The sequence below is a fragment of the Oryzias latipes genome, chromosome 22 (genome assembly GCF_002234675.1).
Source record: "Oryzias latipes chromosome 22, ASM223467v1".
Classification (NCBI taxonomy): domain Eukaryota; kingdom Metazoa; phylum Chordata; class Actinopteri; order Beloniformes; family Adrianichthyidae; genus Oryzias; species Oryzias latipes.
The window spans coordinates 21,290,929-21,392,300 of NC_019880.2; the positions used below are offsets into that span (position 1 = coordinate 21,290,929).

The window sequence follows — 101,372 nt, forward strand, 5'->3', positions numbered from 1 at the left end:
ATAGGTGAGGTTAGAAACAGGCTGTGATTGGTTACAACATCTGGATCAAAGGGGAGATTTTTCAGTAAAGTTTTATTACAGCAACCCTGAAATGCAAAGTGTTTTAATGAGGACTGAGGAATCAAACCGCCGACCTGTCTAACCTCTGCTTTACCTCTGATCCACAGCAACCCAATGATCACATTGGGTCACAAGAGGATCCAAGAGACCAGATGAAGAGTGTGTGGACGTCAGAGGGATGAAGAGGACAAAAGTGACCTTAAGGCTACAAACATTTATGCATTTGCCACGTATGAAATGTTGATCTTTGTTACACATATGATACACGTCATTTGTCAATGTGCGCAGATGCGCGTTAAGGGTTTCTGCCGACAGGTCTTTACATGAATTACTATGTATTTTTTACATAGTTTATAGTCAATTATTACAGTAATCTTATGCAATTGTGTGTGCTTTTTGTGAGATGCATACGTAAATGTGTGTCTTTCCACGACCGTTCCACATATGTCGAATAGACTTTTCACGCATGAACCACTGATGTATAACTTTTCTATCACGTTTACGGCGCACATATCACGTTCAGATGACGTAATTGACGCACGAATCTGTAATTGCGTATAAACAACACAATAATCACACGGTTTATGTTCTACGTTGGTTTCCGTGTTCTTTGCGTGTTTATTTGTACTTCTTATTCGTGGTTCATTCCTGATATATGACAATTTCACGTAAAGATCACGACTTTTCTCCCTTTTTGACCGATGTTCATCCGTGTTATATGATGGTAGTGTCTGTGTGAAGAAGCTGTTTACTGAGGAACCAGCAGCTTCAGGATTTGAGACGTTGCTCTGAGGGATCCTCTGGCCGACAGACCTGGGACCGCCAGTCTGGCTGTTGTCCTGGAAGGAAAATTCTTTTTTCCTTCCAAATGAAATGTCCTGAGCTGTGATGTCATGTGACAGACACTTCTGCTTCAGGACGAGACACGAAGGCAACACCATTCATACAATAACGACCGGGAAGTCAGCCGGACCGTGTGTCCCTGTGATCTTCCAGTAAACTCTAACAGGAGGAGCGTCAGCGTCAAAGACGACCACGGTCTGATGAGCGACTGCAGCGTGAAGCTGCTCCTGATTTCAGCTCAGAAAAACAAAGACCGGTGACTTTATTTGACAGTTTCACATCCGATCCCCTGTGGATCATCGTCTTCTGAACGTCAGAGCATCAGAATCCTCTGAATCACATCACCTTCATTGATCATTGGTCATTGATCCAAACATCAGTGAGCTGAAAGCAGCAGAACCAAGCCGGACGGGTCGGTTCTGAAGGCTCTGCTCTGCTCCTCTGTATGGGGCCGGGGACAATTTGGTTTGTTGCCACAGCAACAATGGAGTCCTTTCCTCCCCCACAGTAGCTGCCCCTCGGTTTGGCTGCAGATATATTTGGATGTCGGCTCCTGCGCATTACATCTGCATGAGGAGACATGCAGATGTGGAAAACATGGAGAGGCAGCATGAGACAGCGCCAAATCCCACTGGAACGGATATAGATATGTTCAAGTCCAACAACACACGTAAATATTCCCTCTGCATCTCACTCTTCTATAGAAGAGAGGCTTCAGGGCGGAGGTTTGAGTCCTGTGCGGTTCATTGGGTTGTTTTTTTCCAGAGAAATGTTTCAGAAAAACTTTAAAAAAGGCTGGATGTTGCTGTTCTAGATGAACTGGACAGTTGGTGGATAAACAATTCCCTCCATGTCTGTCCTGATGAGTCTGTAGAGGAAGATGACGACTCTCTATGGAGGTGAAGCAGCGGCATTCAGTGCAAATAAAGAAAACATGAAATATAATAAAACAAGCCAACAAGCGAATCCTTCAGGAAATGAAAGACGGATGGAAGGGAAGTACTGAAACTGTCTGCAGAGCTCAGGTCCAAACATGCTGATCAGTGGGAGGTTCAGGAGAGTTTGGATGATTTCACTTTCTCTTTCTATCACCATGCAGGCTTCAAAAGTTTGAACGGCTAATTTGAACTCTTCAGAAGTGTCTTTATAATCATTGTAATCTTGATTTTATCCCCAGCAGAAGAGGAATTTTCTGTAGAGTTCCTCGATGACGAGAGTTCTGATGGAAAAGAAAGTCTGTTAACCCTTGTGCTATCTTAGCTGACCCCACCCATGCATTCACGTGTTATTCCTACCATGACAAAGGTGGATAAGGGTGGAAAGATTTCATGTAATCCATGGACACCAGTGAAGATCACAAATCATTGAAGAAAAAAGGTTCAGAGCACTGTCCAGTGGGTCTAGATGACCCAACTCTTAATGGTAAAGTGCCTAGGATAGCACAAGGGTTAATTTGGGGATGAGAATGCAGTCTGGAAAAACCTCTGGAGTGTGCAGGCATTCCCACCAGGTGGAGACAAACCTTCTCCTCTGCAGGAGCTCTGAGTTCATCCAGCCTGCCTGATGTGCGCCGAATGGACCGGCGGTCCATGCGTTCTGCTCTGTGAGATGCAGCACTGATGGAAGCAGAACACTGCAGAACCAGAACCAGAAGCAGCGCAGGCTGACGTGTGAAAAACTCCCCGTCTGACTGCAGCCCTGCAGGAAGCTGCACATTCTGCCTGGTCCAGAACCTGCAGGAGCAGTGCTGAGCATCCTCTGGTACTGAGATGCTGCTGTTCACCAGAACCCAACAGGTGCACAGTGTTCAACCACACCTTCACGTGCTCCGACCTTTGATCCTCTGTGTGGGAGTCGTCTGCTTCAGAAGAACTGGTCTCTGAGTTGGAGTGTGGAGGATTTTCCTCACAGCGTCACTGGATTCACTGATGAGCATCTGGAATGTTCTGGATAACATGAATGATAACATTTGGGTTTTCCTTTTGTGTGTTGCTTTGACACAACCTCAGTTGTTAACGGTTACACTTTTGTTGGTAGAGACCGTAGTCTGATGAGCACTGTGGGGCTCCAGGAAGACTTATTATGAGCGAGGTTGTGTAGGATTAGATGTTATCATCTCTCAGTAAACACTAAGGCACAGATGAGACACTGTGGCAGGCAGATGAATGGTGACATCTTTTGGGTTTTCAAGGGGGCGCCCTTCTTCTTCAATGTTTTGCTGATGTGTCTATGACATCTCCAGAGGGTTCAGCAGTGAATCCAAGCGTCCCAGATTCACCCCCATCAGCCACCAGACATTTGGAGGCCCAGGTCAGGTCCTTCCTCTTGATCCACAGCCACTGACTCCCCTTCTCAGCTGCACGAGAGAGGTCCCATCTCCCCGAGTAGCCTGGGTGTTGAGGTAGCCGCAAACCCCCTGCAGCTTACTTCCACTGGGCGCACCTTCACACTCCAGCCTTTCTCTTTGGCGTCTGCTGTGAGTTCAGCGTACCTCAGCATCTTCCATTCATGGGCCTCCTCTACTGCACCCTCCCAGGGTACCCTGAGCTCTATGATGTATGCAAGCTTGAGCGTGGATGACCACAGTACAAGGTCTGATTCTAGGTTGGTGGATGCAATCTATGGTGGAAAGCAGAGTTTTCTGTCCGGGTCCGCCAGCATTTTCCAGTCCAGTGCTCTACCCTGCTGTACTGGTGGTGTTGAAGGTGGCTTGGCCCTCACGGACAAAAGGTGTCAGCTGTCGATGATGAATGATAAAGGGCATTCATGTTTGCTCTCTGTCTTTCCAGCACTGTTGCAAGACACCGTAGCACCAGGTTGTGTCGCCAGGTGTAATGGCCCTGACTGGGGCCAGTCTTGCATCCCACCAACATGTGCATCAATGCTGGGTTGGCCTTTCTCCAGGTGGGTATGCTAGTAGAGACATGGGAGTAGTCCATACTGCATGCACCAGAGCTTCAGTTTACCTCTGTTGATGTTCTGTAGGCAGCTGGCTATGTCCTTTCTGAGCTGCTCTGAGGGAAGCATCATACCAGCAGCCAAGGCTCAAGGGATTGCATTAACCCTTGTGCTATCCTAGGCACTTTACCATTGGGAGTTGGGTCATCTAGACCCACTAGACGGTGCTCTGAACCTTTTTTCTTCAATGATTTGTGATCTTCACTGGTGTCCATGGATTACATGAAATCTTTCCACCTTTATCCACCTTTGTCATGGTAGGGAGAACACGTCAATGTAAGGGTGGGGTCATCTAAGATAGCACAAGGGTTAAAAACACTTTTATAAGTAGAGATTTCTGTCTTTTGGGTTTTGGTCCAGAAGCTTAACTGCCTTTAGAAAGGTTTGCAGTGTTTGCAGAACAGCCAGCATAATAGACCAGAACCGAGCCAACATGAAGGTCATCAAGTCCTTGTCTAAGATTATTTAACGCTTGACCCCTTCAGTGACGAAGCGTTTAAGAACAGGACATCATCTGCATAGAGGATAGTTTTTTCATAACTTTTTGAGTCTTCTTTGTCTGATTATATTTGTTTTGGTAAAACAAACAGACCAGCACAGTAAAGAATGTGAGATGTTTACATTTCTTTTAGGTTACCAGCTTTGTAATGTGCACAAATGTTAAATTCATGTTCTTGTATGAAAAAACTGTAAAAGGATATGTAAAAATTATGTTATGTAAAAACTGTTTTTTTAACCCGTTTAGCAGAAAGATTCGGTTGTAAGGGGACAAACTGGAAGGCCCGGTTCCATCCCGCGTGCAGTTTCCGCTCCATAAAAGGTGTGAAAAGAAGCGACAGAAGCCAGGGCGTCCAGACGACAGCACCGACCATCTTTGAGTCTCAGGCAGCAAAGCAGACTTCAGAACCCAACCTTATCCATCAGCCCAGGTTTTCCCTCCACTGGATGAGCAAAGAACCATGATCCATCCCTTTGGTGGGCTCAGACGCCACACTGTCATCTCTGCAGAGGGGCTTTGAGATAAACCCATGTCTGCTCCTACATGCACTCTGCCTGCAGGACAGGCATCAGTGCACACTCTGCTCCGATTAGATAACGGGCGCAGAAGTGCTTTTCCTGCAGCCCTATTGAGAACAGGCCGAGGAACAATCCAAGGACGGAGTTGAGCGAGTCTAGAACCTGCTTCCATGAGCAGCCCAGCAGCGTGGCGGTACAGGGCACTGACGCCTTTTATTCTGCAGAGCTGGGATCGTGTGGAAGGAGCTGCAGGCATCGGCTCTGTGTTTTGAGGCTCCACACTGACGTTGTTTGTATTGTAAATGTTTTGGAATGCTGTGCATGAGATGAACATCTGACTCATGTTATGCCTCTGAATGACCAGTTTGTTTGGTGGCGACGACGCACGTTGAGCAACACTTGGGACCAAATCCCCTTTATGTAATTAGAGGAGAGAGACGCTGCTCACAGGAGGGAAAGTTCTGTGCGTGTTTGGAAGGTTTAAGGGTTTAAACCGGGTTTGTCGTCCTCATGGCAGTGAGAGGGACTCAGCCTGGGGTTACTAAACTCTGTTAGAGAGCTGTCTTGTAAATAAAGGTTTGTCTTGAAGGGAACAGTTCTCTGTAAACAAAACATCCGATCCTCTGCTCCACAAACCCTCTCAGTGGAGCGATTCTCCTCCAGGAGGCCCGTCAGGGCCACTGCAAGTTTCATCAGAGCGGGGCGGAGAACCTGTGACCTCACACAGGCTGAAGAGACCCTTCAGGCTCCTCCCACATCTCAGGGCACAGCAGCTTTTCTGCATTTCTTCATGTCTAGAGGCCAATGGGATGTTAATGCGGAGAATCTCGCAGCATGGAAACCTTTCCCAGACTCATTCCGACTCAGTGAGCCGGCTGGTGGACCACGGCCAGCCACCTCCTCCACCAATCAAGACGGGCAGACAAGTCCAACCATCTGCCGAAGGGGAGCACTGATTATCCCCCACTGCTCCCCTCACGTCACTTTGCCTCGGCTGGCCCGTGTCCAGACTGTGCCGCAGGAATGCCGGTGCGGGTTAGCACACCAGTGGAGCTGAGTTTTAATGAGCTGGTTTCCCAGGAGACCAAACGGGTCGGAGCGCCGCCAAAAAAACGTGCAAGTGGCCTTTCATCACAACCAGGCCGCTTTCTCTGCTCCTCTCCAAGTGTTAGCTGCTGCTCAGAAGCATTTCCTGCATCAGGACACAGGGAGTGTCCTGTCAGTTCTGCCCTGGGGGGTCAGACAGGTCACACAGGAAAACAAAGGCAGCCAGAGGAGAAGCATCTGCAAGAGCATGAGTCGGACTCCAGCAGATGCATGCAGACACTTTCCTGCCTCCTTCATCACCTCTGCAGGAGCAGCTCTGCTGAAAAAACAAAACAAAATAAAGAGTGGAGAAAATACCGGTCATGCTGGAAAATGAAACCAGTTTTATGTAGTGATTTAACGTATTTCTCCAAAAGCAGCATCGGATGAACCTGCAGACAGGAAACCATCAGGATGAATTTCAGAGGGAGAAAAACTCCAACTAAACACTAAAACTAAAAACGACGGGTGTTGTTTCTTAGTCACCAGAGTTAGAAGAGGACGTGGGATGAAGGGAGACGGGTAACGTCCTCTTGACACTTTATTTGTTCTGAACGGCTTTGAAACCCACATTCACAGGACAACTGCAATGAAGAGATGTCGGCTCATCGTCCCCCCTCAGTGTGAACTTGGAGGTCTGTTGGTTTCTGGTATATTTTCAGCTGAATCCATGAGACCGGCTGTCCGCTGATGCCTGGAGCCACCTTCTAATGTAAAGTCAGATTCACATGCGGATTTTCTTGACATTAAAAGGATTTTATTCATATCTGGAAACAGGCATGAGGTCTCCATAGCTCAGCGGCTCTTCTGTGTGTTTGCTGGACTCAGCAAAGAGACAGCAGAAGGTGGACTGCACCACGGGCTGATGCATTCTGGGGGAACGGAGCGCTCTTTGCTGTTCTGCAACACTTTCAGAGGAACTGCGTTAAAGACTGTGGTCAGACCAGATCAGGTTTCTGGGATCCTGGACCCGGGAGGAGAACGAGCTGTCTTCATCAGCAGCATCATGACGGTGGCCATCACAGACTTTCGTGGAGATTTACCACCCTGCCCTGCATAGCTGCCTCTCTCAGCTGTGTGACAGAAGCTGGTTTTCATCAACACGTATGTGTTTGCAGGTTCTGTAACCAGGAGTCCTTTGGATTTAGAAACACATGAATGTTCGTCCAGAGCTGTGCCAGCATCCCATTCATGAACCGATTACCTGTAATGTAAGAAATGACAGCAGCAATGTTCCAGTCAATGTTTCATGCAGTGTGGAGGATGGAAACTTTCCTCCCTGCAGGCCGTCACGGCCACAAACTGGGTCAGCGCAGCACGATTAGGACTTTTCCTCTGAAGGGCCCCCACTGCCGCAGCTATGAAGCTCTGTTCCCATGACGAGATCTAGGAATGGTTCATCTCCGTTCTGCTCCGACCAGCAGCTGGAAGGAGAACATGTGTGACCGCGATGTCTTCAAACACCAGGACGAGTTTCAAAATAACAAACACACATAGATGCCATCCAGGGATGGACCGCTGTGTCTGCATGCTTTCCTGATGTCCAAGCACCACTCATGACTGATTACCTGCTTCAGGTGTGTCCAGCCAATTAGAACATGTCAGAGCAGGGCATGATGGGAAACATGCCTCAAGTCGAGGATTGACCCGCTCTGTCACTAGTTACTCTGTAAAAAATCCTGTAGTACTTATTTATAAATCCTTAACCAGGGATCAAAATATATATATATTTTTTTTACAACAAATGCACCTAAAGTAAACCAGATCTTTGATTTGGCAGCTTGATTTTCCTACATTACAATCTGCCTTTTCTTTACATTTTCTGTTACTTTTTTAAACCTGTCAGTCGTTTCTCTGTCACACTGACTGTATTCACTTGTCTGGAGTTTTTGCAGCTTCCTTTTATGAACATTCAGGTGGTCCGGCACTGACGGAGCAGCTGATGCTCCTCCAAACACACAGTTTTAAAAGGACTTGCACCTTTTAGTGAATTAAAAAAAGAGAGGCTGATTGGAATTAGAGGAGCAGCAGAAAAGGTCCTGAAGCCTTTACAGCAGAGACTCTCTATGAAACGCTTTATTCTAAGCCGTAAGTCTGTTGAGCTCCTCCCCATCTCATGTAAATAAAGCTTAAAAGGGGATAAATTTAGCCTCAGGTCTGCAGAAGGTTTTGCTGAGAGCTTCAAGCGGCCTCTGCTGCAGTGTTGAGTTTCACCTCACTGACATGAGAGCAGAAAGCCGTGCCCTTTCATCAGCAGTTATTGATCTTCATGAATCCATCCGAGCTGCCGCTCCGACGTCCGCTGGCACTCGTGTAAGAGCTTCCCTCCAACCGCCAAACGGCAGCGTGGCTTTGCTCCTCTCAGCCTCTAATCTGATCAGGACCAATTTTCTCATCCACCTCTGGCTCTGCTTTGGACGTCCCGCAGGATGAAGGATCTCTCAGAGGCTTCCAGAGGGCACGGAGGGTCAAACCAGGAAAAGAACACACAAGTGACAACAGTGCAGAGCCAGAGAGCTCAGAGACGAGCTCCAAATTCACTTTCATTTGAGGGTTCTCCTGTCTGGAAAACCTCTTTTTTATATCAAACTCTCAAATTAACAATCCTTAAAAACCCATAAAAAGAATCAGATCTTTGAGCTTCTTTAGCAAAACTGCAGATATGTGTCTTTAAAACGGAGCTAACTGCCATCTTGGTGCCCCTCTGCCTCAGCGGGCCGCACTGCTGTCACGTGAGCGCTCCTCTCAGGCCGCCATGCCTGCAGGACATCAGCGCTCAGATCAGGAGTTCAGAGGACAAGCGGATTAAGCGGCAGGATTTCCAGCAGCTCAGAGCTGCTATTCCCGTCCAGAATGACGCTGCTGCTCTTAAGGCTGCCCGAGAGGCTGAGGGATCCAGCGTTTGCCCCTTCCACTCTCACAGGTTCATCTCATCACACCCTCAGTTTGCACCTGAAAACAACACCTGGGGAACACGGACATTTGAGAGTTCAAGGTTCTTCTGCCTGAACCTTTGACCTCGGCCACCAAACCCGATCACCACTCACGTCTAAATTAATAAATATAACGTTAAAAAAAAACACCTGAAAGTAGAAGTGAAATCCTGATGAAAAAAGGCTGTGAATCTGCCAAACCATCACACCTCCACCTCTGTGCTTGAAGCTGAGGTGTTTCTGCTGGTTTTTTGATCAAACATGGACACTAAAACCAGAAACGTGCAGCGGTCTTTCTCCAGACTTTCTGTGGTTAATTTGGATCACTGAACCTCAGCCACACGTCATCTTCAGGGAAGGTGTTTTCCTGAGATTTTCTGTTTTGTGATGACCATAAATATTCACAAGAATCAAATCAGTTTCTTGGAGCATTGCGGGTTATTTACTGAGATTCTGTTCGGAGCGGTTCTCCTCATGAAGATGTTCTGTTGGCACAAACAGGTAAACGTATTTGACCTCTTGTTGCTGTTTTCTGTCATCAGTCCGGAACTGTCCAGAGCAGAAACCAGACAGGTCCTCGGCTTCCATGGAGAGACGATCCGTTCTTCACGTTGACGAACCTGCAGGAAGCAGCAGTGCGGCGGCGCCGCGTGTTCTCGTTGCCATGGTAAAACGATGCTCTGAAAGGCCAAAGGGACTGAAAGGTTTAATCAAACTGCGGTTTCCTGACGGGTCCGACGTCGCGCTCCAACTTAAGACAAACAATATGTCTTTTTCTTGGGGCGGGGTAGTGGTTTTTTAAACACCTTCATGTTTTTTGACGTTTATTGAGACGGTTTGTTCCATCATCCTCACGTTCAAGACTCTCCTGCCCAACAAGAGGACGCTTTGATTTGAACTACATTTTGTGTTTGAGCGGCTTGTTTGCGACCGCCCTGCAGAAATCAGACTTCAGGCGGTTCTGTGGAAGCTTTTTGGTCTCCAGTTGAACGTCCACACAGGCGGCTTCAGCCCGACGGGATGAATCAGAGCCCGCCGCCCACCTCCCTGACAGCCACTCTTACTCATTTTCCTCCTCTCCTCCTCCTCCGTCTGCCAATGGAGCAGCCAGAAACTCCTCAGAGCATTTCTGTGATTCAGCCAGATCCTCCGCTCCCTTCACTGCTGGGGGGCCGGCGGCGGCACGCAGCACAAGCAGAAACACCGCGTCCTGTTCTGCTGCCAGCTTTTTATAATCCAGCGCCTGGATTACGTGATAACCTGCTTCTCACATGCAGCAGAAAGCACAGGCTTGGTAAGGGACATCTGTTCATAGACATCTTTCCCATAATGCTCTGCTAATTCGGACTAATGAGAAGACTCAGATTAAACTTCCCATCCTCAAATCTGCCCGTCAAAGAGGGAAGTGAGGCCCAGCAGAGCCACGTGACTGAGCCATCGGTTATGCAACACGTCTGAGAGGAAGCAGCTCTGCAGCAGCAGCCTGTGTTCCTCTCTGCTCCGTTATAATAAGAAGATCCTGAAAAGTGAACAAAAATGCAGAAAACACTGTGAAAGGCGTCATCCACACATAAATCCGTTTCTGGCAAGGAGCACCTGATGTTTGCAGTGTCATCATGTCAGCCGCCTGCAGGAGGACTTCAGTCCGCCGGCTGAGCCCGCCCGGACCGGGTTTTTGTCCCGTGCTCCGGCTTGCTCCTCAAGCACACTGTGAGTTGGGAATAGTTCTTGTGTTAGTCTGTTATACCTGCAGGAACATGGACCCACGCTTTGCCTCTGCACACCAGAACATGGAGGGTTGGTCTCCTAAAAGACGCTGCATCAGTTCAAGAAACTCAAAGGATGTTTTGCTGAAGAAAATTTATTGTCTGGTCTGAAAAAAAAAACACACCTCCCTTTGGGATTTTGTTCTTTGGCATCTTAAAATGTTAAGAAACATTGGAGAAAGGAATGTGGGGTGGGAACAGATTCTCCCATCATACTGCACTCAGAAACAGAAAGTCTAACCTCCTCCTGCCTAAGAAAAACTGCTGCCTGGATTTAAATCAAAGAAATCTAAATATTCCAGGGATTAATCCTAATCGAATCTGCCCACATGAACCTCTGTCCAGACGTAAGGCGCTCCTGCTGGATTTGTTACCGAAAAGTTCTGCTGCAGAGCGTCACGTTCTGGGTTTCGTGGCGAAGGTGAGGTATCCCGTGTGACCGGGTAGTTCTCTTGGCGGCGTGGTTGTCTTTATGTTGATGGAGGTCTGGCTGGGAGCAGGAGGAGGAGCCTCCATGGCGTCCGGCTCAGGATGGGCAGAGCAGTCTGGACCGAAGTCAGGCAGCGGCAGGGAAACGGTCCTGACGTCGTGGACCCTCAGTAGAACCTCCAGGGTGTTGATCTCCTCAAAGCCGTGGTCTGTGAGCGCCTCGGCCGTCTTCTGAACCTGCTCGATGCAGGGGGAGAAGGAGCACAGCCGGCCTCCTGTAGGAGACCACACAGAGACCGATAAGGACCCACCAGCCCCCAGAATGACCCCCATGTGCGGGTTCTTCAGCAAACAGCTAAATCTACAGATGCTTTCAGAGGTCCAGACGTACACAGAAAACAAGGAAATATCATGAAACGATCATTTCAAACTAACCATTCAAATACAGCAGCGACAAAAACAGGAATTAGGCCTAAAAAGGAGGGGAGACTAAGGAAAATCATACAACGGAGCAAAGAAAGTTCAGATTTCTAGAAAGCTGAACCTTTAAAGTGTTTGGCTGTGTGTCTACAGACTACAGACAGACTGCAGACAGAGCTGCAGACGGACTGCAGACAGACTGCAGAACAGACTGCAGACAGAGCTGCAAACAGAGCTGCAAACACAGCTGCAGACAGAGCTGCAGAAGGACTGCAGACAGACTGCAGACAGAGCTGCAGAAGGACTGCAGACAAACTGAAGACAGAGCTGCAGAAAGATTACAGACAGACTGCAGACAGAGCTGCAGAAGGACTGCAGACAGACTGAAGACAGAGCTGCAGAAGGACTGCTGACAGAGCTGAAGACAGACTGCAAACACAGTGGCAAAAGGACTGCAGACACACTGCAGACAGAGCTGCAGAAGGACTGCAGACAGACTGAAGACAGAGCTGCAGAAAAATTGCAGACAGACTGCAGATAAAGCAGCAGACAGAGCTGCAGAAGGACTGCAGACAGACTGATGACAGAGCTGCAGACAGACTGAAGACAGACCGCAAACAGAGCTGCAGACAGAGCTGCAGACGGACTACAGAAAGAGCTGCAGAAGGACTGCAGACAGACTGCAGACACAGCTGCAGTCCATGCTGCAGAAGGACTACAGACAGAGCTGCAGAAGGACTACAGACAGAGCTGCAGAGAGACTGCAGACATATTGCAGACAGAGCTGCAGTCTGAGCTGCAGACAGACTGCAGACAGAGCTGCAGTCTGAGCTGCAGACAGCCTGCAGACGGAGCTGAAAACAGACTGCAGACGGAGCTGAATACAGAGCTGCAGAAGGATTGCAGAAGACCGCAGACAGACTGTAGACAGAGCTGAAGACAGACTGCAGACAGACTGCAGAGAGAGCTGCAGACAGACTGAAGACAGAACTGTAGAAGGACTGCAGACAGAGCTGCAGACAGACTGCAGACAAAGCTGCAGAAGGACTGCAGACAGACTGCAGGCAGAGCTGCAGAAGGACTGCAGACAACCTGAAGACAGAGCTGCAGAAAAATTGCAGACAGACTGAAGACAGAGCTGCAGAAAGATTGCAGACAGACTGCAGATAGAGCAGCAGACAGAGCTGCAGAAGGACTGCAGACAGACTGAAGACAGAGCTGCAGAAGGACTGCAGACAGACTGCAGACAGAGCTGCAGAAGGACTGCAGACAGACTGCAGGCAGAGCTGCAGAAGGACTGCAGACAGACTACAGACCGAGCTGGAGACAGACTGAAGACAGAGCTGCAGAAGGACTGCAGACAGACTGCAGACAGAGCTGTAGAAAGATTGCAGACAGACTGCAGATAGAGCAGCAGACAGAGATGCAGAAGGACTGCAAACAGCGCTAAAGACAGACTGCAAACACAGCTGCAAAAGGACTGTTGACAGAGCTGAAGAAAGACTGCAAACACAGCTGCAAAAGGACTGTTGACAGAGCTGAAGAAAGACTGCAAACACAGCTGCAAAAGGACTGCAGACACACTGCAGACAGAGCTGCAGAAGGACTGCAGACAGACTGAAGACAGAGCTGCAGAAAAATTGCAGACAGACTGCAGATAAAGCTGCAGACAGAGCTGCAGAAGGACTGCAGACAGACTGAAGACGGAGCTGCATAAGGACTGCATTCAGACTGCAGACAGACGGCAGGCAGAGCTGCAGAAGGACTGCAGACAGACTGAAGACAGAGCTGCAGAAAGATTGCAGACAGACTGCAGATAGAGCAGCAGACAAAGCTGCAGAAGGACTGCAGACAGACTGAAGACAGAGCTGCAGAAGGACTGCGGACAGAGCTGAAGACAGACTGCAAACACAGCTGCAAAAGGACTGCAGACACACTGCAGACAGAGCTGCGGAAGGACTGCAGACAGACTGAAGACAGAGCTGCAGAAAAATTGCAGACAGACTGCAGATAAAGCAGCAGACAGAGCTGCAGAAGGACTGCAGACAGACTGATGACAGAGCTGCAGAAGGACTGCATTCAGACTGCAGACAGACCGCAGACAGAGCTGCAGACAGACTGAAGACAGACCGCAAACAGAGCTGCAGACGGACTACAGAAAGAGCTGCAGAAGGACTGCAGACACAGCTGCAGTCCATGCTGCAGAAGGACTGCAGACAGAACTGAAGACAGTGTGCAGACAGAGCTGCAGAAGGACTACAGACAGAGCTGCAGACAGACTGCAGACAGAGCTGCAGACATATTGCAGACAGAGCTGCAGTCTGAGCTGCAGACAGACTGTAGACAGAGCTGCAGTCTGAGCTGCAGACAGACTGCAGACGGAGCTGAAAACAGACTGCAGACGGAGCTGAATACAGAGCTGCAGAAGGATTGCAGACAGACCGCAGACAGACTGTAGACAGAGCTGAAGACAGACTGCAGACAGACTGCAGAGAGAGCTGCAGACAGACTGAAGACAGAACTGCAGAAGGACTGCAGACAGAGCTGCAGACAGACTGCAGACAGAGCTGCAGAAGGACTGCAGACAGACTACAGACAGAGCTGGAGACAGACTGAAGACAGAGCTGCAGAAGGACTGCAGACAGACCGCAGACAGACTGCTGACAGAGCTGCAGATGGAGCTGAAGACGGAGCTGCAGACAGACTGCAGATGGAGCTGAAGATATAGCTGCAGACAGACTGCAGAAAGAGCTGGAGGACAGCAGCTTTAACACAAACACACAAACATGGACTGCAGACATTTTATCAGTCATGGCAGTATTTTAACAGTCTGCAGACAAAGACGGCCTGATAATCACATTGTTTACAGCCATGGAGAGACTACTCGGTTTAATGCTGCTCATCTGTAAACATTTATGGCGTCTGCACCTTTACAGGGTTTCCTGGGACTGTACCACGTTTGACTTCACGATGGCCATTGCTTCAACACTAAGCCACATTACTGACCTTCCACCACTGTGCTCGACATTGGAGGGAGGTCAGACTTCAGTCTCTTTTTTTAAATATCCGCCCACGTCTCAAACGTCTCAGCTTCACTGGAGGGTGACGGCAGAAGTTCAACAGCAGCTGGCGTGTTTGTGCATGGTCTTCCTTATTGCTGTGCAAACAGCCGTGCGGCGTCCCACTGGACTTTGTCCACATTGTTGGTTCTGATGGACTACAACCAGGTGAGTGAACCCACCTTCTCCTAATCACTGAGGAGTGTAGCCTTTAGATGAGCCAACACTACTTTTAAAGCTTTGGATAGTCACTTTAATCAGTTTTATGATGGAAAATGCATCCAAAGGTTGAAGGTTTATGAAGAAAACATGATAGGAAATGACACTCGTGCATGTTGAACCCAGAAGAACTCTGCAGTGAAACACAACTCAGGTCTACAGGGGGGCGGAGCCTCCATTGTTTCTGGTAAACATCACTTTGGTCTCCAGCCCGTTTCAGATAGCAGCCGTTCCTCTGCAAAACAGCACAATCACTCACACCACAGCAGACTTTATGGTCTCTGAGCAACCAGGACAAACTCACAGGCAGGGGTCAAGATCGTCATCACGCAGGGAGACTCCTCCCCCTATCCATACCATAAAAAACACCAGGCAAAGCTCTTCAACTGAGAGTTCACAGTCCACCGAGTGCTGCTTACATAACACCACTTGTGTGTGGGGGGGGTGGGGGCTGTTAAGATTTGGGTCCTCCTAAAAGAGCAGATGAACAGAGATCCAGGCTGCAGGCCAGAACCTTTGGAAAACTGCTGCTCCACATAACTCTGTTGTCTCTGCATCATCTGCTGCAGAGAAACTGCTGAAGAAACTTTAGTTAGAAAATCCTGGGGCCAGTTTCCTAAAACTGCTCACATGATGCTTTGAAGCAACCGATTACATAACTGAAAAGACAAAGATCCTAAAAAACATTTCAGATTAGAGGTTAAACATAATCTGATTAACAGGAAGTCTAATATTCTTGAGTCAGTGCAGCTCCACAGTTCTGAACTGCCGGCTTCTCTGCCAGTTAAGACTCATTGATTTATGCTCCGGTGCAGACCATGGCTCCGCCTCCTCCGTGGGGCGGTTCCTTCAGCCCTTGAAGCTTGAGCAAAGCATTCTGGGTTCCTCCAAACATCCAGTGTGAGCGTTGGGAGGGACGTTGAGTCTTTGGGTATGGACTCTGCTCGCAGCAATACCCAGTATGGTCATGGGACCGCTTCCATGGCGGGGATCTGGCAGAACTTTATTTATCTGTGTGTGTTTGCATGTCGGCGCAAACAGCTCGGGAAAAAACTGCAGCAGTGGCACCATAAAAGGGGAGACGAGGGAGACATCCTCCCCCCTTCTAGACCCTTCTTCACATGAAAAACTCAAAATTCTGAAACGAATCCTTTCTGTAGAACAAAGGCAGAGCAGTTCATCTACCACCAAAAAAGACAGTCAAAGTCCTGACCATTCCTCAACTCATCATGGACACTCTACACTTTAAATATTTATATTTCACTATTTAGGATTATATAATTTTAGACTGTGGTGTATTCAAATCAAACGTCTATAACGACGGAGATCCTGTGGAGAAACTGTAGAGCGACTCTGGTTGAGGGAGGCGTTTTTTTGGTTGGGTTTGCCGTCACTTCCAAGAGAAGGGACTAAAACGGACCGACCCGCCTGGAAAAACGTCACTGCTGTATTTTCTGACACCAGATGATCGCCGGCGTCACCTCCTTCTGCTCCTCCTCTCCACTTTGATTCTGTCTTTTCTGTAATGAGCCTCACCAGAGTTCAAAACCAACTGACCTAGACCGTAGTTCACTACCAACTGACCTACACCAAAATTCAACACCAACTGACCTAGACCAGAGTTTACCACCAACTGACCTAGACTACAGTTCAACACCAACTGACCTAGACCAGAGTTCAACACCAACTGACCTAGACCGTAGTTCACTACCAACTGACCTACACCAAAATTCAACACCAACTGACCTAGCCCACAGTTTACCACCAACTGACCTAGACTACAGTTCAACACCAACTGACCTAGACCAGAGTTCAACACCAACTGACCTAGACCAGAGTTAAACACAAACTGACCTAGACCAGAGTTAAACACCAACTGACCTAGACCAAAGTTCAAAACCAACTGACCTAGACCAAAGTTCAAAACCAACTGACCTAGACCAGAGTTCAAAACCAACTGACCTAGACCGTAGTTCACTACCAACTGACCTACACCAAAATTCAACACCAACTGACCTAGACCACAGTTTACCACCAACTGACCTAGACTACAGTTCAACACCAACTGACCTAGACCAAAGTTCAAAACCAACTGACCTAGACCAGAGTTCAACACCAACTGACCTAGACCAGAGTTTAACATCAACTGACCTCGACCAGGTTTCAACACCAACTGACCTAGACCGAAATTCACTACCAACTGACCTAGACCAGAGTTCAACACCAATTGACCTCGACCAGAGTTTAACAGCAACTGACCTAGACCAGAGTTTAACAGCAACTGACCTAGACCAGAATTTAACAGCAACTGACCTAGATCAGAGTTTAACACCAACTGACCTAGACAAAAGTTCAACACCAACTGACCTAGACCAGAGTTCAACAACAACTGACCGAGACTGGGGTTCAACACCAGCTGAACCCAGACCGGAGTTCACTAACATCTGAACCCAGACCAGACTTCACTACCAACTGAACCCAGACCAGGGTTCACTACCAACTGAACCCAGACCAGACTTCACTACCAACTGAACCCAGACCAGAGTTCACTACCAACTGAACCCAGACCAGAGTTCACTACCAACTGAACTTAGACCAGGGTTCACTACCAACTGAACCTAGACCAGAGTTCCCAGACAGACCAGAGTTCACTAGTTTGGTCGGCCGACTGCAGGAGTTAAATACTGGTGTGGTTTAAATCCTACAGTCTAAAATCCTTCCAGATGTTGTTCTCAGATGTGGTTGTGACTTCCAAACATCACTTCAATGTCAGTTTTCCAATTTTCTTAAGACCAGTCATTTCTCAAGTGTCAGAATGACTCTCTTACAGGTGAGGATCATGAAAACAGGTCTGGCGTGTAGAGCAGGTTCACTGCTTCAGAGCCTTTCTTTGTGTGTGTGGTGAGTTCTGCATCCTGAGGCTTCATGGTCCACCAACACCTCCATGGTAATTAGAGGTTAACTCAGGGCGCTGACCTCTAATGAATTATTAATCAGGTAAACCTTCGCACTGACCAGGAAGATGCCTGGACATGCTGGTTGTCATGGAGACATGCTGTTTTGTTGCCTATACCGGAGGACTGACAGGATCTGGGTGGAGTGGCCTTGTGGGAGGTGAAGGAGGTGAAGGTCAGGCTTCTCTTTAATGTCTTGATCCTGCTGTGTTGGTCAAGACGGACGAGCAGCGGGAGGTACAGGCGAGCCTCAGAATGAGGAGAAGGAGGACACTCATAGCAGCTTGTTGATTAGAAACACAAGAGCCTGAAGATGGAGACCAGCAGAGAAGATGGAGGATGACAGACAGACATCTGCTTGTTCAGAGTCCTCTACGCTGGAAAAACCAACGTTACATGAACCACAAAATGTCAGATCCTTTCAGCTCATCTATAAAATGACAACAGATCCCCTCATTTCCAGTGGAATCCTCCATCAGAGCACAGGGAAACCATTTGCACTTGCAAACATTAATGTTTGTGCTTCCAGAGAGCGCTGGTTCAGCACTCACTTTGATGCAAAGACAAATCAATGTCTAGCACTCTGAGAGAGACGAACGGCTATCACTAATGTTCCAGAAGGTTCCAGCACCCACAGGATCCAGAGCCCGTTAGTGTCCACGTGGATTCGCTCATGACGACACTAAATACCCAATGGAACCTGTAGTTTGCTCTTCCTCACATCTTCTGTCCTACTGTAAGACAGAGATCTTCTAACTTACTGTCCTGGTTATGCAGGCGGACTGCAGGAAGGCTGTAGGCAGGGGGCAGGCTTGCCAATATGTCTCCCTATTATGCATTTGGCGTAACAAACAATTATGTCAGACACTCCTTGAAATTCAAAATGGCATTATTAGTTAAGAGGAAAAGAACTTTAGGTTACAAAATGAAACGTGAAATAAAAATATAGAGCCCTAGCAGATCTCGACACTATGTAGCTATGTAGTTGTCCAGGCAGTGTTACAGTAGTGTGACGTAATTAGTCACAGGACCATGAACAGTAATTGTAGGCTGAATACATTTGGTACCTAAACCAGCTCCAGAGAAGGAAAATGTTGAATGTTTCTGGCATTTGCACAGCAGGCTAGTCATGGAGGAAAAGAAGTCAGTGTTCTGCAGGAAAATCAAGTGACACACATGGTGTGTGCGGCGCAGGTCATCTTCCAGTCACCAGACTAGACCCTGACTGATTCTACATCCCAAAAAAAGCACAGCAGCTCAGTGAAAATATTTTAGGCAGCAGTGAAGATGCATTTCTGTAAGCTTTACTGAAAAACCTCAAGCTGGTATTTACTGTTGTTGAAGCTCTAGTGGGCTTGAGTACTGTGGGTATTACACCTTCTGTGTGCACATGTCCCTTACCATGCTTCTTCAGGGCAGCCTTGGCGTGTCCCACCGCCTCCCACGGGCTGGGGATGTCCAGGAAGATGGCGTCCGCCACTCCCATCACTCCAAAGCCGTCCTTGCACACGTCTTGGTTCCTGACGGTGACCAGATGACTAACGCGGTGCTCCCTGAACTCCTCGGCTGCCTTCTCTGCCCGCTGCTGGTGAAACTCCACCGTGTGCAGGTGACCTGTGGGGGCTATGGTGCGCAGGATGGCGTGGGACAGAGAGCCACTGCCGGTACCTAAAGGTCCATGGAGAAGACGGGACCGGGCGAAAGAAAAACACAGGGAACCAAGTATGAAGTCTAAGTATTGACTCCACTGTACTCCCCAGTACTCCTCTGTAATCCCTGTACTCCTCTGTACCACCCTGGACTCCCCGTACTCTCTGTAATCTCTGTACTCCCTGAACTCCCTGCACTCCCTGTACTCCCCCTCATGCAGGACAATCACTCTCGTTAAGGAAATGCACAAACATCAAAACACCAAATAGACGTAAATGACTTGAAAAGTCCCCTACACTTAAGTCCGTCTCACATGAAGTTGAAACAGAACTTCTGAAGGACAGATTCATCGAGTCCTCTGGAGCTGGAAGCAGATTTTACTCTGCAGCCTGAGTTTGTCACAGAAAACCAGGACATCTGGGCGCTTGTGCGGGAGGAATAACTGTAAATGCTCTCCTCTGTGCTGACTGAGTGTCTGCAGCTCACAGCTGTTCACACTCCCACGCCTCGGCTCTCCATCACGCTACATGTGCAGGAGGAAAGCCGTTTTCCTGCCGCGGCCGCGAACAAGCCGTGCTGCTGACGCTTTGAGAACGAAGGAAGGCAGAGGAAGAAGGAGCAGCATCGCTCATGTGACTTGCATCAAAAAAAAAGGTTCAGGACGAGCAGCAGACCCCATGCTCCACTCAGCCTCTTGTTCTTCTGACGTTATGTCACCGCCGCCTTTGTTGGCGAGCCCACAAAGAGGCCAGTGTTGTGCAGCTGCAGAGAACTTCACAACTGGAGCGGATGGAGAAGAACGGCTTATAAGACAGCAGCAAATGGAAAAGTCAGGATGGTTTGTGACGGTTGCTGCAGGGTTGGGAATAAACGGATGTCAGCAAAGAAAGAAAAGGTTAAGGATGTTGCATAAGCAGATCTCTGAGAGCAGAGTCAGGTAAACCGCTAATTACAAGCTGCTCTGACTGTTCAGTGAAAAAGTCTTTATAGAGTGAATGATTTATTTTATCAGTGCCGTGTCCATACTTCAGTGTTTACTGTACAGGAGGATTTTAACGCAGTGATGAAGAGGAATTCTCTGATGAAGACGGCAAACAGCTGAACTACCAAACGGAAAGACCAACAAAGTCAACAGGATTATTCAGTCTAACTCTGAGCGGCAACAATGTGGTTGTTTGTGAGATGAAGGCTTCTGTTAACGTGTTCAGGTCAGGCGGTTGAGTTTGTAGACTGCGTGGCCTCGCTACAGCCAAGCGTCTATGCTGTCATCAGTGAAGGTCTGTGCAGATGTAATCAGCAGGCTTCATGAGTGAAATACTGTCATCACTTCCCACTCAAACTGCTGTCTGTCATTCAGCTGAGAGGAACAGCCATCCTGATGAAAATGCAGTTTTGGGTGTTTTTAATGACGCTTAAGACGGCATTTCTTTATTCAAATCACTGTGAACCAAGCACACACGGCCACTTTATCAGGTCCACCTGTCTAACTGCTCATTAACGCAAATGACTAATCAGCCAATCAGATGGCAGCAACTCAATGCATTTATGTAGACATGATCCAGACGTTTTGCTGCAGTTCAAACCAGCTTCAGAATGAGGAAGGAAGGCGATTGAAGTGACTTTGAACGTGGTTGTCGGTGACAGACGGGCTGGTCTGAGGATTTTAGAAGCTGTTGATCTACTGGGATTTTCACCCACAACCATCTCTAGGGTTTACAGAGAATGGTCAGAAAAAGAGAAAACATCCAGTGAGCTGCAGTTCTGTGGGCAGAATCATCTCAGACCGGTTTCTAAAACATGACGATGAGTTCTCTGGACTCAAACGGCCTCCACAGTCACCAGAACCCAACAGAGAACCTTTGGGATGTGGTGGAACGGGAGATCAGCGTCATGGATGTACAGATGATAAATCTGCAGCAACTGATGCCGTCATGTCAACATGACGAACCACCACAGCAACACGGGGATGACTGGATCAACAGGACCAACCAAAGCAGTCAGGTCTGTAATCCACGGTTAGAACAAGAGAAACCAACAATCAAGTTCATCACATCAACAGGCAGCTCTAAACTCAGCATCCAGCGAGTCACTGTTGACAGCAACCGTCTCCATAAAGCAAAGCAACTTTCCGTAATAAATGACTTTACTCCATTTGCACGTCAGCTGACATTCAGAATAGCACCAGCTGGTCTGCCGTGTAGCTAGACCTTCTGAGTCTGGCTGCAACCCACCTGCATTACTATCATAGGCTTCTCTTTCATCTGACCAGCAAGTGATGAAGGTTCAACTCCACTGTAGTAACAGAATCAAAGCTTCGGATGAGTTTTTGTCAAGTTTGAAAATGGTTATTCAATATTCAGCCCATAAAGCAAAAGAAGGATGCAGTTTTTTGGTTTTAAATAGTGTTGGCATGAAAAAGCAGCACAATCACCGGGAATACCTGCGTGAGTCTGTAGCTGACTGAACATTGGGAGTCACAGGAGAACTCCTGCTTTGCATTAATATCACAAAGGCTAAATCCAATCAATAGCTCAACAGAAACATGCAGTTTACAGGAAAATGTTTGGTTTGAAAATCGTTCTGACATAAAAGTGAATCGTGTGATCCCACCGCGGTCAAAGCAGCCCTACTGTCCATCAACCGCTGATGTCACCCGAAGCCACAGCGTCAAGCAGTCGGACCCGACAAAAGTAGAATGAAGCACCACAACCGCCACAGAACTCACCGCGGCTTCACTAACGGAGCTGAAGACGAATGGAAAGCCAAAGAAATCTGCCTCGTCACATAATGTTTGAATGAAAGCCACACGGCTGTCTTTGAGAGCAGACAACGTCCAAAACCCCACAACACAGGCCTGAGGATGCTGTTCTACCAACACTGGATCTAAACCTCACCAGGAACACCAGCAGAGACGGTCCTCCAAAACATAGCTCCAGTTTTAGTGAGCATGTGTTCCAATTCCTATAAAAACATCTAAAGTGATGCTTTCGTGAGGGTGTGAGCTCAAATCTGAACAGTCGAGCATGACTGCGCCCTTCAAGGACGTTTGATCGGGCTTTTTCCGCCCACCTCAGCTGTTGTTGGTGAAGCTTCTGATTTTTCCCGGTGATGTCCTGAAGTTAAGTCATGGAATCTGGCCTTAAAATCTTCGAAAAGCCTTCAGCACTCATACAGATGCACCGCATACGCAAGCCGATCTGATGCCTCCATCAAGCAGGGGATCGGCTTCCCCATGTCGACGTGCATAAAAGGACTGAGCGGTCGCTTCCATTTCTTTCATGGAGCAGTTGTGTGAGTCGTAAAGCATCGAACGGTCCCTCGCTATAACCAGGTCTCGCTGTTTTTTAGAGAAAGTTGACACTTCTTTGGTGCGTTTTCTACGTCCTGATTGGCTGTACACCCCTGTCAATCAACCTCCCCTCTGCCGTGTCTTTTGCACTGAATGTATTCAGCAGATCTTACTTTTCTTTCTGTAATCCTGGACTTATTTGTCTTTACAAGGTTTGAACTTTGAGGGTTGAACCAAAGCAGAAAATGGTGAACATGTTCATTTCTGTCGGAGGAAAGTGGATAAAGTGTGTAGTGAGGAGTTTTACAGCCGTACATAAACTCACTTTGTACAAAGTAAAGCTGATTACTTTGCAGATATGTGGGTCACTTTTAGAAAAGAACTCCACAGTATTTGTTCACAGAAAGCTGAGATTTCTTACATGTTCACCATTTAAATCTCAACGTGATCAGCCTGCTAAGAACCCAGACAGAACCACACACAGATGAGGAATGGCGTTCCAGACCTACCCGACTCGCAAACGACGGAACCGGGCTTCAGATCCAGCATCATGGTGATGGTGGCGATGTCGGTGGTGTAGAGAATCTGGGTCCGGTGTGGAAGGGAGACGGTCCACAGCTCTGGTGTGGGGTGAAGAACATAGACCCAGCCACCCTTACTGCAGGTGACCTTTGACCCATAACGCTGGCCAATCAGGTCAGAGGAGTGGCGGATGACTCCATAGCGCGTTTGGGTTTGGGCGCCATGCTGCACTTTGACGGGCATCACGGAATTGTGGCCCAGGTAAATGATGGCAACATCCGAGTCTTGAATAACTTCAGAATATTCCACAAAACTCATGGCGAGCGCGACCGCTCTGAAAAGACAAAAACCGCTAATGAACAAACGCGGGTGGACTTTCAAAAAACATCCTGACATCAGACGATCGGGAACAACGGCGCAGACGAGGATCGACTCGGCTTCACACCACACAGATCTTTTGGCTAGTTCAAATGATTTGACACCATTTTTACTCATGTATTAAAGAACTTTATCCCTCCACTTCTCCTTTCTATTGCTTAAAAGTAGGCCTGAACAACAAATCGCAAATGTATCGTTATCGCGATATCACGCTGTGCGATCTCGCAAAAGACGGCGACAACTGCGATAAATGGTCACTTTAAATGTGCCCAGACAATCTTATGGCGGCTGCAAGTATTCAATGAATCAAATCAATCCCTTTATGCATTTGACCAATCAAAAGGAGCCTTCATGTTGTTGACCAATCAGATGGAGCCCTGTTATGATGGATGTTTGCCTGCTATGTAGATGAGGGTTAACCGTTATTTACATCAAATGGTTGCAGTGACATGGAAATGAGGTTTTTGGTCGTTTTGCTATTTATTTATGCATCGCAAGTTATATCGTCATCGCAATATTGATCACTAATATTGCGAATCAAAAAGTTTTTCCTTAAAGTTTGCAGTACTTCCGATAATTAAGCATTCACATAATGTAGGAGTGCATATGGATGGTGGGAGGCGGGAGCTGGTTTAGCTCGTGCTGGTTTGCGGTGCCTTCCGTCCGTGAAACCAGGGTTCAACTCCGGGCTGCTCCCTGTTCCCTTCTCTACCCCTGTGCGGGTTCCAAGCCCGGTTTGAGAAGGTTGCGTCAGGAAGGGCATCCGGCGTAAAACATTGCCAAGTTTACCATGCGACTTGTTCGCTGTGGCGACCCCTGATGGGAGAAGCCGAAAGAGGAAGAAGATATGGATGGTGGGAGGCAAAGCATTCTGGTGGTCAGTCACAAATGACCTCTCTGGTTGCCGGTGGTAACCAATCTTCAGAGGCATAAAGTAACTACAGAGCAGACTTATACAATTAATTAAAAAAAGAACAATTAAAACATTCATTTAACTTAGAAAAAGTGTTACAGTGTTGATAATAATGTCCATATTCTAAAAATGTATGATTTTTTTTTGGCTGCGCAGTGGTGTAGTGGTATCCCCTCACAGTAAGAGAGAGAGAGACCCTTGGTTCAAACCCCCAGCTGGGACTTTAGTGTGTGGAGTTAACATGTTCTCCTGGTACATGTGGGCCACTTCTGGCTTCCTAAAACAGGCTTCATAGGCTGATACCATCCTTGGTGGACTCTGCGTCTGCCCAACAGTGGCTAAGATAGGCCCCAGCAACCCAGAAAGGGATTCAGCAGGTTTGGGAAATGGATGCATGGATGGATTTTCTTTTTAAAAGCAATTTTTTGCTTCTTTTTCTTTGTCAAAAAGAGCCGTCCTGGTTTGTTCAAATTTGATTTTAGTGATTCATTTGTTGTTTATTTGAGGGAAATTAGGATTTTATTTTTCAAGCACTTTGCTTTCCTGGGCTTCAGCTGTTCAGGGTCAGCCCACGCAGAAGTAAAAAAGGCAACAAGCAAAGAGGAGCTTGTTCCCCAAACAGGAACTGTTTCTGTAGTTCTATTAAATTTAGAGTTTAATAGAGCAGCAAGCAACAAACCACAGTTTCAAGGCTGCTGCCACCTAAAGTGGGAGTTGGACGACTTTGTTCCAACCCCTGAAACACCGACTCTGTGGAGTGGGAGAAGCGTTTCTCTTTACGAGACGCTCAGGCTAGCAGCAGCTCACAAATCCCCTCACACTGTTTTTACTAACATGTATCCATATGTGCTCCATTTTCAAAGATGTGTAAATAAAACAGTGTTTGTTCAATAGATTGTCATTTTTGTTACAGTAAAAAGAGGGCAAAAAAAACTATTTTGCAGTCAGCTCTTGGAGATCCAGGAGAAACTGGTACATCCAGTGCAGATTCCATCAGGCGCTGCTAAAAATGACAGAAACTGTTCCAAATGGTTTGGCTCATTTGCCAAAGTACTAGTTGTTTGGACTGGACGGTTTTTGACCTCTTTGGATTGCCGTACTGGGTTCTGATGAAGACCAACGGTTGCCGTTTATGTCAGAAACCGTTGCAGTGAGCGAAACCGAGGACGTGTTGGAAAGAGCATCGACAACTATGTCAGACAAGGTGGAGAATATGTGAGTAAATCCAAGAATTCATCACGTATGACGATCTGTTGATGACAGCACAGATGTCTCATCCTCCGTTTGTTAACGGCTTTCCCATGTTTTGTTGTTGTAGCAGGGGTAAATCCTGCTCATTGTTCTGGCAGCAGCGGGTTTCTCCCTGTTTTGGGGGGTTAGTAAGGGTCTACACAACGCGGTGGGGAAAGCCGGCTCCTGCGGCTACGCGCGCGGTCTCCGTTAGCCGCGTGCTAATGCTAGCCGGCTCGCTCGCCTGCCGTTAAGCCGACCGTTTCCTCCGGGAGAGAGGGGGAGTCGTTGGAGACCGGCCGCTCACCTGTTGCGGGGTCCGAGGTTCCAACGGCCGGCGTCCTTCCACGACAAAACACGGCAGCACACGCGGGCTCGCGGACTGTGGCACACGCGGGCTTGTTTTCACCGGAAGGGGAGGAGCTCGGGACCGGAAAATGAAGAAGAGGATGGCCTCCTGCGGGTTCAGTCAAAAGCGTTGTCGTGACAGTTTCAGATTTTCAATTTTCAATTTTGAAGAATGAAACATTTTCGGTTGAATTTATCAGATAGATTGATCAAAGATCCGTCCTTTATTGAGAGGGACGTTTGTCCCCGCAGGGGGGAAATGTGGGGAGTGGCGGGTCTCATTAATCTTTTTTATTATTATTCAAAACATACAGTTAATAACAAAGAACAATAAACTGTACATCAATTGTTCAAAGTTAATGCCAGCGGGGATACATACACAAGAATAAAATTATATTAAATTATAAAACTGGGCAAAATTAGGAGTTTAAACTGTTTCTTCGTTCACACAACGGAATTATTATCAACGTTAGTATGACTGTGCGCGTCTGACGCGTCATCTGCGCTGCGTGTTCGTAAACTAGAAGAGCATTTGGCGTGAAACAGCGGCCGCAGCCGCTCATCCAATAGAATGAATGGAGTCCCGTCCGCGTCCAATGGGAGCGCACGCGCTCCGCTATAAAGCCGCTCCTCCGGCTCGCTGAGCGGCTGGAGCTGCCTGGACGTCGCTGCGGAATCTGGGCTGCGCTGTTGGAAACATAGGGATTTTTGTATCATCCCCGGATAACGCTAGTAATAGAACTCAGCAGGTGAGAGGTTCGGTTGGAGCCAATCAACACGGTACTGATTGATTATCGGAATGATTAGTGACAAACGAGGATGTTAGTATTTTCTCGATATTCGTATTTAAATTGTGTATTTTTTTTAAATTTTACTCTCTAAAAATATCGCCTTTAGAATCGACGTGAATTGTCTTTGGACGTTAAATTTGTCCGCTCCTCTTCACCTCCTCCCCTCCCCTCCCCCCGCCCGTTCAGGGAGCAACGATGCCTTTCGGTAACACGCACAACCAGATGAAAATGAATTACTCCGCGGAGCAGGAGTATCCGGACCTCAGTAAACACAACAACCACATGGCCAAGGTGCTGACTCCCGCCATATACGACCGCCTGAGGAGCAAGCAGACCCCCAGCGGCTTCACCCTGGATGACGTCATCCAGACCGGGGTGGACAACCCAGGTAAACAAAGGGGCATCCGCCTCCACCTCAGCGGGGATAATCCGACGCACGCGCGGGGAGATTAGCGCGCGCGCGGCCTTCGCCGTGTTACAGTAAACGGTTTTTGCTGCAGAAGCGGCCGAGAAACCCTCTGCTGCCTCCACGATCACGTGTTCCGCTGTCACGGCGCGTGCAGGTGTAGCCCGCCGTCTGACCGTGTAGGTGTACTTGTGTCTAGCTGCCATGCCATGGCCCAGCTCACTCTGAGGGAGTGGTCGGCTGAGGATGAGTTCCCAGACCTCAGCCAGCACAACAACCTCATGGCCAAGCACTTAACCACGGACATGTACAGCCGGCTGCGGAAGAGGGTGACCCCTACAGGTTTCACCCTAGACCGGGTCATTCAGCCAGGGGTTGATAATCCTGGTACAGTACAGAGCAGATGGCAGCGCTGGCTGACCGGGGAACTCTCCTGACCTCAGCCTTTGTGTCCAGGCCATCCCTTCATCATGACGGTGGGCTGCGTCGCCGGAGACGAGGAGACGTACGAGGTCTTCAAGGAGCTCCTGGACCCCGTGATCGAGGACAGACACGGAGGATACAAACCCTCAGACAAGCACAAGACGGACCTGAACCCGGACAACCTGAAGGTACGGCGCCTCTGCCCCCTAGTGGGCGGATTTCACAGCTGACCCCCAGTTTCACCTGGATGTCCTTTCTAAGGGCGGCGACGACCTCGACCCCAATTATGTGCTGAGCTCCAGAGTCCGCACGGGCCGCAGCATCCGGGGCTTCTGCCTGCCCCCCCACTGCAGCCGAGGAGAGAGGCGCATGGTGGAGAAGCTCTCCAACGAAGGTAAACGGGCAGAAACATGGCTGTCCCAGATGACCACCGTGTGCCGGGGCGCCAAGTGTCCCAGTCTGAACAAATGTTACTTTAGCAGCTGCGGGGGCAGTCGGTAGATCAGAGAATGAGGTCATGGCGGTGTCTGGAGAAACTGTTTGAGTCAGTTTCCCCTGAATTTCATTAGTCTGTACTGTGTGGGGTGGGGGACTAAGGCTTTGTACTGTCTGCATTCTGACGTCTCCTCCTGGACCTCGGCCCCCCAGCTCTGGACTCCCTGACTGGAGACTTGAAGGGGAAGTATTACGCCCTGAAGAACATGACGGACGCCGAACAGCAGCAGCTCATCGACGACCACTTCCTCTTCGACAAGCCGGTGTCCCCCCTGCTGCTGGCGTCCGGAATGGCGCGGGACTGGCCTGACGCCAGGGGCATTTGGTACGTTTTCGTCAGGCGCCGCAGTTTCCTGCTGACGTTGTGCTGAATCAAACCTTTTCTTTTCTGCAGGCACAACGACAACAAGACCTTCCTGGTGTGGGTGAACGAGGAGGACCACCTGCGCGTCATCTCCATGCAGAAAGGAGGCAACATGAAAGAAGTGTTCAACCGCTTCTGCACGGGACTCACTAAGGTCTGGAAGAAACCAGGTGAGGCTCTTTGGAAAGGACGGGCGTTTGCAATGATCCCTTCAAACTGTTCACAGATCGAGAGCCTGTTCAAGGAGAAGGGCCACGAGTTCATGTGGAACGAGCACCTGGGTTACGTCCTCACCTGCCCGTCCAACCTGGGCACCGGCCTTCGCGCCGGCGTGCACATGAAGCTTCCCAACATGAGCAAGCACGCCAAGTTTGAGGAGGTCCTCAAGCGGCTGAGGCTCCAGAAGCGTGGAACAGGTGGGGAGGCGTTTCCTCAGATCTGCATTCGTGCTCACCTTCAGTGTCAGTCGGCCTAACCTCTGCTCTCCTGTGCTGGCAGGCGGCGTGGACACCGCCGCCGTTGGTGGCGTGTTCGACATCTCCAACGCCGACCGGCTGGGTTTCTCAGAGGTGGAGCTGGTGCAGATGGTGGTTGATGGGGTCAAGCTGCTGACGGAGATGGAGAAGAGGCTGGAGAAGGGCCAGTCTATAGATGACCTGATCCCCGCCCAGAAGTGAAGCGCTCCTCACCCCCTCACCCCTTCTTCCCCCTGTGGAACGACTCTCCTGGAATGCACTTTCACTTTGGAGCTGTATTTAAGACAAAACCCTTTCTGTAATGTTAAGATCTGAAATGAAATAAATGTTCTGGTTGAAGTTGCAGTTTCTGTGTTCTGCCATGTTCAACCTCCTCCTTGGAGCTGCATCTCTGACCTTTGACCTCTGACAGGTGTGGTGATCTATAGAAGCTTCCTCTCTGCAAGTTCCACTTAACCGTCAGAAGCAGGACTCTCTGAGAGTTCGGTCTTTATGCGGCTGCCGGCTTTAAAAGCAGTAGTTCTAACTTCCTCATGGGACTAGAGTCTAATTATGGGACTTCTGTGCAATTTGTGCTGCATTCAAGGACCCAACATGAGGCAGGAAATGTCTGCGCACTGAGTTTCTGCATATGTGAAATGCCTGTCTGCTCCAGATTAAAGCTGAGAACATGAGTCACGCATCACAAGCTCAGAATGTTCGTTCAGCCCCAAACCATCTAAAAGTGACTTAAACTGCTGCAGTGGTTAGCACTCACCTCATCCCTTGGTTCAAATCCCAGCTGGGTCCTTTCAGAGTTTGCACTTTCTCATGAATGTGGAGTTTTCCCCATCAGGTTGATTCTCAACAGTCTGAGATGTGTGCATGCTTGTCTTTGTAGGGCAGCGGTAGGGCGGTCAACCTGATCAGAAGATTGCAGGTTTGATTCCTGATGCCTGCCCATGTGTTAAAGCAGCGGGCCGGTACCGGTCATTTGGGACCAGGCCGCATAGAAAAAATAAAATGCATTACTTCCGTTTTGTTTCGGAATCTGAAAGATCTTGTTTTGAAAGTTCCAGATTCTGTTACATCAGTCTGTCACTCTTGACGCAGGCCAAGGCGCTCTTCTCGGTCACGTGATAGGATACCGCTAAAATAAAACCCTAGAGCTAAAAAAATGAATGAAAAACAAACGTCTTTGGAAAGTTTCTTTGCCAAGTGGAAAAGGCCCAGCAAGAAGACAGAAGAGCCTTCCACTTCCAAAAAAAAAAAAAGCTATATTTAATACAGTATCAGGAGTCCTACTTAAAATACGGATTTATCCAAATGGGAGATTCCCACGCACCATATTCAGCATTGTGGTTAGTCGGATTTTCCATGCACTTATTCTGAAGGCATGTTTAAACGTTATCATAGCGACCAGAGAGGACGTTGCTCATGTCATAATTCGTGTTTGTTTAGAAAATACTACGTTTTTCATGCAAGTCATTATTTTGTTGTACTGTAGTGTCACGTGCACGTTTGGTCTGCTGTCGCAGTTCCTCAGGCTGCAGCCAGGGGTTACTCTCTGAGCTGGCAGCACAAGGAATTATAGGAAATAATCTTGCTTTGGTCAAGATAGGGTTGAGCATGGATGTTTTCTTTTTGCCTATGGGTCCTTTCATCTGGCAGTTCTGTTGTTTCACCCTTAGTTATTTCTTCCTGTTGTGTTTACTTTTTAGCACCATGAGTGTGGGAAGGGGAGAGGATGTTGACACCTGTGTGATGTACAATGTTAGTGTGTTAAAGCAAAAGTGCAGAGTACATCTTATCACCTGTCTCTGCCTTTATTGCAGCGTTGCTGCAGCGTGTGTCCACCACATATAACATGCCGGTCCGTGAGAATTTTGAGAGACATCAAACTGGTCCGTAGCGCAATAAAAGTTGGGGACCGCTGTGTTAAAGTATCTTTGGGCAAGACACTGAACCCCACTTTGCCTCTGGAAGGTCAGCGCCAGTGTTCTGCAGCGGAGCTGCCACCAGCGTGTGAATGGGTCTGTAAAGCGCTTTGGGCCTTTGAGGAAGGTAGAAAAGAGCTGTACAGGTAAACGCCATTTATCATGTGTGTCCACAATGGACTGAACCCATCCAGGGTGAACCCCACCTTCACCCGACCGTGGCTGGGTGGGCACCAGTGACCCCGTGACCCTGAACAGGACTGACCAGCATTTCAGTGCTAACAGCTGTAGACTGGTTCCTGTTCCCACTGCAGACATCTGCAGACAGCTGAACATCTGAATCCACCTGCAGACATGGACCGGGCGGTTCCGACCCGGTCCTGGGACGAACGAGCAGACGACGGCTGCAACTTGAAAGACACTTTAATTGAGACAAGAGTGACCCCTAAATGTGGGCGTTTACATGGACTCCATCTCTACTTTTTGACAAAATACAAAAGAAAAAAATAAACGCTGTGATTTCTTGAAACATTATGTACAGAAAAAAAACAACAACGCTACATCAACTTCCTCTTTTTGTCCAGAAGCCAGAAAATAAATAAGCAGAAATGTGTTTGTCCATATTCACAGCAAATCCTCTTCAGCTTGTTAATGTTGACCCGGCGTGGTCAAAACAGACGCATTAGTAGGCAAGTCAGTAATTATTGCCAGAAGCCTTTATCTATACATTATAATATTCAGTATGTGGTATTCTCTTTAAAAAAGGAGACATTTGGAAACTGCTACTTGGATGATTGTACAGCTTAAATACCTCTTGATATATATATATATATATATATATATTTATATATGTAACCTTTCATGCCGCTCACTCATAGCTTTAACTCGTTGGCAACTTTGGAAGCAATGTTTTTGAAGGCGATGGACGACCCCGATATCCTCTTGAAGCGGACTCCGTTGAGGGACAGGCGAGGCAGCTTGCACACCTCCATCTCCCACTGCACCATGTTCTCCGCCCTCCCGTCTCCATGGAAACACAGAAGCAGGAAGCTCTCTTGCTGTTTGTAGTTGCAGTCGTTGGCGTCGAGCACCTTGAAGATTTCCTCCATGATGTCGCAGGGTTCCATGGAGGTGGTGGTCCTCATACTCCAGGTGAACCTGAGGGAGCGGGGCTTCCCGTCTTTACCTTCCCCTTTTTGATCCCCAGGTACATGGCGACTGTCAAGGAAAAGCAAAGAGTTCCTGTTAGCGGAGTCCGCCAACGTTCTGGCGCTGTGGCGGCGTCAAAGTCTTCACGCTTTAGGAAAACGTTCTGATCCACATGCATGTTTGTCTGCTTCTGAGAGCAAACCATGGAAGGAGAACCTCCCTGAGGCTGAACGTCTGTCTCTGCAGGGGTTAGTCAGAAGCCTTCGGAGCAGAACCGCTCCGGATGCAGAGCCTCTTCTTGGCTTTGGAAGGGTTCTGTGGGCCGGAGCCCCACGGAACGGGCTTCGGGCCATGCCAACACCACGCCATGCAAACACAGAAGCCGGCAGGAGCAGCATGCAGGCAAACACCGCCTCTGTCCACGGGGGGAGGGAGGGGTGGGGGTTATAGAAGACAGGTAGTCTCACCTTGAGCCCTCAAGTCTCCCGTTTCTCTCAAACTCTGTGGAGACTCTGGGGCGCACGAGAAGATCGGACACGGTGGCGAGGGAGGGAGGTCGTGAAGGGGAGAAAAAAAACAAGGTTGTGGATTGTGCTCGATCAGAACCAGACAAGGTCGATTCTACAGAACGCAAAAAGAACTGAGAGAACCACTAAACCACCCCCCCCCCCCCCCAAATAAAAAGAAGAAGAAACGCGTGGAAGTGGAGAGCAGTGAGGAAGATGAGAAGGTGAGGCAGCACAGACGGCGGCAGACGCAGAACCTGCTGCTTCGTCACGGTTGAAGCAGATTTCAAACGCCGGAGCGGCACCGTGAACACGGGTCACACGGCCAAGCAGACAACGGAGGGACGGCTGGGAGGGAAGTCCGCTTCTACCCTCAACGCTGAAGGGTCCGCCCACAAACGTGACGGACAGCTGTCAGGGTGACGCTCCGATCTGGACCTGAACCTCGTGATGTCACATCACAGAGGTGTTTGTCAGGACGGAAGCTGCTGCTGCTGGAATGGAAACGTTTTTGGAAAAGACTAAAACCAAACCAACAGAACCAGAACAGAACCACTGTGACATCCGTGGGAGGAAGGGGAGCCGGTGCAGACGGACACAGAAACAGAACTTTATCTTGTTATTAAATCACAGCCAAGTCCGCTTTGGATTTGAGTTACCGGCCAAAACTCAGCAGAGCAGCTTCTGTGACACTTTAGCACGAGGGAAACCTCCCAGCAAAACTAGGAATATAAGAAAACGCCGGCGGGTCACTAGGACGACGCCCACGGAGCCCAAACCTGCAGCTAAGCTCAGAACATGAGTCATGGAAAGTCCGGGACCACAAACGCAGCCGGCTCTTCAGAGCGGCGGCAGACAGGAAGCCTGCGTTCCGACGTCTGTGTGGCGTGAAGCCAAAGCAGCGTCACCTTTCTGCTGCAGCGCAGCACGCCGCAGGGACACGCCTACCCTTTCTCTGGAGTCTAAACGTTCCTGGTTTAAGTGGACGGGGGAGAGCGGGCTCCCATCATGCCCTGCAGGACAGAAAACAGGACGGGTGGAGGAGGAGGAGGACACTCCTGACTCAACAACAAGAGGAAGAGTGGGCAGACAGCGGCAGCAGCAGGGCCTGAGTCAGCCGGAGAGAGAGAAAAACAAAGATCACAAGACCAAGAGAGGCAGGCAGGGACCCCCCAGGCCAGACAGCAGGGACTGAACCAGCTTTACTCTACATCTTCATCTTCCTACAACTGTCTTCTGCTCGCCAATCTGAAAGACAGAACATCGCGAGTCTGAAGACAATGCAGAAAAATCCATGCAGGGCAGAAAGAGAGAAAGAAAGGAAAGGATACTCTGATGGATGGAATGAGGACAGGCCAAAGGAGGAGGAGCTTGGAGGGATGGCAGAAAGTAAAAGAGAAGGGAGAGGAACCGAAAGGCAGAAGACTTACTAAGGGTCTTTCCTCCCTGGGTAGAGGGGTTGACAGAGCCCGTTTTGGCCGTCTGCCGTTTGGCCGGGTCAATACTGACCCTAGGCAGAGAGGAAGAGCAGCGAGAGGCACAGGTTAAGGACAACGGAGGGCGAGGAAGACAAAAGTAGACGAGCTGTGAGGAGAGGACAGGGGATGGGAGGTGAATGAGCCCATGAGGAGGAGGAGGTGGTGAACAAAACCTGTGGAATCGGGATGTGAGGGGGTGGAGCAGAGATGTGCAGAAGACCTGAGCCGACCAAACATTCGTGGGACCGTCTGTAAGAAAAACGGCCGTTTGCAGGGATGAGGAAGGACTGCGCTCCTGTCACCCATCAGCCACCAGAGGGCGCCGGGGGCTTCAGCCAACCCTTAAACCAATGGCTGGTTCAGTCTGACCAACTACCCAACAGTGGAGCAACCCCACCTCCTCAACAAGAAGCCCCAGAATGACCCGCCAACACCTCCTCTTCATGCTCCACTCGGTTTGGGCCAACGTGAAGTGTGACATCTTTTCTAGCAGAATCGGGAAAAGCGCTGAAACCCGGGGCAGATGACCTCTGCACAAATGCAGACTGCTCCAACAAATGAGGTGGGAACATCTGATGTAATCACACTACAGTGAGGGTGTCGGGGCCCCCCACCAGCAATAATACACCAGTGATTCTGAGGACTTCATCACTTTCTGAAACCATGACTGCAGACCTGTGGGGCCTGAAACCTGCTCCCCTCCCCATGATCCAGCGAATGACACGTCCTTAGATGACCTCTCCTGTTGCTGCGGGAGGGAAAACGTCACGGCTTGAAAGACAGAACTAGAACCAACGTCAGAAAGATCAGAGTCTTTCTTCCATCTGCGGCACGAGAAACCGGAGCGACGTTTAGGCCAAAGGTCATTCTTCTGTATGAGAACAAATGCAGCAGAAAAGAGCGGGAAACACGCGGCTACAACATTAACTCGTCAGGAGAAAGTCGCCGCGAGAAAACCAGGAGGAGGTGCCAATGGGAGCGGTGTCTGCACTGCACACACGCTGCTTGACTCGTTTGTCGCCGCTTTTGGTGCTGGAGTCTGTCTCTCACAATCAGCGTCGACCCGCACACACACACGGTCTCATGTGGTTAATGCTCGGACAGCATCAGTTAACGTGTTGGCGTGTTCAACGTTCCCGTGTTGTTCAGAGGAACATGAAGCTGCCCCCCAGCAGCAATAATACACCAGTGATGGGGAGGGGAGCAGGTTCCCCTCCCCATGATCCAGGGACGTGGAGTCCCGGGAGGCAGGTGAGGCACAGTCTCACCTGCAAAATATAGCTTCAAAAATACCTACATAAAACGAACAGTTGTTTTAAATTAAAACATAAAAATCAAATATTCCTTTTTTAGACATGTCTACTCTATGATGACGTTTTTCTACGTTTCTTTGGTAAAAACGTTTACAATAGAAAGCAGTAGGTGAGGCACCAGCCGCCCGTGCGGTCAGACTGCGCCGCACTGCGCTTTACTGTTTGCTCTTTCCATCATCATGAAAGAAGCTTCATTTTTAATCACTCCATTTTCTTATTTCTGGCAGACTGATTCCATTGGTGCCAGTTTGTGACTTCTTAGCCACTAAATATGTGCATTAGAAATACAGTTGTTGGGGCCTGCAGTACGCCTGCCTGAAGACTGATCCCAGAGACCGCGGCTAAAGAATGATGGAACTAGTGATAGAAAGCAGTCAGGTTCTTCTTTATCATTGTTTAGCATCTTATGGAGGATTTTGTGTCTAAAGTCAGGAATTTGTGGAGACGCGTCTGGCAGTGGTTTCCATGGAAACAGAGAGATTGAAGAAAGAAAAGGAAGACTTCTACTAACAGGTGTTTCTTCTTTTACCTGCTGCCAATCAAACGGTAGAGACGTCTCTCTGTGGGGTTCATTTGTTTATAATTCGGCGCCTCAGCTGCCGTGAAGATAGATGGCAGCTTCCTGCTGAGTGCGTGTTGGTTCAACCAGCAAATGTTTAGCATGGCGAAATCTGCTATAGCTGTTGATGGGACTCCAGCGGTCATTGAACAGCAAAATCTTCTAAATGTGCTTTATTACTGTTATGATTATGCCGCTAACACAAAGCTCCACTGCTCCTAGCATGTGTCTGTGTCTGTTAGCAGCCCGACACACGGAGAAAGCACTGACGTCATCGCCCCGCCTCCCCTCTGGAAATGCTTATTCGAATTGAATAATGTGACACTTTTCCCAGGGTGGATGTTAAAATCAAAATGCAATCCCCTCTTTGCATTTTGAAGGATTGATTTTTCATTTTAATTTTGAGTCATTTGATGCAGTTACATTTTGAAAATGAAAAAAGCATTACTGGTTTTGACTTTTATTCTTAATTATGCTACAGAATCGCTTCCATAGGAAGCAGCAGCTTCATTCCCAGAACATTTGACTGACTTATCGGCAACTAAACGTCACAGAAAAACGGGTCATGAATGAGTGATGCCAGCGATGACCTGCGGTCAGCACGCAGATACTCGCAAGGACTCTGCTATGACAACAGCTGCAGCATTTATGTTAAGCAGCTCAGAGGCAGCAGGTTGAACTTGTGTGTGTGTGTGTGTGTTTGTGTGTGTGTGTGCTCATGCACCCAGAGCCGGTTTCCTGCTAAGCAGCGTGTTAGTCGGGTGCCAGCAGCCCACACGTCAGACTGTCAGTGAGTGTTAGCGGTCAGTTCTGGAACAGAAGGAGGCAGTCAGGACTCCTACCTTTTGGTAAACCTGAATGACATGTTTCTACAACAGAATCAGACAAAGAAACAGTGAAAAATGGAGAAGGGGGGGGGGGGTGTTATGAGGGAGGAATTCATGAATCAACATAAAACGAGGTGATTGGACCGTCAGGTATGAAAGCTATGATTGATTTTTTTTGTTATTTTTATGGATTGTTGAAGGATTTCGGCCCACATTTCAGGTCAGGGGTTGTGTGGACGTCGCTGGCCTGGCTGCCGCTGCCCACCCCCCACCCACCTAAAAAGGCGTCCTGCTTGACAAACTTCAGACAGGACAACTACAATTTGGCATTTTCAGAAATATGCATGACTATTTGTGGTAAAATCTGCACTCAGTGTCTTCAGCTGCAAACGATGCAGCTGTTCTTCATTTTTACATTTCCCACAACAAACTAAAATCAAAGTTTGGGCCTTGTGTTCCCAGCATGAGGCTGAGAAGTCCCGCTTCTCCTTCAGGCTGGCCTGACCTCCCCCGACCCGCCTCCTCCGTGAAGGTGGAAGCCGCTCCGGCTCGTTAGGCTTCCGGTCGACGCCAGTGCCGCTCCTCAGGAGCAGCAACCAGGCAGCGACAGGATCCACAGCAGGACAGTGCAGAGAGCCCCCCACCATGTGAACCCGGCCCAAAGAAGGCTCTCCCGCCCAAACCACCAGATCAAAAGAAAAAAAAAGCACGGATCCCTCTGGATCCAAAATCAAGCCACACCCACATTTCCCCTGTCAGAGGCGGGGCCTCACTTACCTGCGTGTGAGTTTAGACGTGAGTTTGGAGAAGAGGTTGCTGGTTCCACGGCTGCGGGTTTGGGACAGGGGCGTGGCGTCGTGTGACAGCGTGGGCGAGGCCGGGGGCCCGTTGTACGTGGCGGTGCGGCGGTCTCTCAGCTGGCCGCCGTGGAAGGTGCTGCGGCTGGCCGTGCCTCGGGGGAAGCGGAGGCGGTCGGGTGTGGTGCTGTTGGCGATGCTGTGGGTGGACGCCACAGGGTTCCTCTGCCCGCCAGGAGACACGGCGACACTGAGGACGTGAGCGCAGAGGAAGGACATCTCAGTCCAACGTTTGACAACAGAACCCACTCTGACACAAACGCAGAAACACACAACAGCAGAGGGAAACGGCTGGCATGGCGTCTCACCAAAAGCGTGATGATGTCAGGAGAACATCTACGGTAAGGAAAGGTAGAAACCACACAACGGGAATGCTGGCAGATGAAGCCAGAGGATCAACACTCCCTGGGAGAACGTCAGGAACCACTAAACCAGCAGTTTGAAACAAAAGCGTGGAGGATCTCAAACCTTTTCCTGAGATTCAGGATCGTTTGGGGAAAAATCTGAGGGCTGGAAGTAAAGAGGTCTTTATGGTCTAACAGAAATATTGCTCGGATTTTACTCCCTAATCATCCAGCTTGAGATTAAAGTTCTGTGTCTGCGCAGACGCTAAACAGACGGCGGACAGCAGGGCGGACCGGTGAGCAGCGGCTCGCCGGCGGGTTCCTGATGGAGAAGATCAGGAAGGATGGAGGGGAGAGCAGGAGCCGAACCCGGAGGTCCTGCTGGTTTGTGACGGGCAGAAGAAAGACAGAAAAACTGCTGGGTTCAGCGTGCGGATCCACGTTTTTCTGTTCTGATTCTTCTGCTGCGCCTGAAATCAGAGCTCAGCTTGACCCTTATGCAGGCAGACACAGATGCTACACCCAGATACTTCAGCCCTTCACTGCAGCTTTGTCCTCTAATCACCCAACAGATGTCTTGGTTAAAATCGGCGCTGAGACAGTCTCCTATTTGGGCCTCAGCCAGGATATGGAGTCTGTTTCCAGGATGCAGACAGGATGGTTACTATTCTTCTTCTCTGCCGTTATCAGTCAATACTTCTAAACCTCTCCAGAGGACTCGGATTCGGTTTTTTACGGTTCCCCCTTGGGTCCTCAGTGACTGACGGGTGAAGGATCAACAAATCCCTGTTCATGTGGACCCAAACCCTCAGAGGCTCTAGACCAGTTGTCATGGTGCCTGTCCGACTCCTCCCCCTCCAGCTCTGCCTACTCTGCTTCCTGATTGCCACCAGCTGACGCCAGTCACCTCATCGGCCATACTGCTTAAAAGGAGACCTTACTCATCAGTTCAACGCCAGTTCGTTACCCCTAATGGTGACTATTTCTGGTCTTAAGTTTATGCTCTGCAAACTCTTGTCTTGTTCCAAGCCTCAAACTAATTATTGCCTTTTGTCTCATGATTACCAGCACCTCACGAGTGACGTCAGCGCTCTCTTCCTTCCTGCTGCTCAGAGACATCCTGAGGATCCCACGGCTCTCCTTAACCGCACTAAGCCCTCCAGCCACGCCACCAGCCGTTGTCAAGTCCGGACCTCACCCAGCTACTACTCCTACCATCTTCCTAGCAGGAATAATAAACCTTTTCTCGCCAAATCCCTCACCTGTCTTCCTTCTGGGTTACAGCATCTGGGTCCTCACGCTAGAGCGCCATGACACCAGTGTTTTTCAACTTTTTCTGAGCCAAGGTACACTTTCTCCTTATCAGAAATCCCACACCAGCATCCAAAAATCAAAAGAGGAGAAACTCAGTCTGTATTGATGGACAGTCCCTCCATGATCTCACATGCATTTTTATGATAATTGTGACAGAAAAAGCTGGAAGTTGCAGCTGCTTTTTCTAAAAGTTGTAATAAAAGTTAAGTTAGTTTTACATAACGGAGGAGGCAGCGAACACGGCAGCCGCAAAGGCGGAGGAGGGGCTAGTGACAGGCCATGTGGGTCATGCCACAGCAGAGGAGAGAGAACAGAACACCACACCAGAAGAAGAAAAGAGAAAAGAGGAGCGACAGAGCCTCAAACTCTGACCTGTTCTCCTTCCCGTTGGGAATGACGGAGAGGCGGTCCGCGTTGTTCCTGTCGCTGCACACATACGTGTTCCTGCGGGTCATGCCTGCTGACGCCGAGTTAGTCTGTGGAGAGACGAAACGTTTGACGGTCTTCTTGAAGCTGAAAAATATCTTTATGCAAAGCATCGCCAGTACATCCCAACAAAACACCACTACACATGCACGTCTCTGAGAGTGTGTTCCCACAGATTTAAGTGATGCATTTGCTGCAAACAGAAGATTTTATTTCCTTAAGTCTGTTCAGAGCACTGAGGAAAGACTGCATGGACGTCTCCATGACTCAGACATGGAGCTGTTGTTCCTGCTAACTCGGACCTCTTCCTGTTTCTGGCAGGGCGGAAAATATTTTCACATTTGTCCTATGGATTCTTTTTCTTGAAGGGCCTATCCCATGCCTAACTATTTAAGTGTATCATAATGTCCATTCCCCACTATAAACAAAGTGGTATTTTGATCCATTCATTCATCTCTGAGTATTCCTCTAAAAACCTGCTCTCTGAGCACCAGCCCCTCCCAATCTACCAGTGGGTTCTCACATTGTGACATCACAAAGTGAGGAACCGCCCCTTCCAGGGAAAGTCTGTGCTGCCAGCTCCGCCCCCAGGCTATCAGACACGCCCACTTACTCCGTGGAGCTAGCGGTGATCGGCTAAACGCTTTCACTGATATGAAAGTTCAGATTTTTTCTTTTGTGGGAGAAACTCAGCTGCTGAGGTCGGCTCTAGGATGATGTCATGAAATGGGCGGAGCCCACAAGGAGAGAAAGGCGGAGCCTCAGAGATCGAGTCTACTTACTTCTGGGTAAGAAAATGAGCTGCAAAAATAACTCATATTTCATAAAAAATGGTTGAGTGTGCCAAAGGTCTTATATGATCTGAAAGGCTAAAAAACAGCTGAATATAGGCCCTTTAAAGAGATAATAAATTACCCACAATGCACCTCAGCCCACTAAGACGGAGCAGTGTGAAGTCATGACCTGCATGCAGCCACAGTGTGGAGGTATTTGACAGGCTCCGCCCTCAGACTGATGACATCCCAGGATGAACCCGAGAAGGGGGGGGCGGTCTCAGACAGCCTGAGCTCGGAGTACTCACAGCGGGGCCGGTGGTGCCCCCTTTCCTGCGGTCAGGGATGTCTGCCTTGTTGGGGTTGTTGGCGTTGCCCAGCAAAGGGCTGGAGGGGGGAGCGCCGCGTCCGCCTGGGGTGCTGGGTTTCTGGACGCCGGCCTCCTCCTTGGCGTTGCTTTCCCCTGTGGTGGTCTGACTCCTCTTTGGATGGGTCATCCCCGGAGGGACGTTCTGCCCGACTGCAGGCCGGAAGGAGCAGACAGAATCAGAGACAGATCTTTCCCCACATCCCTCTGATCGATGGATGAACAACACAGTCCTCTCCTTTAGATGATGGCGGCGGGCCGGCTCACCTTGCTCGCTGTATCGTCTCTGTTTGTGGTTGGAGGAAACACTTCTCTGGACTTTGAGGTGGGATGGCGACTGGCCGTTGAGCTCGCTGCTAGGTCTGGGTTTGGCCAAAGACGCATTACTGCTGGAGGCTGACTCGCTGGGCTCCAGCTGGAGGGCCAAACGCAAACCCGGCAGAAAAACCAGATCAGACCTGCAGCACTCTACATACAGTCTGAAATGTCTTTAGAATGGCAGCGGCAGGAAATGCACAACATTAAAATTACGGTGGCGTCTGGCCTGTAAAATGCATTTCTGAGCTGATTCCACCACCGGCTGCCTGGTGCTCCTACCTCAGAGGCCTTCCTGCCCAGCAGCAGGTAGGTGGCTGTGAACTGGTCGTACTTCATCTTGGTCAGAGATTCCTGGATGTCCTCCAGCTTGTAGCCCATCCCCACCATCACATCTGCAACGACACCCGAGCAGGAAAGTTTCAGAATAAGAGCCCCCTTCAAGCACAGCAAACACAAACCGGGACTTTTCCAACAAACAGGAATGAATCAAACATTTGAAACTCAACATGTATGGATCCTTGATGCAGCTTGACTCCCGATTCCCTATGGTTGTCGGTGAAAGCTGAAGGGACCATTTGAGATTTTCCCGCCACAGACGGTTTGACTTTTCTGTGAAACGGGACTCATGAAAGATCGCTTTCAGGAAACAGATCACCGAGCGCCGGCAAGGGGACAGAGTCTGTTTACCGTCAACACAGACGTCTCAGACCTAAAACCCAGGAGATCTTAGCTTTCAGGATCTTCTTCTGGACTCCTCCATCAAAATAGGATCATGAGAAACCAAACAAGCAGTTCTCATTTCCTTGGCTGTAAAAAGCTTTCCTGGTGTTTAGATAAAACAAAACGAGAACATCCTTTTCCTTCTTCCGTTCATCCGTTTCTGCGTCTCTGGAGGAGAAAGACTTTTTTACACCAACGCCTAAAATGTTTCAGAGGAGGCATGTGGAGGCGTGTGGTGGCGTGTGGAGGCGTGTAGAGGCGTGTGGAGGCGTGTGGAGGCGTGTAGAGGCGTGTAGAGGCGTGTGGTGGCGTGTGGTGGCGTGTGGTGGCGTGTGGTGGCGTGTGGTGGCGTGTGGAGGCGTGTGGAGGCGTGTGGAGGCGTGTGGAGGCGTGTGGAGGCGTGTGGAGGCGTGTGGAGGCGTGTGGAGGCGTGTGGTAGCGTGTGGAGGCGTGTGGAGGCGTGTGGAGGCGTGTGGAGGCGTGTAGAGGCGTGTAGAGGCGTGTGGTGGCGTGTGGAGGCGTGTGGAGGCGTGTGGAGGCGTGTGGAGGCGTGTGGAGGCGTGTGGAGGCGTGTGGTAGCGTGTGGAGGCGTGTGGAGGCGTGTGGAGGCGTGTGGAGGCGTATTTTCTTGACCAAAAAAACACGTTTTCTGCGTGTTTACTGAATTAAAGGTTGAGAAGAACTAAACGATACTTTGCTCTGTAGCCGCTATGCTGTTCTAATTTTTGTCTAAGACCGTCCATCAAACTGATCTGACTTGCGATTGGTTAGTTCTGCAGAAACACACGCTGGATGAAGCGCAGCAGCGAATGCAGTCTGACATTTCTGAATGTTTATGCCTGACAAATGCACAATGCCACCTAGAGCTTCATGTGTGGAACTACACTTCAGTGGAGAGTTTCTCCCTGTGGGAACAAAAAAAGCACGTTTAATCCAGACTCCAAGACTTCCAAACAGCAGGAACGCCAGCAACATAACACACACACTGCTGTGGTGGACCAGTGTGCGTGACAGGGACCTGTCCGCCTTAGCCCAACAGAGTGCGGGACGGGCTCCGGCGACCCCATGACCCCAAAAGGGATAGAAGATGGATGGATGACATTGTTTGCATCACACGCTCTCCCCCTCTCCTCCCTAAAAAATTTCCTCTCCTGGTTGACCTGGCGCTCGCTCTGACACGTGTGCGTGTTCAGAAAAACCACAGCTGCGGTTACGCAACGCCCCCTCCCTGACGGGAAGGCCTCCTCTGTTGTTCTGCTGCTGTGCTCGTGTTCATTTATTCATCCTCGTGGTTCAGCTCTGCTTCTGGAGCTCCTCAGTCTGACATAAAGACGTTCTAAAACAGTCACAGCTGTTCGTCCCTCAGGGCAAAAGCTGCAGAGTTGCACATCGTGGACGGCAGAAGGCCTGTTCGTTTCAGCCGTGCAGCTTTCTGAATCTTTCCCACCTATTCTCTTCTGGTCTGTGATGTCCAGCTCCGGCTCCGTGTACGGCTTCAGCTCGTCCTCCTCAAACCCGGCGTTGATCCATCGATCCTTCATGATTTGCTGCAAGCCAAAGGAAACCATCAGCACCTCAGACCCAGAATTCATGACCCCCCCCTCCTCAGATTACAGATCACTGCAGTTTTTCAGGTCAATGACTCTACTTTCACTCCATTTCCATGCATGTGGATTCAAACACGAAGAGGGAACTTTCCTGTTTTTGACAGTCAGCTGCTTCACTGACCGGTCAGCTGTGGCGCTTCAATAATGGCCGACCTGACCCGCCTCCCCATTATTGACCCACCGGGCCGTCAGTGAAGCAGCAGCTGCAGGTCAGCCAGGGGTCTAAACCAGAACCGAACCCCCTACAAACTTTAAAAGTTTTGGTAACCTCGGCTTTGATCGGCCCTGAAATGATTTCCTGATCTGAGGTCAGGGTCGGCCATCGCCGCCCACAGCCCCTCCCTCATGAAGCTGCGGCCATCGAGTACTTTAAAATGAAAACGCATCGCACTCATCACTTCACTTTGGCTTTCTTCTTCTACAGGTTTTTTTTTACGTCTTTGAATGAAAGAATAAAAATAATGAATTGTGTTGTGTTAAAAGTGAAGACTGTGCATGAGCAGGGGAGGATGAGAGGATGAGGAGGATGAAGGGCCCTCTTGTATGACGTAGATGAGATGGCGAGGGGGTTGGGGGGTTAAGAATTAAAGAAGAATATTTACGTTCTCGGCGTCCTCCCTCACCTCGAGAGTACCCCGCTTGGCCGGGTTGAGGACCAGGAAGCGTTTGAGGAGGTTCTCGCAGTCGGTGGACATGTAGAAGGGAATGCGGTACTTCCCTCTGAGGACGCGCTCCCGCAGCTCCTGCAGGGCAGCAGAGCGGCAGGGTGAGGGTGGAAGCACGCTCGCCATCTCAAACCAAAGGTTTACGTGAAATGTATGCAGGTTGTAACCCTTGTGCTCTCCTAGGCACTTTAACATTGGGAGTTGGGTCATCTAGACTCACTAGACAGTGCTCTGAACCTTTTTTCTTCAATATTTGTGATCTTCACTGGTGTCCATGGATTACATGAAATCTTTCCACCTTTATCCACCTTTGTCATGGTAGGGAGAACACGTCAATGTAAGGGTGGGGTCATCTAAGATAGCACAAGGGTTAATCAAATGTGACAGCAACTACACAACAGCTGAGTGTGAGACTTGTGAAGGGTCCAAACGGGGGGGGCTCCAGTCCAAGAGAGGGCCAGCAGCTCCCCCGCTTTTACCCCTCCAGCTAGGCTTCCAGATAACAGTTCAGACAAATATCCTGTTAGGAAAATAAAACTTCCAATAAAGAATATTCGGCCTGCACAGGACGCCTCGCGGGCGCCGTCCTACCTTCAGGTTCTGTCCATCGAAGGGCAGCGAGCCGCTGACCAGCGTGTACAGGATGACCCCCAGACTCCACACGTCCACCTCCGGCCCGTCGTATTTCTTGCCCTGGAACAGCTCCGGCGCCGCGTACGGCGGCGAGCCGCAGAACGTGTCCAGCTTGTTGCCCAGGGTGAACTCGTTGCTGAAGCCAAAATCTGCGATCTTTATGTTCATGTCTGCGTCGAGGAGGAGGTTCTCGGCCTGCAGAGGGACACGGGATACTTCAGGAGCTGGAAATCTTTCCGGGAAGAAACAAACACCAGCTCTGAAGAAAGTGACTTCTGTCCCCTTTCTGCTCGTCACGCTAAAAACACGACCCTGCTCAGAGCAGCTCGGTGACTCCGTCAGCATCTGCTGAAGCAGACGTGACCAAAGCATCCCAGCGCTTCCTCCTGCACAGAGACCCCTCAGCTCAAAGACCCCCTCAGCAAAAGCTCAGAGCCAATTTTAAAGGCTGATTTATAAACAACAGACACCGTTAGGAGCCGCCGGGAGCAGACAGATCCGACCTGCAAATCTAACTTTTCTGGCCTGTTTCTCCGATTCTTCAGCTGCTCGTCGACTCGCTGCTGCTTTAGCTGGAAAATAAACCCGTGAGGTCTGTAGAGTTGAAAGTCTCCAGAGCAGAAGAGGGTGGAGCTGCAGGAGGACTGTTTGGTTTATCCACCTGACGGGCAGACACACCCCATGGTTACCGTCTCTCCGTGAGAGCAGCGCCCCCATCAAACGTGGACGAAGCTCCTCAGATGCTGAGGCTGCCGTCAGCAGAGAGAGGAACCCAGAAACGGAGCAAAGGTGGATCGTTTGTTCTGGGAATCATGAAGGGACCCGGTTGAGGGTTAAGGAGACCGAGGAGGAGCGCTACAGATGCTCTGGGATGGGGGCGGGGCTTCCGTCACTTGTGACGTCAGTTGGCCCTGACCTTTCCTTCTGACTGACGCATCCGTTCCCCTCACAGACGGAGGCGTTTTTGAAGGTGGCGTGCGGCTTCTCTGAACTCACCTTGAGGTCACGGTGAACGATGTGCTTCTGGTGGCAGTACTGCACCGCTGACACGATCTGGAAAGAAGCAGACTGTAGCTCAGTTTCTCAGGGTTAGAAGATGTGAGAGGATGTGGTAAAGGATCAGATGTGGTCGACTCGGGCAGGAAGACGCAGCGGAGGTGGAGCCAGACACACCGATGGGGGGTGTGAAGACGAAGGCTGCTCTGTGCAGCAGCAGGTTCCTGTTTCCTTTAGGAGGACATTGTCAGAAAATGTCCCAGAGGCTTGAGCCTCAGCAAAGGCAGCGTGTTTCTGCAAGCCTCACAGGTTACTGAAGGCCGAGCAGTAACCGAATGGAACAGTAATCTGCAGAGGTCTGCTGATGGGATGGCGGCTTGACGGACAGACGTTTGTCTCTCCAGAAAACCTGTTGTTGCCACAGATGTGTTAATCTGAGAGCCTGAGGCTCTCGAAAGGCTCTCGTCCTCCAAAATGCTGCAGCAGGACTTTGCAGTCAACCGTTTTTGCTCACGACGCCGCCGCCAACCAAGGGCGGTTGGGGACATGGGGGCCTGTTTGGACATTTGTCATCACGTTTTGACGGCAGAGATGCTGCTGTCCAGTCAGACGTGCCAGAGACAGCGGCCCGCCGGAGAAAGGAGCAGAGGTGTGAAACCGGAACACTGCAGGAGGGGGGGGGGGGGGTTGGTACCTGTCTAAATTTAGCTCTGGCCTCTTTTTCCTTCATTCTTCCATGTGCAACCAGGTAGTCGAACACCTCTCCTGCAAAAAACACAAACAGAGGAGAAGAGTTTGAGAAAGTGGAGGATAGCGAGCAGGAACCTCGTAAAAATAACTTCTGGTGCAGCTGGCGTTCACAGCCTCCATCTGCACGCTTCCAGGGCAACGCTCCTCCATATTGAAGGCATGCTTGGCGTTGCTTCCTCCATACTGAGCCCCTCCTGAAGGCACAAAGCTGCTGCAACACCCTTTCCTCTGCAGGAACGTCAGCGCTACAAACGTGACTGCAGCCACACGTGTGCTAAAGGAGCTCTGGAGGCCGGCGTGCGGGCGTCCGTGCGCGCCAAGGCCACTAACAGCACAGAACACGCAGCAAACACGGCGCCGAGTCCTCCAAACGTGGAGCAGCAGCTGCACTTCATCGCTGCAGTCAAGCAGCAGTGCATCGGCCTGCTGAGGATCAGGCTGAGATGTGGCTCTGTCAGTGAAATCCGAATGGAAACGGTCTGTCACGTAGAGGAAGGCCACAAACATTCGCCTTCCGCCTTGAACACAGCCCACGGCCTTCACATGCTGCTTCATCCCAAACATTCAGAGCATCCTGATGAAGCCTTGGACCCACATCATCATCATTGGTTCCTCTTCAGAGGAGCTGCTGCAGCAGAGAATGCTTTCAGAAAGGACCGGCTCTGAAGAAACCCGTCTGGACTGCAGCAGTGCTGTTCCAGAGGAAGGGAAGCAGCAGGGGAGCAGAGCTACAGGCCGGCTGGAGCCATTCCTGCCTGAAGGTCATCAAGGTCATGCCCAAATCCAGGCCTGGAGGGCCGGTGTCCTACAGGTTTTCCAACCATCCTGCCATTGAAGCTCCTTACTGGCTAAACACACCTGATCCAGGTAATCAACAGCAGATAAGGCAGGGTGCCTGGAAAACCAGCAGGACACCGGCCCTCCAGGCCTGGATTTGGGACGCCTGGTCTACATGGAAACAAGGAGCTCCTCAGGAAACATCAGCTTCAGCTATTGCTACAAACCATAATGCATCTGAATTCACTGATAAGACGTGGATTCAGAGTCGAACCTGAGATCAAGGATGAGGAGGAGGAAGACCGGATTAAAAACATCTAACAAAAAGGTGGATTTCCCTAAACCTGCAGACTTCCGTCCTCCAGCAACATGTCGTGACACAGAGAAGGTACGGGGTCATTCGGCCACGGGGCCATCCCAGCAGAATCGGGTTCCCCTCCTGTACCCATCAGAACCCGACTCCCTCCGACACGTTCAGAGAACAGACACCGAGCATTGGTTTGTGTTTCTGCTTTAAGGAGTTTGTGGCTGAAGTGAAGCTGGAACTCAATCCTTCAGCATTTCTGTGACGCGTGACGAGCCGAGGCTGCAGAACGCACGCATGAATCACATGACCCTCTTTGTTTTCAAACACCGTCTGTACTCAGCAGCACTTCTTCATCAACTCACTTTTACTATACATCGTCCCAACAGACCCACTCCAATGAAAACAGAGTTTGGTTTCTGAAGATGGCGGACGAGTCTATAGAAAAATAAGACTAAAATAGGATTTCTGAGTATTTCCTTATTCAAATCGTTGTGAATCAGCAGCAGATGAAAAAATGCAGTTTCAAAAGATCTGATTTGTGACGCAGCTGCTACAATTAGCAGGTAACAGTCTCTTAGCTCCGCCCCTTTCTGATGCAGACAAACAGATCCATGGCCGTACTCGTTTTCCTGGTCTGAGCTGGAATCTGGATCTAAACTGGACGGTTGCATGGCTACGATATTGCTGCCATTTCTCACATTAATGTTAGCTTGATGGCGTGAGGAGCTGTAAGCTAGCGGAAGACAGACGGATGATGGGAGGGGGGTGGGCCTTCTCAGTGCCAAAGGTCTCGCCCACAACTCAGAGGTGAGTTTCTAATGAACTCCTGCCGCTCTGCAGAAACTATGTCCTAGAAAACGACAAAGGTTTTTTGGGTCTAGTCTAAAAAACGCCATCTTGAAAAGAGCACTATGAACAGCTTGAACACGGATCAGGAGACGATCAGAGTCGGTCTTTAATGTAAAGCAAACACGCGCAGCCTAAAGACAAAAGTTTCTCCTTCAGGAAAAAGGTCTCAGCTTGTTGGTTTCAAAGCTCAGGATGATGGTTCAATGTGAGCAGAGATGCTTTGTTCAGAAAAACCACAGTTTGGGTTCAGGTGCGTGAATCTTTTCAGGAGACCGTGAGACCATAACGAAGAAGACACAGACGCCGCCTCACCTCCGCTGGCGTACTCCATGACCAGGTAGAGCGTCCGGTCCGTTTCGATCACCTCAAACAGTTTGACTGGAGGAGAGAAGGAACAGAAGAACCAGATCAGAGGCAGTCATTCACGAAGACGGAACATCAGCTGGTTTCTGTGTGCGGGGGCCGGACGTGGGGGAGTCCAGAACACCTTCAGCAGCAGCAGCAGATGCCAGAGACTGAGGAGCGGCTTGGAGCTGCTCTGCTAAATATAGAAGAGGTGGGATGATGGAGGACAAAGACGTGCGGTTCACAGAATCAGCCGCTGCAGCCGGATGTCTGCGGGAAACCAAAGCCTTTTGGAGTCCAGTAAAGACGCTTCTGCTTTACAGAAGCTGTTGTGGATGAATTCAGCCCCTCCTGCACAGCTCTCTTATTCTGTTGGAGTTTCAGCACAGAGGCTGATGCCGTTTTCCGCAGGCCGGCTGGAGCTGCAGAAGCTGCCGGTTAGCCTTTGCTTTGGCTGAAGCCAATACCTCACAAACACACCCGAGGAGTTTTTCCACAGAGAAACCTGCTTAAGAAACACATAAGACCTCTAGAAGCTCTGGATCATAACCAACATGTGCAATATCTGGTCTGGAAAGGGCATCCGACGTCTGTATTCTGACTTTACACATATTTATAGAAAGATCATGCATTTTTATCTTCAATCCTGACTTCTACGCATCCTTTTAAACGTCTGGAGAGAATCCTAAGTTTCCTTGATTTTGGTGTTTACGGCTTCAGACGTTGTGCTCGTGTACCACGATAACAAAACTATTTTCCCATTTAACAATGATTTAAACCTGCAGTCTGCTTCTGTGGAAGACATTTCCTACAGACGACTGCATGGGGAAGAGTTGGAAAACAACAAAACAGAAGTAGCAGAAAAAGCCGCTTTCATTTAAGAACAACCTCGGAGACAGACGTCAGATCAAATGTTGTCCAGAAAACTCTGTAAGAGCTTCTGCTGCAAAGAACCAACCCAGAAAGGCGGTTTTACTTCAGCTCAGGTTTTAATGCAAAGGCCTGCGATGTGCTGACACCAGGCTGCTTCTCTTTCAGTTCTCCATTCAGGACTTTTCATGTCTGGAACATGACGTGAAAAGAGCAGCTGACCATCCAGCATCAGTAAAGTCCTGCATTCTTCAAAAGAACAAAGCTCTTCTTTTTGGGAGGGAAACTCAAAATGCAGCATTCTGTATATTTTACATTCACTACTCCTCTCATCCAGATTGCACAGCATCGTATTAGCAACTCCTTGATGAGCAGATCTGGTGGATTATTACAATGTTTATGTCTTGGAGGTTACTGCTGATGCTCTCCACACCTTCACAAACGTTCAGTAGACCATCTGGTGGGACGTGTCTTTCACGTCAAAAGCTCATTTTCTATCAGATTTATGCCTGTGGAACAGCCTGAGGACGCGAGGCCTTCATCCACTCTGGAGGCTTTAAGACCAAAACCTTAAACGCATCTTTTCAGTAAAGCTTTTACAAAGTTTTTACTTGTCCACATGTTTTCATTTGATTATATTAATCTTATAAATCAAATCATTGGATTTATTTTGATGTACTGGAAGGACGTTTATGTGTTGGGTTTTTATTATTATTATTTTTACTAGTATTAACTAGTATTTTTTATTTTACTAATATCTATTTTATCATGGGAAGCACTTTGAGATGCTCTGTAGCAGGAAAAGCGCTCTAGAAATAAAGTTGAGTGTCAGACGACCTTTTCGATTGACTCTGTGTTCTGAGTGGCTTTCAGGGATTATTGATCACTATTTCTGTCATAATGAGACCTAAAAATCAAATCAACTACTTACCAATATTAGGATGATTCAAGATCTTCATTATTCGGACTTCTCTGAAGAGCTGAAAGAGAGAGAAACCACTCTGAACGTCAAACTAGCAGGACAGTTTGTCCTCCGTCAGGATATTAGAACAATGACAGAAAAACACCAGAGACCTCAGGAGCAAGGTCACTGCAGGTCAAGCTCTCAGCAAACGCTTTCTACATTTTACACAGTGACTGTTAAAAATGTACCTAAGCAGAGGAGGAGGCAGGCTTCTGAGCTCCCGCTTTTCTCAACCCATTAATGAAAAGTTTTTTTTAAAAATGGTGGAAGAAGTAATTACAGCTGCATCAGTTTAGTGTCAGAGCAGCAGAAAGGATTTTAAACCAACATCACACGGCCAATGTCAGAGACAAATGTCAATGGTGCTGAGGTAGAGCGGTCGACCTCTGGTCAGAAGACTCCAGGATTAGTTCCACAATCACCCGCCCGTGTGTCTTTGAGCAAGACACTGAACCCCCCCCAATGCTCCTGGTGGTTATAGGTTGGTGCCAGTGTTTGCTAGCGGAGTCGCCATCAGATTGTGAATGTGACTAAAGTCCTTCGGTCCTTAAAGGGTCAAGAACACACACAATCGTCGTTTTGAGCTGTTAGGTGTCTTTTAATGTTCATTTCTCACTAAAAACAACCCGAAAGTGGTATTTTGATCCATTCATCTCTGAGTATTCCTCCAAAAACTGTCTCTCTGAGCACCAGCCCCTCTCAATCCACAGAAACAAGTGGGTTCTCACATTGTGACATCACAAAGTGAGGAACAGCCCCTTCCAAGAAGAGTCTATGCTGTAAGTCCCGCCCCCAGGCTAACAGACACACCCACCTACTCAGTGAAGCTAGTGGTGATCGGCTAAACGCTTTTATTTATATGAATGTCCAATCTTTGCAAAAGTTTCATTGTTTTGTTTTCAACGTCGTGTTCAAACTCAGACACGATGCTGAGGCCCACTCTAGGATGATGTCATGAAATGGGCGGCACCCACAAGGAGAGAAAGGCGGAGCCTCAGAGATCGAGTCCTCTTAGTTCCAGGTAGGAGCTGAAAACAACTCGTTATTTTAAAAAATGTTCTTTAGTGTGCCAAAACGTCATATATGATCATATGTGTGGATGTAGTTTACTAGAAAAGGCTTCAGAACAGCAGGATTTAGACCCTTTAAAACAAGGTGGAACTATATAGATATACGTTCATGCTCTAAGATGGCTGGATGAAGCTCGTCTGCTGGACTTTTATATATGTAGTTGTAGATTTAGATAAGTTAATTCTTCTCTAAGATTTCTGGTAAATCGCCTGTCCGTCCTGGGGGAGGATCCCTCCTTCATGTGGGCACCCCTGAGGTTTCTTCGTTTTTTCCGGAATCCGTTTTTTTTGGGAGTTTTTCCTTACCGCGAAGGGGGGTCTAAGGGCAGGGATGCCAGTATAGCTTAGTCAGTTTGTTAGTTCATTTTAGTATTTTTCTATTGAACTCTTTGTATTCGTGATCCTTTTGAGTTCATGTTTTACTTCGAAGCCCATCGAGACGACTGTTGTTGTGATTTTGGGCTATACAAATAAAATTGAATTGAATTGAATTAAGATAAGTAAAACATGTGACAAATTCCAGATGTTTTAAGGAAGAACATTTTCATACTTTTCTCTGTTTAAACTCTCAAAGTTCAAACCTTCATAGAAAAATAGTCCAGTTTTATAGAATGAAAAAGATCTACAAGTGATCAAATATGTAAGCAGATTTGGCAAACTGAACGGATTCTGTACAGGAGACACGGCGCGGAACAGACAAGGTCTACAGCCAATCAGGATCCAGAACACAGTGCCAGGTTTCAAAGCATGCAAAACAGCACTGAAAAAAAATGCAGTTTTTGGTTACCATATATGCAGACGTTTAGACTCCTTAATTTGATCCAAAAACATGTTCATGTTGAGCACTTTTGGTGATGATGTCACAGCTCAACCCTTCGGGAAACTCCCTCCACCCTGACCCGTGGAAACGGCCTTCAGAGACCTCTTCAACCACGACATGCAGCTACTTAGAGACAGCAGAGAAAGCCAAAACCTCTCCACCGCACTTGATTAGGTTCAAGTGTTCATCAACCACAGAGTGAAGTTCTTTTCCCAGTCCGGTTCCAGGAGCAGCGGGTTTACAGGCAACACTGGAATCTCTCCTCAGCTGGAACATCCTGAGCCAATAAATCATTGTCCGTGTCTAGCTCCCACATTTACCAGCACAATCAGCGTAATGTGATTGCAGAGCTCCAAAGTGCATTTGACCGTTTTGTCTGAAAACGGTTCACAGGTACAGAATTTCCTTTTTTTTTTTTTTTACTCATCCTAATAATTCCGGTAGTTTCTTCCGACTTCGAGAGCAAACCTTTCGTTTTCTTCACACCTAAAGCAGCGGGTCTCTTCATTGGTCAGACTGCTGCTTGTGCGTCCGAATTCTGTCTCTGAGCAGGGACCGATCCCAGAGACGCCATCACAAACGCCATCGCCCCCTCAAACCCCCAGGACCCCCCCTTCTGCCCCACAGTCTGCTCAGCTGGAGTCACCCCGAGGGGCAAACAGATGGCAACAAACAGCGGGCGCTGCTTTCAGACCAACACTCTGCACGCCGGGCTGACACGACACACTTTGTTACACAAGTCGATAGAGATATGGCTGATGGGTCACATGTGAAGTTCCCCACTGAGCTTCATGGGTGGTCAAAGCTGATCTGAGGGGAACCAGCAGAAACGCAGTCTGAACGTCAGCTCTGGTGTCACAGGAACACTTTTTCAGTCTTCTGAGCCGCATTCAGAAACAGTTTGCATGTTTAGATCCATGATGGCTGGCATGTTCTAGCTCAGCGTTCATCCGGGTTCTTGTAAAAATGGTTCCTCAGGCGCAGAGCCTTTCAGGGATCCGGACGTCTGTTTGGAAAGGTGAACACTAGGGCTGCACGATATGAGGAAAACTCGTGATATGCGATATTGGTGATTAATATTGCGATAACGATATAATTTGCAGTATATAAACAAATAGCGAAACAACCAAAGACATTTCACTGCAACAGTTTAAAAATTATACTCCAAATGACCCTTGTCGACGTAGGAGGCAAACATCAAACATAAAAGGGCTCATCTGATTGATCAACAACGTAAACAGGTCCTTCCGATTGGTTAAATGCACAAAGGGATTTATTTCAATTGTTCAATATTTCAAGCTGCCGTGAGTTTGTTTTAGCACACTTAAGGTAACCATTTATTGCGATTTTTGACATCTTTTGCGGTATGCATATTGCACAGCTTGATGTTGCGATAACGATAAATTTGCGGTATATTGTGCAGGTCTAGTGAACACATTTCTACAGCTTGAAGATCTTCTGTTTCTGGTCAGTGAAACAGAGGAGACAAACGTCTTCTCTGACACGGGGACAAAGACGACGTTTTGTTGAATCCGTTTTCTGAATCATGACTTTAACAGTTGAACTGCATCGTCAGCAAGAGCTTCAGGAGAAAAGATGAAAAACAAAAGTGGTAAACAGGAGCAGGATGTCTGCAGACAGTGAGGGGGGGGGGGGGGGGTGCGTCAGTCTGTGACTTCCATGTGTCAATCATTTCTACTCACAATACTCTAAGAAAGTGTTGAGGTGTAAAAGGCTTCAGGCTGCTCCGCTTTTCACACAACAGGAAGCGGCTCTGATCAACTCGGTTTTATTCAGACAGAAACACTCATGTGAACACATCTACGCTGCAAAATGGATACTTGATCAATAACTAGAAGTAAAATCTAAAATACTGGAACACAGAGACGAATGCAGGACCAAGATGCACTGGGGTCTGTTCAGCTTCTTCACCTCCGGTGGGAAACCCTCCACTCAAAGTCCGATGAAGCCACTTGGGTGAGAGGTGAAATGTTTTGCAACCAGCGTGGTTTATTCTGAACATCCCATAATAGTCATTTAGTAGTTCATGCCTTACCAATGAAATAAAACCGTGATGTGTTTTCATTAAATTGATAAACCTATTTCCATCTGTAGTAACGTCGGTGTATTCTTTCAGGCAGAGGTTTCCGGGGTAACGAGGATGCTGACCTTTAACCTCCAACCTGAAGCGGACTGGATCAGGTCTGACCGGACCTGAACGGCAGCGCCGCATTCCTCCGCCGACAGCTGAAGGACGTCTGCTCCATTTTCTGCTTTTGCAAACTCCAAATCACTAATGTTGGTCAGGATTTTCGGAAACGACTGCTCATGCCAGTTTACCCAAACATCACCTGGATGGAACAGATGCACCGCACCGCCCCCCCCCAAATCATAAGGTTTGACATCAAAAAACGCCCTTAAAATATGATCCTCCATTAATATTCATTACAGGCCTGTTAAAAAATGAAGATGAAGAGTCCTCAACTAAAATAGAATGGAGGGAGTGTATTTCTGGAAAGGTGAGACCAGCAGAAACGTTTCCGTGTTTCTGAATCCAGAGAACGTCACAGCTTCAAAGCTCCAACTCCTTAAAATAAACATGACAGGAAATCTGAAGCAAAAGCGTTTGGTCTGACAAACCCTAACCTAAAGACAGCGAGCTTCAACAACAAAAGGCCCGGCGCTTTTCCCTCTCTGACATGACTCGTGTTTTTCCTGTCAACGCCGGGTCACAGCCAGTGCCAGAGGGCCAAACCCCCCCCCCCCCCCCCCCCCCCCAACGTGGGCCACAAATCAATGGAGCTGTGGAAAAACTGATGGAAAACCACGGGCTGGCTGCTGAGAGGAGGCGAGCAGCCGGACCCGGCTCTACCTGTCCGTCCGTCCCACCCACCCACCCACCCACCAAAGAGCCTCCAAAGCTGCAGAGACCAGGACCAAGCGGCCCAGACTAACCCAAGGACAGCCGGGCCAAACCCCCGCCAGCCCACTCCCCCATAGGGGGGCTGAAGCCGAGACTTGCATTTGAAAAGGCAGAGTCACTTCCTGAACAAAAGAAATGAAAGTCACAGTAGCTGCGTTTCCATCACACATATACGCAATTATTAGTGAACTTCAAGAAATGTACAAAAAAACCCCACAATGACAGAGTTTTAATTAAATCCTAATTATGTCAATAAACACAAACTGACTCCCCCCATAAGTCATTCAGAAACACGGATGTGACCAATACTTTGATTGACAGCAGATCCATTCACATTTCTACCACGGCACTAGCGCTCATCATCATCTATCAAAGGAGACGTCGGCGTCTTCTTCAGGTCGTGGAGCGGCGAGCTCCTTACATGTGGGAGGGGCTACGGATGAAGCCATTTTGGGAAATGGTGGTTGGTGATTTTCCAGAAGAGCCGTGGATCCAACAATTCCACATGACACGCTCCACTTCTGATGAGCTGTGACACAATAAGGGCATCACCATCCGGTTGTTGGTCACATGACTCATTTCATTTGAAAAGTGTTTCCATTGTAGTTTAGTGAAATGTGTTTATTTGAATACACCTCAAAAACCACCAGGCGCTAAAACGTTATTTTTTCTGATAACTGCGAGTTTTTTTCTAAATAGTCATGTTTCCAAAAGGCAAATTTATTATCGCAAATACAATTCGCGCAATTTCACGGCCAATAGAAACGGAGCTAATGCCAGTTTGAAAACTGATGACAGAGTCAAAAAGTGGAAGGAGGAAAACTGATTTTCTATTCCATCACCGGTTTGGAAAAATGTCAACAAAAGCATCATTTCAGAGGGAAAACATCTGAACCTGATTAAGCATTGACAGTGCAAAAAGACCCACAATGCAACAGTTTACAGGAAGTATACATGCGTCGTCTGCAGAGGAAGACACATTCGGTTTCCTGTAGTTCCAGTCATTATGACTTCATCTGCTGCACGTCTTTTACTTTACTCTTTACTTCTTCGAGTCAATTACTTCTGCCACAGAGTAACCGTTCAGCAGGAGAAAAGAAGAATGATAATTACCTTCTGTAGGCTGTTGGGGTTCAGCTGAGTCTTGTCTATGATCTTAATTGCCACCTGGGGAAGAAAAACATGGTATGACAAATGCAGAGGAAGCCCAACGCTCACCACAGAAATCCAGAGGCGAGCCAAGAGGCTGAAGATCTAACCATGGAGACGTAAGGGACACGGGTCAAAGGGCCACAGCCTGCTTTACAGCCTGTTCACCCCCCCATTTTACCGGGCAGAACCAGCAGGACGTGAAGCTCTACATGTGGTCGTGGTGGTGGTGGGGGGCAGTGGTTTGAAATCCTCCAGAAGACAGAAGCCCCTCTCCTTCTGTGACCCCACACTTCAACAGAACCAACAGGCTCGTGAACGAACGAGGGTCATAACCGCCACACCATCACCCCCCCCCCCCCCCCCCCCAAACCTCAGCCTATTAGCTCTGAGAACGGCCTGTACGCATGCTTGCAGCAAGACCTGCAGAGGCACTTGTGCAATGAGACTTGAACACATTCACCTGTGCAGGTGTGTTCAGCGCAGCTGTGTGGCCTGTACGTGCTTAGGGGAGAGTGGACGGACTGCTGTGCTGCACATACTTAAAGCATGACCCTGAATCTAAACACCGCGTCATGTCAACTTTCTGCAGAAGCTCCCGGTCTGGGAAACTCACCTCCCTGCCTGTGAGGATGTGCCGGGCCAGTTTGACTTTGGCGAAGTTGCCCTTGCCGATGGTTTTGAGCAGGCGGTAGTTTCCGACGTGGGGTGGCTGCGACTCGTCGGAGCTGCGGGTTCGAACGCCGGTCCGGCTGGAGCGCGTGCCGAGGTCCGAGCGGCCGTTGCTGTGCGAGGTGTGCTGCAGAGAGGACATCCTGTTAGAGCGTCTCCGTGCGTCAGCTGTGACCCATTCCCCTCCATTAAAACCACCACAAACATTCATTCTGCTCTTCTTCCAGCATCCACAGATGTCTGACCGACTCATTTCCCAGCATCCATTACATTTCTTGGCTTTAAAAAAAGAAAGTTATTAGAAATTTTTAATTAACACTGTTAAAAACAGGAAAGCTGCCAATCAATCCACAGCTCTTTAGATGACATCAATGACGTTTTCACCTCTGAGCACGTCATTAAAAAAACACGCATCTGTTCCATCAGACGTAGTTTTCCAACGTTTCCATGTTCTCCAGGAGCTTCCAACACTACAGGAACTGAGTCACATGACCTCCAAACTACAGTCAACACAGACGTGAACTCTGAAAGGAGCTCCATTGTTCTGTCACTGTTGCTAATAAAGATTCAGGCCGTCTTCTGCATCACAGCATCATTCCCTCTCATCCTAACTTCAGGCTGCAAATAAACTGAGGATGAAATGGAGAGGAGGTCGAGGAATGCAGCGGGGGAATCAAACCAGTGACCTCCGACCTGCACCTTTATCTAAAACCCAGAGAAGAAGCTCTCGGCTGTGATGATGTGCTGACAGAACAGCCAAACAAAGATTGATTTTTTGACAAAAAGGGACGGATACTCGGCGTGGCCCGAGTATCGACGGCCCGGCTGCCGCCTCGTTCACAGCGGTGGTGCTCTCGACTCCACCCCCGAGCCTAACTGCCCCATTCACCCTTCACACAAACACAAATGCAGAGAAAGGGAGAGACAATGGACAGCTCGCTGAAGTTATTCCAACAGATCTGTTAACTCTGAATGTTCGGAGACTCTGGATGTCTGTTTGCCATAATCTAACATTCCTGAAGACACCATTAACCACAATAGGGTCACTTCAACTCCACTAAGCAGCACAAACATGCTTTAAGTCACTACAGGAGTATTTTGGGAGCGCTACAGTCAAAGCAGTGGAGATAAAAATATCAACTAGGATAAGGTCACTGTTGAGCACTGCTGGCAGGAAAAGCCCGTCCGTGGCGGGATTGGGATGCAGTGCTGACCCGCTCGGCACTTCAGACCAACAAGGAGGAAAACATTCCCAACTCTAAAGCATTCAACCAACGGTTTCATCCAACAACTTCCTGCAAGACGTCCTCTACAAACACAGAGAAACCCCTTCCTATGTTTTACTCACAAGGCTGCGATGTCTCCGGGTGGCCTGAGAGCCCGTCATGTTTTCCACAGGACGGCACTTTGCCCTCTGAGGATGCCCACAGCCCCGCACAGACCAGAGCCCCACAAGCACAGAGAGGAAGAGGAGCACTGATGAAGCTCAGCCTGCTGCAGGCAAGCAGGGAACAGCCGTCCTTTCAAAATAAAGCCTGGGATTCTGATCTGAACATCCCCGTTTCATAGAAAAAAATACACATTAAAAGGTAAACGCCTGTCTGTTACCAGAAGTTGTAGATATTCTTCAAACTGCTTATACTCCTGATTAAAGACCCACTCCGATGAATATGGAGTTTTTAACACGTTCGTGTGGCTTTTTTCTAATGATGGAGCACATTTATTAAGAAAATTTAGATTAAAGAAATAATGTTGTTTGAAAAAGGTTGTAGTCTTAACGTACAAACTACGGTGGGCGGGGCCAAATTCTCCCTGCTCCGCCCCTTTCTGATCATCCACTGTCAGACAAATAGATCGGTGAATGTCTTTGTTTTTCTGGTCTGAGCTGGAATCTGCACATAAACAAACAGGACTCTGCACCAACGGTCCCGCCCACAAATCAGAGGTGAATTTCTGAGGAACTCCTGCTGCTCTGAAAAAAAATGATGTCCTAGAAAACAAGTTTTATGATTTTTCAGAAAACTGGATCATCCTAATTGAGAGAGCACTGGGATCGGCTTTAGAACGGATCAAAAGGTGATCGGAGTGGGGACTTTACTAGTCATCCTTTACATTAGAACACTGAGCAACAAAGGATCAATAGTTTCACCTCATCTTATCGCCCTCTGAGCTGTTTGTGCTCCACTCCAGCAGACGCTGCAGCTGACACGAGTCATGAGACGGACCGTATCACATGCAGACATCAGGCATCTGCAGTGGCTTAGACAACATGATACGGGGAAGGACAGAATGTATGGATGTATGATACTCGAAATCTGCCTGCTTCACAAAATGCCTCCTTTCCCCCTCAAAACAATCACTTAGAAATATGCAGATGTCGATTCTATATCTTTATTTTCAGAAGAGCCACTATTAATTAACACTAAAATCAACTGTTAGATAATTATCCTGTCCAATACTTTAGCAGACAGGCCATTCCTCTGTCCCTGGACATGATCCTATGTAAGGAAAGGGTTTTTCTGCTGCTGAGGGACTTCCTGAAGCTGAGTAACAACTTTACACGACTTAAAAAAACTCTCACAAAATTCCTACAAAAGCAATTACTGCTACAATACAAATCATCCAACAAGGAAAACGAATAACAGCTGAGTAAAGTAGAAGCGGTGTTCAGACACTGAGATAACTAAGCAGTCTCTAAAATTGAATTTTAAATCAGCTTCAATAGGACTCTCACTAAAACACTAGATTGGCTGTTAGCTACTCTAAAATCCTCCTCTCCCAGTTATTTACTCAGGCTGTTTAAACAGAGGTGTTGTGTTTAAAGACGTCAGTCAATCAGGTGTTGAAGTAACTCTTCAAGGCGTCAGGAGGTCTACTTACAAAAATCATACATTGTAAAAGAGCAAACACCACAAGAAGCCACGGTCAACAAAATGTGCACCGCAAATTTTTAACATTAATGTGCAATATTACAAATCCTCTGGGAATTCTTTGATTGTAATAATAAGACCCGTTTTTAATTACAACAAAATTATGAACTAGTTTCATTAAATATTCTTTTATTTTGATAGCACAAACCGGAAGCCCACAGAGTCATGTTGCCAGCAGTTCGACGACCTCCTTTCAAGCAGGAGAGCACTGTTTGTCACAGGGGGCGGAGCTACGAGGGTTCGCTTTGAAATCTGAGTGGATAAAATGTCGTGATTGACAGCTGCAAAGGCCAACTGGCGTCCGGGACGGAAACTACTGTTGCCTGCCAGAACCAGTCCAGCAGGCAAAGTACTGTAGTTCAGCTCGTGTTTGGGCCTTAGCTGCTTGCTTAAACACCAAATAAAAAGTCACAACAAGGCAGATGTTTTACAGTTCATGCAAGAACCAAGTGTTGTGTTATTTTTATCTCACACGCCGGTATAAATTAAAGGCAGGGCGTGTTTGACGGAGAGGCAGCTTGTTTACCATGTAACACAAAGTAGTACATCGGGTGTAAAACAAGCCATCGGTCAGAAAATAAAGAAATGAAGTGATTGGGCTGCCGCGTATCTTTGACTGACAGCCATTTTTCAGGCAGTTGACCGATTGAACGTGACCAGAAGAGCCCGTCTACTCACACTTTCCGTCACCTTTTCGTTGACCGTGGGTAAGGGAGTTTTGGTTGACATCTTCTCGGCCGTCTTCCTTCAAAACTCTTGTTTTCCGATGTCCAAACGCCAGCCCGACCTCCCAAAACCAACAGACCCTAATTCGCTCTGCAGCTCTCTCCGGAAAACGGTCTCGGCATGGATCGTGACGACTCTCGCAGACCGGACGTGTTTGTGCCGAGCACCTGAGCTCTCAGGAAGAGCAAAGAAAAAAAAAAAAGAAGAAACTACGGAGCGGTACGGTCTGCTTTTCAGTGGTTACATGTCACTGCAGGCCGGTGAGGTCCGATCCACACATCCCGACAGGAAAAGCGGTGTCCATGAGAGTCAGTGAGGCTAACTAAACTAACGCGAAGGCGCTGTGTGACTGTGTCGGTCGGTACAAAAATAGCCGAACCTTCCCTTTTCCCGCAAACCGAGTTCGGATTAAACAGAACCGATATAGGGTCACTGGTAGGAGTTTGGCAGAGAGAAGGTAAATCCCCGGAAGGCTGAAACACCCGCAGTCTGTTCTGTTTCTCCCATCTCCTGCGGACTAAAGTGAAGCAGTTCGGACTGTTTTAGGTGGGACCAAAATGGCTACTGAGCGGCTGGGCTGGATTAGGATGCGTTCACGGACCCATTGCACCGTCAGACATAACTAAACCGTGAATCTCCGAAGGGTTAAAAAACACCAATTCAGCACGATTTCCCACTACAAGTGGCATTTTTCTGTGAAAATACGGAATACATATAATCAGCACACAAAGTAAAATATATGCATTTTAACTGTTGTCAGTGGTGTATTTGTTTTTTCGCCCTTCAAAATAATCATTAATTTAATTAGAAAAACGTTGCAGTTGAACTAATTTGATGAGAAAAATGGTTTACAAAAATGTGAAAACGTTTTTTAACTTGAATGCAATCTCTGCGCTCCTGACGGTACTTGAAGGCACCACGTCCATGTTTTACTGAGCGGGCAGAGAAAACTTACTGACCTCGGTCCCACTGGACCGGTGAGCCCGACCAGAACCTCGGCGGGCCGAGAGGAAACTGCCTCGTGACTCACTTCAAAAGGGGTGTGGATGACGCACACGAAGGTAAAGCCCGCGTGAAAACACCAGCTTCCTGTCCCTAGCATCTGACAATCCCAAGGCGTTTCTCTATGCGAACCCAGAGTCTAGGTTGATCCAAAACTGAGCGTTTCAGAACCGATGTTCTGTTTTCCCTGCATTAACTAATACATACAGCACCGTTTACATCAAGTCATCCTTTAGAAAAGACAACAGTGTGGTGGATAGCAAAACATTTTTATTGACTGGAAAAATACAACAAGCACCTCCCTTTCCCCAAAACAAAGGAGAAAACAAAGATGCAAATCAAAATGATCCCCATAACACTTGTGATTAACCCCCGAGCAATTTCATTTAGTCAACTGAGTACATGTCAGGATTACAGTTACTGTGCAGCAGGAAAAGCGCTACAGAAATCATGCCACAAAGCAGAAGGGAGTCTGGGAAATGTAGTAAAGGAGCAAAAGGCAAACTATTCCATACGTCATACAGAGCGTTATGAGTCACAGCATCAGCATACACATCCGTCTTAGATTGCATCGATGTCAATGTCATCCTCCTCCTTCTCGGGTGTTTCTGGTTTGACCGTCTCCACCTTCAGCTCACGAGCGGAGGACGAATACACCACCTGAAGACGCAAAACAGCAGATTTAAGGAACGTCACCTTTACTACGATGGACGCCCACCGACGTCTCCACCTGAGGAGACCAAGTGTTAACCCTCCAACAGGTAAACAAGTACCTTTAGGTTCACAAGACCGAAATGCTGAACTAAATCGCAAGAAGTTACCCCGGTCTGGACCCCAGACCCCAGACTGCCATCACACTAAGTTCAGCCTTGAGCTCTAAAGAGATGTTGCATTTCCGATCTTGAAGACCCTCTCTGATGAAAATAGTGATTTGGGTGTTTTTAATGCAGTCTTTTTCTCACGATAGAGGACATAATAAAGAAAAAGAACATTCTACTAACTGCATTTCTGAGTATTTCATGATCCAAATAGATGTGAATATGGAGCCAGCGCTCTAAAGTGCAACTGGATTTTTCAATGGTCCGTCTTAAAAATCCATGGTCGTACCGGTGCGCCCAAAAAAAAATAAAAATAAATAAATAATAATCTCTGCAACTCTGACAGTCTTATTCCTGTTTGTGTGCAGCAGTAACCCACCTCAAATATGACTGTTTTTGTTTATGGGAACATTCGAGTACATCCGAGTCGGTCAGTTTGGGTCCGTGTGCAGCACCCAATAGATGTGAGTGGGTCTTTAAACAGCTACTTTCCATGTAATTTATTATTCTTGTAGAGTTTGGTTTAAATAAAGGATTTCAGGAGAAGCCTGAAGGCTGATAGTGACAGCGAGGAAAAAGGACAGTGATCCTGTCTTTGTTTTCCTGGTCTGAGCTGGAATCTGGATCAGAACTGGACGGCTGGATACATCTGATGTTAATGCTCAACTCTTTGATATTGAAACGACCGACTCCTGAGCTAAAACTCAGCTTTCTTAAAACTGCATTCATTTCATGCACGTTTTCAACTCCACCCATTGGCATCGTCTGCTTTTAAACTGTACCTCCACATTTTCGTCATCTTCCTCCTCCTCTTCTTCGCTCCCCTCGCTCTCCTCTTCTGCCTCCTTCAACCATTTCACAAAAGGAGCGGCCTTGGCGTGAATTTCTTTGGCAAGTTCCTTGGAGACATATTTCTTGGAAACCTGGTGCAAGAGATTAGTAAAATTAACTAAAATCTGCAAACATTGTTCCCTTCATTAAAGTCTTTGAACCAAACATGAAGTTATAGTAAGACACCCACCCAAGATGGGAAGAAATGAAAGAAAAAGCCAATTTAATCTAGAAAAATTTTTGGTTTGGGTAAAAGACTATCATAGTTAATTATTTACAGTTTTATTTACAATAATAAAAGCATTCATTCATTCATTCTGTGGATGAAGAGCTCCGACCTTCTCTGCCCAGGACAGGATGACGTCCTCTTCCAGCAGGTCAGCGTCGTACAGGTCTTTCAGGATGACGGCAACACGTGGGAGCAGCTGGACCTGATGCAGCTTCACCACACACTCAAAGCCCCCCATCAGGTACTTCTGGGCTTTTTTGTTGTTATGGCAGAACTGGGGAAAGATTGATCAAACCGTGAGAGAGGAGAGGGGCAAAGAGTCTGTACCAACATCTTAAAGCTAGCATGATCAGCCTGAAGTAGTCAGATTCCACCATCCGTACTGGACGTCTGTAGAGGGCTGCTCAGAGACTCACTCTTAGGAAGTGGCGTTTGTACTTCTTGATCTGGTCGCGGATGTTTTCGTCAAACAACAGCTCACTGAGGATGAGGGGGCCCATGGCCTTCACATCCAGACGCTCCGCTTCAGCCAAGATCTCCTTGTCGGCCGCGTCGATGGTTCCACTCTCCTTCTTTTGCTAAAGGAAGATATCACAGTTTTCTACATTACTGCTCTATTTGAAGTTTTCTATCAAACATTTTCAGCTCCTTCAACCTGTCAGAGAGCTGCAGATCAGACTGGAATGTCTGCACTGAGATACCCTCCCCTCCAGTACCGGGTTATCACGATTACACATGTGAAGGAGGATTTAGATCCTATTGATTTAAAATAGGATTTTACTCCAACTAACAGTCCGAACAGACTCACTTTCACAAAGCTGTAGAACAGGTTGACCCTCTCCTCCAAGGGTTTCTCCAGGTCGTCGCTCAGTGTCAGGTTCTTGGCGTGGTCGCTGATCTCCTCCATACGACGCCTCTGTGCCTCCTCTGTAGTCTCCTCTGCCCAGTCTTCGTCGTCGTCATCCCGATCCTCAACGACCGAAGGACAAATCAGAACAGGAAATGGGATTTGAGGGGCGGAAAAAGCTCTCAGGAAAACTGTAACCTTTACATTTCAAAACCAAGAGTCCGACGCAACATGACAAGCAGTGACTGCGAGCATCACGAAGGATGCATGAGACGGGGAGGTTGACAACCGTTAAACAACCGGAGGGTCAGGGAGGAGAAAACCTTCCTGACTCCTTAATGAGGTTCTAGCTGGACTGAAGGACGTTCGCTCCACAGAGACAAAGAACGTGTGAAACGCTGAGGAACACTCCTCACTTTACGAGAAATGTTCACAGATGGATCAGGAATCACCTCAAAACCACAGAAGTAGGAATAAACCATGCAAAGAACACAGAAATGATACAGAACACGAACCGTGTGATTACTGTGCTGTTTATCTGCAATTCAATAGGGATTTGTGCGTCAATTACATAACTAGAACGTTATACGTGCACCATATCCGTGATATAAAACTTATATGTCGGACCATGAAAAGTCTGTTAGACATATGTGGAATGGTCGTGGAAAGACACTCAATCACACACACAATTGTTTAAAATGTGTGTCATAATTGTGTATAAACTATGTTAAATATGCGGAAACTGTAATTCTCAACCGATCAAAGGTTTAAAAAAAACTCAAAACCAAATTCATGTGAAGAACCGTCGACCCAAACCCTCGACGGACATCTGTGCACACCGACAAACGCAAGAAACTCTTATGAATAACGTACATCGCACATGTATCGTGAAACACAGACATTACATACATTTTAAATGTATGTAATGTCTGTGTGACACGGTGTTCTGGGTTCTTGGGAGTTTGCATAACTGTTCCAGCCCGGTTGGAAGGAGGTCAGACTTGTTCCCAGTGGGTTCTGAATAGAGTCGATGTCTAAAATCCCAGGCCTGAATCTACAGCCCGTATGAAGTCAAGTGATCCAACCTTCTTTCCCAACAAGAAACCCAGTCATTTTCTAGCAGCATCATCTGGAATGGTTTTCTTTTAGGATTGAGATGCTGTAGTAAAGGCGGCGTTTCCCTGCTGGCTTCATGTAAAATATCCCAGCTTCAGTCTGAAGCAGCATACACACCACAGCTTCAGGAGCATTAAAGCTGTCCTGGGTTCCCGCCTCGCCACTGCCGGAGCCGTTCTCCTTGTCCTTTTTGCGGTTCTTCTTCTCCTTCTCTTTCTTAGCAGATGCAGATCCACTGTCGGTGCTCTCTGTCATTTGAAAAAGAGTCATTACAGACAATCTGGATTTTTGTTTTTGTGTTAAGGACATTTCCTCTGAATGCTTTAGTCAGTCACGGACTTCCCCTTTGGGGAAAAGTCTCACCTGGTGGATTTTTGAGGATGAAGGTGCAGAGTTTGTGTCGAGTGTCTAGCATGCCGCGGTACCCACAGGCCTTACAGGAAGTGCCGATGGTTTGCTTCTTGGGATTGACATGCTGTTAAAATAAAAAGACAAACTCAAAATTAATCCTGAAAAGACGAACCTTCACAGCTGATACTAGTTAACTAAATATTTCAGGACTATTTTCTGAGAGTTTCACACTAAGCTGTTAGTTTGATTTCTGAAAAACTAATGGATACTTTGCTATAGAAGGTTAAAAAAGAACCATCAGACATATTTTCTGGTGAACAGTGCATCAACTGAACTCCTTTTCGCCTCAGTTCTTCTGAAACTTGCAGAAGCAGTAAAGCCTTACCAGGTCGGTTTCAGGGTTGTCACACTCGGCACACAGCACAAATTTTTTGATGAACCCATCAAGCATATCCTGCAGCTTGTTCGCCTCGTGGGATCCATTGACGATGTAACGATCATTTTTGGTATCAAACTGGGTTTGAGCACCAAGTTCACAACCAAAAAACTTGGTTGGGTCTGCGGAGAACAGCAGAATTGACAAAAGGAAACAGGAAATCTGGCAGGAGTGCAGAAAAGGTGTGACTTACATGTTGGAGGCCTGTTGAGAGCCTTTGCAACATCAACCATGTTGACAATGACCGTCTTGATTCCATTTCCTTTGCCTTCAACCTGAAAAATGAATGAAATTTTGTCCTTTATTACTCATAAATTTCAACATTGAAACAATCCTGTCTTAATTCTACTAGCTAAAGTCTGGTCATATCTCAGAGTTGAGAATTAGAAAAAACCTGACAGAATCTTGAACAACGGCCGGGATCGGGTTACCTTGGCAATCAGACGGGGCATCTTGTACCGATAGAACTGGTCTGACACGCTGCGGTTGACGTTGACAGACATTTTGGCTGAATGTTAGTACTATCAGTAAGGTAAAAGGATCTTGGTTGGGGATTTTTTGGGATCTTCTGTCTGGAAAAAAGGGGATGACATAAACAACTGCAAGAGCGCTCGGTCTCTGACATGAAAAATGTTGTGCCGCTGTGGCTGCAAGCTCCTTGCTTGAAGGCTAGACTTCCTCCACACAGGTTCCAACTGCTGCGCAACAGCTCTGAAAGGAGAGAGGGACAAACATCCGTTTTTAATAAAGCCCGCAGCACAAAGCAGCTTCCACCAACCTGCATGGACTATGAATTTAGAATCAGAACAAGAACTGGAGTTTTTCAGAGGGCCTTCTCAAAAACATGCCATGAACTCATGTAGAAAGAAACGTTCACAGGTTTTTGAGGCAACCAATGGGAGAACTTTAGGTTAGACCGAGTTAAACCCGTGATAGCTTCGGCCTAACTGGATAACCCGCCACAGAATGGAATGATTTAGCCCCCCTTTGTGTCCGCATGCACACAAAAGTTGTTTTGTTGCAGTCTTTTGTCCTTTTCCTGGGGCCTCTGGCTTTGCTCATGTAAGGCCTGCTCTTTGAGAGGAGGTCAAAGCCATGAGGCCTCGCTGTTCCCCTCCTGATGGTGACTGCCGCAGCTCCGCCGACAGCCATATTTCCAACTAAACCCACAAACAACGCAGTGCCTCCCAAACAGAGCCGCTCGGACCTGTAGGCGAACACTTTCTGGCAGGCTGACACTGTTTACCAGACATGCTAACTAGCTTAGCAGCCAGCTTTGCGCAGAGTGCGTCATCCAGCGGACCACTGCACACGAGTGACGAGGCTGGGAGACGCCATTTTGATCCAGCGGCACAGAAAATGTAGCCTAGTGCTTAATAATTAAAAACACAAGAACGGTAGATTTTTAAGATGGAGCTCACAGTCGGTCCGATAAGAAGCAAGGGGGGAAAAATGAGGTCGTGACTTACCGTTTTCGCAAAACAAAGACATAAACACAACGCTGCTCGTCCTATTGCCGCAGTGAACGGTGGTCGATAGCTTGTGGTGTATTGACTGAAGCAGGCTCCGTTGATGGTATTATGCCTGTAAAGATGCCCCCGTTGACCACTGGAAGCGTCAGGACACAGCGGGTCTCGGAGACACAGACAGGCGGCTTTTTCTGGAACGCCCTAGCGGAGCGAGAACCTGCGGGAGGAAGCATCAGCAGGTGTGACAGGCGTCATGGTTGCCAGGTCAGCCGTCACGTATACAGGTGACACACAGATAGATCCTTCGAAATCAAGTCCAGAACGACATCTACGGTAAATAAAGACCATTTCAGGCGCTGCTACCGTTTCAACGGCCAACCTGAACCCACGCGTGTTCGGTTAACCAACACCGTGGAAGTATTTTTGTAGATGTTCAAAACTTAAGGCTGAGAACTACCAAAAAATACTTTTAATATCAAGTAAAATAACAGCTACTACAAAGACTTGACGGAATAATCAAGGTAATGCACTAAAGTGACGTCACTTTAACTAGCACCGTTAGCTAGCTTAAAAAAACACTCGACGGTGTTAACGAAAATCGTCCGATTGATCGTTCAAATCGGTTTTCAAACGACATCTTCGCCTGTAGAAATACGTTTACACAAGAGAAATCCACTCTAACACAAGCCCGTGAAAATGTTGAGAAGTCATTTAAGACATACCTCTCGAATGTTCTGAGAAATGAAGCTACGCGCGACGCATTTACTGACCGCTGTGGAGTTAGCAGGCACAGCGACATCTGCAACTTCCGGCTGTAGTTTTCCCTATGAAATAAAAGCCCGAAGTCACTCTATTAATCATAAAATCAGGCCACATATTTGATTACCAATGGTAATGGTATTATTATTGTTGTTGCTGTCGTTGTTAGTTTTGTAGTCTGTGAATAGAAAAATTAAGTAGGGTAACAATTTACATTTACTTCAGCAATTATTTTTTAAGGAATTTTAAATCAAGTTTCACTGTAACAGGGTTTATACTTGAAAAAGGAAATAAACCCAGCATTCTCAGTCAAGCAAACTAGGCATTTCCCCTTTTTTTCTGTTTACAATTATGATGAAATAAGCATGAAGAAGCCTGTAATAAATGTCAGCATGTTGGACTGTGGACACTTTAACACAGGCAAAGCTGCAGTTTGTGAGGCAGAATTGATCTGCATTAGCATAAAACTGTTCCAAATGTTTCAACCGAAAAAAAATGGGAATTTTGGTTTTGAGTTTTATTCAAAAAAAGCAAAGCTTTAAGTACTTGATATTGGTCAGCGTGTATTGAATGTTAATCTTACACATTCTAACATTTTCGGATGCTTAACCCACGTTTTTTTTTTTTCAAATCTAACGCCTGTGCTGGAGTTGCCATCTGTATGTTTTATTTTGAAAGGGTTACGGAACTTAAAAGTGCCACTTGATAGGATCTTGCGCCCATAATCTGACGTCACGACGCTGTACGTGCCAAGCTGCTTCCTCCACCAGGCAGCAAACAGCAACAGAGAAAATGGTGAGTATGAAATGGCGAAAGGGCCTCCATTTGCCGCATTTCCAGCAAAATTATGGATTTTAATGTATATATATTGATCCCGCGTGATTCAAAAACTATGAGGCACGCGCCGTGTTTTCAAGGTGTCCACAGTCGAGCTTTTAGGGTGTGTGAGACTCTTTCAAGATGGATCAACGATCACATGACAGCCGGGCAGTTTAGTCTCCAAAATGACAATTCTTCAAGCTGCAGCCACTGACTTCCTTTTTAGAACCAGCCTTTCATTCCCCCCCGCCTCTTTGATATTTTGGTTTGACCCACATCGTTTGTTTGTTTGTTTGTTTCTGAAACAAATTAGCCTGATAAGCTAGCAGCCAAAAGTTGTTCTGGACTCTCGTTTGTGAATAAATTAAAGCATTCAGGTTAATACGGTGACAGCAGGAACTCTGTAAGTCATTCATTCGTCTGTGTTCTTGACACTAATCGATGTTTATTTGTCAAAAAGCAAACTGAGCTCGTCCTTCATGCTTTTAGCACATGATGATTTTTGCCTTTTCATCCAAGTTCTTGCTTGTAATTTCACTAACTTTCCACCATTAACTGATTTTGCCACGTTTTTTTTTGTTTGTTTGTTTTGCTGTATGTTTTTGAATGATTAATTTCTGTCCGTTTACCTTTAATTCTAATTTCAGTTTTTGCCTTCTTGTCCCAACCTTTCCCCTCCACCCACCCCTCTTTTTGTGTTATTTACCCCCACATTTATGATCTCACACGGTGTCCTTATCCACATGCACATTCTACTTTCTGCCCTTTCTCACCCATTCTCCACGCCTTCCACACCTTTCCCTCCACCAACCAGGCCAGTCACCGGGTAAGTGGGCAGTTTTTGCCGCTCCTCCGCCCGCCGCTCCACCTGCCTGTCTGACAGGGTGGCGCTGCAACTGCAGGTCTTCTTTTGCCGTGCTAAACCTCTCGCTTCATGCCGATCATAAAACACTAACACCAGCAAAGGAAAGGTTTGATGGGAAATAGTTGGACCAGTTTTATTTCAACCCTGCAGGCTCTGATATTTCTGCCATTCTGACATTTATAAATAAGGCTACCAAAGATGAGGTGTATTGAAAACCCTTCAGAACCATCACTATTGCTATAAAGTTACAAAACGATGTCAGACGGTTCTACTTTTCACTGCTGACACTAAATGCTTATGTGTTGTTGGTCATCGTGCTCGGTATCTGGGGGAGGTGGTCCTGGGAGGCCTTTGGCCTTTTCTTTGGACCGAGTTTTCCCTTTTTATTGACACTTCTTACTAAAACCCAGAAGAAGCTCTGAAATCCAACTGTCTGCATCCCGTTTAGTGGTGTCACCTTCACAGGCCAGTTGGATTCCAGACGCGCGGAGGCCGGTGTTTTTACACTCACCTGTATGAGTGCGGTAGATGAAAGTCTGATGATCTGCTTGACTCAGGGAGTCTGCTGTTTCTGTGGAGGGATTTTTGTACCATTATTTCAAGCACAACTCTCAATGTTTTTACCCTAAAACCTTAAAAATGTTTTGTGCTCTAAAGATAATTTTGCACTTGAAAAATCAAAAATATCAAAACTGTTTCCACTGGAGAGACATTTTCTCTTTTCTGTGCCTAGAACAGAGACGGACGTTACAAATGCGCCACAGAAGCTGCCCAATCACAGACATTGAAACGGAGGTCGATGCTGATTGGTCAGAAATTCTTCAAATCACGCACAGACCTGACGGGAGAATTTCTGACCAATAAGCATCAAGCCTCATGTCGGTGTGTGTGATTGGCTGGCTCTTCTGCTCTGTTGTTTTTTCTGCACGTATTTTTAAGTTTCTGATGTAGTTTCTGAGCACACAACATTTTTTTTAAATTTTACGCTCAAAACAGTGATGGTGCGTTCACACCGGCTGCGTCGACTGGCGTTCAGGCGGCCAATGATAGTCTATGGAAACACGTGTGGAATTTCAGGCTTCTGCATCCAGAACGCTTGTGATCGCTCGCCGCTACGCAAGTTTTTCATTTTGACAAACCTTTTCACGCTAAATCGAGGCGACGTGGCACTGAGACCAGAGACTCGGATCCAATAATGTCGTGTATGTGGCGTCCTTTTCAAATCACAGAACTAACAGTTGTTGATCATGAAGGAGGAATGAATAATGGCGTTTTCCGCCTGGCCGGATTAAGGTTGGTTTATGCCGGCTTTAATCCCATCTCTCCTGAATCAAGGGCGTAGACGGAACCTGCAAGGTTTTCTGGAAGGAAGACCTCAGGTGAGCATCACGGAGCACAGGAAGGAATGAGCTCATCCCGTTTTCATTGGATCTAGAGCGACTCCGATTATGTATCCCATCGTCTGCTGTGAATGTGATCACGGAGGAGAAATGAGTGATCGCGTTTTCTGCCCGGCCGGATAGATATGACGCCTAGACGGACATTTGTAGGAACAGAGCTGTGGAAGAAAAGAAAAAAAGTTAGGAGAAAGATTTGCAGGATTTCCTCCGCTTTGACTCTTCACATCACGTTTCTGCTGTAGGAGAAGCGCCACTAAATTAAAACAAAAACAAAAAAAAGAAGCATTAGGAATAATGTCACCAAAATCCCTCCGTGCTGTTCTGGTGACTCGGTGCAATAACGGGAATGGGGGCATCTGGATGCTGAAGTGACTAACGGGGGGCGCCGTGCTGCCTCTGAATAACCTGCCCCCGTGTCTGTGCCGTGCCGGCAGTTGGTCCTGGTTTTAGGTGACCTGCACATTCCCCACCGCTGCAACACGCTGCCCGCAAAGTTCAAGAAGCTGCTGGTTCCAGGAAAGATCCAGCACATCCTCTGCACGGGAAACCTCTGCACCAAGGAGAGCTACGACTACCTGAAGACGCTGGCCGGGGACGTCCACATCGTCCGGGGAGACTTTGATGAGGTCCGTCTGCTGCATCTCAGTGTGGTGCATTCATGTACAACGGGAAATTCAAACAGGCCCTGGTTTCACAGCGAGCAGATGGGAATATGATTCCTATTAGACACTTTGATAAGGACGACTGAATATTGGTAATACAGTTCCTTGTTCCTTAATTTTCGGTTGGAGGCGCGTCGTGTGATTTTTAACAAGGAAATGTGAACCCTGGCCCAAAAATGATTCAGAAACAGCGAGCGGAAGGATAGACTGTGGAATTGTTTTTTTTTTGGACAAAATTTACTCGTAAAATCTACAGAATTTTTTTTTTAATTGAAAACAATTTTTTTACATACTTTTTTACTTTTTCAGGCCAAAAAAAAAAAATCCCAACTACTTTTATGTTCATAATTTTACTGTGAAAAGTTTCCCATTTATCCAGTTTGAATGACGTTTTCTTCTAGAAAGCTTTTGGTAATAAAAAAAAAAGAGATGGATAGTGAACTTAAAGTGAACGGATGCCTGGATCTGAACGGTTCTGGTTCCAGAATGTGGGCAGATCATAACTGGTGTGGGCGACGCATTTGTCGTTGTCGCCGTTGAAGGTTTTCACTTGGTTGAGACACCAGATGCAGATGACAGACCTGGTCTTTGTCGTCCTGTTGGGGCTCAGAAACGCGCTGAAGTCTCGTTTTCCCTCCTCCCTCAGAACCTCAACTACCCAGAGCAGAAGGTGGTCACGGTGGGCCAGTTCAAGATCGGCCTGATCCACGGCCACCAGGTGATCCCGTGGGGCGACATGGCCAGCCTGGCTCTGCTCCAGAGACAGCTGGACGTGGACATCCTCATCTCTGGGCACACGCACAAGTTTGAGGCCTTCGAGAATGAAAACAAGTTCTACATCAACCCAGGTTCTGCCACCGGAGCCTACAACGCACTGGAACGGTAGGAGTCCGTGTGGGACGCTGGAAGCTGCAACAGTTTGCCCCCAGAGAGCTTTTTTTTTTAGAGAAAACTGTCATGGCTGATGGTGGAACCTTCATTCAGAAGGCTGTTCACCTCCATGTTTGAGAGCAGAAACAAGACAACCATGGACAGGAACGCAGGTAGACCAGACCCAGCTGTGAATGTCCTGCCAGCAGCTGCAGGACCTCAGGTGACCTCACCTGAAGGTGTGAGCGGTCTGTGCAGTGATGAGGTCGTGACAGAACAGACGTCTCTGTGTTTGCCGCCTGTTGTTTTTTGGGGGACCGTCGTTGTGTGACTTGCCCGCTGGACGGACGTCTTGGCCCAAACCGTTTTGTTTGACAGTCGTGTGTTCTCTCCCAACAGGAACATCATCCCGTCTTTCGTATTAATGGACATCCAGGCGTCCACAGTGGTGACCTACGTTTATCAGCTGATCGGGGATGACGTCAAAGTGGAGAGAATCGAGTACAAGAAGTCTTGAGACGGAGAAGAGCGTCACGCTCAAGAGCTCTGTGTACCATTTCATTCCTGTCCACCAGGGGGCAGTAAACCACCAGTCCTCCCAGTGTTGTCGCTGGAACAGCTCAGTGCATCCTTCTGTTTAGAGGTCATCAGCGTTTTGCACCCTTCACATTTTTGCTCTTAAACTAAATACGTAGTGCCCCCTCCCCTTTGTTATTATACATTTAAGCTCTTTAGTTCTGTCAGTCTTTCTCATTATTTCCACAATAAAAGTCTAATTTTTCCTTATGAGTTGGTTTCATTCCGTGCCAAACGTTGCTCCGCTGTCACGTAAAGACACGTCCATCACAGCTGCCGTCTGTCGGCGTGAGCGAATCTTCCCCAGAGGAGCTCCCATGTCTTCACACAGAATCAAAACATGGGATTTGTTTCAGGAGTTTGACAGTCGCATCATTCTTTAGTTACGTCATCGGTTGAAGCGTTTATCTGCGTCCTGTGAAGATGACCGTCGTCGTCCATGTGAGGAAAATGTTCTCCCATCCAATTCAGTTCCTTTGACAGATGACACAGCACAGGAATTTAAGATTAAACACTTCCACGCCAACAGAAGTCCACAGGGATCAGCCGTTGTTTTGTTGTTGTTTACAAAAGAAGGTGAGAGAGCTGTGGACAGCCCTCTGTCACATCAACAGAGGACACAATGTTCAGTTATAGAAATCCTTACAAATTTAGAACCATGTTGGGAAATTAGACCTCAGAAGTTGAAGTTTTAGTAAACTTAGTTGATCTGCTCCAAATGGGGGGTGGGGGGTGCTCTGTTAAAGCATGAAAAACTCTGTTCTTCAGGATCACATGACAGAAGTACAAACTGTGTTTGAAGGCTTTTCTACCATCAAACAATGAACTTATTTCTATACAAACAGATCCACTGTCATTAAAAAATAAAAAGTCTAGAAATAACCAATAGAAATAATAGAAATGCAACAGTAGATCTCCAGCTTCTGTTTACACATCTCCACAGAGGATGAAGTCCTCAGAACTCTGGCCTTGTTCCTGACCTGTACCTGAGGATCTGAGGGATCTGGGAGCTTCTACGGGTTAAAGCAGGTCTGTTACATAAGAAGGTCCAGGACCAAAGCTGAGCAGAGATGTGAAAGTCCTGTCTTTCCTCGTCCTGGACCAACAGAGCAGTTGAAGTTTGTTTTCTGTCTTAGAAGAAGAGCGTTATATGAAAGTATGAACTAGTATCTGCATTTCCATGTACTGAAAGCAGAGAAGCAGTTGAAACTGTGTCGTGACGGGATTGCAATTGTACTTTGGAGCGGTTGTTGAATAATACTTCAGAAATATTCTTTTATCATATAACGATGATTCTTCATAGAAGAGTTGATAAAGACCGGTTCCTGAACAATCATTAGGACGGGAATATTGTGTCTGAACGGATCGACCAATCAGCTGCTTCATTCAAACAGATCTTTGTTTCTTGTTATGACATCACTAAATACTGGGATTACTACAGTCAGTCTATTATGTTGCCATGAGAAACACACTCAGGGACTACAGTAAAGTTATTTCAGTAAGGACAGATCTTCTGAAAGTAAAGAACTATTTGAGGGAGAGAAAAATGAGAATGTAAGATTCCTATCCTCTCTAGACCAATGGCGTCTTTTCAGTCGACCGTAGAAGAATAAACGCTGAAGGTGATTGGAGGCCAGACCATGACGGAGCAGTGCTCCAGGTGGAGGAGGCCCAGGTTGACTGACGAGATACGACCAGTAGTGAATCTAAAGGCAAAAACTTGAATGTGATCGGCTGAGAAGGAAAGGTGGGCTAATCAGCTATTGGCTCCAAGTGAGGGCCGGACTGATGATGGCGTGCAGAGTGACGTAGCAACCCAGCGTACCTGGAAGTGAGGTAGATCTTCCTCACTGAAACTGGACCGAAGGTTCACTGGGTTCTATGAATGATGTGTTCCAGCCAAGTTTTGCTGCTCCTGGGTCGTCTCAGGAACAAGGAAGTCTGGATTTGCTCTGCAGCTCAGCAGTTCTGGACCATGAGGGCTGCATGTTGCAGATCTGCAGGGCTCGCTGAACGGGTCATAACATCAGAGTGGATCTGCTCTAGAGATGAGATTAATGTTCTTTTTGGAGACTTTCTGCAAACAAACTCGTTTTTTATTCAAAGGCACATCATTGCATTTACCAATCCATTTGTCCACTGTTTTAATATGTAAAATAATTAAAAGGTAGATTCTAATGAAAGGGGTCAGCAAAAATATATTTAGATTCACTTTAAATTAGTCTAAAGACCAATGATTTTATTATTATTTTCTGGTAAAACTATGCAAATTTAAGCAGATTTTCTCCTGTAACCCTTGTGCTATCCTAGGCACTTTAACATTGGGAGTTGGGTCATCTAGACCCACTAGACAGTGCTCTGAACCTTTTTTCTTCAATGATTTGTGATCTTCACTGGGGTCCATGGATTACATGAAATCTTTCCACCTTTATCCACCGTTGTCATGGTAGGGAGAACACGTCAAAGTAAGGGTGGGGTCATCTAAGATAGCACAAGGGATAATGAAGAGTCAGTGCTCTGGATCTCATTGTGCAGAGGGTTGCATCACACACAGCCCTTTATATGGTGAGGTGTGGTCAAACTGTGAGCGAGGCAGTAAAGCTAGATCTGATTTCTTCCCAACAAAGGGGATTTCCTGGAAACTCAGTTTGATCCAAGGCTTCTCAGTGCTGACATTAGAGGACAGCAACTGTAGATTCAGGTTTTGAATGAACATTCTTTCTTTCATTCTTTCTTACATTCTTTCTTACATCTTTGTTTAGATGGCGCTTCACAAAGCCATCAGGGTGCCAAAGTGCTTTATACTATGAAGAGAGATCGAAAGTAAGCAAATTAAGAACAAAAAATCCAAAACAGCAGCATCAATTTACAACAGGCAATAAAACGCATAAGAGAGGAGTAAAAGAAAATAAGATGACACCAAAACTGATTTTGGCTTTTTTAAAAGCCGTTCTATAAAGGTAGTTGATGTTTGTAACTGTTCAGGTTTGTAGTCATGATCGGCGCTGGAGGAATCATTTTCCACGTTTGTGGATGAGAACGTCAAAAAGAGAGTTTTCATGGTGACCTGGGCACATGATGCAGATAGTGGTTGGCAGACCAGTAAGCTAGAGGAAGACCATGAAGAGCTTCAAAGACAAAGTTTGAATTGAATTCTGGAACTAGAGAGTCAGAAAAAAGACCCGAGGACTGGACTGATGCTCGTCTGGATGTTCTGGTTACAATATTCTACTTTAGAGTTACAGTAATCTACCAGACAGTTCCAATTATCAACCTTAGGGTTACAATTATCTACCAGAGAGGTGATCCCTGTTTTCAGACCATTGCGGCTCATTGGAGGTTGAGCTTGAGCTAAAAGGTGTAACTGATAAAAGCTCATTTTGTCATCATTGTCGATCTGTCAAAGCAAAAACCGTCCGCTGTGAAGGGGTCACCAAAAACCAAACTTTTATCTCAATCAAATCACTGAAATTTTGATCAACCTCTGCTTTACATCGTCGATGCACCCAGGACAGTCCATAAAGGCCGTGTCAAACTGCCACTACGTACATTTTGTGTGTGTTCCACGTATGAAATTTGGTTCTTTCGTGATTCATGCGTGATCTACGTCATTCATACGTGTTTCTTGTGTTCGTGGATGTGCACAGATGTCCGTTGAGGGTCTCAGCCGACGGGTCTTTACATGTGTTCAGTTTTGGAGATGTTCAGAATTTTTGGAATTACGCAGTTTATACGTATTTTATGTGGTTTATGCACAATTATGATGTAAATCCAACGCAATTGTGTGTGATTTTTGTGAGATGCATACGCAAAGCTGTGTCTTTCCATGACCGTTCCACGTATGTCTAACAGACTTTTCCTACATGTTAGAGACACCGTTCCTGCATGAACCACAGATGTATAACTTTTATGTCACGTACACGGCGCACAGATCACGTTCAAATTTCATTCCTGCTCATTTTGAAGAAAAGAATGAAACATGTCAACCTGACGGGTTCATGTCGACTTTTTTAAGAAACTTTCCATGTGGATGATGGAAATTTGAATGGAGTTGTACAATGGAAACCAGCTTGTGTTTTTAGCAGGTCGGCATGCATTGTGTACAGGTACGGGACTTTCACCTTTCCAACTCCTGACGTTGACAGCCTGAGGAATTTCTGACTTTTTATCATCTCTGTATTGGTACGGTGGTGGGCAAAATTGTTGGGAAAGAAAAAGAAAGTCCGCAATGCTCACTGAAATGACTTGAAATGTTCAAAAGTAACAATAAATTAAAAATTATTGAAAATTAAATAATCAAAATCAGCCATTACCTTTGAGTTGTTGATTAACAGAATTATTTAAAAAACAATCAATTGAAATAGGGCTGGACAAAAATGAAGGTGCCCATAACTTAATATTTTGTTGCACAACCTTTTGAGGCAATCACTGCAATTAAACGGTTTCTGTATTTGTCAATGAGCCTTCTGCACCTGTCCACAGGTATTTTGGCCCACTCCTCATGAAAGATCCAGCACAACCTAATTTCAGTGAACATTGTGGACTTTTCTTTCTTTAACTGAGGGGTACCAACAATTATTGTCCACCACTGTATCTAGAATTCAGGTCCCTCAACTTCTTCTAAATCCTTTGCAGTGTTTCTTTTACGGATAAGCAGCTGCAGAAAAAGGTGTTTAAAACACATGGATTCATTCTAAATGCAGTTTATTAAACCAAAGCTTCAGTTTCTGCGGATCCCGTTAGGGACCAGAGTAATCACACGGGTGCAGGCGTCCCTTTCTGGCTGTTGGTCCCAGGAGGAGGAAAAATCCTGGCTTACTTCTACTAATTCCTCAAGACGAAGTGATGATCGGTCAAGATGATTCATGTGTGAATATGCTCATATGTGTGTGTATTTCTCTTCCAGTTCAGAACTGACTACATTTCAGTCACCTGCCATGTGTGCCCGGAGGTTACGTCTCAAGTAAAACTAGATTAACTCTGGATAACCTCTGGATTGTGTTGTGATGGCAGCTGAAGTTAAAATCATTAACTCTGTTATGATCAAAGTTTTTATTTTTATTTGTGACCATTTGGTGATGAGAGCACTGAGCTCATGTAGGAGATGCCTGGCTATTCTTTTGGTATTATTTGAATAAAGAATTGAGAGGTTAGAGTTATTCGGTGATTTCCGGGTGCACCACCTTCAAAGCGGCCGCAGAAAGTGAAAGTATTGCGGGAAATTCCCGCAGCCCTGATGATGGAATGAGAGGACACACCGACCGACCGACGCCCGAGCAGCAGCTGCATCATCCCTGAGCTCAGCCTGTGCAGCACATGGGTACCTGCTTCAGGAAGAAGATGGGCTTCAAGAGCGGCAAAAGGTCTTTGGAAAAGGACGGCAGAAGACCTTTGATAGAAGACGACGACTGTGACCTGCCGGATGGTGAGTAGCAGCCTCCATGCAGGGGTGGCAGGTCAGGTGTCCCACCAGGTGCTGCAGGTACCGCAGGTGTGCTTCCTCTGCTCGGTCTCTCTCTGCCTGCAGTGCAGGCGGACTGAGAAGGTCCCCCCCCCCTCAGTTCGGATCTAAATCTCTGTGCTTCACACTTTGTATTTGCAGCATTTAAAGTAACGGAGGCAGGTAACGCCGTTACTTCCTTCAGAGTTCTCTGTCTTCTTTCTGTTTTCGTTGCTGTAACGCCGTTATAGTTACCCAATGGTAAACTCGGAGCATTTCTATGAATTCCTTTAATAGTCCAACCGCACCAAAGGTGTGGAAGTGAAGGGGAAACTGGGCGGGGTCAACAGTGGAATAAGCAATTCTGATTGGCTGAGGGCCGTTTGATATTTGATGGGAGCCAATCAGAGCCAAGCTACGTTTACACGCACAAACACCAAGCTTCTATGACAATTCATTGTCATTCAGAGATAATTTCACACGGAATTAATTCTGGAAAATGGATCCACCACAATGCATGACATCTGTCTGTCTGTTCTGTCCATGAAGTCTGCTGTCCGACACCTGTGAGGTCCCCGCAGCAGGACCCGCAGCTGCCCAAGGAAGCGCTGGAAGAGGTGCGTTGAAACCAACCCACGCTCTGACCCCCCCAACCCCACACAAACAAATATGTTTAAAAAAAGTTTAAACAAGAACTTCCACAGTTGAAATTATGATTTTCTCATGGGTGTGATATTCCCTCATCCTAATGTAGGGCTTGAACAATTCGATACATGTAGAGTGGTGTAAAGACTGATTGACTGATCGATAAATCGATTTTTATTTTATTTATTTTTTTTTTTTTTTTTTTTTTTTTTTTTTTTTTAACTTGTCCTGTCCAACAGCTAGGCAAACAGATGAGAGCTGAGGGCCTCTTGTGTTGGACATATTTTATTCTAACAAGAGGGGTTATTCATCTTCAGACAAACCAAAGGTATGTCTGAATAAACCCCTTTTGTAATTGAGGCCAAACTTTATTAATTTCAATCATGTTTGAAAATCTTTGGTGTTGGACCGGACGGAAAAGGAAAGAGGGGAACAAGAGAGAGGGACGTTAGAGAGAGGGGGGGGTAGGAGGGTGATAATAGGAGGGGAAGGGGGGTAAGACCATGAAGCAGCATAGAGCAGGCAGGTTTACTGGTTGTTTATCGTTACGGTACGGTTCAAATGTAGTACAAAAAGGGCGGGGCCTGTTCACACACACTCAAATATTATCAACACACCTGCTAGCCGCAGAAATGTCCACATGTCAACATGCACACAAAACAGATAGTGTTCACGAACGCATACTTATGCCTTTAAACCAACTAGTGTGAAATCTTTCATTCATTCAATCATGCAAACTATTAGTGCAAAGGTGAGCTAACACCTGTGCTCAGGTGAGTGTTTATGTTCTTCTAAAATGGATGGTGGAATGTGAAAAGAAGGAGGAGGAGCGCCCAGCCACCCCCACACCCATACCCCCGCCGCAGCAGCAGCGGCAGCCGGAATTCCCCCAGCGCCACACGGGAACAGGCAGGGAACAACCGCCCCCCGGGCGACCAAGACCGCCACCCAGGCCAGGGCCAGCAGGACCGCCGCGAGGCCCCCAGAGCCAGAGAGCAGGGAGGCGCAGAGGGAAAGAGAGCGCCGCCCCAGCCCAGCCAGGAAAGCAGCCCCCCGCCGCGCCGGAAGAGCCCAACGCAGGGCCCCACCGGAGAGGGACGCCCACAGCCCCAGACGAGCACCCCACCACCACCCAGGAGTTCCGGGCATCCCCCCGCCCCGACCCCAGGTACGAGCCAGGACCCCCCAAGGGAGACCCGCTCCGCACTCCAGGCAGCCACCCACCCGGCCCACGGTTGGTCCAGGTAGGAGCAAGGCAGGGGCCCGCCGCCCCCGCCCAGGAGGGGGGAACCCCGGGGAAAAAAGGGCGGCCCATAAGGGATGTTATAAATATGGCCCGACCAGGCTCGGCCATGTTGGAAGTTTGGCGGGGCCCAGCGCCCAGGGGCAAGGACCAGGACCCACCCCCCAGGGACACGAACACCCCCGGCTCAGGTGTAATATGAACCCCCCCACCGTGCGGAGAGAGCACCGCCGGGCCCAGGGAGCCGGCACCCAAGGGACACGGCCGCCATCGCCAAGGGGCCCGCACCCCCCACCAGGGACGGGGTAGGGGACAGATGGACCCAGGTCCCACCTTCCTTGTAAAATGTGTGTGCGTGTATGGGTGTTTGAGAGGGTGTTTGTGTGCATGTGTGTGTGTTTATGTTTGAATGTATATATTGAAGGGGGAGGGGTGTGTGTACTAAGGGGGGTGCAGTTAAAATTGGCGAGTAGGGCACTAAGGGGACAACTCCTGATTACTCACAGTGATGTCCCCCCACCCTCCACACCAAGGGGCCCTAAATGTCTAAGGTGCGGTTAAAATTGGCGGGTAGGGTGCCAGGAGGACATCTGCTGCTTGCTGGCAGTGATGTCCAAGCACCCCCCCTACCAAGGACCCTACGTGTCTAAGGTGCAAATAAAACCGAAAGAGGGGGGGCCCACTCCATACGGCAACCATAGGAGGGGGGCCACTCCCAAGTAGCCCCCCCCCAAGGCGCATCGCAGGCTAAACCCCCCACCCCCTCACCCTAATATGAGGTTATATAAGGAAGGGGGTAAGTTGGGGACAGCTGGTAGACTGTCCCCCGGTGGTCAAACAGCCGTCCCCCAGCCCACCCCCAGCAAAGGGGCCAGGGCCACCCAGCCCAGGGGCCCACCCCCGGAGGCGCCGACACCCCAGGCCCGGCACCACCCACCCCACACAGAGAGAGAGGAGCCAGAAAGCGTCGCCCCCCCCCGGAGCAAGCCCAGGCCCCCACCCCCAGACGCCGGCCCTAGAAGAGCTCTGGTCAGGCCTCGACGGGACCGAGGAGGCCAACCGGCCGAGGCAACCACTGATTGCCTCAGCGGAGACCCCGACCCGCTAGCCCCCCCGACCCGTACTAATAATGGGCCCCCCCCTCCCCCCCAGAACGCCCCCCCACAGGACAGGGCCGACAAGCCCCCCACCCCACCCCACCCCAGACCCCGCAGCCGAAGCGGGTGACACCCAGAGCGACCGGGGGCCCCGAGAGGGTTGTCCCGTCCCGTCCCAGAGCCAGGGAAGGGCCGATCCCAGCCCCAGGTGCAGATGGGCAGCCCATCCGGCGCCGCTGGGCCCCCCCCACCCGAGCAGGGCCCCCCGCCAACCCCCCCCAGCACAGGCAAAGGGACCACCCCCCCAAGCCAAGCCAGACCACCACCCCACCCCCCCACCACGCACCCCCACACCCAAGCCCAGAGGACCACGCAGCGCCCCAGCCCGCCCCACCCAGGCACCGGACCCGACCCCCCGACCAACGGAGCCCCCCACCGCCCCCGCCAGGCACCGGAAGCCCCGACCCCCACCCCAAACCACGGCAGAAGGGCAAGGAGCAGCGACGACCAAGCCCTCCACCCCCTAAGTCATGGAGTCAACCACAGGAGACCAGAGAGACTGAATTCTTTCAAAGTTACTTGAGCTTTGGGCTGACATTTTTTCCAAGCTGATATGATCAAACAGCAGATTTCTGTGTTGACTTATGTTTATATGTTTCTCGATTTTTATTTTTAAGATCCAATCAGATCGATCTGTCTGAGCCGAGTTAATAATCGAGTTTAACCATCCAATAGAAATCATTTCAAAATGAAATAAATCGAAACCAACCAATCACAGCAACACACATGTGATGTCATTAACACGGATCAGTCCATCATTCCAGTCCAATGTGTGGACAGACTTTGAATAAAGTCATGTGACCATCCAGTGTCTAGAATGTTCTAAGAATGTTCCCTTTGGATTCTTTGGATGTGGAAAAACAACAGTGGTGAACTTTAGGAAACTAACATGTGAATGGATTTGACATTCATTCTAGTTGACTTGTTTGTTTGGACACAAATAAACTTGATTATCTGGAAGAAATCCAAGAATCTGGAAAACTTCACTGTTCAGTATCAGGAATTTCTGTCTGAGTCTCACTGCTGGAAGTTTGGATGAAGATGATCTGTATCCACTGTAGGTCAGAGAATCGGATCGATCAATGAACTGATATGGATTATGAATCGTATCGTCAACCACAAATGATGATATGAATGGTTGTGCTTCAAGAAGAATCGTTACACCCCTAATCATATCATAATTTGTGGTTGCAGATCCGATTTTACGTTGTAGTAAAATAAACTTAATATGCTTCAATCCAGATGGTATTTTCCAAGATCAGTTATAATCATTGATCTCATTTTGAAACAATTTTACAACGTTCTGGGTCGAGTTGATCTGATTAATAAGTTGCCTCAGACAGATTGATCTGGTTAGATAAATTGATTCATCAGTTAGGCATAACACACATACAACTAACTACTGATAAAGCGGTTTGGATTGGACAAGTGTTTTTTGAGCTGGTGTTGTGTGTTTTATGTCTCCAGAAGGTCAGGCGTTTTTTAAACGAGGCCCTGCAGATAGACAGAAGCCAGAGCTGTTGCTCTGAAGAAGGTTATGTCAGACTTTATGTGGACATAATTCAGGTAAGGCTCGGCTGTAATGTTTGCCAGAATGTTTCCGTGTTGATTTGGACTGATGCCTTTCCGTGTCGTTGCAGGTCATCAAAGGCGCAGAGGCACGTGACGGCGTGGCGCCGGTTTGTTACAAAGAGCTGCTGCTGTTTGTGAAGAGGTGTGAGTCCATTTTTGACTAAATGGAGAGCCGCTTTAATAACGGCTCACCTGCATCCTCACTACGCCACAGGTAAACACGGCATGATCCAATCTTCTGCTCTTGCTACAGGTACAAGCAGGAGCAGGTTAAGGAGCTGAAGAACAAAACACGGACTTGGAAAAAAAACAGGGAAACGTGCGAAACAATAGACTTCCTGAAGACTTTGAAAACCTGTAAAGAGCTCAGGTGAGTTAAACTGTTCATGATGTCACCAGCTGGTTTCACTATCTGAGTGGAACATAGCCAGACACGGTTACATTTTAGTAGATAAAAAGAAGATATGAAAATGTCTGTGTGGCTTTAGTGCGTCACTGTGAGCAGCAGGTTTGTGTGGGACTTTCACAAAACCCCAAATTATTGTAGTTTTTTTTTATTTCCAGTCGTTAACCCTTAAGAACCCAGGGTGACTTCAGCGTAGCTAAAATAGCAGACATGGATTCTGTCTGGGTTCTTATGGGTTAGTGCACTCAACATAAAGACAAAGACTTTAGAGGGGTTTCTAAAAACGGGTCCCCTGTAAACAGCAGGTTTCTCTCAGTTCTTCAGTGACGGACTGTTACATCCTCTGGATCTGGATGAACCTGAACGGCTCCCAAAAATACACCGACAGAATGTTATTTTCATTCTTTAAATCTGTCTCTAACATGCGCTATATTTCTGACCCAGGGTGCAATAACCGAACACCTTCTCCCTGTATGTTCCTCATTACATGTGTTTTATATATTTTTTGTCTTGCTTTTTAGTTTTTACATTTGGAAAATCTTTTTATGTGAAATACTTTGAGCTACTTTTGCTGGAAAAGTGTTTAACAAGTAAAGTTTTTATTTGATTTGATTTGATTTGTGGCGTCCCCTAAAGGGAGCAACTGAAAAGAAGATAGGAAGGCGCAAACAAAACAAAAATCTAACAAAAAATGTTATACTTTTTAATAAGACAATCTTTAAATAGAAGAGAAAAAGAAACAGATTTGTGATACACCATGACTATTCTAAGGCATTGTGTTTTCTAATATTTTCTAATAGATGTTATTTGACTAAACAAATCTGTGGAATAAGATGAGTGGTTTCTGCAGCTAGGCCTTCCTTCCCTCTGAGTGAGCAGAAACAGTCTTCAGTCTGAGTTAGTTTTGAAGACCTCAACCTTCACAAAGTTGACCGTAAAATTATAAAAACTCTGTGATGGACTAGAGAAGCCTCCAGTAGGCCTGCACAATAAATCACAGATTTATCATTATCGCTATATCATGCTGTGCAATATGTATGTCACAAAAGACAGCAAAAATTGCAATAAACCGTTTCCTTAGATGTGCTAAAACAACCTTATGGCAGCTTGAAGTATTTAACGAATCAAATAAATCCTTTTATGTATTTGACCAACCGGATGGAGCCCTTTCATGTTAGATGTTGGCCTCCTTTGTAGACGGGGGTCATTTGGAGAATAATTGAAGTTATTTTGACTCTTTTTTAAATTAGACGGTTGCAGTGAAATGGAAATTATGTTTTTGGTTCTTTTGCTATTTGTTCATGAATCGTAAGTTATATCGTCATGGCAATGTTGATCACTAATATCACAAAGTCGCGAGTTGTGCAACCCTACTCCAGGGTGAACCCCGCCTTCAGCAAACCCGTGACCCTGAAGGGGAGTAGAGCAGCTTTACAAGAGGGACGAACAGATTGAAGTTATAAAAACCAGGGGATTCTGGTTAATTCAGCAGGAAAAGGCTGTTTGATCTTTAGAGGGGAATCCGTTGATTATTTACATCATTTCTTCTGCTTGGTCTCATCTGTGGATCCAGGCTGTACATCCAGACGACAGCAGGAAGGATTCCACGGCCTCTTTCTGGAGAAACTGTTGCAGAACTGGAAGACATGGAGACTTGTACCATGAAGCTCTTGATGGACGTCATTGCTGACATGGCCGAGGTTTCTGTTCAAGTAACCAGTGAAGTTTTTGGCCTGGAACAGAGCAGGAAATTGGATTTCTTAATACTTTTCTTTGATTTCTTTCTGGTAGAGCCGCCTCAAAGATTACTTCAGATCAGCTCAGAAATGGCTTCTTCTGCTCACTGACTTGGAGAACATTTTCCCCAAACGGCCGTATGCTGCTGATGAGCAAAAGGTGAGATCTTCTTCCCACAAAAACAGATGCAGGCGGGAACTGTTACAGGTGTCATTTAAAATAAACCGCTCTTAAGTGCACTTCTGTGTTTTTCAGCTGGTAATAGACAAAGCCTATGAGATCATAGTGCAAAGCTACCTCAGGTGTCTGCTTCAGAACAGTCGGTCCAGGCTGAAGTGCTGGAGTGAGAAGCTTGGACCAGCCATTTCGCTGGATGCTCACCGGCTTCACCAAACCATGGAGAACTTGGTGAGATCAACACAAAGGATGAGTGAAAATGTCCAAGAAGGACCGAATTCCTCACCTGTGTGAACTTTGGCAGGCTCCTGGAGTCCCAGAGAGGAAGGAGATTCTGCTCCGAATCCCAGAGGTGCTGGAGTGTGGAGACAATGATGGACTGAGGCTCACTGTGGCGCTCATGAAGCAGGACCTCTGTCAACACAAGTATGTCAGCCAGATTGGACTTCTTCAAAGAACTGCAGGAGGTTTGGTTCGGAGGTTTTCTGGACTTTCTTTCACACATGAAACGGAAATCATGAACATTTTCCTTAATGTTCAAGGTGATTGTGTTCCCAGGGGTAAAGCAACAAAACTGAAGCGTAAGAAATCCAACAACTCAAAACAAGCGCCGAGCATCTACTCACTGATTCCAGCCCCCACAGAAAAAAGGGCGGCAAGTCTTTAGTCTTTTCTGAAGTTCAGAGTTAATGAACGGAGAGGTCTGAGGAGCAATAGTCCTTCACGGTACTGAGGAACTATCAGGACCTGGAGGTGTAACATGCAGGAGACCAGGCCTGGTAGCAGAACTTTAAACTACAAGATGAAAAACCACATGAAGAAACCAAGAGATGATAAAGCAGATGACCTGACCAGGGCCAACTGAAAACCAGACACTTAAGGCCCGTACACACGGGGACGAATATTCGCCAGGCGTTATTCGCCAGCGTTTTTCACCACGTTTTTTGTGTTCACACCCGGGGATATTTTAGAATGTCCGTCATTATTTCTTCGCGGCAGTGTAGATGCAACTTGGCGTCTAACTTCTTCGCTGGTATGTGTGCTCAGAAAGGCAGTTTTGTGTTTGAGCGCCCCCAAGTTGTGTTTTACTGTAACTTCAGAAGCTCCAGACACGTGTGCAAAAGCGCCGTTCTCATTGGTCGAATAGTTTTTGACGCGGCACGTCAAACCAAAAAATGAACCCGAGGCGTTTTTTTAAAAATGACGCTTTTACGCGTGGCGTTTTTTGCGTCGCTGTGCACACTCACAATGGTGCCCTTTGTTTAGTCACGAGGCGTTAAACGTCGGCGAATATCGCGGGCGAAACTCGTCCCGGTGTGTACGGGCTTTTATGCTGAGGACAATTAACAGAAATGAAAACAGCTGCCTCAGCCAGAGCCAGAAAGCAAAGCTCTCAATTTACCGGTCGATCTTTGTTCCCATACTCACCTATAGTCATGAGCTCTGGGTCACGACCCAAAGAACGAGGTCTTGAATACAAGCGGCTGAAATTAGATTCCTCTGTAGGGTGGCTGGACACTCCCTTAGAGATGGGGGGAGAAGCTCGGTCATCCTGAGAGAGCTTAGTTTTGGGCCGCTTCTCCTCCACATCCAGAAGAGCTAGTTGAGGTGGCTCGGGCATCACCTGGACGCCTCCCTGGGGAGGTGTTCCAGGCATGTCCCACTGGGGGGAAGGCCCCGGGAAGACCCAGGACACGTTGGAGAGACTGTCTCTCAGCTGGCCTGGGAACGCCTCGGGGTCCCCCAGAGGAGCTGGAGGAAGTGGCCTGGGAGAGGGAAGTCTGGGGATCAAAATGGTACAAATGGTAAAAGACCTTCCCTCATTACCTATAAACGCTTGCTGAAATAACAAGCCTTCGTTCATGACTTGATACAAGAGAAATGCCCCAGAATCAACCTTATTCCCACTGTAGAGAATACTTGGACAGGCACGTCCCTTTAAAACAGTCTGGATTAAAAAATCTATTTAGTCCCTGGATTAGCAACGATTTGGCAGATTTGGTTAGTTTGAAACACTCATTGCGGCGTAAAGCAAAGGCATCAGAAAAACCTGTTGGTTTGGACACAAGGTCCAGGGTCTTCTTGAAACAACCGGAGGCTTGCTCCGAGTAAACCACGTCTTTCTTTGGCACAAAGTTATGGACATCCCAGAGGTTCTGGTTTTGCTTCTTCTCTGTTCTGAATCATATGTCGCCAGAGGACCTGCATGTGGACCTGCATGTTACTAACGTTTGTCTGTCGACCACAGTGTGGACCTGGACCTCCTGCCAAAGCTGCTTCGGTGGAAGGGCCACTCCAGAGTGGAGGTGAAGGAGGTGCTGGACGCCCTAGCGGATGCTGCAGATGGAGTCCCTCCTCAGTCCTGGTGGAGGCGTCTGTCCTGCTGCGTCTCTGTCTGCTGTCAGCCATAGAAACCACAGATTTAAAAGCTGCTTTCCTTTTTCCCAATCAGCTGCTGAGATGCAGCAGAACGCTCCTTCTTTCAGGGAAAACTGCAGCAGCTTTGTCCTTCGTCACCATGAGAGGAGACGACACATAGAAGTTGAAAGTCCTCGTCTTCTGGTTTAAACTTGTCATTTTGATTTGAATGCCTTCAGTTTGTCAGACAAGAGAGATGAAGTCCAGCATTACTGTTGTTGGACAGTTTTTCACTTTAACAGTAATGATGCTGTTTCTACACTTTGTTTCGTGTTTTATTGGTTTCTGACAGCTGAAAGGAAACCTGAGTTCTTCAGTGCTGTTCTTGTGACCATTACCACTAGGTGGAGCAGTAAGCCTTCCTGAAAAACTGAATAACTATTTGTGTAGATGACCTTAGGCTTTTACCATGTTTCATTTTTTTGTACAAAAACAGAGAGAAAAAAAAAATAAAGCTCTGGAAGCATAAAACAGGTTCTGGTGTTTTGTTGCAGATGGAGCTGAGGCGTCCTGCACATGGACTACTTAAATGCCTTTAATAAACGTGTTGCTCTATAGATGCAGCAGGATTTTTCAGTGGAGGGAACACATGTAGCACACAATATTCTACACTTATAGTGATATTTATGAGGCTCATATTCTGTCTTTGGATAAAGAACAAATGTGTTTTAAACTCTTTAAAATCTCTAAAGGTGACGGCTGGGATTTTCTTTATTTCATCCAAAATGTAAGAGTTTTCTAGGTTTTTGGGTGGTGTAAAAGTCATTTGTTGTAGTGTTTTTCAAAACAAACAAACAGAAGTTTATTATTTTCATATGAAAAAGCATGTAGGTGGAAGTAAAACTCTCCTCAGGCTAAAAACCTTTATATTACTTTTTGTTTTTTAAGTTTTTAAAGTCAACTGAACCAAAAAATCAACAATCTTACACGTTAAAGTGACATCAACCACAAGTAAATAAAAGACACATCAGCACAAATATGATGTTTTTAACACACCAATATGTGTTTTTATTTTACTGGACCTACGTTGTTACATATAAACTTTTGTTTTGTTTTAAACCCTCATCCAACCTGTTCCCTAAATCCACACCACAAAATGTCTTTTTTGTAGTAGGAATGCTCTGCTTTTTGAAGTTCAGCTGATTTCTTAAATCATAACTCTGTCCTTGAACATTTGTTACAGGAAGTACGTGTCAGCTTCATCATGGCTGCCCGTGTATAGAATCTGTGTATGATTAATGACAGGAAATCTACAATGAAACAGGGTTAAATAACTTTAATACCCAAACCAAATAAAGACCCTGTTATGATAGAATAATTAATTATAATCTCTGTGTATCTATGCCCGTGTATAGAATATGAAATATCTGTGTTTTTTTTCTTTTTTCTTTATTGAACATAACATTGGAGTACAAAACACAACATCAAGGAATCAAATAGATCATCAACTGCAACAACCAATGCCATCCTTCCAAACTTATTCAACCACAGTAAGTAATAAACGCAGCAGAAACATCAAAAATAGAGCTTGCTGATAAGAAAATAGAGTCTGTTAAAATATATAAAAAGAGAGTACAAAAAATAAATAATGTTTACAATACAAAGTTTTCTTAGAGGAGGGGGTGACATATCAAACAAAAAAGCACAAATTGTTCCAGTGTCTTTCTTTGGGTGTGTTAATTTTTTTAATGTAGTCATGAAACTGAAGCATCTCGATCTTAAATACAGTAAAATTAGGAGTTGTTTTTTTTTAAATTCTGCACTTATGCATGTAAAATTTGGAATTGAGAAGTAACAAATTAATACTATTTTCTACTTTCTTATCATCAGAATTGAAATATGTGAGAATTTGTTTTAAATTTATGATAATGTTACAATTAAATTTGATGTTTACAAAGCGTTCTAATTGGTTCCAAAGTTCACGGGAAAATTTACAAAAGCAGAAAAGGTGAAGAACTGATTCAGGGAAATCAATACAAAAACTACAATTATTTTCTATATTTGAGAATTTGGATATAAACATATTTGTGGGGTAAATGTTATGTAGAATTTTTTTTAATGTATTTCTTTAATTTTGTTATTTATACAAAATGTATCTGGCAGTAGCCATGCCTTTTTTTTCCAATTTATATCATTTAAAACATTGCTCAAAAAGATTTCTCCTTTCGGTGTAATGTTTCTCTTTTCACTTAAAGTATTACGAATATATTTGTTGTTGCACTTTTTATTGAGGATATCAATACCATTTAAGGTGAGAGGTCATCAGCTGAATTAATCCTGAGGGGACAGCTTTCATTACACTGTTAAATTCTTTGCTTGTTTACTGGAAAACATGTTTTATTTAGAAACTTGCCATAATCCAAAAATCGTACCATTCTCATCAAAAAGATTCGAAAAATAAGTTATTTTTTTAGCTACCCAGTTTTGTTTAAATAAAGATTTATTCTGTACTGTTATGTCTTCATTGTTCCAAATTATACTTTTTTGTGGTGAGAAATTATGACTATAACATAACTTCCAAGCAAGAAGAGCCTGCTGATGTAAATTCGAAAGATTGAGGGGAATCTTTCTTACATTATAATTACATTTTAATTGTCAGGTTGGGAGGGCTGGGGAGCAAGAAGGACCCAAAATGCAGAGACGGAAGGCACACAGTTCCAAAGCAAGGGGGTTTATTTAACAAAAAGCGCTGCAGAGCAGGGTAACCTAAACAAAACTCACTGTGGTAAACCATGAAAACATGGCATGAGACGGTCAGGGACGAAACAACAGAGAAATTAATGGACCAGCACAAGAGGAAGGCAGAGACAAGACTTATATACAAACAGGAATGACAAGACACAGGTGAACATGATCAGGAGAGATTGGGACTAAGGAAGTAAAACTCAAAAGCATGACAAAACAGTGAACCTTTCAAAATAAAACAGGAAACAGAACTCAAACATGACAGAACAAGATAGAAATCAAAAACCAATACAAAGAAACCCAAACCATGACATTACAGTTTTTCTCAGTCGCTTTAGTACAATTCTCAGATCAGAATTGAAGTTTGCAAATACGTGTGTGCATTTTTCAAAACAATTTGTACAAACAGCAAAACACTTTGGATTTCTTGCAAAAGCCTGTAACTTGCTCAAAATCTTTAGTTCATCTCTGAAAACTGAGTCTTCATGTCATTGAACATGTCAGTGCCATCAGAATGTCAAGTCCTTGTGTCATTGTCTACGAACAAGACAGTCAAATAACTTAGTCATGTTGTCAATATAACTGTTTAGAGGGAGGTTCTGATGTAAACTATGGCTAAAGTTTGGATGACAATTATTGTAAAATGTAAGTTACACCCTTTTTGTTTGATTGCAAGAGACTGGACAAGATTCACATTTACACTTTTATTGTTCATATTGTAATTTGTTGACAGACCATGTCATACCAACATATAAAAAACCCACTGCAAACAGTAACACAAAGGGAAAAAAGATAGGACAACATTCTGTACAACAGTACAGGCAGTGCAGTAGGAATTGGTGTGGTCTTCCTACACCTCTTGTCCTTCCTGTATGTTAGGCCACAAATTCTCATCCACATCACAGCGAATATCCTCTCTTGTGATGCAGCGTGGAAATAATCTTTTAGAGTGTCTTATCCAGCCTCTGCAGGCGACTGCTGTGATGTCATCACACGCTGCATCCATGGCAGCCAGGAGGGTCATTTGTGTATGTGGCTGGCGATCATAAACTTTCCATCTCCATGCTGAGAAAAAGTCCTCAATAGGGTTAAGGAATGGAAGTAGGGTGAAATGAACTCCATCCGCATCCTGTTGTGGGCTGCAAACCTTTGCCTGATGATGTTGGAGTGATGTACTCACATTGTCCCAAACTATCACATACGTTGGCAGGTGATGCAGACGTCACCTGAGAGCAATTTACCAATTCAGGACAGATTTAGACAAAAACATATAATGGAGATGTATAGAAATATGTTTGTCACATTATGAAAACTTGGTTAACCATTTTGCAGTTAATGACTTATACGATGAACTAATGACTAGGTGTTTTGAGGGGTAAGACTATTGCACAGTGAACTATATAAGACATTTTGATCAACATGACATAAACAATTGAAAATGTAGCAAAGAGCAGAGAATTGTACATAATCATTTGCATGGATGTACCAAAGCAATTGCAACTTGTTCAAAGAAGTGAGAAACTGCTTATATGATGTGCACAAATGATATTATGATGTGAAGATAGAACAAATAGTTTTGGGAATTTCATTCTGATCAGAGAATTGTACTAAAGCGACTGAGAAAAACTGTAACAGAAATTGAAGGCCACCAATTTCATTAAAAATATTAAAAGGGATAAAGTACCAAATTGAATTTGAGTGTTGTCTGCATTTTTTAATCCAATTAATTTTAAATGCATAATTCAAATCAGAAAAAATTATTAGTTCATACCCTCCTTTACATGAGGGGGGGCATAAAGTTGTTCTTTCTGTAGATAGTGACGTCTATTTTTCCATGCAAAATTAACTAAGAGTTTGTTTATTTCTTTGGAAGTTGAATCAGGAACAAATAAAGACAAGGCAGGATAAACTACTCTTGAGATTCCTTCCGCTTTAGTCAAGAGGATCCTGCCAAAAATAGAAAGATCTCATTGAAGCCACATATTCATAACATCCTGCATTTTTTTCAATTCTTAAAGAGAAGTTTTGTTTTAGTCTAGATTTAATGTCTTTATTTATACTAATACCTAAATATGTAACTACATCTTTAATCGGGATACTGTGAATTTTTTCATATTTTACATTTTTAATACTTAATATTTCACATTTTCCAATATTAAGATGTAATCAGGAAGCATTTGAAAAGGAATTAATTGTGCTTATAGCAAGGTCAATTTGGTTTCTGTATTTTAAGAATAATGCAGTATCATCTGCTAGTTGCTGCTAGTTGCTAGTTGATTTCTTTTCTGAAATATAGATAAACCTAATAAAGTTGGACAATTTTTAACTCTTAATGAAAGTAGTTCTGCAACAATTAAAAAGAAAAATGGAGAAATTGGACATCCTTGGCGTACTGATCTATTTATGGAGAATCTTTGGTATGTATTAGGATAAAGAGGAATAGAGCTGCTAATGTCTTTATAAAACATTTTAGATATGAAATTTTCCCCAAAGCCAAATAGGTTCAATGTATTATAGAGAAAGGGATGTTCTACAGTGTTAAACGCTTTGTAAAAGTCTAAAAAAAGAAAGAGTGCTTCGGAATCAATCTGAGTAGTCTAATAAATCCAAAATTAACCTTATATTGTTGCTAATATGTCGATTTTTCATTAAACCAGTTTGAGTCTCGCTAATAATTTTGTGTGGGTAAAAACAAGAGCTAATTTTTTATAATCTACATTTAAGAGTGTTATTGGTCTCCAATTTTCTATCATAACAGGGTCTTTATTTGGTTTGGGTATTAAAGGTATTAAACCCTGTTTCATTGTAGATGTCATTTCTTGTTGTACAATGCACTCTTTGTACATCTCCATAAGATATGGATTTATAACATCCCAAAAGTGACAATAAAATTCCTTGGAAAGACCATCATTTCCTGGAGATTTCCCATCGTTCATCTTTTTTAAGGCACTAAACAGCTCATCTTTAGTTAAAGGATCGTCACAGATAGATTTGAATGTGTTTGAAATAGAATGGATGTGTTCTTTTAGGTTACTTAAAAAGTTTTGACTGTATTCTTCATTAAATTTGGATATATGTAATACTTCATAGAATTTTTTTTACATGTTTTGCGATTTCTGCAGGGTCAGTACAAATATTATTCTCAATTTTCAACTTTGTAATTGTATTTCTTTTATAATTTCGTTTTTCGAAAGCAAAAAAGTAGATGGTATTTTTTTCTCCATTTTTTAGCCATTTTGCTCTGGATCGAATGAAGGCGCCTTTTGCAGCTTCAATGTATAATTTATCTATTTCAGTCAGACAACTCTTGCAGTAAGAAATATTTATTTGACATTTTCCACATTCTTTAAGTTGGCATTCATATATTTTCGTTTGGCATAAGGCTCCGTTCAATTCCATGAGAAATTTCCATAACACTTTCGGGTAACAAAACCCCCCCTTTACGGAGCCCACAGGTGGAAGCCGGGGAGGAGGGTGGGGCGAAGAATGAGCGCTGAAGGTAAGAAAGAGAATGAACGACTGCGCACCTGGACTTAAATAGGACGCTGAGCAGGTGAGTTAATTGACTGAACCGCCCTAGGGTATTACCTGTCAAACACTGCAGTGAGTATCTGCCCGAAATACGATAAATCGTCATTTCATTTTGAAGTTGGGTTAAATTTGTCTTTTCATCCTCAGAAAGGCAAGTTTTGTTTAATAAAGACTGTATAGCTTCCGTTATCATATTTTATTTTGAGCTGTTTATTTATTTTAAGAGTTTTACTACATTCAATTGCTGTTGATCTGACTTTAAATTTAAAGAACTCCCATTTCTGCTTGGCATTCATTTTTTTATTTCCAAATATATGTTTTGCTTCTTGTCTAATGGAATTTTCAAAATGTTCATCTTCAAGTAGTTTGTTATTAAATTTCCAACATCCTCTTAATTTGTTGTTCATTTTGTGTTTTGAACCATTTAGTTGGATAGTTATCATTTTGTGATCAGAAAAGGGGGCATAACAATGTGAAATATTAGTTATGTATTGTAGACAATTACAGGATGTTAACCATAAATCTATTCTTGATTGCAGAGTTTTTCGAGAGTTACTCCAAGTAAACTCTTTGCTATTAGGATTGAAAAATGCCATGTATCAATAATAGAAAGTTTATCAATTAAGTAATCACTCAATTTAAACTGAGAGTTTTGATCTTTTTCTGGAAATCTATCCACACAATCATTTGGGGCATCATTAAAGTCTCCCCAATAATCAGATTTGCATCTCTGTATTATTTTTTAAAAGTCTGTATAATATTGTAAACATCTGTAGCCAATTGTTTTGCTTGTGCTATTATTGTCACGGTTTTAGGTTCCTTGCCTTTATGTTGTAGTTGTTTTATGTTCGGGCCTGTTTGAGTTACTTCCTGTTTTATTTTGTAGCATTTCCTGTTTTGTTGTTGTCTCAAGTTTTACCTTTCCCCATCTGTCCTGAGTGTTTCCACCTGTGTCTTGTTCCCTTGTATGTATTTAAGTCTTGTCATTCCCTTCCTCCTGTGCTGGTCCATGTTGTGCTGTTCCCTGGTTTCGAGCGTTGTGTATTTTCAAGTTTCGAGTTTCTAGCCTGCTAAGCAGCGGATTTTGGTTTTTTTGAAGTTTTTGTTATTAAACCCCCATTCCCTGCATCCTCCTGCCTCCTCTCCTCTCTGCGCCTGGGTACTCACTCTTCCTCTCCCCGTAACAATTATATTGTGACTATATATTAAGGATTATAAAAATTGAATTATTAGCACCATTACTATCCATCTTCCATCTTCAGAACATTTTTTTTTTAAAATATCCCCCGTAAATTTGTTAAAGTGTATTGAAACACCTGCAGAATGATGAGAAGCATGAGAGAAAAAATACTGATCACCCCACTGAGATCTCCAAAGTTTTTAATGCAATTAGCATGGGAGAATTTCTTGCAGCAGAAAAATATTTCCGCCAGTTCTTCTAAGAAAAATAAATACTGCTTTTCTCTTGGCAGTACCATTCACATCTGTGTTTGTGGAGCATGTGTGTGTGGAGTAATGCAATGACCCAAACACCACACCCTGCAGTCTCTCTATTTACACAAATCTAGTTTTAATCTCTTCTTTGTGTCTTTCACAATCTAACTGACTTGGATGAAGGTTTCCACATTTCTGGTGTTCAACATCTCTTACGTTTACTCATTCATTGCAAAGGAATCCTCTATGTTCTAATTCCTAACTGCAGCTTTTGGAAATCAACCAAACAGCGACTGAAGTGAAAGTTTGCTTCCATCCTGTGAGGTTTCTTCTGAAAGTTCAGCAGATAAATGCTGATGAATGTTCTCCAAGTCCGTCTGTGCTCTTTTCAAGAAACCAGAACTGAAGTTAGAAAATGACTGAAGAAAAATCTGTGTATTCATTTCTGAATAATAAACTGGAAACTGGTCCAGGACTGGTACTGGGCGGTCTTTTGCCAGACCGTTCTGTCTTTTTATCAGTGGCCAGAATGGAGTTTCCAGTTTCCGTCTGCAGGTCATTCCCAGCACCGTTTTGCCATCCGGCTCAGACAAGCTTATCGTCCCGACGACCCGGCCCGTTGCTGTCTCCCCCCTCCTCTGACAGAGAATTTCCTTCCTCTCCTGCCAGCAATAGTGTGCGGCTGCATCCTCCACAGATTCATATCAGTCATGTTTTGACCGCTGATTAGAGTTCCGGCTGCTGAAACGTCCAATGGCAAAATTCCAGGGATTTTTACAGTGCTTTTATGGAGGACTCCCCCAGGAAAAATTATTTCAGAACAAATTCCCAAACTGGTGAGAAAGTATTTTTGGCATCGATTCCCATCAAGCTTTGTTTGACAGCCTCTCCATTATGTTTTAATTGTTCAGACATATGAACTAGTGAGGAGAAATCTGTTGACGTCTCGCACTCTTAGATAAGCTCTACAATCTAAAAACTCCATAGTTGAAATGAGCTCAGTTGGTTCTTTTTTACCCGACTCCGAGGTTAAAAGGAGATTAACTTTGTTTCGGGTTTTTTTTTTACTCAGGAAAAAAAAAATCTCAGGCTAAAATCATAAATTGGGTTAAAACAAAACTATATAAGTCTTTCAGAGTAACCTCTATCCATAGATATGATCATTTATTATCTTTGGCACACTGAAGAACCATTTTTTATGAGATACGTTATTTTTACAGCTCATTTTCATACCTGGAAGTAAGACAACTCTATCCGTGAAGCTCCGCCTTTTTCTCCTTGTGGGTGCCGCCCATTTCATGATATCATGTCGGCTTTTCTCCCACGAAAACAAACAACATCCAAACTTTTCCAAAGATGGACGTTCATATTTTGTACAGAAAATGAAAGTGTTTAGGCGATCACCCCTAGCTCCACTAAAAAAGTGGGCGTGGGTGTTAGCCTGGGGGTGGAGACTCTTCCTGGAAGGGGCGGTTCCTCCCTTTGTGATGTCACAATGTGATGACCCACTAGTTTATGTGGTGTGGGAGGGGCTGCTGCTCAGAGAGCAGGTTTTTAGGGGAATACCAGAGATGTATAAATAGTTCAAAATACCACTTTGGGTTGTTTTTGTGAGGAATGAACATTAGAATGCTCATGTTCCCAACGCTCTTTGGGGACCCCCACTTCTCTTGGGCGTCCTCCTCCTGGGTGGGGGTGGGCGGCCCTTGCCTTGCTCTCTTCTAGACCTCCTGTTGGGTAGGTGGGTGGCTGCTTGTCTGGGGCTGCTTTCCCGGCGTGGGGTTCCACAGCAGGGGGCTTTTCTTCTGGGTAGGCTGGAGTTTGTATACTCTCCGTGCAATGTGCGACCCTGCTCTCTGCGTTGAACTGAGTACATGAGTACATGTTTACTTGTTTGTATGTGAACATTTTTAGAGCCAACAGAGGGGTATTCCAGAAAGCAGGTTTGCTAGCTCCCACGGTAAGTTTGAGGCTAAGGAAGTTGATAACCGCAGCTTTCGGTTCCAGAAAAAAAAAAAAAAAAAACAGAAATAGAGGTATGTTTCAGGGTATGTCAAGTTCCCCTTGCAACTCATGCTCTGAACATAACCTGGGGGGTATTCCAGAAAGCAGGTTATGCTAGCTCCCACGATAAGTTTGAGGCTAAGAAAGTTGATAACCTCAGCTTTTGGTTCCAGAAATGGAGGTATGTTTCAGGGTAGGTCAAGTTACCATGGCAACTCATGCTCTGAACATAACCTGGTCCGGAGCAGGTTTAGTTGAAGCTTAGTTTGTTTACAGAGAGGTGAAGCATCATGGCGTGTCCATTTGAAGATGATTTAGTGGATGAAAAAGCTCAGATAATACTTTTTCCACCATGAGAGGGTGATAAGACCACATATGGATGTTGGAAAGATAAACTTTTTTACTTTGATCTAACGTAATTATTTGCTTCAGTTAAGATAAATCATTTTTTTTGTTAGAAATTTTTTTGTTAAAAATTACACGTAGTTTTCAGACAGTTATTTTCCTTTCGTTCAAATTAATTCAATTAAGTAGGTGTAACTTTGATGCTGCCGTTAGATCGGCACCGCAAGGGATTCTGGGATATCATTCCCTTTGCCTGTCTGGACGGATTTGGGTTTAAGTGTGGGTTCTTTACAAAATGTATTTAGTTGTATAGCTGTTTTACTGTGTTTCACCGTGTTTGGCCGAGCTATTTTGTCCTACTATGCTTACGTCTCTGCACCATGAGTGAGAGTAAAGGATAGGATGATGAGTTTATATAGCACCCCTACCGCGCATTGTTCTTATGACAGTGATGGAAAATTCTTTAGTGAGTTTTTGCACTCGGTGCATCTTTTTCCGTTCTTTTTATTGTTGTAAAAATGAGCATATCTGCCGGCTCAAACTTAGACATATGAAAGTTCAAGAAGTATAAGTAATTAAGATGGAGAAAGGATTAATGGAGTAATGTGACATTTAGTTAGATAAATACGTAAATTTGAGTTGTATAAACAATTATTGAGTTTGAATAAATTTAACTAAATTATTTAAATTATTTTTCAGCCGTGTTACTTTTTTGATGGACTTATAATTTTTAACCGCCGTCATTAAAATCTCAGACTCCGTCTCACTTCCGTCTCAAGTGTCGCGCTTTCTTTTTTTTTTCTCCACGCGTTTCCATGGTGACTCCAGAAATCGGCGATCTATTGAGAATGTCTTTATGTACCGTGCGTTAACCCAGGGTTACCAAGTCGAGCGTAATTACGCCAACTCATATCCGGTCTTTTGGAACCGACATACCCAGAGTAAGCAAGTTCAGGCGGATTTCAGCCAGAGTTCAGGCTCAAAGTCAGGCTAGTTTAAACATGCTTCCTGGAATACCCCCCTGGTCTGGAGCAGGTTTAGTTGAAGGTTAGTTTGTTTTCAGAGAGGTGAAGCAGCATGACGTGTCCATTTGAAGATAATTTAGTGGATGAAAAAGCTCAGATAATACTTTTTCCCCATGAGAGGGTGATAAGACCACGTATGAATGTTGGAAAGATAAACTTTTTTACTTTGATCTAACTTAATTATTTGCTTCAGTTAAGATAAATCAATTATTTTTAGTTAAGTCATCTTAAAAATAACACGTAGTTATCAGACACTTATTTTACTTTCATTCAAATTACTTCGATTAAGTAGGTGTAACTTTGGATCTGCTGTTAGATCGGCACCGCAAGGAATTGTGGGATACCATTCCCTTTGCCTGTCTGGACGGATTTGGGTTTAAGTGTGGGTTTTTGACCAAATGTGTTTAGTTGTTTAGCTGTTTTACTGTGTTTTGCCATGTTTTGCAGAGTTATTTTGTCCTACGAAGTTTAATTCTTTCTGCACCATGAGTGAGAGGGAGGAAGAGGATGATGAGTTCATATATAGCACCCATACTTCTAATGGGAATAAAAAGATTCAGATATATGGCAATGAAGTAAGTGATTAAAAAATGTTGTGTTTCAATCACATTATTTTAATAAAAATGAGTATATCTGCAGGCTCAAACTTAGACAGATGAGAGTTTGAGAATTACAATAAATTAAGATGGAAAAACTTTAACTGAATTGGAGTAATATTACATTTAGTTAGATAAAAATGCAAATTTGAGTTGTAAAAAAATATTGAGTTGGATAGACATAAGAAATTAGGTTGAATAAATTTAACTCAATTACTTGTTACCAAATAAATTCATTTAAATTGGATAAGTTATATATATTTGCGTCACAATGAAAATAATATCAGAAACTTGTGCGTTTACTATGTCTGTTCTTTTTCTCCAAGCAGAAACTCTTTCTTTTGCTGATGATGCAGCTGTATTACCTTTTTGATAGGGTATAATCTTCATACGCCGTCATTAAAATCTCAGACTCCGTCTCACTGAAGTATAGCGCTCTCTTTTTTTTCTCCACGCGTTTCCATGGTGACTACGGAATGGAACTTGAGAATGTCTTTCGGTACTTGCTGTGCACGCTGATTAACCCAGGGTTACAAAGTCAAACGTAATTACGCTAACTCATATCTGGTCTTTTGGAACCGACATACCCAGAGTAAGCAAGTTAAGGCGGATATCAGCCAGAGTTCAGGCTTAAAGTCAGGGAGACCTTTGCATTGATGTGTTCTCTCTACCATGACAAAGGTGGATAAAGGTGAAGAGGATTTCATGTAATCCATGGACACCAGTGAAGATCACAAATCAGTAAACATGCTTCCTTTTACTAGGAAACGTGAAACTGTGTTGGAATAATGTATATAGGTTATCTCATATTTGCTTATTTTATGCATCACCTAGCTATATATATAGGTGATTTAATCATGTTTGCAGAAGTGTCTGTGTGTGTCCAAATCTGTTTCACAGGAAGGTGGAGGTGACACCCTAGGGAGAAAATGTTTATCTTTGCGACTTTTCAGCATTC

General features: G+C 46.3%; 6 protein-coding genes across 29 annotated transcripts; 3 read left to right on the forward strand and 3 right to left on the reverse strand.

The window, feature by feature from the left end:
• Positions 1–10,740: 10,740 nt before the first annotated feature.
• Positions 10,741–26,181, reverse strand: trmt61a (tRNA methyltransferase 61A). The gene is made up of 4 exons (XM_004082685.4): positions 26,034–26,181; positions 23,193–23,539; positions 19,146–19,412; positions 10,741–11,367 (listed from the first exon to the last, which is right to left on the reverse strand). Exons 2-4 carry the CDS (start codon positions 23,521–23,523, stop codon positions 11,060–11,062), a joined length of 906 nt encoding a protein of 301 aa, XP_004082733.1. The 5' UTR covers positions 23,524–23,539; positions 26,034–26,181; the 3' UTR covers positions 10,741–11,059.
• Positions 25,587–29,374, forward strand: ckb (creatine kinase B). Of its 5 annotated transcripts, none has more exons than XM_020713835.2 (8): positions 25,587–25,711; positions 27,471–27,658; positions 27,728–27,882; positions 27,956–28,088; positions 28,343–28,514; positions 28,584–28,707; positions 28,780–28,969; positions 29,052–29,374. In XM_020713835.2, exons 1-8 carry the CDS (start codon positions 25,629–25,631, stop codon positions 29,228–29,230), a joined length of 1,224 nt encoding a protein of 407 aa, XP_020569494.1. In that variant the 5' UTR covers positions 25,587–25,628; the 3' UTR covers positions 29,231–29,374. The 5 variants fall into 5 exon arrangements, with proteins under 5 accessions (XP_020569494.1, XP_011488981.1, XP_011488984.1 ...); XM_011490679.3 differs by lacking the exons at positions 25,587–25,711; positions 27,471–27,658 and adding exons at positions 26,692–26,823; positions 27,052–27,253 and having other exon boundaries at positions 29,052–29,366; XM_011490682.3 differs by lacking the exons at positions 25,587–25,711; positions 27,471–27,658 and adding exons at positions 26,724–26,854; positions 27,052–27,253 and having other exon boundaries at positions 29,052–29,366.
• A 1,976-nt stretch (positions 29,375–31,350) lies between these two features.
• On the reverse strand, positions 31,351–61,527 carry mark3 (microtubule affinity regulating kinase 3). Of its 18 annotated transcripts, none has more exons than XM_023951472.1 (19): positions 60,902–61,527; positions 57,238–57,420; positions 56,586–56,639; positions 50,627–50,675; positions 48,793–48,858; positions 46,492–46,562; positions 45,798–45,854; positions 44,760–44,996; positions 44,106–44,246; positions 43,344–43,443; positions 41,456–41,568; positions 41,126–41,273; positions 40,800–41,011; positions 39,665–39,768; positions 37,555–37,824; positions 36,793–36,819; positions 34,031–34,110; positions 32,562–32,606; positions 31,351–32,163 (listed from the first exon to the last, which is right to left on the reverse strand). In XM_023951472.1, the coding sequence occupies exons 1-19, from the start codon at positions 60,950–60,952 to the stop codon at positions 32,087–32,089; spliced, it is 2,085 nt and encodes a 694-aa protein (XP_023807240.1). In that variant the 5' UTR covers positions 60,953–61,527; the 3' UTR covers positions 31,351–32,086. The 18 variants fall into 18 exon arrangements, 16 of the variants coding, with proteins under 16 accessions (XP_023807240.1, XP_023807234.1, XP_023807248.1 ...); XR_002872609.1 differs by having other exon boundaries at positions 32,145–32,163; positions 32,562–33,848; XM_023951466.1 differs by lacking the exon at positions 34,031–34,110 and having other exon boundaries at positions 60,914–61,526.
• A 674-nt stretch (positions 61,528–62,201) lies between these two features.
• eif5 (eukaryotic translation initiation factor 5) lies at positions 62,202–68,879 on the reverse strand. The gene is made up of 12 exons (XM_004082687.4): positions 68,771–68,879; positions 68,049–68,265; positions 67,011–67,290; positions 66,773–66,854; positions 66,529–66,701; positions 66,156–66,267; positions 65,910–66,040; positions 64,638–64,799; positions 64,246–64,407; positions 63,939–64,103; positions 63,552–63,692; positions 62,202–62,611 (listed from the first exon to the last, which is right to left on the reverse strand). The coding sequence occupies exons 3-12, from the start codon at positions 67,080–67,082 to the stop codon at positions 62,513–62,515; spliced, it is 1,299 nt and encodes a 432-aa protein (XP_004082735.1). The 5' UTR covers positions 67,083–67,290; positions 68,049–68,265; positions 68,771–68,879; the 3' UTR covers positions 62,202–62,512.
• Positions 68,880–69,485: 606 nt separating this feature from the next.
• vps29 (VPS29, retromer complex component) lies at positions 69,486–74,209 on the forward strand. Of its 2 annotated transcripts, XM_004082690.4 has the most exons (5): positions 69,503–69,602; positions 70,441–70,452; positions 72,326–72,517; positions 73,200–73,435; positions 73,823–74,209. In XM_004082690.4, the coding sequence occupies exons 1-5, from the start codon at positions 69,600–69,602 to the stop codon at positions 73,938–73,940; spliced, it is 561 nt and encodes a 186-aa protein (XP_004082738.1). In that variant the 5' UTR covers positions 69,503–69,599; the 3' UTR covers positions 73,941–74,209. The 2 variants fall into 2 exon arrangements, with proteins under 2 accessions (XP_004082736.1, XP_004082738.1); XM_004082688.3 differs by lacking the exon at positions 70,441–70,452 and having other exon boundaries at positions 69,486–69,602.
• Positions 74,210–79,111: 4,902 nt separating this feature from the next.
• On the forward strand, positions 79,112–89,253 carry LOC105356973. 2 transcript variants are annotated; one of them, XM_020713893.2, is made up of 10 exons: positions 79,118–79,424; positions 79,989–80,056; positions 83,952–84,050; positions 84,125–84,198; positions 84,310–84,426; positions 86,036–86,162; positions 86,254–86,358; positions 86,455–86,607; positions 86,681–86,802; positions 88,625–89,253. In XM_020713893.2, exons 1-10 carry the CDS (start codon positions 79,316–79,318, stop codon positions 88,785–88,787), a joined length of 1,137 nt encoding a protein of 378 aa, XP_020569552.1. In that variant the 5' UTR covers positions 79,118–79,315; the 3' UTR covers positions 88,788–89,253. The 2 variants fall into 2 exon arrangements, with proteins under 2 accessions (XP_020569551.1, XP_020569552.1); XM_020713892.2 differs by lacking the exon at positions 88,625–89,253 and having other exon boundaries at positions 79,112–79,424; positions 86,681–87,264.
• Positions 89,254–101,372: the final 12,119 nt, after the last annotated feature.

Bases quoted from the DNA above. Each gene is read 5' to 3' on its own strand.
- eif5 (XM_004082687.4), bottom strand. From the start codon at position 67,082: ATGTCTGTCAACGTCAACCGCAGCGTGTCAGACCAGTTCTATCGGTAC. The intron at 66,702-66,772 runs GTAAGTCACACC...TGTTCTCCGCAG, and splicing joins TCTCAACAGGCCTCCAACAT to ACCCAACCAAGTTTTTTGGT. The intron at 63,693-63,938 runs GTCGGAGCTCTT...CTCTTGCACCAG, and splicing joins TCCTGTCCTGGGCAGAGAAG to GTTTCCAAGAAATATGTCTC.
- trmt61a (XM_004082685.4), bottom strand. From the start codon at position 23,523: ATGAGTTTTGTGGAATATTCTGAAGTTATTCAAGACTCGGATGTTGCC. The intron at 19,413-23,192 runs GTAGGTCTGGAA...ATGGACCTTTAG, and splicing joins TTCCGTCGTTTGCGAGTCGG to GTACCGGCAGTGGCTCTCTG. The intron at 11,368-19,145 runs GTAAGGGACATG...GGTCTCCTACAG, and splicing joins GGCTGCCCTGAAGAAGCATG to GAGGCCGGCTGTGCTCCTTC.
- LOC105356973 (XM_020713892.2), top strand. From the start codon at position 79,316: ATGGGTACCTGCTTCAGGAAGAAGATGGGCTTCAAGAGCGGCAAAAGG. The intron at 86,359-86,454 runs GTGAGATCTTCT...TGTGTTTTTCAG, and splicing joins ATGCTGCTGATGAGCAAAAG to CTGGTAATAGACAAAGCCTA. The intron at 86,608-86,680 runs GTGAGATCAACA...GAACTTTGGCAG, and splicing joins ACCAAACCATGGAGAACTTG to GCTCCTGGAGTCCCAGAGAG.
- mark3 (XM_023951465.1), bottom strand. From the start codon at position 60,952: ATGTCAACCAAAACTCCCTTACCCACGGTCAACGAAAAGGTGACGGAA. The intron at 57,421-60,901 runs GTGAGTAGACGG...TCCTCTCTGCAG, and splicing joins ACGAAAAGGTGACGGAAAGT to CACACCTCGCACAGCAACGG. The intron at 46,563-48,792 runs GTGAGGCGGCGT...TGTTTTTTGCAG, and splicing joins CATGGAGTACGCCAGCGGAG to GAGAGGTGTTCGACTACCTG.
- vps29 (XM_004082690.4), top strand. The intron at 72,518-73,199 runs GTCCGTCTGCTG...CTCCTCCCTCAG, and splicing joins TCCGGGGAGACTTTGATGAG to AACCTCAACTACCCAGAGCA. The intron at 73,436-73,822 runs GTAGGAGTCCGT...CTCTCCCAACAG, and splicing joins GCCTACAACGCACTGGAACG to GAACATCATCCCGTCTTTCG.
- ckb (XM_020713835.2), top strand. From the start codon at position 25,629: ATGTCAGAAACCGTTGCAGTGAGCGAAACCGAGGACGTGTTGGAAAGA. The intron at 27,659-27,727 runs GTACAGTACAGA...CTTTGTGTCCAG, and splicing joins GCCAGGGGTTGATAATCCTG to GCCATCCCTTCATCATGACG. The intron at 28,089-28,342 runs GTAAACGGGCAG...TCGGCCCCCCAG, and splicing joins GGAGAAGCTCTCCAACGAAG to CTCTGGACTCCCTGACTGGA.